At 37.0% G+C, this 104,435-nt stretch overlaps 8 protein-coding genes across 10 annotated transcripts; 4 read left to right on the top strand and 4 right to left on the bottom strand.

The window, feature by feature from the left end:
- Nucleotides 1-779: 779 nt before the first annotated feature.
- On the top strand, nucleotides 780-3,904 carry LOC114474080 (uncharacterized). Its single transcript, XM_028464074.1, has 3 exons — nucleotides 780-1,806; nucleotides 2,995-3,217; nucleotides 3,376-3,904. The coding sequence occupies exons 1-3, from the start codon at nucleotides 1,530-1,532 to the stop codon at nucleotides 3,518-3,520; spliced, it is 645 nt and encodes a 214-aa protein (XP_028319875.1). The 5' UTR covers nucleotides 780-1,529; the 3' UTR covers nucleotides 3,521-3,904.
- Nucleotides 3,905-4,937: 1,033 nt separating this feature from the next.
- Nucleotides 4,938-12,196, bottom strand: gucy1b2 (guanylate cyclase 1, soluble, beta 2). Its single transcript, XM_028465049.1, has 14 exons — nucleotides 12,081-12,196; nucleotides 11,907-12,001; nucleotides 11,645-11,805; nucleotides 11,256-11,355; nucleotides 10,945-11,159; nucleotides 10,683-10,764; nucleotides 10,486-10,589; nucleotides 10,163-10,379; nucleotides 9,020-9,340; nucleotides 8,773-8,921; nucleotides 8,559-8,705; nucleotides 5,611-5,765; nucleotides 5,325-5,506; nucleotides 4,938-5,230 (listed from the first exon to the last, which is right to left on the bottom strand). Exons 1-14 carry the CDS (start codon nucleotides 12,176-12,178, stop codon nucleotides 4,938-4,940), a joined length of 2,319 nt encoding a protein of 772 aa, XP_028320850.1. The 5' UTR covers nucleotides 12,179-12,196.
- A 1,770-nt stretch (nucleotides 12,197-13,966) lies between these two features.
- Nucleotides 13,967-23,723, bottom strand: cep57 (centrosomal protein 57). The gene is made up of 11 exons (XM_028464070.1): nucleotides 23,490-23,723; nucleotides 22,507-22,672; nucleotides 19,539-19,730; nucleotides 19,322-19,443; nucleotides 18,106-18,225; nucleotides 17,654-17,731; nucleotides 17,475-17,570; nucleotides 16,356-16,535; nucleotides 16,029-16,258; nucleotides 14,772-14,916; nucleotides 13,967-14,680 (listed from the first exon to the last, which is right to left on the bottom strand). The coding sequence occupies exons 1-11, from the start codon at nucleotides 23,535-23,537 to the stop codon at nucleotides 14,498-14,500; spliced, it is 1,560 nt and encodes a 519-aa protein (XP_028319871.1). The 5' UTR covers nucleotides 23,538-23,723; the 3' UTR covers nucleotides 13,967-14,497.
- Nucleotides 23,724-23,941: 218 nt separating this feature from the next.
- On the top strand, nucleotides 23,942-37,948 carry mre11a (MRE11 homolog A, double strand break repair nuclease). The gene is given in 22 exon segments (XM_028464075.1): nucleotides 23,942-24,000; nucleotides 24,600-24,661; nucleotides 26,102-26,191; nucleotides 26,193-26,232; nucleotides 28,020-28,180; nucleotides 28,256-28,343; nucleotides 30,170-30,311; nucleotides 30,409-30,523; nucleotides 31,436-31,621; nucleotides 31,702-31,873; nucleotides 32,564-32,644; nucleotides 32,706-32,835; nucleotides 33,659-33,759; nucleotides 33,847-34,017; nucleotides 34,092-34,149; nucleotides 35,294-35,403; nucleotides 35,406-35,466; nucleotides 35,547-35,627; nucleotides 35,932-35,999; nucleotides 36,073-36,137; nucleotides 37,668-37,755; nucleotides 37,901-37,948. Coding segments are annotated over 21 exon segments (2,070 nt in total). The 5' UTR covers nucleotides 23,942-24,000; nucleotides 24,600-24,641; the 3' UTR covers nucleotides 37,943-37,948.
- A 452-nt stretch (nucleotides 37,949-38,400) lies between these two features.
- On the bottom strand, nucleotides 38,401-57,406 carry LOC114474078 (transmembrane protease serine 4-like). Of its 2 annotated transcripts, none has more exons than XM_028464072.1 (13): nucleotides 57,207-57,406; nucleotides 46,186-46,243; nucleotides 45,953-46,096; nucleotides 44,953-45,105; nucleotides 44,737-44,863; nucleotides 44,517-44,636; nucleotides 43,312-43,355; nucleotides 42,149-42,311; nucleotides 41,886-42,052; nucleotides 40,062-40,157; nucleotides 39,824-39,969; nucleotides 39,570-39,722; nucleotides 38,401-39,324 (listed from the first exon to the last, which is right to left on the bottom strand). In XM_028464072.1, exons 3-13 carry the CDS (start codon nucleotides 46,062-46,064, stop codon nucleotides 39,313-39,315), a joined length of 1,293 nt encoding a protein of 430 aa, XP_028319873.1. In that variant the 5' UTR covers nucleotides 46,065-46,096; nucleotides 46,186-46,243; nucleotides 57,207-57,406; the 3' UTR covers nucleotides 38,401-39,312. The 2 variants fall into 2 exon arrangements, with proteins under 2 accessions (XP_028319873.1, XP_028319872.1); XM_028464071.1 differs by lacking the exon at nucleotides 57,207-57,406 and adding an exon at nucleotides 54,049-54,478.
- A 9,219-nt stretch (nucleotides 57,407-66,625) lies between these two features.
- LOC114474786 (uncharacterized) lies at nucleotides 66,626-70,358 on the bottom strand. The gene is made up of 7 exons (XM_028465304.1): nucleotides 69,808-70,358; nucleotides 69,406-69,526; nucleotides 69,123-69,292; nucleotides 68,882-69,027; nucleotides 68,113-68,281; nucleotides 67,850-67,968; nucleotides 66,626-67,693 (listed from the first exon to the last, which is right to left on the bottom strand). The coding sequence occupies exons 1-7, from the start codon at nucleotides 69,821-69,823 to the stop codon at nucleotides 66,818-66,820; spliced, it is 1,617 nt and encodes a 538-aa protein (XP_028321105.1). The 5' UTR covers nucleotides 69,824-70,358; the 3' UTR covers nucleotides 66,626-66,817.
- Nucleotides 70,359-74,005: 3,647 nt separating this feature from the next.
- LOC114474652 (transmembrane protease serine 13-like) lies at nucleotides 74,006-85,786 on the top strand. Its single transcript, XM_028465082.1, has 13 exons — nucleotides 74,006-74,140; nucleotides 80,326-80,500; nucleotides 80,611-80,718; nucleotides 81,037-81,201; nucleotides 81,453-81,579; nucleotides 81,741-81,836; nucleotides 81,934-81,977; nucleotides 83,243-83,405; nucleotides 83,526-83,698; nucleotides 84,461-84,559; nucleotides 84,753-84,895; nucleotides 84,999-85,151; nucleotides 85,240-85,786. Exons 1-13 carry the CDS (start codon nucleotides 74,123-74,125, stop codon nucleotides 85,252-85,254), a joined length of 1,479 nt encoding a protein of 492 aa, XP_028320883.1. The 5' UTR covers nucleotides 74,006-74,122; the 3' UTR covers nucleotides 85,255-85,786.
- Nucleotides 85,787-85,866: 80 nt separating this feature from the next.
- On the top strand, nucleotides 85,867-101,139 carry LOC114474653 (FXYD domain-containing ion transport regulator 6-like). 2 transcript variants are annotated; one of them, XM_028465084.1, is made up of 8 exons: nucleotides 85,867-86,094; nucleotides 94,413-94,466; nucleotides 95,409-95,432; nucleotides 97,293-97,328; nucleotides 97,463-97,537; nucleotides 97,728-97,764; nucleotides 97,869-97,918; nucleotides 99,963-101,139. In XM_028465084.1, the coding sequence occupies exons 2-8, from the start codon at nucleotides 94,418-94,420 to the stop codon at nucleotides 99,998-100,000; spliced, it is 309 nt and encodes a 102-aa protein (XP_028320885.1). In that variant the 5' UTR covers nucleotides 85,867-86,094; nucleotides 94,413-94,417; the 3' UTR covers nucleotides 100,001-101,139. The 2 variants fall into 2 exon arrangements, with proteins under 2 accessions (XP_028320885.1, XP_028320884.1); XM_028465083.1 differs by lacking the exon at nucleotides 85,867-86,094 and adding an exon at nucleotides 86,599-86,731.
- Nucleotides 101,140-104,435: the final 3,296 nt, after the last annotated feature.

The raw sequence follows: 104,435 nt of genomic DNA, 5'->3' as shown, positions 1-104,435 counted from the left end.
TTATGAATAATAAATTAATATATATAAGAATATATTTGGCTCCTTATAAACAAAATAAAAATAACCCATTTTATTCTTAATGTCAGCCCTAAAATATTCTGTTTTCGCAAACATTTATTGGTGAATGTGCTCATCTAATTAGATCTTGTTCCAAAGTGAAAATGCCGAGTCATGATGTGACCACAATGACCAAAATGAATCAAACATTCATTAATCACAGATTATCAGGAATAGTTGAATTTCTTTCTTGCTGTATTTAAAGGCCCACTGTGTAACTTCTGGCCACTAGGGGCGCTAGACCTGGAACTTTCACATCAAACGCCCCTAGTGGCCACACGCTCCACAGCACTGTCACAAAAATCAACAAACAGTCAGTCGGGCCAGCCTCCTTTGATTTTTGATTGTGTATGCAGACAGTAGTTGACCTGTAACTGTGAGATAAGCATTGGCTCTAAGGGCTGGGTCGGTGAGGCTGGGCTCGCGCCGCTGCTAGAGGGGCCGCCGCTGCCCTCCTCTCCCCACCGCTGAAGGCCTGGCACTAGGCCCTCCCCTCCACTCCCTGGCCTCGCCATTGTCGGCCGTCTTTGCGGGTGTCGGCCCGGCAGCCGGGGTCGGAGCGGACGGGGGACGGTGTCCGGCGCCAGGTGGAAGGCAGAAAAATACTAGAAAAAGCCTTAGCCCAATGAGTATATCAGAGCCTGTGGTCACGTGACTGCCGTAAAGTGATACGTTCTCCAGGCATTCTCCAGGTCACATGATCTGGCCAAAGACGGTCCGTCTCTCCAAAGTTACATAGTCTGCATTTCAAAAGGGAAGCCCAGCTCAGAGCATTGATACAGTAAAGCGCTGTATATTGGCCTGAGGAATCATTTGAAAAACCTCATATGGGTCAACTCTTTAGGTCAAAAAGTCTGCGATGTGCCTTTAAAAAATTGTGGTCTCTAAAATAGCAACTTTTGCTGTCCCAAATGTATAGATAAAGCCTTCAGGCCTCTTTAGTCTTGGATGAAGAAAAATCTAAACCGGAGACCATTGAAATGATACTTGTCTTCTAAGACTTCTAGGTGTCTTTTCTCTTTGTCCCAGGATTTATGTTTGCTGACAGATTCAATAAATAATATAGGTTAAAGACCTTGTCATCCCACCAGAGACGGGGTCATTACAGAGAGTGTGGTGACAAAATCTAATCTCCTTCATTTTTCAAATGAAAGATCTACACCAGATCGTTGACGGAACAACTTTCAGAGAAATTCTGTTGACAAAGCAGGTTTCAAAGTTCTCAACTCATTCCTGCTCGTGTGCAGTGCACAGCTCACTTCCGACCCCTGCTTGGTTTTGGTTTTGCTGAAACTGGAACCTGGCTGGTAAATAAAACATGAGTTCTGTGCAGCTTGCAGAGTTCTTTCAGCGGGACAAGAGGTGAAAGGCGACATTCTTCCTTAACAACAAGATCTGGACTGAGATTGAGACACACGGAGAACACAAAGACGTAAAGCATCTAATAGGAGAACCAGAGCCTATGGAACAGGATGATCAAGGCAAAGGAGCAGCACTGTGATCCTCTACCAGTGTTTGGGAAGCCGTGGTACTGGCAGCGCAGGGACAGCACCATGGAGAGCACCCGCAGCCTGGCACAAGTCATCCTGGAGATGCGGGATGAGATCAAGAAGTTGGAGGCTGAGAATCAGGAGCTGAGGAGTAGCTGGCCTCAGCGTTCCTCTGGAGCTGGAGCAGTGATGGAGGAAAACCCCTATCTGAACCTGAGGCGGAACGTATCTGCACCCACACTGGAGAGACAATACAAGGGTAGGAATCAACAGACCTCTCAACAAATGAGTTCTCCACTCAATTCAAGATCACTCCAGAATATTTTCTTAAACATTTGCAAACCATTTATTTATTTATTTATTTATTTTAATTGAACAAGCTGATACAAACAAAAAAGGCACCTTTGCATTAACACAGATTATAGACGAGGTAAAAGACATAAAGGACAAAACAAAAAAGAACCAAAGGGCTAAACAATGTACTTAAAATAAAAAAAAATATTCAGCTATAGAATTAAATCAAGTTTTTTTCATAAAAGAAACAAGTCTCGAGGCAACAAAAACTAAAGAACTGTGTGTTGTGTTTAAAATTGCATTTTACATTGTTCTCTTTTTTAATATAAGTGTGAAATTTTCATTCTATACTTTTCTGCTTTTAATTTTCTTTTAAAAATCAAAAGAAAATTCATGATGTTTGAACACATTTTACATTGTTTTTACTCTAACCAAGGAGAACAATGTAACAATCAAGGCGCTCCAGTCTTAGTGAGTGCAAACAATTCTCTTTTTTTTTAGCTCCAAAAAAAATATTACAAAAAAAACATTCAGGGTTTTTTTTTTTTTTTTCATCTTAAAAAGTAACAATATTCAGATTTTACACTTTAACTCTATGCATGAGAGATGTGTCAGCTATCTTATCCCTTTAATATCAGAGAACTTCTAAAAGCCTTTGCAGATTCACAATTTCCGTCATGTATTTTGAGATATAACCACAGTAATCATTTTAAACAGTTTTAATGAAATGCTTCTTTGACTCTGAACAAATAGCCTATGTTTTTTTTTTATTCAAAAGTTGGCTCATTGTCTTTAAAAAAGGTCCACGGCTAATGACAAGACGCTATGCTATTACTCGGCAAACATCACCTCAAATTTAGTGACTCCATTAAACCATTCTTTGTTTTAGTATTTTACCTGTTATTTTAATATACTAAAAAATGAACTCATCTGTTCAAATTCATTACATATACAACATCAAATTAGAATAATTTTCTGTCTAAAAGATGCTATACACAGAAAATTCATTGTATTTTCTATTATTCTTTTATTTTACTTTATTTAGATTCTGATTCCATGTTTGTTTAATCAGTGGCATACGTTCTAAAAGTTTAGTAGATCTGTCACAAAAGATGAACAATGTTCTATCTGCATTTCTTTGCACTTCTCACAGAGCCCACAGTCATGACTGTTCGAAGATACTCTATGAGTCCCAACCTACTGGGGGTGACCATGAGGGAGGGGGGCACTGACAGAGGCCAACGTGCTCAGTCTGGATGGGGAAAGCTGCAACATGAAATCCAGCATGGGTTTAGCGTCTTCAGTAGCTCAGTTATAGAAGAAGTAGGAAAAGTTAGCAACCGCCACTCCCTGCAGGAGTATGTTCAAAGAAACAGGTAATAAGAAGCACGTTAATGTCAAAACAGCTGTTGAAAGTATTATTGTTTGTTTTTTCTTAGATTATTTATTTATTTATTGATTTTGTAATTCAATTCTCATTCTTCAGCCACCATTCGGAATCATTCTGTCACTCAAAACTCCTCTTTCTCCAAAGGGCCAAGGTTAAAACTGTCACATTTCTACTTCCTGTGGATGATATTTACACAAGCCGGCCTGCTCTGACGAAGCAACAGGAGGAGCCTAAACTAACACCCCTGACCTCCATTCCAGAGACTGATTCCTGTGTGCAAAACTCGTGACCAGAGAGAAAAAGTGTTCTGGTAAAATGAGCCTTTCTGACCGAAGACACAATGTTCTTCTTTTTCTAGGCCAGCGCCGAGTGGATGCTTTAATGTGAGAACTGGTAGCTCGATTTTTATCACACCTGACCCCACAGACGACTCTAGTTACAGGTGTGGTTTTCATCTGACCATGGCAGTCCATCCAGGCCTGGTGAACAGTGATGAGACACGAGGCCTGATGCTGTGAGGATCAGGTGTCTGCACTCCTTTCCCCACACCGACTCTTATTTTATAGTAACAGGCACACCTGCAGGTGACGGCTCTTTTTCGGACAGTTGCGGGTGCCGACTCCGACGTCGTGAGAAGCTTTAGAGTCATTTATTATTCAGGTGAAGGTGTGTTTTCGCACAGTGTTACTAAAAAGATTGAATGACATTAACGTTATTTTCCTATATAAAATAAAACAGCTTTTGGGGGGTTTTTTTTTAGCTCACAAAGCTCATTAGAATTTAAATTGTCTGACTGTTTAAATGTTGACATTTATATTTACTTAAAAGTCATATTTATTGACCATGTTTAACATTTTATTTCACTATACAATGTGAAATATACATGTTTTTCATGGTGTTCATGTAGTGGCTGTCATTGTTACTGTTTTACTTCGAATAAAGTCTGTCACCAAGTCTGTTGCATATCTCTTTATGTAAACAAAGCACATTATGCATTTTTTTTAAATTAATAAATCATAATTGAATAAGTTGTTTCTTGTAGACTGATGTAAAATAATCCACTGGTATACAAATTATTAGTGATGGTTTTCTTTATAGATCATTGAAAATCAAACTACTGGGGTTTGATCATGTGACCAATGACAGCTGAAGCACATTACGACTTCCAGCACTGGCTAAGCAGTGAGAGCTTAGCTGAGCCTTTACACAGAAGGTACACAGTGTTGGGACTATAGTGTAAGGCTTTATTCTTGTTTATTGTTTCACATGATAAGGAGAGAAAATGTCAGATCAAGACTAAAGCATAGATAACGTAGGACGCAACACACGTGCATGATGAAAGACGATGAGGTTACAACAAGTCTTGTCTGCTAAAGGATTATTTTTCATGAAAATTGATCAAATACATAAATACACGCATTCCTGAAAGCAAACACAAGTTAAAGTCCAACCGTATGGTTAATTATTGTTCAATATAGGGAAAAGTTTAGATGACAGCCACACGGTGTTTCAAGTTCAACAGTGAAAATAGAGCCGATTAAAAGATTGGACCATGAAAAACCAAAAACAATCAGCTGGAAATAGTTTATTTGTTAAGTGAAAGTTTCTCATACAGGTATATTTTTATGTTTTTATCTTAAAATCAGGTAAACAGAACAGTTGCCTTCTTGGCTCATGGTCAGCAATAACAGCACATGAGCTCGAGCTCAGACAACCACACAGAATCTGGTTTGGATGTGTTTGCTCGGACTGTTGCGTTCCATGGCGTCACTAACCAAACGCTGCTCCTCCAATGGATCCTGCTTTATTTGGTCAAACTCAGTAGCGTTTTCTAAATGTTTGAGGGAAGCGTCTGGTGATGGTTCACTGGTGTGCAGGCTACCGTAGCTTTCTGAGTCGTAGGCCTGGTCAGCAGCGAAGATCTCTGGATCAGAATCATAGTTATCTTCATACATCATGGGGATCAAAAAAGGTTCATCTTTGCTGTTGTGCTGAAAACCTACAACAGATGTGGAAAAGTGGTCCAGTTAGAGATGGAAATTTGACAAGAAATTTAAAAAAAATATCTATTCCAAACTGTCAGCTACTGATACCTGATTGTTTGTTCCTCTGGCTGTCTTCCTGTCCATCTCTGGCTTTTAAATCACTGAGACCTAGAATCTGCTGATTGCTGACCTTTGTGTTCTTTACCAGGAAGTAGGTGGTCATCAACCCTTTCCCTTTAACTTCAATCTCTCCTCGAATCTGCATCGCAAAGCTTTTATTCTTCAGAGCTCTAAAAAAAAAAAAAAGGATATACAAATAAAAACATTCATAGTGTTCCCAGGTTTCTCTTTACAAGTGTGTGTTTCCAGTGTTATTGTGCAGATGTATCCTTACTGGTAGACAGTAGGGCTCAGATGGATCTTGTTGGGCAGCCCATGACTCTCCATACGAGAGGCAGTATTAACGGTATCACCAAACAGACAGTAACGGGGCATCTTCTCCCCGACTACCCCTGCCAGCACAGGTCCACTGTGGAGACCTACACGGATCTTTGCAAAAATAAAAAAAAAGTACATGAACATAAGAATAAAAACTGGCAAAAAGTTTGAAAAATGTAACCAAAATAAGGAAGAATTCAATACCTCTGTGGATTTTGTTTCTTATTTGCAAAACTTTGACTTTCACTGAACAGGAGTATTTGATACATTTACGACAACAATTTGTCACAATAAGTTTAGAAGGCAGTAACAATTAGATATACATTATGCTTGAAAATGGTAAATCATATGAATTACAAAATACATTAAAGCTGAAATCTGGAATTTCTGAGAAACGTCTCGATGTCCCGCCCTAAACAGCTTAACTTCCTCCCACTGCCTCTGCCAATCGACCAGAAGCCACGCCTCTACTTTTCTGCACACGCATCGCGAAACCTAACAAGGTCGCATTGATATACTGTAGGTCTATGGGTCAGGTACAGTAAGAGCCAAAATCATATTTACCTGTTTGCTGTTGTGACGCGTGGCCTTGTTTCCGTGCACAGTTCCACATTCACTTTGATTGACAGTCTCAAAAACAGGAAGTTGAAGCCTATTGGCTGGGCGCACACTGCGATCGTTTCCATTTGTATAGGGGTCTATAGGACGAAGGAGGGACTTATATACATTAATGTATATGAATGACCACTGGCAGTAGACCATAGTAAAAGACAAATGAGGTATTTTTTCGCATTTCAAAAGAATCATACATAAACATATATTTCTCAGAAACTCTGGATATCAGCTTTAATATCTTCTTTTTTCCCTAAAGTTACTGTAGCAGTCGGTCAAATGTGTCATATAGCAGAATTAAGAATAAAGTAAGGAAGGCCTTACGTGATTAGAGAGTTTCAGGAAGACATAACTATTTAGATATACACTGTGCATAATAACAGTTGAACTGCTAAATTATCAACATTTTTCATAGTTTCAGCAAAAATGTGTTTTGTAGTGATGAAAGGAGATTCATTCACATCCAAGTACTGAAATGAAAATAAAACACACATGTATAGATGTGTTTTTAATACACAGTTTGAGAGAAGGGACAGAAAGAAGCTAAACCTTACCTAGTTCCGTACTGTCCTACTTTGTTTACGTCATCAGCTAAAATAAATACCAATAAAAAAAAAAAAACTTTAATAGCACCATTGGCTTGGTTGTATCACCATTTCACAACAATTCTGCCAACAAATTAAAAGCAAGAACAGAGAAGCAAACAATGCAGGGTACACCACGTGAACCCCAAACTCCAAATACACAAATTACACAAATGAAATCCTGCTACTACAAGCCTCTGTGGATTTGGCTGGTATGACGATGGAAGCAAAGACATTTTCTACTGTCTGTGATGCCCATGGCATCATGTGCTGAGTGCTCAGTGTTCCAGTCTGCTGATTAGTAATGTCAGACACCTGGGCCCAGTGTGCTGAGGTTACTTAAGCTTCCAGACTCTACAGATACACCACCATTGGTTAGAGTTGGACGTGTTTGGTTGCATTAGGGTTTAGGTTTGTTTACACCTTAAAACACACACATCATTTTCACTCATGTGCACTTTACATACTGACTCTACTGATATACACACTCCATGTTGTAAATATCTCATTTGGTTTACTTTGATGAAATTGAAGATCATTTGGTTTATTTGATTTTTTTTTTTTTTTTTTTTTTACTTAAATGTTTAATTTGTGCTTAATTAAACAATAAAGATTCTTTGAAATGTTTGCCATGGTCTTGTCTCCTTTTTGTTGTAGTGACCTTTCAAGCCATGTCATGACACTGACAAATAAACTACTGTAACAGAGTTTAATTAAAATTTTGAAATATGCAATATTTATTTATGACTGCATCATGCACATACAGGCAAGTAAGTCATTTATTTCTAAAGCGCTTTTCGCAGATAAAATCACAAAGTGCTGTACTGAGCAGTGGAGAAATGAATACAAGTGCAACATCATAATAGAATAATAAAACATGGGTGCATATACATCATAGGAGCAGTATCATAAAAGGATAAGAACAATTTAAAATCCAGTTAACTAAAAGCTTTTCTGAAAAGCAAAGTCTTCAACGATTTCTTAAAAGTGTCCACACAGTTAAGCTCCTGGAGAGACTGGTGCAGGTTATTCCAGAGTCTGGGGGCCACAGCCTGGAATGCCAGGTCTCCTTAGGTTTTAAATTTAGTTTTTGGGATCTTTAGGAGACCCCGACCTGAAGACCGAAGGCTTCGCCCTGAAGTGTAGGGCCACAACAAGTCTGAGATATATTGAGGGGCCTGGCCATGTAACGCTCGGAAAGTAAGAACTAAGATTTTATAATCTGTTCGAAACTTGACTGGAAGCCAGTGCAGAGAAGAAAGAATGGGGTGATGTTGGATGTTCTGGGAGCAGCGTTCTGTACGATCTGGAGTCTGTTTAGGGTCGACTTATTAAAACAAGTGAAAACAGAATTACAATGATCTATGCGAGATGATATAAACGCTTGTATGACCAGTTCGAGATCTGATTTTGCTAACAAATGCCTCACTTAAGAGATATTTCTCAGGTAGTAAAAACAGTTTTTAGTCAGTTGACAACAGTGACCCTCCAAAGACATTGACTGATCACATCCAACCACAAGGTTCCTGAGGCTGGTTTTCACAAATGAGCCCAAATCACCAATGGAGTTTTTAATCAGAGGGATCTTTTTTATCAGGAGCGGTGATCACAGTTTCTGTTTTGTTTGAATTTATCTGGAGATAATTTGATGACAGTGCAAAATAACCTTTGCACATGCCTATAGTAACAGTGAGAGTGAAAAACGTACCTGAATGGGTTTTCCTGTCACAGGATTAATAACCTCTTCAGCAGCCAGAGTCATTCCTAGAGCAAAGTTGGCCACCCTCTCAGCATGGCTGGCAACGGGTATGGGAACCCCACCCACCACCATGTAAGCATCTCCAATGGTTTCAACCTGGACGTCAACAAAGGATGAACACAATCCGGGCCTTGAAAGGAAACACAAGCTCTAGCTCCTTTACCTTGTAGACATTGTGCACAGTTGTGAGACGGTCAAAGCGGAGGTACATGGCGTTAAGCATATGAACTATTTGTATTGGTTCACACACAGAACAAATATTGGTGAAGGTCACGACATCACTGAACAGGATGGTGCATTCTTTGAAATCTCCTGTTGAAGGACACGCATGGACAAAAAATGATAGCAGCCAAATGACAGAAATGATGTCACCTCTAGCACAACATTAATCTACTGTATACTCCACCAACCTGCTTCCACTGCCTTGCCCTCTTTGAGCTCATTGGCTACATGCTTAGGCAACATGGCGTAAAGCAAAGTCTCTGTCTTTTTCTTCTCCTCCTCCAGGTGCTGGGACAAAAGACGGAGCTCTTCCTTTTTTCTCTCCAACTGATTGGATAACTCCATTTCTGCCAGTCGCTGGTGATTGAGCAGGATGAGATCACGCGTGACATCGTGTTGTGCGATGTCTGATATGTGCATGTCCCGCTCCTCCAACTCCTGAAGACTTCTCAGGAGAGGAGACGCTTGATAAAGCATGCACTCCAGAGAGGGCATCCAAGTCATCTGCCCTGAAGACGAGCAAAGATTAGGAAACAAGATGGAGCATTTTTTCATATTAAAGCTAACAATATATAGCCTTGCCAAACCCCTGGCCAGGTCTTCAGTTAAACTCTGATCTCTCAAAGTTGTTTAAACAAGTATAGAACAGTCTTCTCTTTTAACTCTCATTGAAGGCGGATGCCTTTTTCTTTGCTCCCTCCCTCCCTACTCCCTATCATCTGTCTATTCTCCAGGATGTTTGTTTCGTATGACGCTCCCTCCTCCTCCTCTTCCCCGTCGCCACCACCTGGGAACTTTGTTTTTGAATCAGATCTACCCAAAGTTGTTTCACGCCATCTGCGACAAGCTGAACTGTACAGAATGAAGCAAATGAGATCACGTTTCAATGCCTTCTTTTGCCCACCACCCACCCTCCCTCCCACATAGTGGCAGCAAGAGGGGCGGGTGAGGCGCCTGTAAGAGGCTGCACACACGTGCCCCTCAGCGGCTGGCTGCATTCTTCCCCTACAGAAGTCCCCTCCCCCGATCACATGTGCTATGTCCTCGAACTTTGTTGTAATTGTGTTTTTTGGGGCTTCTGTGTGTGCCGCAAACTGTGCCCCTAAAGGACCCACAGTTTGGGACCTGCCTTATTCCTCTCTTCTTACCTCATGTTTTCCACTTCTCATCTAAGATACGGGGCGCCGCCTTTGTGGCGACCCATGGTTCTCCCACTCCTGTACTCCCATGTTATATGTGATTGTCTTTTCATGTTTCTTGGACAGGATGTAACTGAAACTGAATTGCCCCTTGGGGATAAATAAAGTATTCTGAATCTGAGTTTAGTTTACCTCTGAGCTGCAACATCGGCTTGTTCCTTTGGGCCTCAGGAATCATGTCCTTGTTTGTCTCCAGAACAAAATGACTGTTTATGAATTTCCTTATGCTGGAAATCGTAAAGGTGACCTCAGGATGGATGATATTAAAGTACTGGTCCAGATGGACACCCATAGTCTGGAGTCCAGGGACAATCCTCTGCAGGTTGACCCCAGCTTGGTGGATCACTAGCTGGCTCAGAGACAACAGGGAAAACTGAGTTAATTCAACATAATTATCTTTATCACATGTTTATGCCATGAAGGAACAGGGGTATCTATTTATATGTATATTTTACCTGCTCATCAAAGACGATATGAAATGGGAATACGTGGCAGAAAGTCTTCAGGTCAATGTTGAGACATTGAGGATACACAGGCTCAAATCCTCTCAGCAGCTTCCCTGCATGGTATGACAACATGGGGCTGTTACTGTGAGCCAAAACGACACACATGCTTGTAAACTATCTCTCTATCTCTGTGATTGTGCCTCTACCTTTTCCGAGTCGTACTAATCCTCGTATGATATCCCAACGGCTTTTTTTCACCATAGCAGGGCAGCTCTTTTGATGGTGATTCTAGGTACACGAATGAGAGTATATATATATATGTTCAGTCAGGCACACGAAGGTTGGTAAAGGCCACTGAAAAGTCCATATGGATGTTTCATATCATCATCAACACCTCAGAACTAAAACACAGCTATTGAATCCAAGTCTAGCTCATGGGTGAGGTGCTACACCATTTATCGTTCAAACCTCTTTCAGAGACAATGCTGCTCTCTGCTTGTCAGGCAGAGGCTGGTGGGTTTGGGTGGTCCCAGTTTTACTGGTGGACGCAGCAGCTGGTTTCTGTCTCACCAGGAAAACCACATGTTCCTTTTTCCCAGTCCTCTCGATCTCCTCAATCTGGTTAACAATCTCCATTGTTATCTCGCTGTTGAAAAAATCTCTGACAACAGCTCCAATGATACCTGCAGAAATAAGTGGGAGCTCTTGGGTTGCACACTTTAGCTATAACATTAGTTTTGGGGAAATTATACAAAGGTAGCAAGTATTTCTGTATTAACCAGGAACAAGGTAGTAGAGTCCTTTGCGGTCTGAATAGTAATGGAGAAGCAGAGTGCCGTCAGGGTTTCGCTCCACACGGAATGACGGCGCATTCATTTCCTGAAAGAGTAAGACAAACAGGTAATATCACACAATGACATTGATCTTTGACACAACTTCATCTTGCTTTACTGGAGACGGGGATACCCCCCTAAACATGGTGCACCATCTCAGAGCTCACTGAGACAAACATCGATGCACACTTTTATTTAGCATGAAAATAAAATACCTAGAGATTAAAAAAGAAAACATGCTGGCAGACCAGGAACAGGATGTGAAGGAGACAAACACACAATGAAGGAGCAGGTAGAATTGATCCAGATTATAATTTAAATCTCTAAAATATAACCTTGTAAGAGAGAGAAAGGTAGCTGTGAAGAGCATCCAGGTTCTCTGTGAACTCGTAGAGATTTCCTCCTAATGTACGCAGCATGTGGTCATATCCGGAGCGTTTGCAGAACTCAAAGAAGAACTCTCCAAACTGCATTAGGACCACCTCTGACTTCACACCTTCCATAAAACACAACGTTTCACAGGGACCATTGTATGTTTAATCTTTCTATAACTGTTGAGCTGGCACACATACTGTTAGTATATACTGCTAGTGTTACCTAGGAGCTTGCAGGCTTCTGCGACCAGCTGCAGGGTGATCTCATCCTCGTAGACCTTGTGTGTAAAGAAGCTGTCCTGGACCCCGGCTTTTTCTCTATGAGTTCATTCAGGATAACAAGAGGTTTCCTATCACTAATCAGGTTTTTAGAGTAAAATCAAGTGGTTTTATTTACCTGAGTTTAAGCCATGTCTCTTCACCAAACTTTTCAACAACCAGCGATTTCAGACAGGTGTTGATAAATCCATACTGCAGCATAAAGAAGGGAAACATTGATTACTTTTAGTCCTGTTAGTACGTAAGAGGAAAAAAAGAATTGTGCTAATATACCATCGTTCTGGTAGAGTGAAGCGAGTAGTTTCCTTGAAAATCGTTTCCTGTGCAGCTGTGGAGAGTCGGAGAGAAACACAACCCTGCTCCAACAAAGAGTCCAGTCCCACTAATCATGGAGGACTCCCAGGAGAGGAAGATGTTCAGCTGGGAGGCTGCAGGTGTATAAGGAATCGCCAGAAACAATTGTTCTCCCTTGTGTACCATTCTGTAGGTCTTAAATTTGATTTCAGGCTTTATAGTAATTAAGACATGTTCATAAATAAATCACAAGAAAGTATAATATTAATATCGACTCATGTTGACATTCTTAAAAATTCCGAGCCAAGAAAAGTATCATCATCACCGACCACTATGTTTGTAGATGTTAGTGATGCTGCTTCCCAATTAGAAATCTGTGTTTAATTCTCTGTTAGGAGTCTTTGTTTTGTTTTTATGAGTCTCCAAATTAAAAATCATATTTGTGTTTATCTGTGGTCAAGCTGCTTCATTATTTGTCATCCCAGCATGCAAATACAAAATAAAACTTAATAGCATGGAAAACTCAACAATAAAATAGACAATAAAACAAAAAGATACATGAAAATAAAGCCTAATGGCAGTGAGATTGTGTGTTTGTCCTGTTTGCCTTTTGTTGTATGAAACAGGATGACATACTGTATCTATTTAAAAAGGAAAATAAAAATCTTGAATAGCTCAATAATAAAAAAATATACTGAACCAAAATCCACATTGTGTCCTACAACCCAAAAAGGGTTCATTTATTTAAAACATATATTTGTATATAATGGTATTACAATATATTAATACTTACTAAACATAATAAAAGGTTTATATTGTAATAGAGAATATTATTAATTTATTGCCACACTAAATTTAATTAATGAAATTTGCATCGTAGATATGAAATAGTATATTAATATTATGTATATGTAATAATCATGTGTATGTATGCATAAGTGTGTACATACTTATGTTTGATGTGCATGTTTAAACTCTATATGTATAAAACTTGGACAGAATATATATTGAATGTGTATTGTAAAAATAGTAATAAAGGTTACATTTCTTTGTGTGTGAGATTATCTGGAGAACCTTGATATATTTTGTTGTGATGGGGTAGATATGTAATGTACAAGCTTTTCTTCAACCCACACTCTTTCGACTAAAGAATTAGCCAATTGATTGTTTGTTCTGTTTTTTTTTTTCCCTGAAGATTGGCAAAATAAATCAAAAATTAAATTTACATGTAAATCTTGAACTCTGCTGTACAATATACTTGTTTTTCTCCCCAAATAACTAAAAACATAAATAACACCTAAAACAACTTGGTTAGCCTATAATATTTTTTTTTAAAAAAAAGAGGATGAGACACAATTACAGAATAATTTAATAGTAATAATTATTTAATAATAGTACAATTTAAAACAGCAGCTTTTAAAATCTCCCAAAATTGTTTTTTGAGGCTGAACTTGAAACTTAATGCCCCCTGGTGGTGGTAAGGCTTTATACAAACTCATAGTCCACATACAGTATAAGAAAAAAAAAAATTAAGTTCCACACAATCACAAAAAAGGGAAAAATAATTAATTACTGTAAATAAAAAGCTAATCAAAAATGGATTGTATGAAGGATTGTTTAAATAATGCACATTAGAAGCAGCTCAGATGTAAAAGACTTCACATGGTTTTCCAAAATTACTCATGATCAAAAAATTTGACAAACACTAAATTGGTAGGAAAACATAAATACTTTATTTTCAAGAAGATTCATCCCAGTTGTTGAAAATAGTGGACCTATTCAAAAATTCATAAAAAGTATGTACAACTTTTGCATACCTTTTTGTCAATAAATGTAAATAATTCAAGAGTCATTTATTTTTCTCAAGCAAATTGAACTTTGTATGAGAAATGTTTAATGACCTCTGACTGGAAATCAATAGAAGTGTGCGGTACGTGTAAACATTCAAATAAACGAAGCACATAATCCTTATAAGTGATAATATCAGGTATACCGTAGTAACATAGATTTGTTTTATTTAGCTGCTCTGATATCTTACTGGACACCACAATATCATCAGGTTCACCTTAAGGTTGATCAGTAGAAAAGAATCACCAAGGGATCATTGGTCACATGCTCCCAAACCTGCTGAAACAGGTCCTTATTTACCACACCTGTGATGTTTTTCACTCAGCGGTTGTTTTGAGTGTGACCACAGGGAGGTTAGAGTAACCTGTGTGTCTGTTGATGTCCTAGTGGGTGTCAGGTCTGTAACGAGCTCTGCAGGGCCTTCATGTCCCTCAGCAGCCTCAGGTTCCTCTTTGATTTCTCTCCTGGACTAGCTTTCACTCCTGTAGAGCGCCCTCTAGTGGACCCTGTGTTAGCCGCTCTGGTTCTCTTTCCTCTGTCAGGCTTTGGAACGACTTCTTTTCGCAACTTCTTAATCTGACAGAACAGAAGAATCATAATGTATGAGAAATATAGTGCTTACTTTTTGTGTTCACTGTAATAATTGTATTTCTGAGTGAAAGCCGACCTTAGATTTGTGCTTGTAGAGAATACTGATCTGCTCTCCTTTCATTTCCATTTTAAGCAACAGCTTCTCCTGTTCTCTCTGCAGGGCCTTTCTCTCCCGATCAGAGTCAGTATCATCTGCCTGCTTCATCAGCACATCCTGCTCCCTGCAGACCAAGCATTTACACACAGCACATGTTCATGAGGACGCATCCATTCCTCACTATTATCCTTTCTTTTTTTCGTCGGTTGTTATCTCTTCCTACACGTTTGTCCGATTTTGACAAATAACATATGAAAACGTTAAGAAAGTTCCCGAGATTAATGCCTTTTGAGTGATTCCATTTTTTGTGAAAGTGCATTGACTTTTCAGCTCTGATCCCATTTTTAGAGTGGGCAGCTCTTTAAGCTCGAGTGGAGCTGCTCCAGTTTTTAACTTCTAATCTTTGTAAACAAATGATCAACCATTCAACTTTTAACATGTTGAGCTAATACGTTCAACTCATTTTAACCTCTTTCACCCTGTGTCAACCTTATAGCTAATGTTGTTAGGTTAATGCTTAGCTAATGCTAGGTTAATGCTTAGCTAATGCTAGGTTAATGCTTAGCTAATGCTAGGTTAATGTTATTGCTAGGCTAATGGAATTGCAAGGTAATTGCTAATGCTAATGTTAGATTAGTGTTAATGCTAGGTTAGTGCTAACACTAGACTAATGTTAAAGCTAGCCAATGCAATGATAATGCTAATGCTAGGTTAATGCTAATGCTAGGCTAGTGGTATTGCTAGGCTAATACTAATGTTAGATTAGATTGCCCTTGAGCAAGGCACCGAACCCCAACACTGCTTCTTTCATTGCAAAGCGACTTTGAGTACCCAGAAAAGCGCTATATAAAATTGATGTATAATAATAATAATAGTGCTAATGCTAAGCTAATGCTAAACTAGTTTTAATGCAAATGCTAGGATAGTTTTAATGCTAGGCTAATGCTAGCTAATTATATGCTATTGCTAGGTTAATGTTAAGTTCATGCTATGCCAATGCTATGTAAGTGCAAGCTAATGCTAATGTTAGCTAATGCTAATTGTAATACTACCTAATGCTAATTACAATGCCAGCTAATGCTAATCCTAAAATAATGCCAAGCTAATGCTAAGCTAATGCTAGGCTAATGCTAAACTAATGAAGTTAGATGCAGGCCAGCACCTGAATTTTCTTCAGGAAATGCAAAGACTCTCGTTCACACTATTATTAACCCCTGGTCAACCCTGCAAACTCACAAACTCATGAGTCTCAGCTCCTCCTGTAGGCCTTGCAGCAGCTCACTGAGTTCATCTTCACTTGTACAGGATGACGAGGATGAACGCTCTGTGTGGCTGTGGCCTCCTCGGTCAGACCGGCTCACACTGCCAGAGAGGACTCGACTGTTGCAAAGATGCGGCTGGTGCTGCTTCAGGAGAGACAAAACTGACTGGACGTTGGCTCGGACTGAGTGGCTGTCGCCTACAGCCTGTAAGCAGAGCAGGACAGATGGAGGGGATGAGGAAAGATGCTAAAAACAATCCTCAGGTTAGGGCTAAAGGCAATAATGCGCCTGCCTGCAGTACCATTCCAGCCACAAACGGCACGTCTCTGAGACTCAGTCTGTAGTGAGGCCGAGTGCAGGAGGAGAGCTGCTGATGATACTGCTGATGCTGCTGCTGATGATACTGCTGCTGATGCTGCTGCTGATTATGCTGCTGATGATACTGCTGATGATGCTGCTGCTGATGATGCTGCGGAGACTCCTGGAAAGAGTTGCATGTCAGCACAAACACAAAATGAAAACAAATGAGCAAATTTTTTATTTTATCCATTACCGCCACAGACTTATACATATATAGCTATGAAAAGAAAAATGACCTTTACTACCAAAATCTGTAAGTTTTCTTTTGGACAATAAATGACTGTAAAAGGAAAGTCCCCCCAAAGATACTGAATTATATTGTTCTGCATTTAAAACTCTGAAGTCCATTCCAGAATCTCCTCCAGCACTTCTAATAAATGGGACAGTTTTTCTCATACCTAATGCTGCTGACTATTGTTTTCTGTTTGAGTAACATCACTGAATCAAACCTTTTCTAACATTCCACAGTAAAAAAAAAATAAGAAAAGTATGCATGATCGGGTCAATATCGATATCGGTTAGGAATGTGATATAAAATAAAAAAATACACTAAACAAACTCAAGTAAAAAAAGTTTCAAGATTGCGAGTGGGCACGATGACATTTGACATTCTTGCTTCCCGTAGTAGCTTACACACTGCAGTGTTTACAAGATGCAGACAACAAAAAAACAGTGGGTAAAGCAAACACCGCGGTCAGCGCGCGCTTGTCTGAAACAAAGGTTCAAACAGTCGACGAAAGAGGCAGTCATTGAATAAAAAGTCAAAAGTATAAAGGCCCTAGGACAAAATCTTTAAAAACTTTTATGTTTGAGAAATTATAAAAAAAACTGATTAGGAAATTTGTTTTCATTCTTTATTTGTAAATGAATACATTCCCACACACTGTTTACAACTTTTGCAGTCATATCATATTGTATCGTGAGCCCTATATCGTATCACGAGTTGACTATTTCGTTACACCCCAAATATCGGCCGATACTCAAGGTTGAAATATCGGTATGGAATCAGAAGTGAAAAAGTTGTATCAGGACTCCTCTTACCTTCAATGTCCAACGTTACCTTTGCTGTGGTCGTCTTCTCTTTGGACCGTCTCAGTGACAGCCTTGGTGACACCGCCTGCAGCAGGAGCCTGTTGGTCTGTAAACCTGTCTGTAGCTGGACACGGACAGTAGGAAACGGTTCATGTGTGTGAGTGTGCAGCAGTTGTACACAGTTACCTCTGGGATCAACATGTTTACCTGTTTAGCTTTGGCTTGGATCAGCCTCCTCTGGATCTCCTCTTCCTGAAGCTTCATCTCCAGCTCGCAGATCTTCATCTGAATCAATTCATTAAACATAGACCCTCACTACAATTATGTCATCACAAAAATAGCTTTTGCAAAGCTTAAAATCTTTACAGTCAACCTCGAAATCTGAATTTCAAATTACAATCTCTCTAGAATTATTGTAGTACAAAAGTTTAAATTGGGTTTTTGAAATCTTATTTTATAGAAAGTTCCAAATAGGAAAAAGACTGTCGTATCCAGCCTGATCATCCAAAGCTGAATCCATTTCATTACGATACATATTGCTGCTGCAAGAAAAAATAGCTTAGAGGTAAATATTTGAACAGCCTGAATATTAATCACATATTAAGTAGTTTTTGTTCTTAATGCTGCTATAATAACACAGCAGTGTTTAACTGAAGTACCTCAGTGATGTTCTGTGTGCGTGTCAGTCGTAAATACTCCTGTTCCAGGCGCTCCAGCTTCTCCAGCTGAATTTGTTCAAGCACTGTGTCGGTCTGTGACTTTTCTTTCTCTGTGAACAGCTGAAAGTGCACAAAACAAATGATTATGTAAAAAAAAATAAACTTGAAACTTGAAAAAAATTGATTTAGTGATATATCGGGATATTTCACCATGCGATTATTGTATCGATCGAGAAAATGTCCAAATCATTTTTTTTAATCATGGTTTTTAATGTAAACATAATTGAATTGCTCTAACACATGCTTAACATGTAAACGCCTGGTCACTAGGTGTCATTAAAGCACATCAGACCTTGTTAAACGACCTCACTCCTCAATGCATTTTAGCTTGGAAGTTGATTGCACTTTATTTTTTTATAAAGCATCCTGGGCACTTTTAGAGATGTATGTGGTTATTAATAAAAAAAATTTAAAAAAAAGAATTTAAGAACTGAATCAGAATCTGTTGTTACAATTACGTTTTCAATTATCCATGTTTACTTACAATTCAGTTAAGATTAGCGTCCTCCTTTTTTCCCCAGTTACAATTATGATTATTTTTTATCCCCTTGTAAGTCAATTAAAATTACGTTCTCAATTACTAAAGTTCAATTAAAATTAATCACATTTACTGAGTCTGAAGTGCATTACCCCATAAAACATAACCTCCTTCTTGTGTTAGCTTTCTGTTAGCATCTCTTGTGTTAACGGGTCATTTTTGACCCGTGTCTTAAATAAAAAATAAAATATATATATTATCTATCATCATATTTGTTTTTCATCCCAAGTTTTGCGTTAAACTAAATTATAAACGACAGATTTCGTATAATTTCTATACTAATTACAATTAAAAAGTCAATTATCTGAACTCTGTTACAATTCAATTATGATTACAACAGCAACAGATTTTTAAAATTACAATTACAATTAGAATTACACCATAACTTATTAACAATTATATAATTATAATTATACTGTAATTGACCCAATCCTGATAAACATACTACTTTTTGTTTTTTTTAAATTATAGTTAGTTATCATTTACATGTTTAAAAAAACAGACCATTTTGCAGTTGTAAAGGTGAAATTTGTAACTGCATATCGTGTTGTTAGTAGTATTGGGTTCTATCGTATCGTGACATGCAAATGGTGAATCCTATTGTCAGATTCATAGCACCTGCATTTTGATTGGCCCCGCCCTCTCCATGCTGGCACTGCGTAGCATTCTTCTCATGTGGTCAAGCTGTCGCTCTAGTTTGACACAACGAGACTCTGCGGCAGCAAGGTGAGTGATCAACACTGAAATTAAAACACACACACAAATGGAACACAATCAAGACAATGACGAGCCAAAGTGCAATATGAACATAAGCCATGATAGATCACCGTCACACCTTGGTTGCAGTCGGACTGACTACCCGTGTCTCTCTCGGCCTCAGTGTGGTTACTGGAGACTCTATTATTGCTCTGCTGATATCTGTGTGATGCATCTCTCCTTAAAGCACACAGACTGAGCTCTGCTTGGCTCTTCTCTGACTCCAGCCTCCTGATCTTCTCCTGCAGGTTCCTCAAAGCAGATAAGATCTCTACAAGTACAAGCAGACACATACAGTAAGTGCACATTGCATAATTCCCATTAAATATGTTGCATTAGGTAATATTACTACTTTAATCGACAGAATGGAGGCACAAAGGTCATGGTGTGGATTAAGGGTGTGAGAAAAAAAAAATGGATTCTGCAATAAATCCATCCAAAAATAAAAAGAACCCAAATAATAGCTGTACTGCATAAAGTCAAAGATTCTCTAAGTAAGAATGCATTGTTTCTGTTGTATAACTCATTGATTGTTCCACATCTGACCTATTGCATTGAAGTGTGGGGAAGTGCCTGCAAAACATACATCAATCCAATTTTTCTTTTACAGAAAAGAGCGATTAGAGTCCACGCTAATCTCTTATTCATACAACTAAAAACACTGAAATTTAATGAACTAGTAGAGTATAATATTCTAAAAACCATGTATAAAGTTCATCTGGAAAGTTTACCAAACAATTTGCAAAACAGATTCACCAAGAGAAAAAGTAGATATGAACTAAAGGGTACTGAGGTTGTTACAAAACCCAGGTTTGAATCGGCTGTAAAGGAAAGATGTATCTCAATCAAAGGAATCGCCCTGTGGAACAGTCTTGATTGTAAAAATAAAACTTTTAAGTCCATTTATGTGTTTAAAAAGTATGTTAAATTATCAATGTTACAGAAATATAACACTGCAGAGCAGCAGATCAACTTTATTTTGTATTTTGTGTTTTGATGTCTTGTAATTGATAAGACGGCTGCATGAGACGGCTCAAAGGAACTGGAACTGTGAATAATTTTGTGTTGCTAGGGGGCAGACATTATAAGTTTTTACTTCTTTCTGCTCCTTTTCATTCGCGTAAATACTGTTGTTGCATTTTTTTTTAAATGAATGAAATAAATAATAAAATGTAAATGATTTTTTTTTTTTTTTTTTAAACAAAAAACCCATTTAATTGCTCTATCATATGCATAACACGTGAATGCCCAGTCGCTAGGTGTCAGTGAACCACATCAGACCTTGTTAAACTACCTCACTCCTCAATACATTTTAGCTTGGAAGTTGATCTTATTTTCATAAAACATACTGGGCACTTTTATGGATGTACAGTATGGGGTAAAAAATTTTTCAATAACTTAACAGAATCAGAAATCTGTTGTATAAGCAAAAGTTTAACTTTATTGAACAATGTTATTTGACAGTTTGATAAACATACCACTTGTTTTTTATATTGGTACTTGAACTAGTGAGTTAACATTTACCTGTTCTCACAAGTTTAAATAAAAAGGCTGTGGCTATTAGTACGGAAACGTATCAATGGACTGCCACTCTATGCGTACACAGCCTCCGTCATTGTCCAGTTTAGGTCACGTGATAGGTGCGCAACGAGACTTAAAGTTCCGTCAGTTGTATTTTAACTAGGGATGTAACGATTCACTCAACTCCCGATACGATTCGATTCACGATACTGGGCTCACGATACGATTCTCTCACGATTTATTTTACAAAATGGAACCGTAGACAAATTTTTTTTTTGGGAAAAAAACTAGAAAATACTGTATTATTTTCCTTTTATTTTTCATTGTCAAAAGAATTCCTTGATAAACTATTCAAAACAATGCAATTTAACTAAAAATAAATCTTGAATGAAATAAATAAAGGAATAATACAAATGAAAATGAAGCCTATTAATTTAAATTCTGGTTCTATAATAAACAATGCAAAACTGCATAATAGTTCTTTTTCTTTTAAAAGTGCAACTGAAAATGTATTTTGTGCTTTAACAATTGGACTTTAAAAAAAAAAAAAAAAAACGTGATTGCACTAATTTACGTCATATTTGTTTGGACCAGCAGAGGGCGCTGGTAATACAGTGGTCGGTTGGCATGCAGATATCGTGCAGTGAAGAAGAGAAGCTATGCTAGCAGACAGAGCTAATAGAAAAACGTGACTTTTACAGATATTCAAGTAATATTACAGATATTCTTTCAGTGCTTAAGGGGTAATGAATCATTTATTAAAATATTTAAGAGTAGAAGGCGGCCAGAAAGAAAGTATTAGCAGACTCCGCCCGCCGCCTACACTTGTGGATAGCGCCCTCTGCTGGTTCAATTTTCAGAAAGTCGATATCAACCGTGATACCTATGAATCGATTTTTACCTGCCTTACGATTAATCGTTACATCCCTAATTTTAACTCATACTTATTTTTAGCAACCCCACTAACCCATTTATTTTAACCCTAACCCTAAGCCAGGAAATACCGTGGTTTATTTTTTATTTTTTTGGTATATGTATGTTTAAAGATGGAATGTGCCGTGCTAATATGTTAAAAGTGGGATTCGAACCCTCAGCAGCGGAAGGATGAATCCTTGAGTCAGCGTACAAACGTACCAATAGTCCCGGGGGGCTATTTATACATTTCCACATCAATAGACATTTCCAAAAAAAAGGAAAAAAATAATATTTCATACAATTTTGCACTTGTAAAGGTGAAATTTGTAATCATTGATATTGTGACTCATCTTAATGTGTATCGTGCTGTTTAGTATTGGGACATATCGTATCATGACAAGCAAATCGTATTGGTATTGTCAGGTTCATGGCGTCGCACATCCCTGGTGTGGATGAATGATTTGAGGCAGCTGAGACGTCCAAGTATCCAAGGTATCATGTTCCACGTGTAACCATGGAGCTCTGAAACACTACAATGCCTGGATCATGGAAACTCTGTGATGACAATAGGGTCACACAGCCTGACATATGAAGACAGATGTCAACGTTACCTGCACTGCTGGTTTCTGGAAAGGCTTTCCTTGGTGATGGTAGAGGATGTGAACATGTTCTGGTTGTGGGGTGCATCACTGTGTTGATGAGGGGACGATGAGCAGGATAGTCTTTGTAGGAAGAAGGCAGGGACTGACTGTCAGAGACTGGTGGTGGATACAGATCCTGCAGAAAAAAAAACCATTATGTGATAATGTTGATAAGGCCTGGGCGATATGGATCAAAAGTCATACCTCAATATTTTTTTTCTCAAAATGGTGATATACGATATAAATCTCACTATTTTTAACTCAATAAAGCCTGACCAGAAAGACCATTCTGGGTTAAATTTGCTGATGAAAAATGCCACACAAGCACATTTATTAACAAACAGCTGTACAATATGTGCTACTTTGGACTTTTTCTCCTCTAAAAGACAGCACGTGTGAGTGAGTTCTGTGGTGTGGCTTGTTTAGGTGAAGGTCTGGGTTAGAACGCACTCAGTAATCCATCAAACTGTGCTTTTTATGCTGTTCTGAGAAGTAATGAAAGCAGCAACTCCTAAAAAGAGCATTTTAATACAAAATAAGGTATAGAAATATATGTCTCAGAAATATGGAAAACATGTAAAGAAGGACACTGTTTGACTGTACTCTATGAATGTTACTACATACTTGTATGATTTGATTTGTACAGTGTAACTGTATAAATAAAGTAAAAAAATGTATATAGATATATCTCGATATAGGCGATATTGTCATTTTCTACATCACTAAAATAGAAAACTTAAAATATATTGAATCACGATATATTGCCCAGCACTAATGTTAATGTCAATAATGCGAACAAACTCAACAATCCCTAATAATGGAAGATATTTAGTGTGAAACATAAACTGAGCTGACGTGTAGTAACTGGTGTCAGGGAAGCTCATCATTGCGTTAAACTATGCATTATTACATCTTTGACTGAAATTAAAGAAAAGAAAACAAACTTTCTATACCTTCTTCCGTGTAACATCAGCTGCGAGTGTTTCTGACAGTCGCTCCATTACTGTCCTCACTTATCCAGTGTTTCTTATATTAGACTATGCAAAAAGAGCACATATTTCATTAAAGTTACCCTAAGTAAAGCCGTTTTGTTTTTTATTCTAACAAACTAGCTTCACAATTAGCACCTTTCCTTTGGTGAACTGTGCTAAATATCGGCTGTCAACAACCAACATCCCCTTGCAAACCAAAGGGTTTGCATGATATAAATACCAGCGTGGCCCGTTTACGCACGGTGCGCTGTATTTGAGACAGGATTTTCAATCGGTTTGTCTTTGTAATTAAAACAAGCGCCTACAGAAAAGGTCCAGGAAGTGTAGTCCTGCAAGCTAGTGAAATAGTTTCGAGTGAAACAAGAATTTCTTTAAAAAACTACAATAACCAAAAACCATTAAGGAGCTGTGGGGTTGGACTTGGCAGGAGTTGCCGGGAAGTTTATGTTTGATTAGGGAGGCTTCAGAGGAGGTGAGAAAGAAATAACTTTGCATTTTCCCCACATTTATCGTGTATGTTTGTAAATGCAACAGTTTGTAATTTCATCTTAAACCATGTATTCTCTGCCTAGGACTGCAAATGATTAAAAAAAAAAAAAAAACACTGCTTGAGTGGATATGCTGTAGACCCGGTGTTAAGGTCCCACTGGTGACCGTTTTAACTGGTTGCATCTTGTCTAGCAGATGTTGTCTGTTAGCATAGGAAAATTACTTGAAGAATATTCAATCATAATAACATGGTGAAAAATATACTAAACAATATCTGTGTTCGTGTTCGGCAGTGCTGCGACGAATAAATCAGAGGTCGGTCATCAGTTGGGAATGTTCCCAAGTTAGCCGCTACACCAGCAAGCATGGTTTCCTAGCATAAGTGAAAGCTAACTGTCTACAAATTTCACTGATACATGATTTTAGCTCTCACTGAATACTACCAATGGGCGTCTGACTGATATTGTTTGGTGTCTGTACTGCACAGGTACTATAGCATGAAGTATAGATTTGTTATTATGTGAATGTTGATGTTACATTAGTTTTAGTGATTTAAATATCACGTACATGTATTTTCTGTAGGTGGAGCTTGTTTCAGAAGATCTGCTAGTTTGACACATCACCATGTCTTCAGAAAGTGCCTTGTAAGTTACCTGTTACCTGTAACCACAGAAATAAACATTAATACCAGAAACACATAAACCTTTTTTTTTTCCCCATATACCAGTATATGCCTGGAACAATAAAAATGTTTCTGTGCTAATGCATTGTCTTAGCTCTTAACTCTTATGACCAAAGAGAGGTGATGGTAAAAAATATATATTTATTTTAATTTTAATTTGTATTTGTATTTTTTTTATTTATTTATTTTATTTTTGTACAAAATGAACTAATCTGTGACAACACAATGATTTCCTGCCTAATACTATCTACATTGATTGATCTTTGCCTACTACTTGTGTACCACACTGAACCAGCGTACCCCAAAGGTGTTCATAAATGGATCACTTTACAATTTAGGTTTGTATTTTTGTTTGTTGAGAAGGTTCCAAATATTATATACGAAGTGTCTATAGTTCCGGACCCGGACCTCAGACAAATCTGACTATTGCTCTGGCACTTCCTGTGCACATGCGCAGTTCCGTTACTGCCGGATCTTTTCTACATAAAAAGTAGTATTAAGATGGCTGAGTGGTCTAAGGCGCTAGACTTGTGGACGTTTCCTTTCACTGATGTGGGTTCGAATCCCATTTCTGAAATATATATATATATATATTTTTTTTTTTTCATTTCAGCATATTTAACACGGGAAATTCCACCTTTAAAAATACATATACGAAAAAATAAACATTTTAGGGTATTTCCTGGGTTACTTTTTTTTTTCTTTTTTTTTTTTTTTTCATTTTAATATATCTAACACGGCAAATTCCACTTTTAAAAGTACATATACAAAAAAAAAAAAAACATTAGGGTTAGGGCTAAAATAAAACTGACAAACCTATAGCTAGAAGGACACGGGTCCGGCAGTAACGGAACTACCGGCATTCGACTTACTACGCATGCACACAGGAAGTGCCGGAACTATAGTCAGGATTGTCTGAGGTCCGGGTCTGGACCAATAGCAACAGCTTATTATTTATCAGAAAAAGATTTTGGGAATTTTGTGACCAAGTCAAACCCTTCAAACTTATAATGAAGACACTTTTTATTTATTTATTGCACATCATATATCACTGAAAGAGGTTATTGTCATCATGGATAATCTTTGTCCTGCAAGCATGTTTTTTGCGTGTCAATCATGTTTCCACTATATGGTATTGGCATGGTTTTATTCGACTCTATGTGGAAGTTCTATTATTCCATTGGGATCATTATTGGGATTCATTATGATTTCTCAACATTTTCAAGTGTTTGCAACCCCTCACGTAATTTGTGCAGCTCAAAAATATATACGATTTATATAAAATATATATATATACTGTTTTAAAAGAACTACTTATAATATTCTTCTATACAGCATTTATTTTAAAATGATTTTTAAAAATGTGCTAAGTTCTATTTTACTTTTGTGTTGTTTTTTGTAGGGATGAAGAGGATACGTTCAAACATCTTATTGCTACAGATGTTCACCTTGGTTACCTTGAAAAAGGATGCAACCGTGGGAGAGACTCGTACCACCACTGAATGAATTCTTGAATGTGCCAAGAGAAATGAGGTACATATGTGTTATTGTTCCCTTTAACTGTTGCCTCTGCGTTCACCTTTTTCAGGGTTCCTGTGGACCCTTAAAAATTCTTAAAAGGCATTAAATTAATGAAATCTGAAAATGAGACCTTAATTGTCATTAAAATGTCTTAAAATCAGTATTTCAAAAGACTACATTTGAACACATTGTAATTAGTTTCACGTTTTAAAATCAATGGTAACATTTGTTTATTTTCTATGTATAACAAAATGGAAAATGTAAATTTGACGGAAATTGCCTGTCCAACAAACATTTTTCTTAATTACTTTTTCAATGTTTTGATTTTTTTTGTATCTTTGTTGTGGTTTTATTATTTCTGGCTATTTTTGTGTATTTTTGTATTTTTACTGTAATTAAGGGTGGCAAGTTGCAAGTCCTGCATTAGACACTAAAAATAACATGACCCTAAACCTTATGTAATAAGCCTTTTCACACTCTGGAATCTCGCTCAGTCATTCAGTTTTCGCGCATGAGGTCAAAGGTCAAGAGGGATAACTCTCAATGTCTGCCGGTGGTAAGCAGCAAGTCTGACTGAGATTTAGATCAATGTTTTTTACCATTGTAGCAATTGATTTTTTTGAAAGATGTTTTACAGAAACGTTTTATCGGTCTCAAAGACAGAAAGACGAAGTTAGCTGCTAAGCTAATGTTGCACAAGAGCTGAAAATGCAGGTTTTCCCTGGCTTTTAAACAGTGTCCAATCAGCTGATCAGTGCTGTTTTCAACTTATCGGCCTGTATAGTGTCTGTGCACTTGCTTCAATTTATAATTGAATTAAAATAAAAAGCTTTATAAAAAATAACTATGGACCTGGTCAGTGAATTGTGTAGCTTTTAAATTTACTTTTCTAAAGTGAGAACTCATACTGTCCTTTTCACACTGGGAAATCTTGCTCGTTCCATCAATAATAATAATACATTTTATTTATAAGCGCTTTTCAAAAACTCAGACACTTTACAGTTTTTAAAACAACTACACAAGTCAGAAAAGAAACTAACAACAATAAAAAGGTAAATACATAATAACCACCAGTTAAAAGCTTAGGAGAAGAGTGAGGAAACAGAGGAGGTCTGTCGCTTTGATTCTGTTTATCCAATTAGTTTTACAAATGTGCGCAGATCAGCGGAAAGCCATGGTCCCCCCGAGTCTGAATATGTGCGTTGTTCCCGGGTAGAATCCGAATAGCGCCCGCTGTAGCCCTGAAAGTCGGGGCTCACCGCTCAGAGACTAAGTGCCTTCTCACATCGGTTTTACAAAAGTGCTCGGATATGTGCATCATTTCTGGGTAGGGTCTGAATTCCACCCGCTGCAGACCCAGAGGGTCGGTGTTTTTGTCAACCAGGGGTCACCTGTGTGGAAGCGAGGGGACTGCCCTTGTTTCGATACTGCTGCTCCCATTGGGTTTTTAAAGTGCTTGGATCGGCCGAAAGTGGCATCAGCAGAAAACCCTGATCCCCTCCTCAAGCCTAATTATGTGTAAAATGAATATTAACAGTATTGAAACGCTAAAGATATCTGGACTAAAATGAAAAACGCTGTTGGGTTGGAAATATCAACAGACCGACCAAGATCGTTTTTATCCCTCTCGACCTATGACCCCCGCAGGTCGTGCATGTACAGTTCCAGAGTGTGAAAAGGCTAATTGATGTAGTGTTTTTCATGTTTACTGTGAAGTTGGTCTTAAATTTAATTTCAAATGGAAATAAAAAGTCTTTAATTGAATTTGACTAAAGCTGTTTTTGTTTGATGTCTCTCAGGTGGATTTTATCCTCCTTGGAGGAGATTTGTTCCACGAGAACAAGCCTTCACGCCGATGCCTCCACGACTGCATCTCTATGCTGCGACGGTACTGCATGGGAGATTCTCCTGTACGCTTCAATATCCTCAGTGACCAGGCTGTCAACTTCAACACAACACAGTGGGTCATTCATTTCACAAACACAATCACTATTTGTGTTGACCAACAGTTTTGACAGATGTCCATGTGCTTCAGGTTCCCCTGGGTCAACTACCAAGATGAAAATCTAAACATTTCGATTCCTGTGTTCAGCATTCATGGTAACCATGACGACCCAACTGGAGTGAGTTGGTTCTTTCATAATATTGGATTTATCAGAGTTTTAAATGTGTTCAAATGTCTATCTCAGTGGTTCTCAAACTTTTTTTGGCTGAAGTACCCCTTTCTCTTTCTTCTGAATTCAAGTACCTGCTTTGTCCAAATACCAACTACATTTTGCTTGGAATGCTATAAAAAAAAACAAAAAACTATTGAGCATAATGATGGAATTAATGAATGATAACACACATTTTAAAGAATCTTATTTTGTAAATAAGTGGAAAGAAACAATATTTAGTACAGGGGTTCACAATCTTTTTTGGATAGTGACCCCATTTTGATATCAAGAATTTTTCATGGCGACCCCAAAGACATTTTTTTAGAATTAGTTTTTGATCATGTTTGAGCTCAGATATATATATATATATATATATATATATATATATATATATATATATACAGGGCTTTAAATTATCACCCCTTACCCACCAATTGCAGGTAAAAATCAACTATGGCTGGTGACATCGTAGTGTTACTAGCCATTTTGGCTGGTGAAGAATGAAACAATACGACCTGCGTCTGTTTGAATCTGCAGGATGCAGAAACGATTGGGCTGTTTTTCCACCAAGAAATTTGAGGGTTTTCGTGTGTGTTTTATATTTTTAAAACATAATGTGTATCTGGCAACACTGCTGGTTGTGCTAATCCTACATTTCCCATGAACACTATGTCGTGACGTGTCATACAACAATTGGCTTATGTTAGCACGATTGTTATGGTTTGGTATCGGAGAAGTCAAATGGAACGGTGCAAAACAAACAATAGGAGCTGAAAAATGAGTTAGGAAAAACAAACAAACATGCAGAGATATTTATCGGGTGTTGAAAAACCTGAACTGCAAAACAGGAAGGCTGCTGCCGACACGGGGAAATTAAGATGAAAGAGGATCTGAAAAGAAGAAGAAATTGAGGAGTTTTAATACTAAATGGATGTCGGATCGTGAGTGGCTGGTATTCAACCATTTGTTCCCCTTTAAAATGTGCACTATACAGTTTGTGGGGAGTGGGATTTGTTTACATTTGAAGAGCATTTGAAGCATTCTTAGAACTGATTACTTCCAGGGATCCAATTTTCATCTGAGTTAAGTTTGTTTATGAAGTTATGAGAATATACTTTATAAAAGGTTCACTTCTCTGACACACCCAAAGGTCCATATTGCACCTTTTAGGCATTGCTACAACATTGGTTTTAAATTAAATGTTTATATTTTTACAATTTTAATGTATTTCTGCAATGAACTAAAATAAAAACTATTTAAAGAAACATGAACGCCTAAATCTATTTTGTGGCTCATAATGTAGTTTATTTTAGCTCGAAAAATTGTGGCTGGTGGAAATCTGGTTGGCTGGTAACTTTAATAATCTAGTAGTCATGCTGGCTGGTGGTCAGACCAAGACTGATGCTTTATTTGTTAATTTTCCACTTTCTCAATTTCAATTCAAAACAGCTTTATTGGTATGGGGAACAAGTTTGCATTGCCAAAGCAAGTGTGACATAGAAAAGAACAAAAAGAATAAATATTAAAAAAATAGCAACATTTGTCCTGTGCAAAACATTAAAATAGAAAAATAAAATAAAATAGGGTTTCACTATATATATGTAAATCAACATGTACAATTAAGTTAGAAGTGGTGCATAAAAGGGGAAAATGTTATGTACAGAATTTTACATACAGCATGTCCATATACATCTGTCTCTCTCTCAAGTACCCCCTGTAGTGCCACGTACCCCCATTTGAGAAACACTGGTCTATCCGACTGTTGTTGATTTATTTTGTCTGTTTATTCCAAGGCTGAAGGTTTGTGTGCTCTGGATCTGCTCGGTGCGTCTGGTCTGGTCAATCACTTTGGCCACTCCCACTCATTGGACAGGATCGAGATAAGTCCGATCCTCCTGCAGAAAGGCAGCACCAAACTGGCTTTATATGGTCTTGGTAAAGGAATCGTTTTGACGTTAATTGTTAATAACTAACTGATTTTGTATGAGTCGCCTATTACACTGAAACGTATTTATTTTAAATGTGTGTGAAGGTTCCATCCCAGATGAGCGCCTGTACAGAATGTTTGTCCACAACCAGGTTACAATGCTTCGTCCTAAAGAAGATCAAGATGAGTGGTTTAACCTCTTCACCATCCACCAGAACAGGTTAGACAATACATCAGTGTGCTGTTTACTTTTAATGTAAGAATAATTTACTTATGGCACACAAACTGCATTCTCCTGCTTTTCTAATAAAAACATTGTTTTCACAACACACTGATTCTCTGGCAATGATTACACTGCTGCCTAAAAGCTTTCCCTTCATGTGAGACATTGTGTTTCTAAGACGGTCTTACAAATAAGACTGGAATGATTTACATAAAAATAAATACATTTCTGATGTTTTACAAAATTAGCTCAGTTTTTATGGTCATGTCACAATTCAACGGATTATTCTGAAGTCAACATATGGGGAAAGTGGTTCACTTGAAAACAAGGAACTAAACAACCATGGCACCATTGATTTCCCTGTTTTTACAACAATTTTAGAATCATACGCTGACATGTGGTAATCCATATTAACGTTTATACCCTCATCTGTATATACACTTCATTGCAGTCGATTAGACTGATAGTAATGGCCGTTGCATTTCTATGATCATGTAAAATCCAAGTTATTTTTTTCATCAGGGCAGAATAACTTGCGCATTGAAATCAGCAGTTTGAGCCTCTGGTCTAGTGACTAAATCTATTGTATTTCTTGATTGTATGATCCCAACTTCCGCTTTGATGTGTTGTCATGGCAACAGCCCATCATTCCCCCTTTCATTTTTAATCTTTTTAAAGCAGTCATTCAATACAATTTGTTATAATTTCTCATCTAAGCTCTTCATAGCACAAAAGTGTCATGAATAGATGTGCACTAGTTTGATTATTTCACAAAGATCTGCCATTGTTTACACGCTAACATCGAATTCTACTACGAAACAGCAAGTTGCATGTACAAAGTAAGAGGATAAAATAGACAAATAGATTGAAGTCCAGTTTGACTTCTTTTTTTTGTTTTTTTTAATTTAGGAGTAAACACGGCCCTACCAACTATATTCCTGAGCAGTTCCTGGATGACTTCCTGGACCTGGTGGTGTGGGGTCACGAACACGAGTGTCTAATCACACCCAGTAGAAATGAGCAGCAGCTTTTCTACGTGACACAGCCTGGGAGCTCTGTAGCCACTTCCCTGTCTCCTGGAGAAGCTACCAAGAAGTAAACACCCGCACAGTGGATAGTAGTTGTGATTTCAGTGGTTGCAGTGATAAAAGAAAGCTCTGTGTGTCTTTTTCTAGACACATCGGACTATTGAAGGTGAAAGGTCGTAAGATGAACCTAGAAAAGATCCCACTGAAGACGGTGCGTCAGTTCTTCATTCAAGATGTCGTTTTGTCTGATTATGAGGATCGATTCACACCTGAGACGCCTCAGGTCACAAAGAAAGTGGAGGATCTGTGCTACGCTAAGGTAAGAGTAGTAACCAGGGTTGGGGTCAATTATAATTGTAATTGATAATTAATTACAATTATGATGTAAAGATAATTGTAATCAAAATTTTGCTGTTGTAATCATAATTTCATTGTAATTGAGTTCAGATAATTGACTTGCAATTGTAATTTGTGTGGAAATTATTTAAAAAACTGTCATTTACAATATCATTAAAAACAAAACTGTAGAACAATGTTCAATGGCTTACACCTAAATCTAAGGCTATACTGACCAAAAAAAAAAGGCTGAGACGCCCACACCAAAATTATTAATATCAATATTTTCATAGACAAGGAAGCCCAACAAGGTAACAAAGAGAAGAAAAACAAATTAAATGGTAGATAAAATGTATTTTACAGAAAGCTAACACAAGTCAAAGCTTACTTTTTAGTGGGTTATTTATTAAAGGCTCAGTAATTGTTTATTGTAATTTAACTTTAGTATTTGAGAATGTAATCGTAATTGACTTTCAGGGGGAAAATAATAATTGTAATTTTAATTGTGTTTGGGAAAAATGCCAGTCAACGTAACTGTAATTGAGTTGTAATTTAACATGGATAATTGAAGACATAAATGTAATTGACCCCAACCCTGGTAGTAACCAAACATAGAGCCCCAGATGTAGATGTGCATCTTATATCTGCTTTTTTGTTGTTGGTATTCCTTCAGGTGACAGAGATGATTGAGGAAGCTGAAAGGGAAAGACTGGGATGCCCACAGACTCCAGAGAAACCTTTGATCCGCCTGAGGGTGAGGTGGCCCCGCCCACAGACTTTGACACAAAAAAGCAAACGTTTCCTGTCGTTCCCAGGTGGACTACAGTGGAGGGTTTGAGACGTTCAACACCTCCCGCTTTAGTCAGAGGTTTGTGGACAGAGTGGCCAACCCCAAAGACATCATTCATTTTCTGAGGCGACGCGAGCAGAAAGAAGACATCAAAGGTCTGAAACAGACTCAGGACTCGCTTTTTACCGTATCCAAAAGGGGTCGGGTATAATATAATCACATTTTTTTAATCCATTTGAAGTGTTGGTTAATAAAATGTAATTAATCTATTAAGCCATTTGATAGTTATCAAAATTGATAATTACAGGTATGGTTGTTTATGAAGTTCATTTTACCATCTGACCTATCCCAAATTGTATTTTATTTGATTATTATTATTTTGTTTTTCTAATCATTAAATTTAATTTTGTTTATTATGCTTATTTTTATTTTAAATATCTGTATGCTGTGTGTTTGATTTTTATTCAGTGTATTTTATTTATTTACTTTTAATTTATTTTGTGAATTTTGTTTACTTTATCTATACTTACATACTTATACGTACATATATCATGTGTGTCTATAACACACAGTATATATATATATATATATATACAGTATATATATATATATATATATATATATATATGCGTACATTCTAATTTTGTGTTACCCCTTTTTTTTCTTTCTCTTCTTTTTAATTTAATGGGTATCCAATGTCTGTTGCTTTGCATGACTTTTTTAACACTATTGTTGCTATTATTCCTACTATTACTATCATTGCTGCTGTTATTATTGACTTTTTGGTTTATCCGTGATCCTGGTATTTTTTTTAATGCACGTAATTACTGTACCAAATGTGGAAATTTTTGTTGAGTGCCAAAATGTGTAAAAACTAAAATAACATATATTAATAATTACCATACAGTTGAGCCCTTTGTTTTAGTTTTTTTATGCTTTTCTATTGTTTTTTTGGGGGGTTTTTTTTCTGCCATTTAGATGAAATCAATGTTGACTACAGCAAACTGGTGAAAACGACCGTTGTTGAAGGGCTGAGAGTGGAGGACCTTGTTAAACAATATTTTGAGGCAGCTGAACAGGTTTCTAAACACTCTTATCTCTACCATGATAATTAATCAGTGGTTTGTGTGAACTGTTTTATATTTTACATATTTGCATTAAAACAGAAAGTACAGCTGTCCCTGCTGACTGAGCAAGGCATGGGGAAGGCCATCCAAGAGTTTGTCGACAAAGATGAGAAGGATGCGATTGAGGAGCTGATCAGCTACCAGTTAGAGAAGACACAGCGCCACCTTCAGGCCAGAGGAGTGATCACTGAGCAGGATATAGACACAGAGGTCAGAAGATGTGATTCATTCACATTTTGTTCAGATAGAATGCCATTCTAGCATGTTTTGTATTCGTTTTTCAGGTCAGGCTATTGAGAGAGTCCAAAAAGAACACCACTGAAGAAGAGAACGAAATCAGAGAAGTAAGTTTAGTTATAACTCAAGCCTAAATATCATCTTAGATTTTGTGTTTTTACTTGTTTTTTTGGCAACACTTAATAACTATCCGTTATAAGTAGTTAATAGATAATAATAAACTGTTAGTTAATGAGTTATAAATTTCTTGTTGAATATTTGGTAAAAGTTTGTTCAGGATATATAACTGTGATCTTTTGATTTATAACGACAGTGGGAAAAATAAGTATTTGATACACTGCCGATTTGTAAGGTTTCCCACTTCTAAAGACAAGAGGTCTGTAATTTTTTATCATAGATACACTTCAACTGTGAGAGACAGAATGTGTATATATATATATATATAAAAATCCAAATAAACACATTGTATGATTGAATGGAACCTACGATTTAGTACAGAAACCTGTGTTAAAGGTCCCATATCATTCTATTTTTCACCCATTTGTTCTAAGAACCCCAAAAACATAGTTTTTGAGGTTTATTTTCCCAAACTCGCTTCCAGTTTTAGCCTCTGAAAAGTCACTTTCTGAGCAACTCTACACAAACAAGCTGATTTGCGTCCTACTTATGCATATTCAAGAGTGGGCGTGTCCTATAGACGGGACAATAACTTCCTCCTCACCGCACGGTGACGTAGGGCCAAGAGAACAGCAACGCCCTCCTCCCACCCGACGTCCGCAGCCGAGCTCATGCGCTTATAATACGAGACAGAGCGGCGCTCACCTTTGTGGGCGTGTCGGTTTACATGTCAATCACAAGCAGAGAGCATCCTGGAGGGCGTGGCTTCTCCAGCTCAGTGGCTGGCGTCAAATTTGGTCATCAAAGTAGGAACGCGTCATCAAATTTGTTACCACCCCACGCCCTGCAGTAAGAAAGAAGCAAATCACCCTGTAACTAATGATTGAGGGAATCAATGAAAAAAAACACTTTGGGCATTAGCTATTACTAATTTATAAGGTATAGTTTATAATTATTAACATACAGTTAACATGTACCTATACATTGGCTATCTTTAAGACCGTTTAAAATCCTGAACAAGCTGTTAGCAAATATTCAACAAGCAATTTATAACTCATTCACTAACAGTTTATTAATTATCTATTAACTACTTATAACCGATAGTTATTATAAAATGTTACCGTTTATTTTTTCAGGCTTGAAAGAGCAAAAGCTCACCGTCTGGAGCGCGGTGATGATCAAGAACCAATGGATGATCTTCCAGATGTTATGGATTCAGACGAAGACTTCGGTTCCAAATCCTGCCACAAACAAGAGGCAGGGGCGAGGGAGCAGAGGACGGGGGGGGCCGGGGGAGGGGGAGAGGTGCTCACTCACACATCTACTATATGTGTTTGTAAATGCTTTCATTCTTTTTCATTGTTCCATCTATTCTGTCTGTAAAGGTGCAGCCTCTGAACCAAAGCCGGCTAGTCGGGGCCGCGCCCAGAAAACCTCAACATCTCAGAGCAGGAACATTCTGCAAGGTACTTTATACCATGAACTTTTATAGTGATGAACTTTTTATTCTGACAGACTTTCACCGTTTCTTATGTTGTTTTTATGATGATTGTGTCTGTTTGGCTTGAATCTTTGAAGTGTACTTAAATGCTGTTGGGAAGGGCATGTGGAATTTTGTTGTAGTTGTGCACTAACAATAAAAGGATAATATTCTATTCTAAGATACACACATTGATAGTGTGCTTCCTAATTTACTTCAACACTAACACCTGCTTATATCTGGTTTTTTTTTCCTTCAATATTTTAATTGTTTTGAGTCACTTTTTGCAGCATTTCAGGGTTCATCACAAAGACCTTCCCGAGCTTCAGCAGCAGTAGCTTCTTACAAAACAGAAGAGGTAAGAGAAAAGACCACACTAGTTTAATTTTAACTGTAGCATCTTTAAACCCTCAGTTTGGTCTTTGTTTCAGGTGATCATTGATGACTCAGATGATGATGACATGCCTGCAGTGAAATCAAACTTCCCCACTCAGAGGTGTGCACATGCAGGTTACTCTTAACTATTGTGGCACGTTCACACCAAACACGTCCAAAGCGTCAACAGCATCAGGTTTACATAGACAATCTATGGTGGACGTGCTTCTCGGGAGCGTCAGAATTGGGATTGTTGAACTTTTGGGGCATATCAGGGTGCATCGACCAATTAGGAGGGTTCCCCAACCGTGACGTATTAAAAAAAAAACACTAACCGGAGGCGGAGACAGATGGACAGGTGCTCTTCTGCTGGAATAGAGCGCCTGTCGTTGGTGACCTGGCAGGAGATGCGAGCGCCGATGTGGGTCAGCAGGTCATCAAACTAGGCACTGGAGAGACGGAAGTAGCGCTGAAAGCGACTCTCGTCCGAGCGCAGATCTAGTGAATCCAGAAACGGCGCCGAGGCGCAAATAAAGCCAAGCGACTCTCAATAATGTACAGCTGATGAACGGAAGTCGGAGGCGGTGTGTTCAAACTTTATTCTCCATTCAACCACACTTCTCTATAGCCCTCTAACATCACAGTGCACACACTGAGTCACACCAAAATACATCCGTCCGGAAACACATCCTTCTCAACACAATGTTCCCCACCACTTCACAGTCACTGGGTGAATTATGAACGTAACTGATCGCCACAATATCATCCATTGGATGAACACCACTGGCAACAGAGAAGCCCCTCCCCTCGACGCGCTCCCTTCCCAATGTGTTTAGGCGCTGGTGACAAGTGTTTGATTCAATGAGCACAAGCGTCCAATTACAGACGTGAGACATGATTTTGACGCCCGAAAAGTGTTTGGTGTGAACGTACCACAAGAGTTGAGCAGGATACTTGGCTGAAACGAGTACACTTTTGCCGAGTACGAGTATTATACGAGTAATACAAGTCAATATCTGTGCTCAGATTGAATTAAAATCCTCATTGGAGACAGTGCTCTTCCGCTACACACACACAGATGTGTTGCCGTCACTGAATGTGTCCCGCAGCTTTGCTTGCTCTGTCTCTCCCTCAGTCACTCATGTTTGCAGGTCTTTTCCGTTAATGTTTATGGTTTCTTCAGGTTCATTTTTACATGGCGGGTTCGTTGAGACATGGTGCGACTGCCGTTGCGTCTGCCTGTTGGAACTTTTTTTTTCTTTTTTTCTCCCTCTCTGCCGGTCGTCTGAGTTTTTTTTTTTTTTTTTAAACACACCTGGTGTGGAATTAAAAAAAAATAAAAAAGAACCTAAAAATTAAAAGTAAAAAAAAGAGATATAACATAACATGCTGATCAACCCATATCAATTGCATGCTTAAAATAACACACTGGTTAAATCCCCGCCCATTTCAAGACAACCCGTCCCACTTCAGGGTTAAATTCCGCCCACTTTCGGGTTAGGCCCCGCCCGCTCCGGGTACAGATATAGATAATTCATATGGTTAACAAATGCAGATAATGCTGTAGTCACTCATTCCTACTAACTACCCATCATCTATCTGGGCTGTTTCAGTCATCATTCAAATATTCATTTGTTTTTGTCTCTCTCAGAGCTTCATCATCATCGTCTTATAGAAAGCCGAGTTCTCAGAGCCAGTCATCCCGAGGAGTGGCGTTTGACGACAGTGACGATGATGAGGTAAAATCTTAAATTATAGTGGTTTTGTCTTTCATTTGTTATGTGAACTGGAATGAGCATATTTGTGTTGTCACAAAAAGCACATTTTGTTCTTTATAAAAGTAGTAATAATTTGATGCACTTGTTTTTTTTCCTTTTGTCACAGAGTAACCCGTTTAAAGGTCCCAGCCATCGATCTCAAAGATAAGCCTGTAATGTACGTTGTTCGTGTTCAGGAAGTAAAACCTTTGACTTCTCCTCCACGAGTAATCTGCTGATGTTCTGAAGGATTTGGAAGTGTTGTAGTTTCTATGTTACTAATGATTGTTAATAGGTATTGAGCTGTTGATGCTTTAATGACAACCCTGTTGATTATATCTGAACGTTTTCATATAAATAGTAAAAGCTTCCCTTGTGCATTTATCACTGAACTTCAGGGATAAAAAACAACTTTGAACCTGTTTTTGTGTGATGGTGTTACAACTATTTTCTAATGGCTGCAAAATCACAATTTGTGCTTTTGCAGTAACGGTGAGGTTTAGGTGGATTAAATACTCTTGGGTCTATGCATTGGTTACAAGTTACTGATGCTTAACAAAGCTGTGGGTAATTTAAAAAATGATTCAACGTGCTTCTGAGAGGCTGTATGAAAACACAGACAACGCATCGCATTTAAAAAGCACTTTTATTCAATTGACAAACTATTCACACATATAGAAAACAATAATAAATGCACAATATTACAACAATGGCAATATATTACAACTTTACCTACTGTTTTAAAATTTTAGTTATATAGCGCTTTGATTAATTTAATAACAATAAGTGCACATTTTCCATTTTTTGCAGTGCTTTTAAACTTGTGTTTCAGCTAAGTGCATGAAAAGAAAAATGCATATTTTACATCTCCCATTTCTGAATAGCGTGGTCATGGCATGGAAGCTCAGTGGATACCAACTCTTCTCTTATTGAAAATAAAAGTCGGGTTACCAAAAATTAGTGAAGTCAAGTAACTCTGAGTTCTCTTATGATGGTCTTTGTAGTGTTGAAGTTAAATTTTCAGTTAAAAATGAGTAAGTTGCCTTTTATTATGGAGGCACATGGTTTACCAGATAAGCACCACAAAGACATAAAATTCACTGATGTAAAGCCACTTTTACCACATTTTAAATTGACCCAGGTCTACCTTTACATCAGATTATTTGCAAATAATTATCTAAGCATTGCACATGTTAAAATTAAAGTGCATAGTAATCAAGTACACCATGATTGTGGTTTCCAGTCTGCCACAAAGCTCCACAGAAGCTTATATTTTGTGCAGAATTTGGTGTAAAAGCCAAACACACATCGATTACTCTGCTGTTAAATCCACAGTTCAATCACATCGAATTTACACACTGAGAAATTCTGGTCCCTGGGGAGAAAAGGTATTTATCTAAAGTTTTTTTTTGTTTGTTTTAATAAAGTAAGGCTGTGTTTGCTATTGAGATCCTTGACACCATTATTTCTCAGACGTCATTGCTGAATTAAAAGTTTGGCTGAAGTTTTGTAGTTCCTCCATCGCAAAGTGCAGTCGCTTCAGCTGTATTTCTGTAAAAACAAAGCAGACATTATCCCTTGTATTGGCCAGTATTTCATATTTTTAGGATTGTTTATTATTAGGTGTACTTATTGAACTGAAGTATATAAAGTTGCTAATGTTGGGATGTTAAGTGTGTGTGCCACGAGAAACTGAAACAATGGCTTCCATTTACCATTTGAAAATTAAGTCACATTCATGCTGATTACAGCAAAAGCTGAAGACATTAGTGATAAAGGATTTTTGTGAGTGGTACCTGAAGGACTGTATGGATCCAGCTGAGCAGCTCATTAACATTACAGTAAACACCTGGCCTTTTCTCTCGAGCACAGCCGACGCCCCAGCTCACCACTCCGATCAGGTTCCACCTGCCAGAGCTGAGATACACCAACGGACCTCCGCTGTCCCCCTGGTTCCATCACACCACAGGCAATAATGATTCCATTATTCACCATATTAAAACATCTGATTCATATTAAGTGCCAAGAAATGAAGAAAATCTGATGTTACCTGACAAGCATCCACCTTTCCCTCAAGGAAACCGGCACAGATCATTCTCTGCGTTACGACCCTACCGTAGATTTGAGGACTGGAGCACACGCTGCGGTCTATCAGAGGAACGTCAGCCTTTTGCAGTGTGGACGAAACGTGATCTCCTGATGGACAGGCAGTCATACAACAATCAACTAATAACAAATGACAGACTTCAAAGACTGGGACATGTCTGTAATCATTACTGGTTTCTTACCATTTTCCTGGAGGTAACCCCAGCCTGTTACAACCAAAGATGAACCAGCAGCAGGACCAAAGGCATTAGGGGGCAGACAAACCGGCTTATGGCTCACTGCGACATATTGGTTTAAGATAAAAGGTTGATGGTTAAAAAATCAGCAATTTCTCTATTATTGACTCTCACACATCCAACATTCAACACAATTTTTCCCCAGACTGACTTAAACTCATTTTATATATCGATGTTGTGCTTTATTTTTGATGTTATTGTAAATAGTATATGTGGTATCATGTTTTCTGTCATCAGTCAGTTTAATGTCTCTCATTGTGCCATGTTGCTTAAGGGTATATGCTGGAATCCTGAGGTTAATTTTACTTTTTAAGACTTTTTTTTGACCTCATCACCACTTTAAGCTGTTGTTAGCAACACATCTTTAACAGTTGTAGTTTGTAATTTAACAGAAATGAGGTAAACGTAGAAGGAATAAAACCTGAAAGAATAAATTAAACTAAAGGCAGGTTTATTGACATTCCCCTCAGGTCACAACACGTAACAGCAGTTATTCAAGGCCAACTGGCAGAAAACAAGAACCTATTACAACATGATCAAAATTTAGGACATGTGCCTGAGATTGTGTGATTTGCTTTCAATCAGCTCTTTGAGCTTTTCTTTGTGCTTTCGGCGCTAAGTGTTGGACTTGGTGATAAATTGGGCCAGTAATGACCCAGATTTTCCTTCTGCTTGCTCAGCAAGATGGTCTGCATCAATTTGAAGTGTGTTGTACACTTCATAGAGGATTTTGATCCTTTTCTTCAGCTCTTTGACTTCAACTGCATTTAAGCCCATCGATGCTACGCTAATCTTTTCTTACAAAGTGTGCGATAGGCTTAACGGTTGTTATTCTCGACTGGCTTCATCCAATCTTTGAATTTGGGCATCTTGAGCTAGGAATCAAAAAACTTGCACTTTCCCATTTTTGTTTTCTTCTCGTCTGTTTTTGGCCGGAACATTCATTGTCACGTGACGTCGCAAATGTACACGCGTTGCCCCGAGGTGATCTAGCCCAGAGTATGCAACCGGATCAAAGGTTGAATACCAATAAAATTTAATACCTCATGAAATCGCGATTAAGACTTTTCTAATACTTTTTAAGGGCCTTAATTTTCCCCAAATCCCTGTTAACTGCATGTTAAATGTTATTGTTCACACTGGATGTTATATCCCGTTTACATGCCTTTGGACAGCGGATAAAATGTAGCTATTGTGCTAACTCCAGCATATTTATGTTGATGCTGTTTGCTGACACATTGATATGTAATGTCCCAATCCAAATAAATAAATAAATGAAATGAAATGTTCTGAAATGAGAAAACAGAGGAAACCCACTTCTAGTTAGTGTAAAACATAAGTTCTTAACAATACTGTACATTGATTTTAAAAGGGATTTATTCATTTATTTATAATTTTTCAATAATACCTACTAACATATATTCTATTTTTGGTTAAATTGCACTTTTTGATTTGTTTTTTAATAACTTCTGGTAACCACTGTTACTTTGTTTTGTAATGGCTGTAAATGTTTGAGTGGCATAACAATCACATAAAAGTGAACTTAAAGCCCTAAATAATGTTACGTTTTTTAAGAAGAAGGGGTGGTTTTTAAAACAATACTACTTCCAGCTGCTTTTTGAAAATGAAAGAAACATTTTTGTGTGTTCTCGTCCTATGTATTTTGTTAAAATGTCATATTAAATGTATTTGAATATTTTTTGCATGTTTAAAAAATACATGAAAATGAGTCAAACGATCAAGTACAATGACTGTGGGTGAGTCTCGAACCTCCAACTGTGATTGGACTGCTGAGTCTCATCATGGCTATGTCGTAGTCATTTTTGGCAGCGTCGTAGTTTCCATTCAGTATAACCCTGTCCACATAGGAACCTCCAACCGCGCTCATGTGGGTCTTCCCTGACACGACTCTCCACCTGCTCAACTCTTTCTTACTGCTGCAGGACCCAGAAAAGGAGATGAAGAAAAAGTGAGATGTGTTAAATGTGAGTAGATTTTTTTTAATGAGGTAGAGACGTGACCAGTATAGTTACCCAACAAAGCAGTGAGCTGCAGTAACCACCCAGTTTGGGGACACCAGTGATCCTCCACATGTGTGCTGACCACCTTGCTGCAGGCTGACCTGCCATGGCCAGTCCTCGATGAGAGCGTCTGTACCTCCGACTATGCGGTCCTGGGAACCCACTCGTCCACAGTCTGAAAAACAAAGCTAGATAGAATTACATCCACTGAGATGACTAAAAACCTTTAGAGCAGTGGTTCTCAACTGGTCCTACCCTGGGACCCACATTTAGCCACGGCCATTAAATCTCGAACCCACTTTTTTTTAGAATAATTTTCAAAAAAAAGCTGTTGAAAACACACATATAAATCTTTTTTAAAACATAAATCTATATATTTTCCTGTGCAACGTGCCTGTCAAAAAAAAAAAAGTTTATTTTAAAATAAAAGTCCATCATGAGAGACACTAAGTATTTATTTATTTATACTAGTCTGGAATCCTATTCTGTTCTTCCTTCTGTCCACTAACCCCAACCAGTCGAAGCTGATGGCTGCCACCTCTGAACCTGGTTCTGCTGGAGATTTCTTCCTATAAAAAATTGGGGAGTTTTTTCTTCCCACTGTCACTAAATGCTTGTTCATGTAGATCTTGTTGGGTTCTTTCTTTCTTACATTTTGTTTTTTGTTAAGCGCTTTGAGATTACTTTCTTGTAATTTGCGCTATATAGATAAAGTTGAAATGAACTGAATTGAATTATTTTTAACCAGCTGTCTATGACCCACCCAATACAGGTCCACGACCCATTTTTGGGTCACAACCCACCAGTTGAGAATCGTTGCTTTAGAGGCTCGGTTTCTTTCCATTTCAACTGGTTTATCAACATTTTGTAACCTTTTTTTTTTTTTTTTTATTTCATTTTCTACACATTTATCCGGCCTAGCATCTTTATCAAACAATGAATTTACTCTAAAAACATTGTCTCATATTTTTTTTGTTGTGTTAAGGCACATACACTGGCACATGATCCCCGTTGCGTAGTGCAGACATGTATGAACCTGTGAGAAAATAACTCCCTAAACAAACACGTCATCAGTCTGCTCCAGCCCAAAGCTCATGGAGGCTGCCTTTGTAAAAACACAACCCTGTGTAGGTGACAGCGGTTGGCTGTTGTCAGACAGAAAAACATATGCTAACCTGAGCAGGACAGAGACACCACTGATCCATCTTTGCATACTTTTCTGTAGGGGGAGAATAAAATAGTTATAAAACACATTGATAAACACGTATGAGTCACACAAACAGATCAGTTGACTGAAACTCCTTTCAGCTAGTCTCTGTTTCAGTTCTGCTTTCCGTCAATGAAACTCCTTTTAGTTTTGTTTACTACAAAAAGAGACAAAAATCTAAATTGCTGAGGTTTACAGGTCAGTTTATGTATTCATATTTAAAAGGAAATCACACTAAACCCTCGTGAGAAAGAAGTATTTCACAGCAAACATAATACAAAACTAAATAGAGTATAGAGTATGGTACTTGTCCCCCTTCATGGTGGCAAGTGGCTCTCTAACATACGTATATACAGCACACAGACAGTCAAAGGTTTAAACACACTTTCCCATTGAAATTCCATATAAGAAGGTTTGTCCAAATGTAAATATGTGTACTCATTTATTTTGCGTGATTTCAAAAACAACAAAGCAAACAGAAAAACAAATGAATTTAACTGTTTAAAGTCCAGCTGATCAGAATAATTAGGGAAAAAAAATACCTAAAAGAATATTTAAATTGTGACAATAGTAAATGTTTAGGTACAAATTTAAAGTTGGTTGAAGCTGAAGTCAGCATCCAATGTGAACATTTTGAAATCCAAGATAAAAGATCTCTTTTTCTCTACAGAGTATGACTGAGAGGGATATTTTTAATCATATAATTGTTCATTTAAAGTTTTTACTGCTGATTTTAAATGTTTTTATTGAATTTTAAACTGTCAAATGTTTTCTGTTGCTTTTTTTAAATCATGTAAACCACATTGACTTGCCTTGTTTATGAAATGCACTCTACAATAGATAAATACATTTGCCTTGTCTTGCCTTGGAATTAAAGAATAATTGTATTGAATTTGGATAAACATATACTGTACATTCAACCATATGCAAGAGACAGTGATTCAACACTTTATTTCCGTACTTGCAAATGGATCTAAGAGTTCCTATTTCTACAGCTTTTTAATTCTATTTTACATTTAATGATGAGAAAACCTTCCAGAGGACACAATCCTAACTTTGTAAATGATGGGACGCCATTTTGTTTCATCTTCCTCTACAATTTCCTCTTTAGAATCATTTATAAACTAAAATATAAAATGATTTAGTCATGAAGTGTGAGGTTGCCATGCTCACCGATCTATTGTAGCCTTGTTTAATGGTGTGCTCGTAGTCCTGGGTCTCACTGCTGTGAACGGTCCACTTTTCAGCAAAGTGGTTAAAGTGCTAACGTGGACTTTAGAGCTGCTAGGTTTACTGTCAAAAGCAGAGAAAAGTCAAACATCAAATAAGCAAAAAAAACAAAAAAAAAAGGTAATAATGAGCAGATTTATCTCCAACTTGGATGTAAACGTACAATGTGTATCCCAGTTGTTTACATGCAGTCTGTGTGTGTTGGGCGGTCCAGTCGTCACTACAAACACTCCTCCAACCGGCGTTTTGATCGTACACTTGAAGAACAAGCTTATCTGATGTCAGCCGAACTGTAAGGGAAGGATTCCGCTTTCAGGCTTTGTTTTGTGCTCATGACAAAAGCAAAATAGAATCAAGTTTTTTTTTTTTTTGCTTTTACCTGGAAAAGTCGCATTTTCCACAAAACTTGACACACATGTAATCTCATCCTCTCCCCCAGCGCAGTCATCCTTCCCGTCACACGTTTGATCGAGCGGGATAAACTTCACAGAGCGTTTACAAAAGAAGTATTTGCTGTCGATCAGCTTCTTAACTGGAAGGAAAAGAATCATACACTAAGGATTAAGGCCATGACAGGTAAACATCACAAGTTGATGGATATATGAAGAGTGGGCCGGTACTATGAAGCTGAAGATTTCCTCTTAATTGGTGTGTGCTGTCCTATGATAGTGGCTAACTTCTTACGGGGCTAAATCACCATGGTAACTCAGGCTGAACACCTAACCTGGTCGGGACAAGGTTTTGTTCTGGCTAGGTTCTGAGCGAGTACTGAAGCCCCACCTCCTGACCAATCAGCTCTATTAGAAAACGACCTGCCCAGTAAAACGTGCATCGTTCTGTGAACACGTCGCTGTGTGGATCTGATGTGACGCTGACAGAGAGAATAAATTTACCGATGACATTCTACAGGAAACATATAGATTTATATCTGATGGACTGACCTACATTAGCCAGATGATAAAGCCTGCGTGCGTCAGGCGCTTTCAGACTTAACTTAGCATTAACACTCATCAATCCGTGCATTCATTCCTTGCTGTTTTTTTTTTTAACTTTGGTTTCAATAATTGATTTTAATTCTTCATATTTTTAAAGAATTACTCCTCAGTTGAGACTTAAATTGCTCTATAGTTTATCCCTGATTGTGATTGGTCTGACGCTGTATTCTCCGCCCCTGTCACAAGAGCGCGCACGTAGGCAGACTGAAATCACCTGGCTTAACGTAGCGAGTTAATTTCGTGCTTCGTAGGCCAGCTTCTCTCTGACAGAGAATGTTTGGTTAGGCGAAGCCCGCTAACAGAGATAAATCCAGGATATATCTATCAGGCTTTGTAGTACAGGCCCGTGATAGCTAAGAGCTTTGGACAGGATTTGTGACTCACTGAAGTATCCTGCGGTGGCCAGTATACCCAGAAAGACCAGAACTGTTAGCAAACTTAACAACACTTTCTTCCTCTTTGAGGCTTTGTCCTTTTCAGTCCTTGAAGCCGTCATGGGCCTTCTGTGACGACCTGGTCGTGGAACCGCTGCAGTAAAAAACACGAGCGGGACAAATAGAGGGAAATTAAAATAGTAAGAAAGACAAACATTAAAAACACCCCTGAGAATAACTTACGCGTCTGTCTGGCTGGATTTAATGGCGTAGAGCTTTCCTCTGGCAGCTGAACTGCTGTCTGTGGGTAGAGAACAAGAACAACAGATGTTTAAAGCCCATAATGCAATGCAGCATTATTCCAAGAACAATTCAGCTTTTAATTGCGTCATAGGGGTAAAAACAGCATCTCTCCATCCTATAACCAACAAAGCAATGTTTGAAACAGGTGTACAGTACAGTGCATTTTAAGGGGAGGAGTCAAACATTTGCCAACTGTTAACACACGGGACACAGTGTGCTACTATTAAATGTCACATTACACCAATGTGCGTCTCCATCTGCTGCAGGCGGTTTCCATTATGAGGTGAATGTGCTAAACTAATGAAGTCTGGGACAATGGATATGGTTAAGTATACTGGGATGAGTGGTGTGACTGGAACTGTTGGGACCCTGTAAGGCTTCTATTGAAACTGATACATGAGAGACAGCATGCAAATGGGTGATCTTCAACCCCCACAAGCAAGGTCATAACAATGCAATCCAGTCGAGTACAGTGAGGAACAAGTGCACCAGATTTGAAAAGCTGTAAATTTAGTTTATAGTTTGGATTTATACAGTGTTTTTCATACCAGGCAATGTGGGTATAGAGCATTTCCCAAGGACACAACTGCAATGACTAGGATGGAGTGGGATTCAAACTCACTCTAGGAGTCTGCAGGTCTGAACACTAGTGACTACTCTATTAGAGTTCTAACACAAAGACAATTTCATGCACAAATACACATATTCAACATGTAAATGGCCCGAACATATATGTTTTTGGACAGTGGGAGGAAACACCCAGAGCACATCATGCATGCAAGTGCAGACTCACAGTGGGGCGGCAGTTACTCCAGTGCAGTGGTTCCCAACCTTTTTGGGGTCGTGACTCCAATTTGATATCATAAATGTCCGGCGACCCCAGAGACATTTTTTTTCTAAATTTAGTTTTTGATCATGTTTATTAAAGTGTGTTACAAATACAGAGTAGCCAGGATTAGCACACAAAGTGACAAGTGTGCCACCTCAGATATTTTTTTACTGCATTTTATTTTAAATAGATTCATATTTGAGAATGCTTAAGTATATGATAATTATTTGAAATACATATATTTATGTATTTTTTTTTATTATGTTTTTTTTTTTTTTTTTTTTTAACCAATTACTAGACATTTCAGGTGACCCCACATGGGGGTCCTGACCCCTAGGTTGAAAAACACACCTCTAGTGGTATCTGTCAATGTGTCCTTTTAGCCAAGACTCTTCTACCACATTGCCTAGTATGAACGTGGTGTGTGTGTGTGTAAATGTTGGTCGCTTCTGTTAGTCTGCCCCATGGCAGCTGTGGCTACAATAGTAGCTTTCCACCACCGAGTGTGGAGTGAAAGAATAATGCAATGCAAAGTGCTTTGAGTGTCTATGCAATCATCATTATTATTATTATTTATATATTCAATATAGCATTTTTACCTTCACTTTATAACAACCTCCAGCAGGATAAATACTGTATAAAAAAAGGGTTTACTTACTTAAAACGTTGAAAGATTTTTGTTTAACAAAACAAAACCTAGAGCCCCAGCCTGTTTCTATGTCAACTGAATAACTCAAAATTACGTTATATTTGTATGTTAATTGAAAAGTAGCTTTGTCACATGATGTTCAGATAGAAATGCAAATATGTGAATAAAACATTTCTTTGACTAGTTTGAGTATATATATATATACAGGAAAAAGGTCTCTTCAGTCAGTTTTAAATCTGTAACAGCAGAAAAAGAAAAAAATAATGAACAATTTATCGGAGACATTTAAAAAAGGAAATACATCTAAAAAGCATTTTTTTTTGTATTTCAAACATTTGAATGAACTGTGCTTATTGTAAAATTCAAATACCACTTACCCGTGGTAAGTTTCTAGGAGGCATGTAAACTGAAATAAACTCCATATAGTATGTGTGAGCACTAAAAACAAACGAGAGGAAGCTGTAAACCTCGTAAAGCAAAAAAAAAAAAACCTCGTAAAGCACCATGTAATGTGTCAAAAGCAGGAACCGAAGTACCACCACGTGTCCGACTGTTTACATCATTTCTACTGCCCAAACTAACTTCCTTTGTATTTTCAGATTAAAAGCTCACATTCAGAAACAAACCCCCACAAATCCAAGTTTAGAATACGGCAGAAATATATATATATATATATATATATATATATATATATATATATATATATATATATATATATATATATATATATATATATATATATTTTTTTTTTTTTTTTTTTTTTAATTACAATCGTAAGCATGTTATTTCATTTTATTTAGTTAACTTTATTGTTTAAACCAAAAGAGTTACTTCAATCAAAAAATAATAATTTAAATCTAAAAACACATTCACTTTAATCAAAAAACTAATTTTCAATGAAAGAAAAAAGTAAAATACGCGGAAGTTTGCGTATTTTACTTACCCCAGTAAGTTCATTCGAAAAAAATTAATTCTTAATATAATGTACATAATATACAAATATTTTAAGTGCCAAAAACACAGTGACTAGGAAGTGATAAAAACGGCGATACAAAATTCAAAGGTTCACAAAATAAAAATTACGTAAAAAAGTTTTAGCAGTCGTTGACATTTGACTCTCCTGCTTCCCGTAGCAGCGCAATGCTTCGTTTACAACATGGCGGACACCGCGGATGCTCCGTAGACTCAAAAGTCTGTTGTTTGTAGTGTTGCACCGAGAAAACAAGATGACTGAAACAGCGAACGACCTAACACCGCGCTCAGTGCGTGCTTGTCTGGATACAAAGCGGTGGATTGAGCGGCTGTTGTGCTAATCTACTCGCCCGCCTTCCCCGCAACAAAACCGGCATCCACCGGCCACTGGAGGACGTCGAATAGACATTCAGCGGAGGTGGAGTTAAGTTTTAGAGACTTTTAATGCCATAATCTATGTTTTTGGACTTTTAAATGCTTTATTTATAAATTTATATCACACTCGCTCATCCAGTCATAAAGATATACCCACACCTCTATTTAGAAGTCCTATAAATTCTATAGGTGGGTCATGAAATCAAGTCTGGCCTTCGAGGACCAATGTTTTAAATGCTTTTAATCCTTTTATACTATATCCTACCTGTGTCTAACTTAGTGAATTACAACTGCCAGCAAGTGTGTCTCCCATATTACAGCACATCATGTATCGAGGTTTGTATCATATATTATGTAGGATATCGCAAGTAATGTGCTTAATTTTTCTTTTTTCTTTTTTTCAATTGTTTTTATTAAAGGTTTTGAACATTTTAACTGAACAACAAACAAGCAATATTATTATTAATATTAAAAATAATAATAATCAAATTAAAAATATATATATATAAATTAAATTTAAAAAAAAAAAAAAAAAGATGTAATTAATTTGACCAACTTTACGTTACAGGATGTTGATGCTGAACATTTGAAGCTGCATTTTGGATTCATTTTGGCAGGTCCATAATACAGCTTTCAGAACTTATGTTACAGAAATGAGAAATTATAAAAACAGGTAGATTGGTACATTTGTTTTCATTCGGTATTTGTGAAGCGCAACTCTAGTCGTTCCCTATATAAAATGTTTTTTTTTTTTGCTGCCCCCCCCCGGAACAAGAGTCTCAAACAACAGTTCAAACCTGTTCAAAACAACAAAGATACACAAAATGACAACTAAAACATCCCTTTACAAAAAATACACAAGCTGACTCCAAACACTCATTAAACAGCAATAATACATGTGTGAAACCACAATCAAACAACATACAAAATGACTACCAAAATGCTAAATATGACCGCAGACGTAAACGACAACACAAAAACACAAAATGACTCCAAAAACACATTAAACAGCAATAATACACAATAGATAATACATTACAGCAAAGTACACCAAACGACAACAAAAATATGAAAATTAGTCAAAATACACAAAGCGAAATATTTATTCAAAAATACACAAAACTACAACAGAAATGCACAAAACTACACCAAAAATACACAAAATAACTCCAGAATCATACTACAATGGCAACAAGAAACAGTAATTAGACAAAAAAAGCACAAAAATGAGTAAAAAAAAAAAAAACTACAAACACATTTATCATGCGCATGTCCCATAGAATTCAACCAGGGAAATTACACTCGCAAATAAACTCCTTTATAACACTACAGAGTACAGAGTATATACACCTCTTTGTACATCCAACCTTCAAACACATACTCATTTGGCCATAATTGACAACTCTACTTAAGCTCCCACTATATGAATACATTCTTCTGACGGGCACTGTACTAGAATATCTAATAGGTAAAAACTAATATTTAAGACAAATCTATATATCTTGTACAAAAAGTGTCAACTTTTTGTACAAGATATATAGATTTGTCTTAAAGATATATATATATATATATATATATATATATACAGTATATAGTGTAGTTGGCAGATGGTGTAAATATGTACTGTTATTTCCCCCCCAAGGTTCGTCATGTAGCCGTATAGCTCAAGTATCACATCAATAAGGCTGCTGATTGGCCAATGAGAGGATTTCAGCACATGGTATATGGTTACTCATTGGATGAGCACTTTCATTTGCCTGCTGTTCTTCCTTTGTGTAATCCAACGGTTTTGCATTGACTGTACTACAGATGTACAGCATGTACAGTGTATTAATTACATATCACTTTGGTTCATTTGTAAAATATCCATTGCAGTATTTACAATGTAATTTGAGAATTCAAAAAGAAAGCATAGTAAGTGAAATATTTTCTCTATTTACCTTTGAAGAATTTAGTCACAATGGGGATTTTAGAAAAGTGCATTTTGCTTTTTTTTTTTTTAAGTTGAATTCTGTTGCCATAACACTGAAATACACAGTGTAGGTACAGGCAGAGGAACAAAGAATGCAGCAGAGCAGGTTTTTTCTTCCTTTTTTTGGGGGGGGGGTGGAAGGCTCACTATCCTGATGTGAATTGGCTTTGAGGCGATAAAGCTCATATGTACTTTTTGTTACACTCTTATATAAGACTCCTTTCATGCCCAACATATAGAACAGAGGCTGAAAATGTCACAGATCCTGCCACTGCTCTTTGCTGTGTCACGTTTTCCAAAGTTTCTTCTTTACGTCAAAGAGAGGAATGTTACACTTCTGTGCACTAAGCCTTACAGCACTTTTAGTGTAACACGATAGAGGGGTTTCAGCACAACCACTGTTGTTCAATATTTACTCTTTACATATGTACTTATGTAATGAGGGATGATGTGGTTTCTGTGTAACATGGCCTTCAATGTTATTAGTTTGTTAAAAAAAAAAAAGAAAGTTTATACCCCTCGCCCTGAGGGTACTTTTTGAGGTCATCAGGGCCGGGAAAAATATAGCATATTGTTTTTTCCCCACATCTCTTTCTCCACACTTCCCCATTTCTTTTGATTCATTTTTAAATCTGTGCAACACTGCTTCTATATTTGATTCCTTCTGTTTTTTGTTTTGTTTTTTACAATCTTTTTCGAAAGTTCATTTTTATCAAAAAAAAAAAAAAATCCTCTGCTGCTAATGTTTAAATTTAAATCTATTTTGAAACCGAAAACCTGTAATGAATTAGCTGTATAAATATATAGAAATAAATACCTCAGCTTTTTTTTTTTACTTAAATGATTGGTTGTACTTCACAAAAAGGTCAATGAATAAACTTTCCTTATCTGATTAATACATTTCCATGATTTATTGATGTGCAAGTGGCTTTATATGATTTACAAAAATAACATAAGTAAAGAAGGCAACATATAGATGCGCTTTATTTATAGAATCTTATTTACGTTTGGATTACTGTGAAACCCATATATACAGTAGAAACATTAAGATCTGATGCTTTCTATGAACAATCATGATATCACAAAAAAATACTAACAATATTGTGGAGATGAAACTGTACAATAAAACATTATTATATGTTATTGTGATGTCTTCATCCATTCATTCAGTTTAGACACAAAATCTGCTAAAGTCGAGGTCAGAATGCATTATTAGAAAAACTATAGACTTCAAAGGTTAAACAAAGCAGGCTTTTAAAACCTGGGAAACCTGAAAGATATTTTTAATTAAAGTCATGTTGGACAAGCACATTCTTGAATCTACTCTGTCACACCTCCTTATTAAAATCCCTTTCATATTGATACATGTCACGAGCAATATTACGGTTTCAAATCTGTAAAAACAGGGGTTTTTTTACGCCGCACACATCTTACTCCTGATACGTTTAACAACCGACTTATGTGAAATCCACTATTGTGGTAAACTGTGTCAGTCTTTTCGTATAGATGCTTTGACACGGTTATCCTTTTGTTGCAACAGGTTACACCCATACTGCTTCTCTGCTTTGTTGGATTCAGAACAGTGTGCGCTGTGGTACTGAATTTGTTTGAAATCAGTGAAAGAGATCTAGACCAGTAGGGGTGTTGGAAAAAAAAAATGATTCTGCGATGTATTGCGATATTACGTTGCGCGATTCCCCGATCGATTCTAAATGCATCCATATCGACTTTTTTTTTTAATATATATATATATTATTATTATTTTTTTAATCTTTATTTTACCAGAAAAGTCTTTTCCACTGCAGGAGACATTGTAACTGCACAAAGAAGTGCACTAAAACCTGGGCATGTTGACCAGCTTGTGTTTTTTCAATAAAATCTAACAAGAAAGTACTAATTTAATGCATTTATTTATTATTATAAGCATATACCTCAGTTAAGTTGCACTAAAGTCATGTTGAACTAAAGTAAAAGTTGGTTTAAAAGCCACAGGCAGATTGTATGTTATTTTTTATTTTAAGGTGTTGGCACATGACATGTTTAGAGTGTAAAATATGCAAATAAAATATATATCATACATAATGTTCTTATGAAGGTGTACACATTTACAGATTAGTTGTTTCTTCAGTCATATATATATATATATATATATATATATATATATAAGAAAATCACAATAATCGCCTTATACTTTAATATTGGGATATATCGTGGCCTATGTATCGGGATACAAATTGTATCGCCAGATGCCAGGCAATACACACTCCTAATGACCAATGTCCTCCTCATGGTTTATATCAAAGTGTGCAGTTAAATCCATATGTGAAGACATAATCATTATACATAAAATATAAAGCAATTATAATGATGCAGTAATAAAAATTTCACACTGTATTTTGTGTTCAATGCTTAAAATACCAAATTTATGTGTTAGACAAAAAAGGACTCGTGATAATTTAATCACCTTTCTTCTGTACCTGCTTATCCTGATCTGGATATATATATCTATATTCTGTCACAGGGCGGCTAGACAAAGACAGATAATTATAAGCACACCTTCAATCCCACAGTCAAATTAAAGTATTGTAAATATTTAGTCAGCTTCACTTTCATGATATTGAATTTCATTGGATTGTTATTGGAAAGCATCCAAAGAAATACCATGAACACAGGTGGAGAACACAAGGACTGTTGTGCAAACTTAAACATCACCAACTGTGATGCTGTTTTATTTACTTCAATCCAATCCTTTTCATTGACACTGCAACTAAACATCTGGAGATCCTGTACCAACATATATGTTTTTCCATTTTTTATTAGATAGTTGATAGTTACAAAGAACAGAGTCTGACGGAGCAGATGGCACCACATGGACACACACTATATATTCTTATGGAGTACAAAAGCTGTGTGATCTCTGAATAACTCCAGTACAAAATGACTCTTCTAGAAAACAGTACTCACCTTTATTAATAATGTTTACACTGTACTACAAGTTGCACTTACCCACATTGTGTAGTTGCCTTTTCTTGTAAAACCTAGATGCAGCTTACGGCGTACAGTAAACGCTGCCCTCCCTCACATGAGGTGGGAGTCTCCCAAAGACCTGTCCGTCCCCTGTCCTTCTCAACTGCTGTTCCTGCTTCTCTGGTTTAAAATCCCAAACCAGATTCAGTATTTTTCCCTCTCCTTTTGCACTCCCTCCTCCTTTCTTCCACAGTAACTGAATCTGCCTAACGTGCCCCCTCTTAAAACCCTAAGGCTGCAGTAAAAAAGCTCCTGTTTGTGGCTTTGTGTCACCAAAGCACGTAGATTCAATCAGCTGCTCTTAATGACCAAGCCCTGCTGACTAAACAAAAGTATTCAATGTAACCTGAACCCGGAAACCTGCTTCTTCTTTTGCTGACTGTGACTTCCTACCTGTGCCTTCCTTCGTTTTTTGTATCTCCTCCCACACATCAGTAGGTGGGTGGATGTACGGCTTTGGATACAAACGTGGTGTTACTTTTTGTTATCGCACAAAACTTCACCCTTGCTCAGATCTGTACATCTTCTGCATTGATTTAAAAAAAAGTAAGAAAGATTTTTATGAACCGCGAGTTTGAATCACACACTTAGTGATAGGCATAGCATGAAGTCTAAAGTGGTGTGTGCGCGTGCGTGTGTTTACTGTTCAGTGTTACACCCTCAGGTCTCGGTGTGTCACACCTGTGTTTTGACAGTCTAATGAGAAGTCAGTTGGTAACACTCAAAGACTATCCGACAAACAATGAGTCACTCAGGGCTACACGTCAGGATCAGAGAAGAACCTGATGCCCTACTGCTAATACTAACATTAATAACAAATGCTCAGTGATATCTATCATTTCAACTTTTTAAAGGGATCTCTTCCACACATTTTAACAAGTTTGGCCTAAAATCTTTAAAATGTGCTTATTCAAATATATACAAACCCTTACAATTAGAGCATCATGGAAAAGTTGTTGAAGTTCCATAATTCCATTCAAAAAGTGAAACTTTCATAGATTATAGATTCAGGGCCCACAATTTAAACAATTTCAAGTATTTATTTGTTTATTTTTTTTACCTAATTTGGGCTTCCAGCTCATAAAACCTACGAAAACAGGATTTCAAAAAATTAGAATACTGTGAAGAAATCACCATTTACTTTTCAGTTTTTGCAGAAAAATAGAGGAGAAGAAGGACTGGACTGTTGGCCAATGGTCCATGGTCCTCTTTTCAGATGAAAGTAAAGTGTGTCTTTCATTCAAGAATCCAGATCCAAAGGTTTGGAGGAAGACTGGTGAGGAACAGAACAGAAGATTGCAGCCCACAGCCCAACTGACTGTGGATATTTCACACTGGACCTCAAGCAACCTGGGTTCTGTTCCTCACCCGTTTTCGTGGATTTTATGAGCTCGAAGCCCAAATTATGTAAAAATAAACAAATAAATACTTGAAATCGTTTAAATTGTGGGCCTTGAATCTATAATCTATGAAAGTTTAACTTTTTGAATGGAAATGTGGAAATTAAACAACTTTTCCATGATATTCAAATTATAACACACCGCGTTATAAAGCACCAAATTCATTTAAAATCCGACTACTTTACATTTTAAGAGCATGTGTTTCTTCATCTTTAAATCACGTGATTGGTGATGTTGCACATCTCCACTGCCTGTAAACATTCCATTGTTTTCTATTGAAGTGAAGCAGTTCAACCTGATTTTTAGATTAACGGACTGTTGAAGACACACAAACCCTGAGGATAGAAGTCCTTTTGGGTGGGAGTCCTCCTCCAACAGTTCGTGATTTACTCGCTAACTTCAGTCATCAGAGCACCGGCAGCACACTGTTTATGGCAGAGTAAAGATCTCTTAGGAGAGCTCTTCTTCTCTGCTTCATTGTCTGCTACAAAATCGCACAAGTTGGAATTGTTGTCCCCTGCGGTCACGTAATTTCTTCGGTTTTTAATCCTCTTTTAGGAAACAAAAGAGGTCTACATCTGCAACTTTGACTTTTCCTGAATATTTAGAGCAACCAGTTGGGGAAAAAAAATGACATGTTTACAGGCAGTGGGGCTGTGTGACGTCATCAATCATGTGATTTCAAGATGGCGGAACACAAGCTCTCAAACTGTAATGTAGTCCCATTTTTAAAAGGCAATAAAACAAATATTGTGCATAATAATGCCTTTTAGTAGGCATATACAGCGTCTTCTAATAAGTACATTTCAAAGATTTTAGGCCAAACTTGTAAAGACAGTGGAGTATCCCTTTAAGTGCTAACTTAACCTTTTCTAAACAAAATTCACAACTGAGGCTCTTCTAATGCTGAATGAAGTTAGAGAATAATCTTACTTATTCCATGACATATTCATTTCACCTTCTTTTATGTTCATGTGAACATAAAATTAGAAAACCAGTTAAAGGCTCCACCCAAAGAATTTAGGTGTTTTTATTCCACATGCACGGCTGTGCATAACGTCAAGTCAGGTTGAATTTAATTACAAATAATTGATCATCCAGCTGCACTCTCAATTATAATATTTATACTATACTATTAATACTATTGCAACAACACATCATCAGTGGGGTAAATATCAACCTCCTAATAATTATTATAGTTTGATATATCATGACAGGGCAGATTTGAAGACTGAGCTTTAAAATGCATGGCCTGCCGCTGACCTATAAGACATTATTATGGGTCATTGACTTCCTGGACGTTAGCGGGTTCACAGGATTACATATTCACAATAAATGCACAACAAATCAAACATTTCCAGTCAAATGAAATTATTTGTTTCCATTTCCAGAGCATTGCACCCTTCAACCATTTATACATTCATATCTTGCTCTGATTAAAAACTTAATGACACGAATGATAAACGTTGAAGTCGAACAAGCACGAGAATAGAAAAGCCAAAAACATTTTCCCACAATTAAACATCTCATGATAAAGGCACTGAAAAGCAGAGTTTATTAACTCGACTGCTTTCCGAGGGTCAAAGTTCCTAATAATTGACACGTCTCCTAATATTCTCACGTAAGAGTTTTATGCTGGAAAAATGCTTCACACAACATACGTCAGTGTCAGCTTTTAACAACGTATTTAATCTATCAATAAATCTTGTCAAAGCATTATCAGTAATCTCTGCTCACCCGTCACTGTGATTCTTCTTACAGAAGCGAATGAACGTTGGACAGCAAACAGGCAGACTGAGAGATCCTGGAGTAGTGAGACCTGAGGGATTCACAATTTATGCTTCCTTCTCAACCTTTATTGTTCCAGCAGGGCGAGTCTCTTTATCCCACCTCTGTGACCTCCACTGAGAGAACAAACAATCTCTTTCTCTCGCACACACACAAACTCACACAAATATACAACATCACTCCAGACAGACAAAAAGATTTATCTCATACACTTATACAATTAATTCTTAGGTTAAGGTGCTTAAACTGCACTTTGTCCACACAGGTGTGTATTTTGTGAAACCTGATATGACCCCTGTCAATAGTTAACCTTTTTTATGTTCCTGGAACTCAAACAAAAGAGGAAGGTGGTCCATCGTCTAATGTTAACTATAACCTCACGCTTCTTGATTTTCATGAGCTAAAATTGGAATTTAGGTGTATAAATAACACAAAGCGCTGCCGTTTTTGAAAACAATACGCATATGAAAACCCCACCAAACATCTTCTTTACGAGTAATCGGGATAGCTGTTTATTATCCAAATCATCTCACAGCGTCTTATAGTAGCAGAGTATTAATCAGCGTGACTTATAATATAACAGATTAATGCTTTTTAACTGCTGTTTTATGTCGGGTATGGTTATAAAAAAGTGTTTCCCGTAAGGGAGAACTTGAGTTGTCTGCCCAGAAGTGTAAAACACACCACCTACTTACTGTATGTAAGACCAGCCAGCTTTTATATAAAACAACCTGTGATTAATGCCACTCACATCCTTTATTTCAATGTCTTTTTCACTGAGTCATACCAAGAAAACACCTGAAAATAGTTATTGCCCTGCCTAATCTCACCTGTTAAAATGCTCTCATACGAAACAGACTCAATTATTTTGAAAATACTTAAAATATTGAACCTTTTTCCTTATAATTAAATTTTAGTTAATGCATTGATTAAAATGTATTCATGCAATTTTTTGTTGTTGTAATTTTACCTCCTTGTTTTTATGACCTGAAACATTTTCATTGTTACGACAGACATCATGCAACAACACGTTTCAAAAAAGAAGCTGATAATACTTTAATTAAGAAAAAGTATTTGTGTTTATTTCCTTGAAGTGCTTTTATTCACATGGCTAAAACATAGGTTGAGTTTGTATCTCCTCAAGCTGTGCAAAGGCAGCAAAAAAAAAAAGATGAACTAAAAGTTTCTATTTATAAAAACATGTGAAACTTATTGGACGTGTGCATTGTGTAGTAAAGTTGGTGTGGGTAATGATTTCCACTTCATGTCCATGGGGAGGCAGAGATGAGCTAAATAGATACAGTAAGATGTACAGGAATCGGACATATGGAAGCCCAAACACCAGAATACACAAATAAGTGTGTAAATTCTGTATGATCATTAAACCTTTGGTTTCATATATATGAACATGATCATTTTTGCTTTAGGTTTAGATTGAATTTTTTAGTCCATTCATTCCTGACTAATGTAAACAGAAAGAAAATCAGAACTTAGTTTTAGGGTTGAGAAGATAAGCATGTTTACACATTTCATGTCATAAAATTATACTTTTGCAATACAATGAGAGTTTTAATGTAATTTCAAACTGTATTTTGCAATTAGAATGACTTGTTTTTGTTGATCATTTACTGCCATTAACTCCTGCATTTAACATGTTTGATGTGCAAAGAAAGAATGATCTCCAACTGCAGCTCATTTTCTGTGGTTTGACTCACGTCTTTGTGTGAATCACTGTTGTTTTGTTAAGTGGCAGGAAATGAAACGCCACATTGAACTGATATCGTGTCGTTAGTGTCATGCCTTTAGAACTGTTTAAGCTGTATTATTATTATTATTGTTAAAAATACAAAAAAGTGTATTTTTCAACAACAAAAACTTTAGTAGTAAATAATTAGAATTTAGAGTGCACCTGCCTTGTCTTAATCTTGGGTTTGATGAAATACGATTAAAAAAACAAAAACTCTTTAAAAACAATTGAGTAACTTTAATTTTCCTGGATATATCTGTGTGTGTGTTCATCATACCTGTCAAGTTTTGGATTTGAAAATAAGGGAAATTTTCTGGCGTCCACTACCAGCCGTCCCACGTGCCCAACCAAGCTCCAGTATCCCTTATATTTTAATATAGGTGTACAAGAAATCTAAAATACCCACCTGTCAACCACTTACTGAATACAATTATGTGATTAGAATCTGGTAGGTCGACCTTTATTAACATTGAAATGCTGTGAACATTTCTACTAGGGCTGGGCGATATGGACCAAAACTCATATCTCAATATATCTTTTCAAAATGGTGATATATGATATAAATCTTGATAATTTTATCAAATAAAGTCTGACCAGAAAGACGATTCTTAAATTTGCTGATGCAAAATGCTACACAGGGACATTTATTAACAAACAGATATGTGACACTCAGAAATCTATCTAACTGAGCTTTACACACTGTTCTGAGAAGTAAAAGCACCGACTCCTGAAACTAGTATTTTGATACATAATAAACTATAATATATATATATATATATTGATATATGAAATATTATAGTTTTCTGTATAAAATAGAAAACTCGATACATCTTGAATCTCGATATATCGCCCAGCCCTAATTCCTAAATTATAAAACATCCTAAATAAAAACATAAATGTGTATATGAAGCACGTGTTTATTTAATATACTTACAGTTTATATACAAGTCAACACTTTGCATATTTACTGTTAATTTCACATTGTCTTTAAGTTGTGCATTTACATTTTATTTTCATTACATATTTTCTTTTAATTTCTCATGCTCACTCATGTGGTTCTCTGGTATTCACTAAAGACTTATTAGACACATTTGTTACAAACTTTCCAACTTTTGACACTTTTTGAAAACAATGTATATTTGTGGCGCTTGTGATTGGCTGGTTTTTCATGGTGACTTACGTCGTTCCTTCCGCTGTGAGAGACGTTAAAATCTCAGTTATTAATCTAACAGAACGTGTAACTGTGTCACATCCTGATGGTCTTTAGGAAGATAAACCGTGTCTCGCATTTACACCAGTTCTTAGTTTTTTTTTCGCCGGAACGTCTTCATTCACCATCTATTTTCTGAGTTGTTTCCGGGTTTGTTGCTGCTGTCAGCACTAATGTCACGAGAACTGCCACTCAGGCCATTTCAGGTGGCAGTTCTCAGGATGGCCGTGTGGGTGGGCATGCTGCGTTGTCTGCATACTGGAGCTCAAAGATGGTGTAGAGCGATGTCTTCGTCCTGGCCTGAAGGCGGCGTAGATTGAAGAGACCCCCATCTGTCCTGTAGCTGATGGCGATCCCATCCGCTGGTGACATGAACGATTTTAAAGAGTTCCTAAATCCCAAGGTTTTGGCTGACGGGCTTCTAAGCAAATACTAACTATCTTCTCAATACTATAATAAGTGCTTGTTTTTATAGAAGGGGCGGGGCTAACATTGGTGGTCTGTGATGTAAGAAACCACTAAAACTCGCAAACTACAATTCTCAGCATTTAATCTTAACAGCTAGGTTTCAATCCATAGAGGGCAGTCACTTTTACGTTTTACAACAAAATGTGTATTTCAATTTGGTCAAATTGAAATACTTTGACCAAAATGTCAGGAGATATACAATAGATTCAAAAAACTCCAAAATAGTTAAGCCCCACGCCTACAACTTCACATCTCACTTTACAGGAATCAACTCTTCCCCACCCTTCCATTTCTCTTCCTTGAATCGCTCCTCCCTGCTCTCCCCCCCCCCCCCCCCCCCCCCCCCCCCCCCACCTAGGTGTAACACTGCCCTCTCTTTTTATATTCTCCCTTTAATAAGGTGTTTCTTACCCTTCCTTAGGGAGGGCTGGTGATGGTCACAATTATGCAATAAAATAATGCAATTTATTTAATTAAAATAGCAAAAAAATAAAATGCATTGCTGTCTAAAAAAAGATTGCACTTCTTGTAGTGTTGACCTTTGACAGCATGTGCAGACAAGTTAAAAAAAAAAAAAAGGAGATATACAATAGTCAATCAACAACACTATTTCATACTTAAAAACTTTTGTTTTAGTTACTCTTTAAGCTGATGAAAACTTGCTCTGAATGTTGCCACGATGGGAGCTACAGTACATTTTTGCAGGTCATCATATACTTACTGACGCACAGAGACAGACAATCAGAAACCGACACAACCACCTTTGGTCTTATTTGAGTCTCAGATTATAGAAAAGGGTGTGTTTGTCAGTCTTTGTGCGTTGTCCTGCACACGTTGGCGTCCTGCTCTTATGTATCATGTCTTCTGGTCGATGGACATCAGCTGTCAATTGTGACACAAATTATACAAATTAGTAAATCAAAGTCAGTTTATTACGTCATTTATTAATTGTGATGAGAGACGAGATATTAATGTCCATTCTGTTTCAACCTTTAGAACTAAAAGGGACACTGGTAAAACAGGCGGGACTAAAAGGGAGAAGATGGACCGGTTTGAAAACATGACTGGTATGAAGACACTCAATAATACCTACGTGAAGAAGACGAGGTGGAGGCAGAACTTTATTTAGTCTCTTTACAGCGAGCTGAAATGATTAAAAACAACTTTTTTAATGTCATAAACAGAGTGAGAGAGATCCTGATATAAGGAACCAACTGTGAGAAGTAAAAGACTCCAGAGAACTACAGTTATCCTGGCCTGCCAGACATGGGGAATAATGGTAAGAGCCTTTCAACTAAAACAAAGCATTTCCCTTTAGTTTACATTGAGGATGACAAGCTAAATATGAATAAAATTATATGTTTTTGAGAAATATATTCTTTGCAGCGGTTTCTTTCTTCGTTCACTCTGGTAGATAAGCTTTTTTTGCTTTCTGTGGCTTTGTTGTGACTTTTTGGAGTCAGATTTACTGGGAACATCCAAACCAACCACTGTGTGTTGCTTTTCTCAGTAAAAGTGTCATTTAAATTCAAACAACTGGCCTCACTTTTTTTTTTTTTTTTTTTTGCTTCAATTGAATTACTGCTAACAAAAGAAAAAAAAACCCCACCAAAGGCGTGAAAAGGCAACTTCCCAAACATTGATTTTAGAGTAATTCATCTGAGAAAATCCTTCACGATAAAGGGTTATTGATTGAAGTTAGCCTGAGCAGACAGATCAATGTAATGCATGCCTCGTACAAGTCCAACAATGCTTATTTATAGCTTGTTTAATGCTTTGTCGAGCTGTCGGAAAATGTATAGTTTAGCTTGAATTGAATTTTCCTCCAACGGTGTTTGCAGGTAGCCAAGTGAGCTCGACAGCAGTGGGAGTCGCGGTGGGCTTTGGTATTCTGGGACTCCTTTTCACTGTGGCCGCTGTGCAGTTCTGCTGCAAATATAAATGTAAAAGCTACATGAAAAACTGCTGCAAGAAAAAGAGTGAGTAGCTGTTAAAAACATTTCACTAAAATCCCAGAATTAAAAAAAATAATCTAAAAATAGTAGCAGCAGGTAAAAGGTTCTGTTTGTATATTATTCATAATTATTAAATACGATTATTAAAAATTGTAATTATACATGAGAATAAGAATAAATGAATGCACGATAAACAACACCAGTTTTGATTCTGACATCAAGTTTTGATTTAATTTCAGTCATAGTCTTTTGACTAAAATGCAAATTATTTTTAGTCAAAATTTAATCAACAGGACTATTTAAAATAAGATAAGTCTTTATTGTCATTTGCATAATCATACAAAGTACGACATACAACGAAATTGGACCGCAGTCCCCCTCGATTCAAGTCACATTTTATTCACACACAATATGTAAATATATAAATAGGATAAAAAGTGAAAAGAGGCAATTCATTGAACATTTTTCATAATAAAACAGTATTAATAATAAATAATAGTGTAATTTTAGTCAACTAAATTACTTTAATATTTTATTCGACCAGTTCTATTACAGATTTCATTTCCATTGATCAACCTGATTTGGGATGGTATCGGTGTTTGTAAATACACACAGAAAGATTTGATGTGATCAATACGTAAGACCTCATGATCGCAGGTTCTGATTGGATTTGGTAATACAGTATGTGACGAAATTATAACTTTGTTTTTAATAGTTAACAAATATATCTATATATTTGAATAAATAGTTTTCTTTTTATGTCATAGTCTTGTTATTGCCACAAAAAAGTAGTAGATGAAAAAACATTAGTTAATAAAATAAAAACTGACCAACACTTGATTGATTGATTGAATTCCTTATTTTGTTTAACTCCTGAAACATAAGTTTAACAATAAGCAACAGTCCAACATGAATGGATATTAATATGATGTTACTGTGAATAATATTTAAGTTTCATAGATCAATATTTAGCAAAGCATCTTATTGCATTTAAAAAAAAAAAATTGTCTCTTGTTTTTTTTTTAGAGCCATCATTGAAAGACAAAATGATGACGTAAGTACCGCCTTCACTCACTGTTGAAAAGCTCTTTTTATAGTTTTTAAATTTTTACTTTATCTCTTACAGGAAGATGGGTGTGAAGAAGTCTCCTCCTCCTTTCAACATCAGCAGTGTCATAAAATAACCGTCCACGTGCATGTTTTTCTGGTTATTACCTCTATGATGTCACCATTGTCTCGTCATGTCCCTCTTCTAAACACTGTGTGTAATTTAAATGCGTATACCTCTATTTAAAGGCTTGGTATTTGCTGCTAAAATTGTGATCGTTGCTGGTTAAAGTAATTACATTTTCATTACTTTTACATTTAGCTGTGACAACCAGGATTCTGCCTCTTTAATGATCAAAGCCTGAAATCAAACACCTTCCTTTTATTAGAGCCATAAGCACATTATTGCATATGATTGTGTACATACCAATGTATTGTTGTCTTTTGAATGTATATATACATAGAAATGAAATATATAATTTGTCTGCACAAATAATTTGTGGGTTCTTGTTTCTTCAGAACACTAGTTATGAGAAACTCAAACTGAATGCGTACAGTGAAACAGGAAGATGTAATGCACTGTGCATTGGAAAACGTTTTTGAGGTTGAAAAAGACCTTTTCTGCTCTGCCACAGAAACCACTCACTTCTGCTTTCTTCTAAATAAGAGTACTTTAAATGTTTTTACCTTTTTGATACTGTTATGGTTTTCAGGTGAACTTTACTCATTGGTTTTTCAACTGATCAACTGATTTCTACAATTTGGCAAAACGAGAATCATTTCTGCCATAGTGGAATACTTTTGCAACATAGGCCTTTTAATAACCTGGGGGTCAGCAGTTTGTTTTGTGTTTGAATTTCAGGTTAATGTTGAACTTGTTTGTTGCCACACTGCGACAGGTTTCTTATCAGTGTCTGTGTTTGGGTTAAACCTTCGTTGTGTTTGCTCCCCCTGTCCTGAGTACATGTCTAAATCTCTCTCTCTGTGTGCTGTCACGTCCCCCTAATGATCTTCCTTCATTTCCTAAAGCGATACACAACCCATCACATGATAGCACTTTATATTTTCAAGCAGGGGTGAATTTTTCTGTTTCCTATGGATTATTGTATTATGTTGTACATACTGTTAACTTTTTCATTGTGTGCTTGAAATAAAACTAAAACTAAACTAAATATGATGATATATTAAAAAAAAAGACTAATTTATGTAACAAATGTCTTTGGAGTCATTTATATGAAGTTTTAGCCTTCAAATACATGTAATATCCCTTAATGTATATGTGGGTGTTGCCATTTTTGGAGAATTCATATTATTATATTATATATTCCAGGAGTTTTAATTAGTTAGAGGGTTCGAGATTTTTTCTTAGTGATCAAATGACCACGGAAACTTAAATTAAGAGTAAAGGTAACATCAAAACAAAGTGTTCTGAAAACACTTTTGCATTAGTAATAGCAAATTGGAAAAATTGAGAGCAGTTCGCAAAAGCCCATTACTTTTTTTTTTTTTTTTTTTTTTTTGGTCTTTTCATGAAATCTTTCTATTCTTGTTTTTACAAGAATTCTTAATCTTATATGAATCTCAAAGAAAACAATGGAAAACTCACACATCAGGTCAAGACATTTCAAAAAGAAGAAACTCCCCAAAAATCACGAGATTACAGGATTTCAGCAGCATGAATGGGCATGTAGAACATTGCCAAACACAGTTGCTCATGTGATAGTAAAATCTGTCTGTAAAGGTGGCACACTGTTACCCTACTTCTCTCTTCCTCATGCCACACATGAAACCAAAAGGAAGATTTTCCCACTTAGGTAAGTTTTTGTTTTCTCATCGAGGAAATTCACATTTGTGAGTTGTATTTTTGCTGTTAGTTATTTGCATATGGAAATCCCAAGAGCAGAAGTTATTTGTGATGCTTTTTTTGTTTTTGTTTGCAGCTATAACCCTTATTTTGTTTTCTTGTTTTTGCTTTACTTGGATTTTATTGAACCAAAACCAACATGACCATGCATTAAAGTCGTAGAATAAAACCTTTATTAATCCCATGATACAATAAATAAATATCAACATTCATACCATGCAATAAATAGCTTCAAAATCAACGTAGTGATAACAAATGGCTGTACAAAGATGGCACTAAGAAACAATTAAACCTAAACTACTGTAAATATTTCAGTATTGAACAACAAAAGTATATTTCCTGTCAAGCGGTTTCTCCTTAATCTTCACATTTGTTTGTTCAGAGTACAGTAGTTTTCATAGATTTACAAGCAGGAAATAGACAACCCTCATTTTATAATACTGAAGGGTAATGGCTTACTTTTTGCATGTGTGAGCATGAACTATTCTGAGTAAGGCATTTACATCTCTTTTAAGGAAGTTATAGCTTCTCTATAGCAGCTCTTTTACATTTTGATCATGAACCAGAGGAAAGTGCATCTCTCTAAGTCAGATATCAGGATGATTCTGCCATGCGCGTCTCACCTGTGGGGGATGTGACAAAAACACAAATTCATCCCCCTCAATTTTTACAGAGGGATTCATTGTTGAAAACGTATTGGTCCAGTAAGATTGATTGAATGGTGATCAAGCCAAATACAGCCAGCCATTTGATGAAGGCGCCATTCCGAGAGAATAAACAAAGAGTTAACAGCGACGAGTAAAGTGACAACGTGGCAAGAAAAGAGTGAAAAATTGGGCCAAAAGCAGTCAAGAATGGCAAAAAAATGGTTAAAGAAGCAACAAGAAAATGAATAAAAGTGTCATAAAGAACTTGCAAAAATGAAGGGAAAAGTAACATTTATTGGCAAAAGGAAGCTAAAATCTGAAAAAACAAAAATGTGTCAAATTCTTGGAAAAAGGTGCAAAAATGGCTAAAGAAAAAGGTAAAAAAAAAAAAAAAGGGTTAAAATGTTTCCCTTTTTGAGGTTTTCTGGGGGAATAATTGCAATTAAGACATAAAGAGCCACATGTGTAGTATTATTGACTTAATAAAAGCTTTATCATGGTTTTAGTTAATTCATTTAACAACTGTCGACTAAAATGGGAGTCGACGGTTGACCTACGCTTAGAACACCCTCACTCCACCCCTGGGTTCTGCGCTACTACTACATTACTATTTTTTTTACAGTCAGTCAATTTGCAGCTTTACGTCACAGAGAGAGAGGGACACGTTCCCCATATTGTTGTCCTGTCCACATTTCATCAGTGGAAGAGTGGACAAAGATGCTAGCAGAGGAAAGGTCTCCTTTGATTGTAAGAATGTTTTTTCCAGGTCCTCCATCCGGATAGTGTCTATATGTGGGTTTTTTGTATAGCCAGGAATTGGATTTTTGTCTTCGAGCGTTCCACTCACACTACATATATGTTTTTGCTGTTCTTCACGTGTGCGTCTGTTGTGGCACCAGCTGCACTGACCTGCCCCTGAGCAGATATAGGACTGTGGCCCTGCTCTGTATCCTGTGACCACTTTGGCTAATGTTGAGTCTCCATGTGTTTGATTGAGTCTGTCTCTGGTATCAGAGGCACTGACCTGCACAGCTGAGGGACTCTGTCTGTGATAATTACTCTGAGGAACAATTTCTATGCGAAAGCTTCTCTCATGCTCTTCCAGGCTCGTTGAGATAGTATTGGGATGGAAACCAATGCTTTCACCACTATCCTTTCTTCTTCTTTCCATTCTGTTAGTCCTCTGCACATTGTCCAGGGGGGTTTTCAATAGATTGCAGTTGGAGCTCTCTAGTCCACCCATACTCCCACACCCACTGTCTTCTTGTCTCAGCGAATGACCTTCTCCATTGTCTGATGCAGAGTTGGACTCCATGTCCAGCCCACTATCCACGCTGGCCCTCTGGCCGTGTACTTTCACTGTAATGTGGGTCCGTGGGACTTTGATAGAATGTTTCACGTCTTCTCTCGCACTTGACAGGAACCATCCCTTGTCTGTCACTACCTCCAGAGGAGCTTCACCAACAGTAAGTGGAAGCCATGCACTTACAGGAGATTTCTACACCAAGATAAGAAAAGAGGAACTCAATTAGGTACAACAGTATTTTTCATCTATGCTTCCTATCAAAGAGTATTTACTTTTTCTACTTCCTACTGAAAAATACAAAAAAATACACAAGTTGTAAAACCTCTATAATTAAATGTTAATCCTTACCAGTGCAGCTGGGGTTTTTGCTGAACTTCTCAAATAACAGCAGAGCATGGTTACCATAAGAACAATGATTCCAAGTACACCAACAGCAGAAACCAATATTTCCGCAGTTATTAACCATTCTGGAAAGAGAACAATTATAGGCACAAGTTGACACAACATCTCACAAAGCAGTTTTTACACAGAAATATTACTGTTACATTCATTAAATAACTTTTAAATGTTAACAAAAGGAAAAAAGTTACATAAAGATTTTTTTTTTTTACCTTCCTTTGGTAGAAGAAGACACTGTTTGGGGGAGACAATGCTTCTCTCCAATGCTCCGGCACCTTCAACCATAGCGCTAACACAATACTCTTTGCCCCATTGGAGAGAAGTAAAGGTTTGACTTCTTTTGTCCTCCCCTATGTCATCTCTTATGTAAGCTGTAGTAGTCTGAGGGATACAAAGAGGTGATAAAAACAACCTCAGACCTGAGTTGGTAACAGTCAATCCAGTCAAAAACAAGGCTCGCAAGCTGATTTTTATTCTTTCACCACAATTAATTATTGAAAAGGTTCATCAAAGTGCATAACTGGAGGGCTCATCCTGCGACCCATAACTTTTGTTGTGCTGAGCAATTTCTTAAGAAATAATTGGCTTTGGGGATGCTACAACATTAATAAAATTAGTTGTTTGGCGATGAGTCATACATTTTAAATTTTGTGTTTGAGTTTCTTCCTTCAGCAGTCCCACCTCTCACAACACCCCACCGTAACAAAAATGAACAGGCAACTGTTAAATGGGATCAGCCAATGTCAATAAAACGAGCACAGTTAAATATAGGTTTAAGTATCTCAGTTCCTTTACTTCTCTACAGTTTGTTGGTTTATATGTCTTTTCTTTGCCACTCGAGGACTTGAAATTCATATATATGAATAAGATCAGACTGTGGGGGAATATTTCAACCCAGGGCCAACCACAAAGGGTGCTAAGCTAAATCCAGTTAAAAGTCAGTATAGACCCTGTGTTTTACTTTGAACAAAATGATGTTACCTTATTTTCATTTTTTACATCCTCCATGATGATAGTGTAGATCAGGCCGAAAGGAAAGCATTCTTTCAGGATGGGTCTTTCATGAAATGAAACTGTTAGAGTGCTGGACGTAGAACTCAAAGTGAAGAAGGGAGGCCGTAATGCACCTATGTAGAGAAAATGAAAACGAGTCATCTTATAGTTTGGTTCCTAAATATCATGCACCGCTGGTGGTTAAGCAGATTTAAAACAAACATATTACCTGTATTTGGAAGAACTTTCTTGACTGACCACACAGAGGTTTGACCCTTCAAGACAAGCTGAACTCTGACTTTGTAGGCAGCGCGACAATCGTGTATAAAGCTGCTGAGGTCACAGGAGGTGCTTGTGATGTTTGTGCAGCTCGCCACAGCAGCCCATTCTTCACTGAGTCTGAGGACAGAGCACACTCTGGTCACCAAGGTGGTATCGGTAATCTCAAGAACATGTGAGAACTTTGAGTGACAAATCAAGGGTTATTACTGGGTTTCGCAAACAAAACTCACTTTGCCATTTGTACATTGTACTTGGAGATCAGAGGGGCACCCGCAGGTCGTTTCCAAGTTGCTGTCACCTCCCCTTCCAAAATATTTACCACCAGTTTGTCAGGCTGAAGAGCAATAACTCCTGGGATCAAGACCAACAAACAAATTAATACAACAAAAGTCGATTTTAGCAGATCCTTTAAAAAGTCAAGGAAATTAAATACATTACATTAAAGAGGCAGAGTTACATACATTAACAACACAGTATTATTCTAAATTAATACTTAACCTAATGAAGAAAATCACTTGATGAAAATTACATGACTGCAACTGAAAATTAAGTCTACAATAAATGTTATAGTGATCAGTCTATTCTTGTATACAAAATGTTATTAATAGTAAGCATATAAAATGGCTAAATACCTGACAGGGGTTTCATGAAGGCAATAAAAAAGGTCAAAATCACAGCTTTGCTTTTCATTTTCATCGTTGTTCCATAAAATAAATGTCACAATCCAAGCTGTAGATGCCAGCAGTCATCTGCAGAGAAACGTCTTCCATTCAACTCCTAATAAGTGATAAATATTGTTAAATCAGCTGTTCCTTAGCCATCGTCCAGTGTTCATCTGTGTCAGACAGAAACAGCAATTGTGAATTTCTTCCCCCAAAACTTCCCTTACACACACTGCCCTCTGATGATGAACTTCCTGTTGTATCTACATCAGTGACGCAGTTGTAAAAAGTATTTTTTTCTTCAGTTTCTATCTCGCCGGTGGTTCCCCTTTTGAGTTTCATTTAACTCACCCTGTGTCCTCATCGGGTTTATAGTGAATAGAGAAGTTTAAGGAAGTTTCAAAAATGGTCCCTTGACTTTCTAGGCAGATGTGTGATAGATTTTTTTTTATGAATTAACTTAATCAAAATACTAAATACCAGAGCACCATTTTAACTTTTGGTTTCCATGAGTTCATATATTTGACTTTCAATGAGGGTCATCCATTCATTGTTCAGGCTATGTGTTGCTCCCTCCGAGTTCAATCAAGGCTCAACTTAGTTCGTTTGTATTAAACAGCCATTTATTAACACGTCTTTGCATGTCGCATTCCATGCCGTCAGAACTATGAAAATAAAATACAAACTTTAATTAACTAATGAAAAAACACACACATATTACACATTTCACAAATAAAATACCTCATTGGCCGCATCAACTCCAAGGGAATAACTGAATTCTTCTTAAATGACAACCTTTATTGTCGTTTTATCCACATCTCTCAGACACCTTGTGCTGCTCTGGAGTGTGCCACAGCTACTGTACATATTTCCCCCAGCAACACAACAAAGCGGAAAAAAAATAAGCTCTCCCCCTGAATCTCTCTGTAACATGAATGTGTAAATATGAAATGTACCACTAAACTGAATATGAAAACTACTAACCGCCCTTTATGATAAAAACTCTGATGGCAGCTACACTATGGGTAGCTGGACAAACTCCAAAGTGATTCTTGCATTACAATCAGCACAGTGACAGGCAACTATTTTCTTTTCATTTCAAAAACCTAAATCCCTCAAATAAGATAAATTGGACTTTTGTGAAGTGAATTAGTGCATCAGGAATTAACCAGGGCGGTATTTCATCAAAGTGTTCTTAGTAAAGCCTGGCCTATGGTTTAAACCTGGTTTACCCAAGCCGTCCTTGACCACGCTGGCTTTTCCCATTCCATCAAACTCTTCTCAGCTTGGAGCTTCCCAGCTGAGCCGATCAGCTGACGGTGTTGAGCTTAAAGCTGTTATCCTGAGTTTCTGAGAAACATCTCAATGTCCCGCCCTAAAGAGCCTCACTTCCTCCCACTGCCTCTGCCAATCTACCAGAAGTCACGCCTCTACTTTTCTGCACGCGTATTGCGGATTTACCTGTTTGCTGTTGTGACGCGTGGCCTTGTTTCCGTACACAGTTCCGCATTCACTTTGATTGACAGTCTCAAAAACAGGAAGTCAAAGCCTATTGGCTGGGCGCACACGGCAATCGTTCCCATTTGAATAGGTGTCTATAGAACAAAGGCAGGACTTATATATATTAATGTACATAAATGACCACCGGCAGTAGACCATAGTAAAAGAATGATACATAAACATAGATTTCTCAGAAACTCCTGATATCAGCTTTAAGTGCTCGTCCCACGAGATCGATCACAGATTTAATGACTAGAGATGTGATGGCGCATGCGCTGCAGCTTTTACTCTGATTAAACAGCCAATAGAAACCACCGCTGAGACCAACAGGATGTGACATCATCTGTTACTGAGCAGTGAGAATATATTAAAAGGGTTTTTGTGGTTTGATCATCTTAAAAGTAGTAAAGGGTTAAAGTTGGTGTTATTTAGTCAATTTATCACAGCGAACAACTAAAGCATTGTTCGCTTATCAAACACACTGGTCATGTGAGCTGTACCTCACAATTCAATATATCATTTATGAGACTTGTGAGTGTTTGATGAATAGTTTGATGAAATCAGCACGAAAACATTCATTTAAAATAAAAAGAGGGATCAGCTCAGTGGTGCTGTGTGACGCTGGATGTCACGTCCAAAAGTGAAGATGCGATGCAGGAGAGCAGCGCGTACAGGAGGTGGAAACACAAGTGTTTCCATGTTTATGTTATTGTTCATATAATTATACTGTTGCTGGTTTATTTTAGTTTTTTTTTTGCACCACCCACCAAGTAAAATGTCTTGTTTTGTCAAAAAACTGGCAGTAAAACTGATTCTGATTCTGATCAAGTGTTCTTGGTGTCTTTTCTGTGAATGAGCAAAGAATGAATACAACACCGCCCTCTAGTGGTAACAATGACTGCACAACTAAAATAAATAAATAAAATGTGATTTTAGCTGTGCTGTTTTATATACTGTATGTCCAAGATAAAACTACTGCTTGCTTGCTCACATTCTGGGATACTAGTACAAAAGTCAAAGTAACATAGAGCCAATCTAACAGGATTGGCAGAAATAATAATACAGGTACGTATCAGGGGAGTATGTGAAATACTGAGAGAACATAAAGGGAGACAGGAGAACAATGATGATTTTCTGATCATGGGCCTGGAGTAGATAAGAACATCTATGAAACATGTTCTCAAGTAACAGCAGAGGAGAAAACAAAAAAACTGTGTAAGAGGAGGAGCTGCAAAATGGATGTTGGAAGCATGTTGAATGAGAATGTAAAAACTGTAAAGATGTTAAAAACAACGTTTGTCTTGCAAATATTCCAAAATGTGCAGAAAGATGTACCAAATGATTATAGTTGGACAAAAAAAGTCCCAAATTAATTTTAGAAATTTAGAAAAAATTTAGAAAAAAGTTCAAATTTTAGTTATATATATATATATATATATATATATATTTTTTTTTTTAAAATTTATTTATTTATTTTTAAATAAAAACTTGTTAAGCAAAGTTCATGCACAGATAGATTTTTTGAAGAATGTCATGACGATGACATGATTTGATTTACATTTTGGATTGGCATAACTTTTCACTCTGTTTTACATAATTTGTATTTGCAGTGGCAATTTTTGCACTTTAAATAGGAACATTTGGAGTTATTTATGTTATTTGACTTTAACTCTGCACATATACTTAATCTGGGACATTTTTAACTCAACAGGAATATTATTTATATATATATATATATATATATATATATATATATATATTAAGTTATCAACAGGAATATTATTTTACATATATATATATATATATGTATATATATATATATATATATATATATATATATATATATAGTGTTTTTCAAATTGGGGTGCGTGTGCCCCTAGGGGTACGCAATGGCTTTACGGGGGTACTTCAGAGTGAGAGATTGTAAAAAAACTCCAAATGAAAGCATTAAAAATATGGGGTTATATAATGTTTATTTTTGGTTAAAAATGATAATCATACAAAAAAAAATTACCAGTAACACACAGAACAACAACAAAGACACACTAAATGAGAGAAAATACACAAAATCACTACAAGATACACAAAAATAACAGAGAACTTAACCACACGACAACAAAAACACACACAATTAGAGAAAAATATACAGAATAATAAAAAGAACTGAAAAAACAACAACAACAAAATACACAAAATGACACCAAAAACACACACAATGATGAAAGAAATAATCTTGATTAGAACATGACCTGTAAATACAAGAGTCGGTCTTGGTGTGAGATGACAATAAATAAATCTATTCAGGAGGCACTAAATACTGTTTCATTCTAGTTATTTACATAATGAGATTCTGTAAAATGTGTGTTATCACTCGTTCTTTCTATCATCATACTCTATAGTTGATTTTTCCACAGAATTCTGAGCACAATGTGTTAGACAAGGGGCACCTGAGCCAAGAAAACATTGAGAATCACTGGTCTACCGTATCGTATCGTGAACTTTGTCTATCATCTCAACGCTGATAATTTGACAGTCCTCCTAAAGCCAGAACCGGTTGGGTGACTTCATACAAGAAGTTGTGTAGACACACCTTTAAAAGTCTGACGGAGGTTACATGTGGGAGGTCTTAGGCTAAAAGGAGGAGGAGGAACGATTTACCTGTGAATGTTTGGCTGAAGTTCAGTGATAAACCGTGTGGGAGCTTAGAGGCTGTTTCCCAGCGTAGAGACTACCTAACCTGGATGTGACTAAGCTCCGCCCACTTGCTCTCAGCTGTGTGAGTCCAATGGCAAAGCCTGACCCGGTAAGTTCTGTGTGTTTTCCCAGTTAAACAACCATTTCCTCTTTCATAATATATCCATAGTTTCTCTTTTTAGCTTTCTCAGTCAAGACTCAGCTTTTACTGGTTATCTTCTTTGTGATTTGTGTTGTTTTTTTTTTGTTTTTGTTTTCTTTTGCAAGTGAGTGTTGCTTCACAGAGAGTAGGGATTTCCATGTTGATGACAGTATGACTCAGTTTCTGTGAAGGATCCATTTCAAGCTTTCCTGTTTAAATGAAATAGTTTTTTTTTTTTTTTTTTTCCTCCTTGAGATTAACAAATGGGAAACATTTACCAGCCCATACAAGCTTCTGTAATTATTTAGAAATTTGTATTGTTATTATTATTCAACTGTTCAAATTTTTAAAAAATGATGCTTCGAATGGAGAATTTTTATTATCATTTGTTTAAATATTTTCACTGTAACCTGTAAATTATTCACAGGGATCATTTTTGATCGATGAACAGTATTCTAATATGCTCACATAATTTATTCAACACTAAAGGGCACTCCAATCTCCCACAAGTTATTAACTTTATATTGTGCTGTATGATTAATGTGACACTGTGAAATGTTGGGGCCTGATCTTTTGAGTTTCCAGTATTTTTCCATTATTATGGCTATTTGTGGACTATGATCATGTCGGCTCCATTGGAAACGCTGATGATTGCATCCCTTCACCTACTGGTGCTAAGCTGTCTTACCAGGATGGATGCTGCCCTCGGGCGTTTTTTTTGAAACCTGATCAGGAAGCTTTGGAAATGGTCTTATGATGTGCTTTTGTCAATGAGTCCACAAGCAGCTTATTCACAGCCATCGTGACAGGTTAACACTTTTGGTTTAAAAGCTGCACTCTGAGATAGAGCTATTACTGTTTGACAACGACTAAAACAATTCTGGGAATTTGTGCTACTTGTTGTCTGTCTTCACTTTACATATGTTTATAATGTACACTAAATGCTTTCTGCAGTTATCCACAGGTGGATTTCTTTTTAATATTAATTGTAGGGGTGTCCCAATCCGATATCGATATCAGATATCGGATTTTATCGGACTGCATTTAAAATCTCCAATATATATTATATTTATTCAATTGTAGAATACTGTAGATATTATGTTGAAGGTTAAAATGTATGTAACCAATTGGTTAATAATAAATGGGTCAGTTTTTCTTATACTGTACCTACTGTTGCTGACTATTGTTCTCTGTTTGAGTAACATCCCTTTAACAACATTCCACACTACAAAATAAGTAATAAAAGTATGTATGATTCATGCTGATATCGATACTGATATTGGCTGCAATATCGGTATCGTATTGGAAGTGAAAAAGTTGTATCGGGACATCACTAATAAATTGATATATGTTGTTACTCTGAAAATGAAAAGCTGCATTCAAAACGAATCCTACAATTTTAAAAGGGCATCTCATCATCTCTTCTGTGTTGCTTTTGAATGATAAATAGAATCACTAACCTAAAGCTGCTTAACCAGGTAAATGACATTTTTGAAACTGCACCTGTCTTTCCACAAGCCAAAGTGTACATATTGTACATAGTGTTTACGTCTTGTACGTGTGTGATCCACAAGTGAAAGTGTACATAGTGCTTATGCCTTGTATTATTTAATTCTATTGTATTTTTTCAACATCTAAATTTCTTATCTCATAAACAGATCAGAACAAAAATGGCTTGAAGCGAATCAATTGCGCTTTGAACGTATTTCTATCGAAATGTTTTTTTGGGCAGGAGCCTTGTAACTATTGTGAAATCTCATCCTGTGAGACTTTGCAGCAGGAAGATGGACGCTCCAAACCTCCTTATAACACTCTGTATTCCATTGTTGTTTCACGTCTAATGTGCCAGTAATAATTTTTAATTATGACGCTAAGAAATGTCCCGGTCTTCTCTTCTGTCACGTACCGTCACATGTTTTCTCGGACAGAAGTGGTCATGTGACCAGGTACCTCACATCATGTGACCATGTACGTCACGTTCTGTGACGTGTATTTGCGGAAAAAGTGTTACACATTTTAATATTGAAATGTGGTAAATTCCTCCTTATGAAAGCGTAAAAACGATATTTGAGTTTTTTTTTCCATTGCCAGTTTTATTGCGCTATTTAGATTTTGCGCATTTCCAAGGGTAATGGAAACACAGCTACTGTCTTGTCTTGCAAAAAACACAAGAAATCCCAGTAGGAATTAAGTAAAAACATTTCACTTCGGCACCGTCTTCGCATTACGGGACTCCATAGCGCAAAACTTTTCAGGAGTTTGATCTCACATGATCATTTGGCAACAACCCGTTTGTTTATGGTGGAAACAAAAACTCTTGAGCTGCATATTCTACCCTTGATAGTTGTTTGTGAGTAAATCCCTATTGGAGGATTTATAACAACAACTTTTGGATGACATGCAGGTATATTTTTAACAATGTGGGTTATGTGGTCAAGCAGCTTTAACCCTAGTCACGAGCATTTGAATCCAAGCTGTTGACTTTAGGAACAGGTTTGTTCAGATTACTGATCAGAGTAGATGCTGTATAGTTTTCTACACCTCCTTATCCAGTAAAAGGGTGGCAGGGCACTAAGGGCAGTGTTGGAGCTAATACCAGTTGAGATTCATTGATCGAACCTCAGTTCATTATAGGTCAAACAAACAGACAGAAAAGCATCGGTCCAACAGCAGGTCTCAAAGTATGAACCCCACACTGTGGGGGACTTCAACATTCCCCAAAGTAGAGCTCATAAGGACTAGCAAATAGTCCTATTAAGATAATAGCACTACCATTCCCTTTTTATAATTGCCATCTGTAATGTATTTTGTTGATTTCTGTATAATGTAATTCTCATTACAAAGAAAAAAAGCTTACCAAGTTAAATTGTCATGTGAATGATAAGCAGAAAGTCTGTTCAAACAGGTTCTGTAGCATTACATTCTGACAATGTAAATGTCTTAAGTTTCCACTGGCTGTGAGATAGCTGAGCACTATCACAAGCATGCAGGAACTGTTGGCCTAGTCCAGGCAATATGAAGTAACCATTATTCTTATTGTTGTGAAGAGTGATACAAAAACACTCGATTTGGAACAAGTGGTGAATGCCTCTATACTGGCTAACGATAGACCAATCAGCAACCTTCCATTCATGGCCAAGATCATCGAGAAGGTGGTCTTCAACCAACTGAGTCAATTCTTAACGTTCAGCAAAATATTTGATACATTTTTTTCTCATCACAGCACAGAAACTGCTCTTATCAAAGTGATCAATGACATAAGGTTGAACACTGAGGAAAAGTGTCTGTTTTCATTTTATTGGATCTAAGTGCTGCATTTGACACTGTAGATCGTACAATTTTGTTGCACAGATTGCAAACATGGGTTGGACTAAATGGAAAAGTAATGCAATGGTTTAAGTCCTACTTGGAGGAGCGAAGTTATTTTGTAAGCATTGGAAACTTTGAATCTGACAGATTACCAATGTCCTGTGGGGTTCCTCAGGGCTCCTTTTTTGGACCCCTTCTGTTTAGCCTTTATATGCTTCCTTTAGGACAAATTTTACAGAACTGTAAGGTTGATTATCAGAGCTACGCAGATGACACACAACTATATCTATCACTGAACCAGATGACTATGGTCCCATAGAGGTGTTGTGTGACTGAAAACTTCCTTCAACTAAATCAAGACAAGATGGAGGTGATTGTCTTTGGTAACAAGGAAAAGAGGACTGCTATCAGCGAGTATCTTGAGTCTTGATCTCTAAAAGCTAAAGACCAAGTCAAAAACCTTGGTGTTCTGATTGACTCAGATTTGACATTCAGCAGTCAGACCAAATCTATTACAAAAACAGCCTAAAGAACATTTCCAGAGTGAAAGGTTTAATGACTAAGAAAGATCAGGAGAAACTGGTCCATGCTTTTATCTCCAGCAGACTGAACTATTGTAATGGTCTTCTGACAAGAATCCCCCAAAAGAGCATCAAACAGCTACAGCTGCTTCAGAACGCTGCAGCTCGGGTCTTAACCAGAACAAAGAGGTCAGAACACATTACTCCAGTTTTAAAGTCTTTACACTGGCTCCCAGTCAGCCTCAGAATAGACTTTAAAGTTCTGCTGCTGGTGTATAAATCTGTGAATGGGTTTGGTCCAGAATACATCAGTGAGATGTTAGTCAGGTATGAACCCAGCAGGTTTCTCAGATCTATGAACACAGGTCAGATAGTGGAGCCCAGAGTTCACAGTAAACATGGTGATGCTGCTTTTAGTTGTTATGCTGCAGAGAAGTAGAACAAACTGCCAGCAGAGCTGAAGTCAGCATCTAATGTGAACAATTTTAAATCAAAGTTAAAGGCACTTTTTTTCGCTACTGCATATGATTGAGAGAGAGATTTTTGGTCATGTTGTTGATGATATTTGTTGATGATTTTAAATGTTTTTACTGATGGTTTTAAATGTTTTGTTGCTTACTTTAATGTTCTTATTGATTTTGAGCTGTTGTCTGTTGCACTTTTTGATTATGTAAAGCACATTGAGGTGCCTTGTGTATGAAATGCGCAATACAAATAAACCTGCCTTGCCTTGCCTTATCTTAAGACATTAAAAAATAGGTACTGTATTTGTACTTTCATAGGACACTTGTAAATGTTTTATATCATAAAGACAAAGGCAGGTTTGTTTGGTTGCAAAGATATAAGGTGAAACGTCACACCACCTTTACCCTCCCTATAACAAACAAATTAGATGCAAACCAGCAATGAGTAAATCATTTGGTTGCCTTCATACAAAGCCAACACGTTGCTCTGATTTTCATTAGAACCTTCTCATTTTAATTTTTATATCTATTTGTACTGCTGAGTTAAGCTACATATCACATGTTTGATCAAGGGTGGTATTAATTGCACAAAATGATCAGATGCAACACAAAGTCTTGCATGCCGTAAAAAGTAACCACTGACCTAAATGACGTCTTTGATCCAAATGGAGCTGTCCTGCTCACTCAACCTAAACACAGGTGAGCTAAAATTCCCTCTCCGTCACTAGAAGTTAAACATTGTCAGGTGAATCAGAGGCTTTCTTTACTCTTTGCAAATAACTAACATTACTAGGCATCCCAAATTTAATCATTAATCAGGGCTATAGGTTGAAACTAATTTTACTGCACGATGGATATTTTTTATTATATTTTATTACTGTCACCAGCCCTCCCTAAAAGGAGGGGTAAGCTGAACTTTAGTGGGAAGAAAATTGTAAAAAAAAAAAAAAAAAAAGAAAGAAAAAGAGGGCAGTGGGAAATAAAAGGGATAAAGGAATTAGGGAGGACATGACAAAGAGGGATGAGAGAGGCCTTTTTGGTTGAGCTGTTGGTGTAGTGTTTTGCTACTATTATGTTCAGATACCACAAAGAGTGAACAGAAGGAATAGATGTGTGCCTCTAAGTGTGACAGAGGTACTTGCCGATAGCAAACATTTATAAGTAATGTCCAAACAAAAGCTGTCCCAAAGCTCCAGGAACGCCTGTATCTCCATATCAGTGCATGTAAGAGCCGCTATTAGAGGCCAGCGCACCACCTAGGACCCACCAGACCAGCTTGGCAGGTGGCCCCCGAGGGGATCCGAGGAAGCCTGTAACACCCCCATAGAAACCGCCCCACCCCGCAGAGGCCTCACAGACCTCAGGCCTCACAGAGATACTTGCCCAACCAGGAAGAGACTGTGTCTGCACTCACTTTTATCATGAGTCATTCACAATGACTTCATTCTTCCAGATGACCTTCGTGGTAGTAACCCTTTCAGTCCAAACCTTAGTATCTGTATTCATTCTTAGCCGTTACCACTTGGGCTAAAATGACAACAATCTAAATATTGATGAAATCCTTTTTCAACAGAGAAGATATTGCAGATAGAAACATTAGGAATAAAGATTTTCTTTTACTAGCTTCCAGGGTAGAACATTTGCATACTAGGTCGTTATTCTGGTTTCTACTATAAATACAGGATAACAATTGCTTGTGTGGATTAAATACAATCCTTTATTTCCGTGGCAGATGTGATTATCTTTACATTTTCCAATTTATTATTATTAAAAAAAAAAAAAACTTTTGATTTTACCTCTCATTTGCTGCTGAAATGAACTATATTAACTTGCCCCTTTCTTTATCATTCTCTCCTAGAACTCACCTCCCCCTCCTTACTACACACTTGATTTACACACCCAGCCCCCCCTCAAGTCTTATGAGGAGGTTGTGTACGGCTATAAACCCGACCAGAAACCCCAGTCCCACCCAAATTACATTCCACAGTATCCACCAACTGTGGTTGGTCCACAAGTGACACAGCCCAACATACGTGAGTAAAATCCTTTATCTGACAATAATTACAAACACTGCTGGGGATATTTCGGGTCTGATAATTAAACTTTAAAGTTGACTGCATGTTTATGTTTTTTCTGTACCCAGCTCACCAAAAGAGAAATCGATGCCGTCAGAATAATGCCCAGTGGTATGGTGGTGCCCTGGCAGCCCTGGCCTTACTTACCTTGTTAGGACTTGCGATCTGGCTTGGAAGTATGCTGCCATTTATTTATGTATTATTTTGGGCTAAACAGAAAATATGTTGAGACTTACTCATGAGTTTTGATGGTTACTGGGCTTCAATTCCCTGTCTTTTAAGTAATGTCACACAAAAGGGAGAGTTTTTTTTTTTTTTTTTCACCGAAATACATGAGCTTAGCCATGTTGAGTAGTATTTTCTATGGCCATGCATATGTTGTTAGTCATTTAAGCCTGTATTATTTTCGATGATAGCATTTGGACTTTTTGCAAAAGTAACTATATAATATACATAGGCCAATGAAACTCTCATAATTCTATCCTCAATCACAGTTCGTTATGGCACTAGGGGAACAGTGGCCATCATCTATTTTGAGGAGAGTGAGGATCAGGGAAGCGAGAGCGCTCCTTTGCCTGACTTTGACACATGTTCCAACAATACTGTTCAATGTGATGCAATAAGGGACTGCAGCTTGAGCTCAGACGAAGCAAATTGTGGTGAGTAAACATGTAGAAATCTCAGATATTCTACCAATCCAAATACTATCAACATTTCAAACAAATCGAAAGGCATTTCATGATGAGCTGAAATTAATGAACTGCTTCATAAGCCTTAAGAATTATGTTTTAGTCAGCATAGAGCCAAGCACTGTTTTATTAAAGCTTTTACTAAATGCAGTTATTGTTTGCAGGTAGAATTGACTACTGACATCACAGTGTAGCATGTTTCTTTTTTGTGTTATCTCCAGTGAGGTTCGGTAGGAACTTTGGTCTGCAGGTCAAAACAGCTCAAGATGGTCGTTTCCTCCCAGTTTGTTACCAAGGCTGGGATCAGAGCAATGCCGATCAACTTTGTGCTCAACTAGGATTTGGAAAGTAAATAAACCATGCCTTTTAATCTGTTCACTTTTAGAACTCAACAAATAAAATGTTTTTATCTGAGCTTCTGTGTCGAATGCTGCAAAAAGAGTGAATTACTGTATGTATGTGCAATTTTACCTTTTCAACCTCCTAATCCCCTCTCTGCCTATTTCCAGGTCTTTTGTTAGTAATGTAATTGTTTCCCAGGAGACAATTGGTTTAACACTGACGGGTGAACCATCTTCTCTGATCCAGGGTTCGGTAAACGTCAGGTGTGTATCTGTACGTGTGAAATCTATTTGTAGACATTGACATTGGTGTCGTTGTGTGTTGACTTGTTTTTTTTCTCTTGATTGTGGCATTGCACAGTTCTTCCTGTCCAAACCAGCAGACGGTCTCCCTGCAGTGTGTTGGTAAAAGTCTCCATCTGTTCCTTCAATCATGTGTCATACACAAAGCTCGTCTGCTTTCTATGTTAGTCCTTCTCTTACCCATACAGGCTGCATCTGCAGGGTAACAGGGGAACAACCCTCAATATCAGACAATTTCCTGTTTAGAAATCTTTCAAAATCTGAACTTTATCCAAAAAAAACATCCGCACATCCTGCTAATGTTTTTTCCTTTCAAATTTTCCTTGTGATACTAAAAAACAATAAAATAAATAAATAAACTAATATTAAATCTCTGATATATGCTGTGGGTAGAGGTAAACTGGCCATCTGGCATACCGGGCACTGTCCCTGTGGGCCGGTCCGGTACGCTACATTTTTTTGTTTGTTTTTTTCGACGAGTGAGTAAAGGCAGATATGTTAACAGGTGGCCAATTATGGTCCAAAAGTGGCAAAAACGTGGCAAGAAAAGATTGAAAAGCGACTAAAATGTGCCAAAAGCAGTCAAGAGTGGCCAAAAAATGGGCAAATAAAGAGGACCCAGGTGGTATGTAATGACAAATAGTAGCTTAAATGTGCAAAATGTGGCAAACATTAGTGAAAAAGGGCAAAAATGTGGAACAAATAGAGGCAAAATGAAGGGGGAAAAAGGAAACAAGTGGTGATTATTGGGCAAAAGTTAGCTTGTTTTGATGAAAAGTGGCCCAAAAAATTAAAAAAAGGACAAAAATGTAATTAAAATGTCAAATTGAACTTATGAAAATAGGGGGAATGATAGGGTGTTTATTGGCAAAAGGAAGCTGAAATCTGAAAAAAGTGTTTGAACTTTTTGAAAAGGGGCAAAAATAGGACAAAAGAAGTTGCAAAATGGCCAAAGAAAATAGGTAAAAAGAGGTTAAAAAGTTTCCACCTTTTAAGGTTTTCTAGGGGAATAATAATTAAAATTAAGACATAAAAAGACACATGTTGAGCATTATTGACTTAATAATGGCTTCTACATGGTGTCCACTGATTATGTATTGGGCTGTTCTGGATAGAAAAGGCCAGGGCTGAATTTATGTCCCAGTCTCCACCCCTAGCTGTGGGTAAAAAAGCACAAAATATGAGCATTATTGAACAACGGGAAAATCTCTTGCTTTCTCTTTCTATGTGCATATATGACCTTCTACCCATCAGATAGCATTCGCTCTCGCTCAACACTAGGCAGACCAGTTGGCACTTGAAAATATTCACTTATTTGACAGATTTTGTAAAGATGCGCTTTAAATTGCATTGTCTCTGATTCCCAGACTGCGGTAGGCAGCAGTCCACATCTCGGATCATCGGGGGCAACAAAGCTGAAGCAGGACAGTGGCCTTGGCAGGTGACGCTACACTTTAGGGGTTCCCACGTCTGTGGAGGAGTATTGATCTCATCAGATTATGTGGTGACGGCCGCCCACTGTTTCCCAAGGTAACTTATACAAAACATGGTTTATTGTAAGGCGTGCCCTTAGTTATGAATTAAAAGATTCAATGATAAGATGCTATGGCTTCCTCTACACACTAAAGCTTTCTTTCTTTGTCCTAAAAGTGACTCGTCTCTCTCTGTTGATAACTGGAGAGTGTATGGTGGAGTGGTGTCTCTTGATGCACTTCCTGAGCCATATTATGTCAAGAAGATCCTAATCAGCGAGCAGTACAACAGCCAGACTAATGACCATGATGTTGCTCTTCTCAAACTTACTTCTTCAGTTACTTTTGACGGTGAGTCATTTTAACGATATGTTTGACAGTTCAGATCTGAGCATGTGTTCCAATGGGACCAGTTTGCTTTGAGAACATTTTTTTTGTTCTCGTCATGAGGAGAAAGTGGCATATTTTATTTTCAGTTGCAGTGAAATGCTTTAGTGCTTCTGCTTCATAACTTTTAGGACATGTTAAACATTTTTAGGCTGGGTTACCGGACTCAAAACACCACTCACTTTGTTGTTGTTGTTTTTCCTCTTCTTCTTCTTGTTGTGTACACTAGTTAAAATCGCTACTCCTCTGTTATTCGTGAACGGATTGGGCTGAAATTTGGTAGGTATAATCTATGGATGTGTACGCATAGACGCTCAGAGCCCGATTTTCGATTTGGGGCCCCAAAAGAAAAAAACAAAACAAAAGTCGATTTCGTATTTATTTGCTAGTCAAATATTACGACGGTTGATGGTACCGAATCATTGGCACATACCAATATATAAATGGGGTCCATTACCCCGTACGTGTCACGGGGGCGTCAGCAAATGCCTACTCCTTCGTTAGTTCTCGTTAGATCAGAATGCAGTTTGGTATGAATACTCTATGAATTAATATGATGAGCCGCACGGAGCCTTTTTTTTTTTAAATGGTGTTAAAATTTTCCCATCCCATTGTCTAAATGTGTGCCCAACTTCCTGCGTTGCTGTTTCAGTATGACTTTCATTTTTAGCACAAAGTGTTCCTGGTGTGTGGCAAGACTTCATCATTCTGTTTTTGTTAATACAGACAAAGTTCAACCTGCATGTCTGCCATTAACCGGCCAGACATTTGCTCCGGGAATGCAATGCTGGACCTCAGGTTTTGGAACTACTGACGCAAATCAAGGCAAGGACTAAAACCTACCAGTCGTGACAAATTGTTTGGTGCAGTTTTAAATCAAAGCACATTTATTATTCTTTGACAGGTTTTAGAAATGACATATAATGATGACATTATGATCTGCTACAATAGTAATTATTTGTAAAAAAAAAAAAAAAATGAACATAATTTCTAATTACTTTTTTGTATTCAAAATTAGCCGTTGCCTCCAGTGATCTGTTTGAGGTGACTGTGGACATCATCGATTCAAGAGAGTGCAACAGTCCAAAATCGTATAGAGGTCAAGTGACCAAGAACATGCTCTGTGCAGGAAAGATGGAAGGTGGCAAAGACTCCTGTCAGGTATAAGCTGGATATTTGTTTTCCATTTGCCTGTGAAATATTCATGGTTTATGAAGCATTTGTCTGAAAGCAATGAAAATAATGTTGAACTGTATCTTGTCAGGGCGACAGTGGTGGGCCGTTGGTGTGTGAGGGAGAAAACCGATGGTTTCTGGCAGGGATCACCAGCTGGGGTTCTGGCTGTGGCCTCAAAAACAAGCCTGGTGTTTATACCAAAGTCAGTAGTGTTCTCCCCTGGATTTCTAGCACCATGCAGGTACATGATCAGCATCAGTGAGAGTTTCACATTTAAAGCAGATTAATCACTTTTTTTTTTTTTTACCGTATTCTTTGCTTTTTTGCAGCGAGAAGAATTTTGATCTCACCAAATCGTTTGCTGGTGTTTCCTTATGAAGTCGTCTGCACTAGGGAGCATTTTTGTGAGATGGAGTGATCTGAAAAAAAAAAAACAACAATGAATGAGTGATTATTAAGAAAGTATTGGGAAGTTAGCAGCATCAAAAAAAATCTGAATTGAAGCCATACTTGTACTATTACCTGTTAGGTTTTTTGTTTGTTTTTGTTTTTTTTGAACAATATCTATGCAACGTTAATCAATGCACTGACTAATTACTGTCTTACAACCTCTCAATATTAGGTTTACAATGTAATTGGAAGACAATCATTTCCTAAATTCTGTCAATGACACATCTTATGCTTTTTGTTGATTTGTCTTTCAATAGAAAAAAAAAAATGAGACACTTTATATAGTCATGTGAAGGAAGCAGAGGTCATTTCTGAGCACTACTGGTATTTTTATAAAAACTGTTTTTGATGGATTGTGTGTGTACGCATACCTTTGTCAATTTTTCATCACTGAGCCTGTTTATAATAAAGATGAAGCAAAAACTCTGATGGAGTGGATAAATTAGTGGGTGTGACGGGGGGGGGGGGGGGGGGGGGGGGTTGATGGCGTGTTTGTGTGTGTGTGTGTGTGAGAGAGAGAGAGAAAGAGAGAGAGAGAGGCTCTAAAGGCAGCCAGGAAACGCATCTTTTTCCATCACCACGGTTCTTTATTTATTTTTTAATCTTTCTTGTAGTAAATGTGTGCAATGTGCATGCACTGACAGATGAATATACGTGACACACTTGTGAGACAGGCTGACTGACTTTTGTGGGCGGATATAGTTTGTTTACCAACGCACAGCTGGAAAAATAAGGTGAGTTTTGTGCGCACACCTGTTACATCTGCATGTAAAATGTGTAATTTTGGAGGATCACATATGGGATCAATGGATGATATAGTGCACATACGTTATGTTGCTGATCGTGAATAAACCGTAAACAAACATAATTGTCTGTTTCTAGGAATGTGTATTTGTATGTGTGTTGTGCCTAAATGTAGACAGGATTGAGGGTAATATAAAAAAAAAACACACACAAACACGACATGCCTTTTCTGCAGCCATTGAGGGCGTGTCTTTAATAATATGCATTGGTTAAAAAAAACAAAAAACAATTGCGTTAAATTGACTGTGATGCGCCTTGGGACTGCAAGGACTCTATCACTTATTATTGTTATTATTATTATTATTATTATTATTATTATTATTATTGTCTGTGTGTGATGTCAAAATAAATGCCTAGTCAATGCCTTGTGTTCTGATCAGCTCACCCACAGGTTGCATTAGTGCGCACACGCATAACAGCAGTGGGGGTGTGTGTCAAACATGATCTCTACCTGTGCGTTAATAAGGTCCGTGTTCTCCTCCGCACGAGGCGCGCAGTTTACAATATCACGACCTCGTGCAACACGTCGCTTTGGGTTGACGGACGAAACCAAAGCTGGATTTCACGGTGGGCTTTAAAGATGAACGCCACACCCATGCAGTGTCAGTCTCTCCACATACTAATGTCTTCGTGTTGTTTAGCATCAGCTTTAGTCCCATCCTTACCCGGCGCCAGAATGTCCAGGCGGAAGGTTACCATGGAGATAAGTGGACACTATGGAAATACTTAAACTGTTGCCATTGCAATGTGTCATAATTACGATGGTAGATATAGGGTTTTTTTTTCTTCCCTGCTTTGAGTAAAGCTGTCGTGACCTATTTTGATGACCTATTTTTCACGTGCAGAACACAGTGGAGTGGTGGTTTACACATCTCTCATAGCAAAAGGTCCTGGGTTCAAACCCGGGGAGGAACTTGCGTTCTTTCTTTGTAGAGTTTGCATGTTCTCTCCGTGCATGCATGGGTTTATTCTGGATATAGCTACTCTGGCTTCCTCCTACAATGCAAAAACATGACTGTTAGGTTGACTGGAGTCTCTAGACCAGTGTTTCTCAAGTGGGGGTATGTGTACCCCCAAGGGGTATGCAAAAGCACTACAGGGGGTACTTGAGAAGAGTGGAAAATAACAAATGAAAGCATTAAACATATGGGGTTTTATAATGTTTATTTCTAGTTGAAAATGATAATCATAATAATGGTGGAAATGATCTTGATTAGTAACCTGGCTACAGCCACATTGATGTGTAGCCCCTCCCTCTAACTCCAGTTCTCCACATCGATCTGGGTCTGTGTCTGATGAATCCATTCAGAACCAGGGAGGGACATGAACAGAATGCTTGAAGCTGATTGGGCGAAGCGCCTGTCCACCATTATTTGTTTTAGCCAATCACACGGTAACAAATGATGATGTCATCAGCAGCATGGGCCGCAGAGATGCTGCTACAACAATATGGCTCCGCTGGTGAAAACTTTCTTTTGCGATAGTAATGTTGCGGCCATTATGTCGTTGTGTGACTTTTGCCATTTCTGCAAAATGAGTATGCGAGTTAAGGGCACGTTAACCTCCTGCGTTGACATCTTTCTATTTTGATTCAGAGCTATGCTAATAGCGGTAGCCCAGCTAGTTCTCTCCCCGCAACTGCGCATGCGACAGTTTCCGGAAATGACCGGAAATAAAACCTTAAGAAATAAACCTATTCAGGAGGCCTTTATAAGGCGTCCATTTTATTCCCAGAAATTGTTCTGTGCCTTTAGGTCCAAATTGCTGCATGCATGGTTACAATATTACAATTTCATTTAGCAAGCAACATACAACACGAGCAGTTAGGTACTTACTCAACATCCCATAGTGATGGCCCAAGTTGGATTCGAAAAAGATTATAAGCCTGCTTTCTTAACCTTTACACTGCCTCCATCACCGCGATGGGCTGTAATCTTTTACATATCAATTCTTTGTTATTTGGGGATTACACATGTAGTTTGGGGCTGATACTTTATGTCTATAAGCAAAACTTCTTGTTTGATTTATATACTGTGTATGAAAAAAAGTAAAGAATGTAGATCTGGCATCGAGGGATGGAACGATGCACTGAGCTCACGCTACGATAGAAGACAAAAATGGGCTCATGATAATGCGCTTTTTTTTGTAAAAGAAAAAAGATGGAAACAATAACTATGTTTTTATTTGAATTAACCTCTGGACATACTTTCATACTTACAGCTCTCTCTACCCTCAAAATATCACTCAACTTGTACCCTCAACCTAACATGTTGTGACATTTTAATATCATATGTTGTTATATTAATAGTGCACGTATGACATTTTTGTCCTAACTTTCAAGCATGCATTTAAAATAAACAATCTGGCCTACATGAGAATACTGCTTAAAAATGTTAAGCAGTAAACCGAAAGCTTTAGTGTTTTAATGTAAGTGTATTTTACCTTTGGATGTTATTTGTGATTACATGATATGATGCCAAGCAGATTACTAAAGTGGAGATTAATTGCAGAGCAAAAAAAATAAAAACACTATGGAGATATCTGGACAAAATATGTGATGAGAAGCAGAAGTGTCACTTTGACTCTGAAACAGACACCAGTCACTGGGGCAGTCCTAAACAGGTCAATAGACACGATAGAAGGCACTTGATTTGCCATAACACATTTTAAACACCAGGGGAGAAAATAAGTCCAGGATTGACTCAGATAATAAATAAACAAAAGAATATTAACTGAGCTCCTGAATGAATTGCTCGTACAGCTGAGCTTGGCACTTTCCTAGCTTGGCTGGAAAAGTTGTGTCTCAGGTGAAGTGGGCTAAACCTTTATAAAATAGGCAGGACAGTCACTATCGAGAGAGAGAAGAGAGAAAAAATACTGAAAAATCCTGGACAAGCCCCCAATTGTTTCGTTTGGACCACTAGAGGGAAATAAAGCAAGTGTAAACTAGGAATAATTAGACAGAAGTTGATGGGGTACAACAATAAACCAAGTATTTATTAACAAACAAAAGTGCAAAAAGGATTAATAGAAATCTGTCCCAAACAGCTCTTACCTGCCTTTGTTTACACACCTGAAATGAGAACGCACTGACACTGGATAAAACACACAGACATGGTCAAACTTCAGAAAATGTGTCTATTAACATAGCTCTCAATGACAACAAAGATTCGCTTCACTTGGCCTTTTCTTGCAAATCAACATTTTGATTAATAAAGAAGCATCAAGTTTAAAAATAAGCCAAGGACTAATCTGAGTCTTAGACGTCAGAAAATATTAAGAGGGTTGTTTAAATATTCAAGCTAGTTATAAGAAAATGTGATTCAGGCTAATGGCAAGATTTAATTGTTAGACATGAAGTCATGAGGAAAGAAAGGTGAAAATCTAAATATGGTGAAGAACAGGTTTGTCAGAAGTGGAAGGAACATCAATTAGGACTATATTGACGCAGTTGTCTTTTGTTTCTGTGTGAGTTTTTATTGGTCCAAATGCACATTGGGCTGCTCTAATTGTCCTTTAGATAGGTTGGGAACATGTATGATTTCTTTTCAAAACAAAAAAACTTTTCAACTGATCTCTGGTTAGCGTGAAGATAAAGAATTTGGAAAACACACATTCAAAACCTTTTAAAGCTCCACTAATGTCATGTGTCCTGCATAGGAGCCAGTCTATCAAGGGAACAAATACACTTCTTGAAGCTAAGTATCGTAGTTGATGTTCAGTAATAGATTCATATCTAGTGCAACAAGCTTTACCACATTGCATTATTTCAAACAATAACTGACAGGTGTTATTTGCTTAGAACAGAAATATCATGGGACCAGTGACGTGCCGTGACCTCTAGGGTTGGGTAGGCACGTTGCAAATTGAGACCACCAATGACAATTTCATATGTTTCTCCTGACAAGTGTTAATTCAATTCAGTTCAACTTTATTTGTATAGCGCAATTTCCAACAAAGTCATCTCAATGCGCTTATCAAAATATAAAATTCATAATAAGAAAGAAAAAAACCCAACAAGATCCACATGAACAAGCATTTAGCCATCTAACAAAATCAACATCGTAAAACACCATTAAAGAAACATAAACAATTATTTAATATAGCCTCCATACTCTCCCAACAAGATATATCGCAGCACATCCGTTGTTTGTGTTGGAAACACAGGAACACAGAGAAAACAACTCAGAACAGCCTCAGTGAGGAGCATCCACAAAGCAAATCCTTCCTTTTGTATCATTCACTGTGAAAAGTATGAAACATGTTCTGACCTTATCTTTGCTGAAGGTCTGTTAACTCAGGTGTTGGTCTCCATCTTTTAAAAGCTGTCGTTTTTCCTCAAAAAAAAGTTTCTCTATTGTCTCTTGCGCTGTCATCCTGTCTGTAGTGTTATCCCGCCCACTCGCTAGAGCGAGAGAGAACGTAGCAGCAGCGGTCACATGGGATCAATTCACCAATGCACTGTGAACGTACGTATAGCATTTAGCATAGCACGGTTACATCCAAAGGCAGTGTACAGAGCTGCCTTTGGACCTAAATGGTTGTCATCAAACTTATAGGTACTGTAGGCTATTGGAAATGGAAAAATAAATAATTTATAATTATATTATAATTAAAACCAATATTGAAAATATCAATTCAGCCTTGGGTAGGCACTGCCTACCTTGCCTACCCTGACTGCACATCACTGCATGGGACACTGGTGTGTGTAGTTGGGTGTGGCTGCCTGAACCATTTGCACAAAGGACTGCCCTGATCATCTGATTATGTTTGTCTTTCATGAACCTATTTACTTTCTAAATAATACCTTTGAACCTTCCCTTCAAATCTCATATCAGAGCTCGAACCTTATTTGTTTAATATCTGGGGACTTTAGAGGACTCTGCTCCATGTGCCTGCATCATTGTCTTGCTTCCATTGACCTATTGTTTGATGTGTAATTGCCTTGCTCTTTCCCGCTGATCAAATTTCCTTCATCATAAATTCTGACTTTGTTATTGGTTCTTCCGTTAATACTACAAATGTCACTCGTAATTTAAAATAATCCTATTCATATCCTTTGCCTCTCGCCACCCAGACGCTGTCTGTTCGTTGCAGGAAACAGCCTGTTTGGGGCTGTATTTTCCTTTATTAAAAAGATAATGTACCTCTATGTTGTCTGTATGTTAAAAATATTGTATTACCAAAGGCAAAACATTTTAGGAAGTAAACACAAATACAATGAGAAAACATAGGTTTGATATACATATATAATAAAAACGACAATATAAAATAAATCCTGAACATGTCTTTCAAAAGATACACAAGAAATTCAGTCTAAATTGTGTATTCCGATTAATAACAATTGGATTTATCAAATCATTTTGGTCCCTCCAGAGTCAGAGGAATTTTTCTAAATGACAGTTGCTCTTAGATTTGCATTATCATTCCCAACTGCCTCAGTGAAATCAGGTGGGGAAATAAACAATGTACACTTTTCTGATGACCTTCCATGCCCATAATTCATGACTCAGTCTATCTATTAGTTTTTTAGTGATAGTCTTGATCATTTTAAATTGAAAAAGCTGAATTAATGCACTTAATTCCATATTACTCAGGCTACATGTAGAGCCAGTAGAATATTCTTTGGTAACATTTTGTACGGAGGAGTGGACAAGGGGATCTCAATGCAAATTCCATGCTTCCATATGTTTCTCAAACAATATTCCCTATAATAAACGATCATAAAAATGTTATGTTACAAATCCTAAATACAGAAAGCTTTAGCAAACAGTACAATTTAGTAATAATTATCAAGAAATTGTGGCATCAGTTAGTTTGATAAAAAAATACGGGTGTTGCATTGCCATGTGACACTCCCAAACATTTCACAGCAGCAGAGTCGCTGAGCTCTTATCCACCACCTGCTGATGTGAGAGTTATGTAATCGATTTACCAAATGCATTTTATAGCAGAGAACCTGCAATGAAACACAGAAAATCCAAGGAAACAATCAGGACAAATGGAGTAAAATGTTTGGCACACAACACACCATTACAGGTCACTGCATGCTTGTGTGTCCCAGTACAGGCTTCAAAAAAACACTAATCTAAGCACCAATATACCACACTGACTGTCTGGAATACACTCCACAAACACTCATGTTTGATTTATACAAATAAGATGTATAGTAACATATTGGAGGCTGAAATTTTTCTTTCAAAACACAAAAAAGTAATAGAGATATACTGTATAAAAATGTTCCTATAGTAGTTGGCTATGGCAGCATGTGCATTTGAAGACATGCAAATGAACGTCTATGTTTTAAAGTAATGGCCCAAAGACTGTAAAACGGTCCTTGAAGGAGAACGTGTCAAAATGCGAGTGCCAAACCAGCAATGACAGCCTGTCTTACAGCTCTGCAAAGCAGCTCCAAGACTTGTGAAAATGTGGGCAAAAAATAGTCATCTGTGTTTACTTACATTACCATAATGCTTGCTAGTATAAACATAGATGACCCATTTGACTGCTGTTTTTCTTTTTCTTTCTCACCTTCTATGTACGAGTGCAAATCACCATCTATTAGGTCCCACGACTTGATTCATTGATAGCGTTCGAGGCTTTCCACCAATCAACACCCCAAATAAATGGATGAAATAGATGTATTTTTCCTAATGTGAAAATGTAACGGCCATCTCTTCAAACACTGTGCTTCATTCTACATCACTAAAATATGATGAAACTGATATATTCAATGACCTTGAGATTATGAGATGGACGGAATACACTAATAAAACCAAACACTTCCCTCTCGGTAACACCCTCATTGCTACTGAGGTTTTAAGTTGTACTGAGGTTTTAGATTGCTCATAAAATCAAATCTATAACATGCTGGGATGCTAACTCCAACTCTAAGGGAATGCTACAGTCGATACCACTAGCCGTTCAAGAACATTCAGTTTTTATGAGTGCACTTTACTTTATATCACTCATAGAGCTATAGAAAAACAGTAAATGGACATAAAAACCAAGCATTTCGATAAACGGAAAGAAATAAAAGCTGACTGAGTAAATGTGATGCAGTGCCAAATGACAGAAGTGGAAACATTTCCACTTGAAACTGCAAAACACACTGTCAGATTCTGTCACTTCATTACGATTGGTTGATATCCACAAAGCAAATGCATTAATTTGTAGGTTAAGGCCTAAGGGCTTCGGGACTTGAACCTATGATATACTAGCTCAAGGAACTAATAGCACAACTTTTTCAACATAGCACTTTCTATGCTGATGCAACTTAAAGTGCTTGACCTATGCTGTATTATTAATGCTTTCAAACTGCTACAGTGCAACAAAGCCACCCACCACCACACCAACCTTTGGTCATTCATTTCTCTATGCACACTACACAGTGCTGGCTTAGTGCTAACATGGTACACCTTCCACAGGTCACCAGTTCATCACAGTGATAACTCGTTAAGCGGAGCACACACACACACCTTCATTCCTATTATTCGATTAGAGACTCCAAACAACCATTTTTACACCACTTTTTATCTGATGATATTATGGTTCTCAAACCCCACCAATCACGTGTTTACACAAGTCAAGATGGCCAAAATATGGATTTGTGCCTCATGTAGCAAGTTTTGACCTAAAATACCCCCTGCAAAATATAAACTGTTTAATGCATTGTGTAGTTGTGCATTCGCCATATCTTTGCTAAGAAAAATGCTAAATCAAACTGTTGGAAATTGTGATATAAGGGCTGTTTTTTTCTTAACCTGTGCAAAAGAAGAAATAAAACTCTTTGCCACTTGAAACCAAAAATCTGCCATCTCCTAATATTATAAACACTTTTTACATCAGATAGAGTTTGTGAGTGAGTGTGCAGCAGCGGCTCATCCGAAAATAGGCCAAGGTTGTGGAATATCCACAGGGATGAAGAAGTAATCTCTGCCAGGAAAAATGAACATGCATGGCACAGAACTGAAATCACTCAGCAGGACAAAAGCTACAACTGCAGGTGCTTTAGTTTTATCTCCGTGGTTTGATGCTTGTGTTTGAAGGTGTGATCCACCTTTCCTTAATAATGGATGTGTTTGTGTGTCTGTTATTGTGTCCCAAATTTAAAAAGCAAGCTGGTAATGTGTCAGATTTATGTAACTTCAGAGATTTTTCTCTTGGGCTTTCTTTCTTTCTTTATTTCTTTCTTTTTTATTCTTCTTTCTTCTTTCTCACCTCCTTCTTTATTACTCTATGTCAACAGTTGCCATGGAGACTATTTTGCTCTTCCTCTCTTCACTTCTGGTATGCGTGGCTGGTAAGTGCCCCCCACTTATGATGCACACATATGCACACACTAATGCAGAGCTACACAGCTTTTATCACAGCGGAGCCACGAAAATGTGTTCGTTTGATCAGAGGGTCACATGACCAACATTCATGTCAGCATTTAGAATATTGATGGATCTGAGAATTAATACAGGAAATAACATAGTTAGAGTTTTTATAGTCATTTTGTGTGTATTTCTGTCAGTCTGTGTATGTGTGCATTTCTGTAGTCCTTTTGTTTATTTTTCCTATAAAATATTTGTTTTTTGGAGTATTTGTGTATTTGTGCTGCCGTTTTGCATTTTGTTTTGTAGTAATTTTTGAGTATTTCTGTCGTCGTTTTGCTTGTTTGTTGGTACTGTGGGATTGCTGAGCCATTTTTTGTGTATTTTTTGTCTTTTGTGTACTTTTGCTGTCATTTTCTGTAATTTCGTATAATTTCCTAAGTAATCTTGTGTATTGCTGTTGTCGTTTTGTTAATTTTTGTAGTAGTATTGTGTGTTTTTGGAGTATTTTCTGTGTTTTTCCTCTTGTCTTTTACTGTATTATCCTGCAATGTTGTAATTTTGTACATTTACTTTGGGGGCCGCATAAAAATAGACGGGCCACCAGTTGCTTACGTCTGCACTAAAGCTTTTAGACTCATGGGTATTGATCATGCAGCGTCACAATGCAACCATAAGGGGACAGTGTTGGGGAAGGTAAAGGTATTTAAAAGGACAGATACTGAGGGTATTAAGATTGTGGATTTGTTTGTAGCTTTCACCAGTCATTTGTGGAATTATAATTTAAAAAAAAAACATAAACAAAAAAAAAATGATACGTTATGTGAAATTTGCTTTGTGCAGAAATGCTGTATGAAACTTCCTGCCTCTCTCTCTTCTCTGTGTGTCTGTTACTTTTTTAACTCTGTTCATATCCTCTGTTACAGCTGTAGCAGACCCCAGTGTACAAGGTGAGGAGCTTTTGTTGTGGTCAAACTTCAGTCCCAGTAGTCGCAATGTTCATGTAGTATTTCTGACAATTAGGGATGTAACGATTCACTCAACTCCCGATACGATTCGATTCACGATACTGGGTTCACGATACGATTCTCTCACGATTTATTTTAAAAAATGGGACTGTAGACAAATGATGACTGAAAAATATTCCTTTATTTTTTTTGGGAAAAAAACTAGAAAATACCGTACTATTTTCCTTTTATTTTTCATTGTCAAAAGAATTCCTTGATAAACTATTCAAAACAATACAATTTCACCAAAAATAAATCTTGAATGAAATAAATAAAGGAATAATACAAATGAAGAAGCCTATTAATTTAAATTCTGGTTCTATAATAAACAATGCAAAAATGCATAATAGTTCTTTTTCTTTTTAAAAGTGCAACTGAAAATGTATTTTGTGCCTTAACAATTGGACTTTAAAAAAAAAAACCAGTCATTTCACTGTATTTAGGGCAGATATTTGTTTGGACCAGCAGAGGGCGCTGGTAACACAGTGGTCGGTTGGCATGCAGATATCTTGCAGTGAAGAAGAGAAGCTATGCTAGCAGACAGAGCTAATAGAAAACCGTGACTTTTACAGATATTCAAGTGATATTACAGATATTCTTTCAGTGCTAAAGGGGAAATGAATCATTTATTAACATATTTAAGAGTAGAAGGCGGCCAGAAAGAAAGTATTGGTAGACTCCGCCCGCCGCCTACACTTGTGCTCTCTGCTGGTTAAAAAAAGTACTGCGATTCAATTTTCAGAAAATCGATATCAACCGTGATACCAATGAATCGATTTTTAACTGCCTTACGATTAATCGTTACATCCTTACTGACAATTACTCTTCCATTTAAGCAGATTTTTATCGAACCCGAGTCAAACTCAAAGCAAAATCAAACCCTTTAGAGCAGCAATTCTCAACTGTTGGGTTTGGACCAAAAGTGGGTCGTGGACCTGTACTGGATGGGTCGCGGACAGCTGGTCAAAAAATAAATAAATACTTAATGTCTCTCATGTTTGACTTTTATTTTATTTTGAAAGAAAGTTTTCTTGTGACAGGCATGCTGTGAATTGCATGTTGCACAGGAAAATATATAGATTTTTGTTTTAAAAAAGATTATATATGTGTGTGTTTTTAACAGCTATCTTTTAAAAAACTAAATTTAGTTTGTTGAATTAATGACCAGTTGATAACCCAGGCGCTTTAGAGCATCCAGTTTGGCCTAAAATGATAGAGAAAACATGAATTATTGTGTAAAATACCAAATAATTCAGTTATTTGCTATCAATATCAATAGATGTTTTAAATATCAATGAAACATCTATTGATATTTGCAGGAGCTCACAGATTTCCCATGGTTATATTTACAGCAACTTTATTTTGTCTTCTTTTTTGAAAGAATATATTATGGTTTCAACTTTTTTTTCAGGAAATTTGATCTCTTGGTGACTGAACTAAAATGAGTTTGACATACTTGTTATAAAACAATAACGAAATGAGATGGTGAGGTCGCTCTTTAGTTGGACCAGTTTTCTTTTGCTAGAACAGAGAGTTATTATTATTATTAGTGCATTTCAAAATGCAAGTGGATAAAATGTACAGTAGATGTGTTGGGAGTGTTGGGGTAAACCTATAGCCCAGTCAAGACAATTATCAACCTTGTTTTTCTTACATTTCTGAATTACATTTTAAAACGAAAGGAAGGATTCAAAAATACTACTAGTAAAACAAAAACAGGTATTCTAATGATTTGCTCCTAGGATTGTACTTTACAGTTCACAGTGTGCCTCTAAACGTGTGATTTCTATTCTGTTCGTACAGATGGCGAAGAGAAAGAAGAGAACCCATTTATTTATGGTGAGTATCTCTCTGAAAATATCGAATGGCTGAGAGAACAGTAATGGTTTCTCTCAAAAGCAGCAAAGCCATTTTGACATTCAAGCAACAATTGAATTTGTCTCCTGCTCTTGTGTCTCTGGTTTATTCTACAGACTATGAGAGCCTGAGGATTGGAGGGTTGGCGCTTGCTGTGGTGTTGTTTACGCTGGGCATTCTTCTAATTCTCAGTGAGTGAGCTTGTCACTGTATATCTACGTCTATATAATTCTATTATGTGCACATGCCCTTTGTTAGAATAAAGTGAAGCATAACTAAAAAAATGTATTTCAACTCCATACTCTCTTTACAATTCATCTTAATCATCAGATAACTGATGATATAATGATAGGTGATATGTACGACTTCATATGTTTCTAGGTCGACGATGTCGCTGCAGTATTAATCAGAAACCCAAGTATGTTTCTTTTCACGTACAACTGAAAAAAAATATTGTTTCAGTTCCTATTGGTTACACACCATTTTATGGTTACTATGCCAACCTGTGTATTCTCTATTAAGGGTCCCCGGAGACCAAGAGGCGCAGGAGGAGAATCCGATTGTCTCCAAGGGTAAGATACATGTCTCACCTCTGCCTCACCTCCTCACTCATATTTATTATTGAGTTTCCCCAATGGGAGCCGACATCACCAAGAGGAAAGCTGATACACTGCACTCACTCAAGTCGTTTAAATATTCAATCACCTGATGGACATTTTTCTTGATATCATTCCAAGTTGTTTAAGGTTTCAGTTAAAATGTAGTGTTTGTATTTGACACACAAGTCACAATATATTAACCAACATCCATAACAGACATTACCAGCAGCTATTAAAAAATAATCAATATTATGCAAAAGGTCATTATAACAGTTTCAGAATCAGAATCAACTTTATTTGTCACTGCACATGCTACAGAGCAACAGAAGAACAAAATTACATTTCAGTTTCATCTCGTCCAAGAAACATGAAAAGACAATCACATATAACATGGGAAGACAGGGGTAGGAGAACTGTGGGTCACCACAAGGGCAAGAGTTTTGATGAAAAGTGGGAGAAACAGGAGGACAGGAGCGAGGAAAAGGCAGGTTCTCGACTGAATTCCCTATTGGGGAGGACAGTATAGAACTAGGAAAAAAACCTCCTCAGCGTACATGCAATACACAGTCACAATAAAAAAGTCTGGAACATAGCTTGTGGGCACTTCACCCGCCCCTCCTGTAGCTTGCAGGAAGGGAGGGTGGACGGAAGGCCAACGAAAACGTTGAAATATAATCTTTCGCTTCATTCTGATACAGTTAGATGACGTGTGACAACCTTGAGTAGATCTGGTTCAGAAAACAAAGTTACAGGTGGTGGTGGGGAAGAGGAGGACGAGGGGACGGAGCGTCTTTATGCACAAACATCCTGGTGGATAGATGAGACAGTCTTGGACGGCAGGCTGTAGGGAGCCAATGATGATAAGCGATTTTTTTTTGATTCAGGCTAGCACAATTTCGATAGCCCTGAGTCAGTAATGATGTTACATAACATAAAGATCATGTACTGAAGAATAAATGTAGCAACTAATTAACCAATCCAAATAATCAGCATTACAGTGATGAGATATAAAAACTCAATATTTTAGTATTGAAATGAATAAGAATATATTGCTGTACCTACTTATTTGTTTATATACTGAAATACTAAACAGAAAATGACTATAACAATGGAATACAAAGGTTAATAGTTCATTTTAGCTTCAACAGTCCTGTTTCTCCAAACGGTGATAGAGTTTGATAGAGCTTGCTCTGACTTGTAAAGTCTTTAACCATTTAGTCAATAGGGACATGAAAATAAGGACAAAAAATATACTAAGGAGCTAACTTAAATCTGATTGGTAAAAGCAACATCAATACCACTTTAGGCCTTAAGGCTGGTTTTATTAATCTAATCTAGGAGAAGAGGAAAAAAGAGGGAAAAACAGTAGAATTTTAATTTTTTAATTATTATTTTTGTTATTTGATAATAATCTGCGACTGATCTGATGTCCTCTCCAGTGTGTACCCTGTCCTATGCTTTATATGAGCTTGTTTTTTTTTTTTTTTACTCTTTATTTATGCAATTTACAAATAATATCAAACAAAACAGAACAGAACAGCAGGGTGTTATAATTACAAAGATTCCAATTCACACTTGCGTCTTTTAGATTGTCCATTTTTTCCATTTCTCATCAAAATTAGCAGATTTCAGTCTTATGTAGTGAGTGATTTTTTCCATCGCAAAGATTTCTTCTTTTATCTCTTCCCATTGTGACAAAGTTAAAGTGAGACTCTTCTGCCAGTTTCCTGTAATGTTTTTGCTGGCCATCAACATAACTTAATATGAGCTTATTTAATCAAGTAAAAAAATATAAAATAATTTAAAAAAAATTGTTAAGGTGATCAGAAAATGCTACGGCAGTCCACCATTGTATAGCAATTGTAATTTACTCAAATTTACTGTAAGATTTCCAAAAAACCAATAACACAATTATGATCTAAAAAGGCAGGAAAGAAAGAAATGTCTGTGGGTATTCTAAATGTCACATTATTACATTGGTGTTTTCACACAATCTCTTGTCCTTGACCTCTTTTAGCTGCAGCAGCTGACAAAGAAACTCCAGCAGAGAACTGAGAATCTTCCTTCAAGACCTGACTGCCTTCTAAAATATTGAATAATTTATTACATATTTAGCTACACTAATAGTTGAGAGATTAATGGGGAAATGTTAATGGTTATTCAAAAGCGTAAGAGGGGAGGTGAATGTGCAAACGTGTGATTTGTACTGAAATCTTGTGCTTGTCCTTTGCTGCAACTGTGACAGTCCCTCTCGTCCATTCCCGTGCCTTCATGTGATTCTGTCTCTCTCTCCAGTTTGTTGTATTACCCAGTAGCACCTTTGACACACGCTCATCGTTTATAAAACCCTTAAATCATTTTATTTTAATTGATTGATCTGTTTTACTTTGTGTTTTCTGTCTGTTGCTTTCAGGATGTTACGTGTTTACTGCTTTGTAGTTCTCTGTTTGTCACATTGAGAGTTTATATGGTGAAGAAAATAGATATTTATAATTTATATAAGTGTAGGAGTATATACTGTATGTACTAGTACATATTAAATTTACACCTTTTGTTCATGTTTATTTTGTATGATTGGTTGCATGCACATGTATATTTCTGATTATTTTATTTCTAAAGAACCGACTATCAGACAGTCTTTCCTACCATAGCTTCTAGCTGTTTTCAAGTATCTACTACTACCACAGTGTTTTACCAGCTTAGGTAATGGAAGCCAATGGTGCCTTCAAAAGGCGCCATTGGCTCCATAAGGATTACCCAGTCCCCAGCAGCCTATAATTACTGTCCCCATACGCACTCATCAGAGCCACAAATCTGTAAAGCCATAGTAATTTTCTTCTTCTTCTTCTTCTTCTTCTTCTTCTTCTTCTTCTTCTTCTTCTTCTTCTTCTTCTTCTTCTTCTTCTTCTTCTTCTTCTTCTTCTTCTTCTTCTTCTTCTTCTTCTTCTTCTTCTTCTTCTAATGACCATTGCATTCAGTTTCTTTTAAATCATCGTGTTTTGGGTGACTGCACAATAGCGAGGTTGAGAAAAAAAAGCAAATTTTATTTCACGTCAAGCGAATTGCATTTTAATATCTAAATGCAAGTCCAAACCTAAGAGAGAGTTAAGTTATGAAAGGAGCAGGTCAGGCTTTCACACACTTCCCAAGTTCTTTCCTGTTTTAATGCAACTGCTATGTGCATTTTACGCATGAGGCCTTGTTATGTAACAACATGTTGTGCTTTGGCATAAATAAATAAATAAAAATGTCTTAACACCAAATGACTTTTTTTTTTTAAATTATTGTTCCCCCATTTACATCCCATTCCTGAACATGCTTTATGTATTAAGAGTGTGTTCTAAGTCTATCACACATTTACACCTGGAGTTACCAATTAACAAACACATATGCCTTTGAACTGTAGGCAAAAAAGCACAACATGTTGAATCAATACAGGAAGGCAAAAAAAAAAAAAAAAAATCAAAATGAGGTCTTCCTGCTTGAGGCAACATTACTAGTAATCATCACCTTTTCACTGATTCATATTTTATGACTCATTTACCAATAGAATAGGGTGTACGTCTATTGGAGAAGAGTTTAGCTTTGAAATGTACATAAGAAAAATCTTTAATAGCACTCTAAATACAGTTTATATCTGTAACCATTTCCAGTCCATGGTAACATATTGTGTTGTTAATTGAGAAAAATAAAACTATACTGGAGGATCCCCCTCTCACCAGTGGCATGGGGAATGCAGCTCTGCTTTTGTTCCAAAGGTTTCACCTTTTTATTGGCTCTAAAGGACAAACCTGATGGTAAATATGTAACTGTGTGGCCCGAATAAGATGTGGCGGTGGGTGTGGAGTAACGGTTGATGTGTGCCGTCCTGGTAGAATGGGAGGGATGTAAGGGAGGATCTTTGCACTGCTCATGAATTCAGGACCACCCTGCACTCACGCCTGGAGAGAGCGAACCAAAGGCTTCAGCAAGCCCAGGTGAGACAATAACATTGGTTTATTGATTATTCAATGTAATCGAATACATCAGCTTAAAGGGGTGGTTCTATTTTCTGCTTAAAGGTCCAAAGGGTTTGTTTTTTCTTACAGTTGTGCAACAAAAATGTTCACATTTCGGTCCAAACTTTTTCTGCTGCCAGAATTCAACTGAGACTTTGTAGGTTTATTAACGTTAGATGAATAATTTGGAATGGCTTTATTAAGAAAAGAAAAGAAAAATATTGTGACGTCGTACAACTTTAGTAGGCGTTAATTCTTCGTTATTGAGCAAGCATTGTCTACACTTCCTTTTACTTGCTCCATTTATGGCCTGTTTCAGTCCAGGCAGGGTCAAGTGAATAAATATTAGATCTGTAACACATTAACTATCCTATGTATCCTTCTCTTACTGGAGAGTGAAAAGGTATAAAGAATTGTGTCAAAAATATAGATGAGTTTGGTAAAGAATCGATGAGATTCTCAAAGTTTTCCTGTTAAGTAATATTAAGCCATATTTGTTGGAAGAGTAAAGTTTTCCAACCTTTCAGCTGTTTCTTATATAAAGTGGGTAAACAGAACACTACTGGTCTGGCTATTGAAAAAAAAAAAAGGGCAAACTGATGAAACCTTGCATAGTTTTCAAGTATTTGACCTGATGGTGAATGCTGTTATTGTTGTGAAGGTCAGGTCTAAATTATTCAAAGCAGAAGGTGTTGATGGATGTGTTGCTGGCAGCTGCTGCTTTTGTTCACTGTTTGTGTTTTGTCCCGTCAGTCTTGTCAAGTGAAGCACAGAAAAAAAAAAGGCAACATGTCCTCCCTTAAAGGTAAGTTAAACACCAGTTGCTCATTACCCACAAACAACAGGGTTTAAAAAAAAAAAAAGACACTTAAACTGGACGTCAACAGGATGACTTCACAGACAAGGTCACATTCTTTTTTTAAATAGTGTGGTCTGTGAATGAAAGGCTTGCACTTTTCTCAATACAAGTACTAACGTTACTGTAAATGCGTTGCTTTATGGGTACTTCTATAAATCAGTAGCTCAGCTTGTACTTAAGTACGTTTTAAAAGGAAATTAAGTCATTTGTTACATTCCTACACCCAACCATTACTAAGTAAATTATTACTTTTTTTGTTTTAAAATGATCAACAGACATTATGAAACTACAAAAAACAGAAATGACCAGACAACAATCTAATGCGTCACATCATAGCCAACTAATCAGATTACCACATACCACAGTATACTGTACTGATTTCAGATCAGCGGTTTATGAAGGCATGTTGAACGTAATACATATGTTCTTAGTTGTGCCATTTCTGATCAACGCCACTTTCTTCGGTTCAGGTTGTGGTTTCTACCTATTATGTTGTTACCCACATGGCACATTATAGCATTGCACTGTTGTTTTAGAGTTCATAAATGTATCTATACCTAGAGCCTGATAATTTTTTAATTTTTTTTTTATTTATTTTTTTTTAAATGGATTCATTGGTGTTATTTCATTTTAGAAATAATTGTACATTTTGACAAAACTTTTATTTTATACAGATGCTTTTGTGGAAAATAAATTAAGTTCCAATTGTGCAAGATTTTTTTCAGCTTTTGAAGTTTATACATGAGATGTTTACTGTATGCAAGGGAACGGTGGCAAGATTTATTACCAAAAATAAACATAAGGGGTGAAAGTAAGTTAAGTAACTAGTAACTTTTACTTTGAGTACTATGTAATTGAGCTACTTTTTACTTGTACTTGAGTAATATTATAAATGACTGACTTGTACAAATTTTAATGAAGTAACAGTACTTCTACTTACTGTATGTAGGATATATCAGCACTATTTGCAGCTCTGCCCATAGAGCAGTGGTTCCCAAACGGTATGCTGCAGCACACTGGTATGCCGTGAGGCAAGTCCGGGTGTGCCGTGAGATTTTGTGGCAACCATACATATTGCAATATACAACTACACAAAAATAATTATTTTTTAATTTACTTTTTTGTATGCACTCATTTCATAATAGAGAGGCAAACTCTTTACATTAAAAAAATAATATATATATATATATATTTCGTTAATAAATATTTTGTGAGTAACAGTAATATTAATGTTTTTAGTTATATATTATGCCCTTTTTAAATTGTGTTTTTTATTGTGTACAGCGCTTTGGTCAATTTTGGTTGTTGTAGAATGCTTTAGAAATAAAACTTGATTTGATTTTGATTTTGTCACATTTTATTTGGCATTAGTAAATAATTATGCACATTTACAGATATTGTACATGATGTTATAAAGGCTATTTTGCACAATAGGTGTGCCTTCAGGTTTTGACTTGTCCTTTGGTGTGCCTTGGACACAAAAGGTTTGGGAACCACTGCCACAGAGAATGGCAAGTAGGTAGAGAATTGAAAAAAGAGTGAAGTTCAAAGGTCATTACCAAACCCCCTCCAAAAAATCTCTAAATCTCTTACATGGTGAAACAAAAATGATGATGATAGTTCTGTGCTCCTC

The sequence above is a fragment of the Gouania willdenowi genome, chromosome 13 (genome assembly GCF_900634775.1).
Source record: "Gouania willdenowi chromosome 13, fGouWil2.1, whole genome shotgun sequence".
NCBI lineage: Eukaryota > Metazoa > Chordata > Actinopteri > Blenniiformes > Gobiesocidae > Gouania > Gouania willdenowi.
This window is presented reverse-complemented; position numbering and strand designations above follow the sequence as displayed.

Excerpts from the sequence above, each read along its gene's own strand:
- LOC114474786 (XM_028465304.1), bottom strand. Across the intron at positions 69,028-69,122 it reads GAAAGTTCTTCCAAATACAG|GTGCATTACGGCCTCCCTTC; the intron begins GTAATATGTTTG and ends TTCTCTACATAG. Across the intron at positions 67,694-67,849 it reads CAAAAACCCCAGCTGCACTG|AAATCTCCTGTAAGTGCATG; the intron begins GTAAGGATTAAC and ends ATCTTGGTGTAG.
- gucy1b2 (XM_028465049.1), bottom strand. The coding sequence starts at position 12,178 with ATGTTTCCCTTCTTTATGCTGCAGTATGGATTTATCAACACCTGTCTG. Across the intron at positions 8,706-8,772 it reads CTGTGCACAATGTCTACAAG|GTTGAAACCATTGGAGATGC; the intron begins GTAAAGGAGCTA and ends GTTGACGTCCAG. Across the intron at positions 5,231-5,324 it reads CCAGAGGAACAAACAATCAG|GTTTTCAGCACAACAGCAAA; the intron begins GTATCAGTAGCT and ends CATCTGTTGTAG.
- LOC114474078 (XM_028464071.1), bottom strand. Across the intron at positions 45,106-45,952 it reads GGCCACCGCAGGATACTTCA|TTAAGAAGCTGATCGACAGC; the intron begins GTGAGTCACAAA and ends TTTTCCTTCCAG. Across the intron at positions 40,158-41,885 it reads CAGTCCAATCACAGTTGGAG|TGAGCCATAAGCCGGTTTGT; the intron begins GTTCGAGACTCA and ends AATATGTCGCAG.
- LOC114474653 (XM_028465083.1), top strand. The coding sequence starts at position 86,605 with ATGATCTCTACCTGTGCGTTAATAAGGTCCGTGTTCTCCTCCGCACGA. Across the intron at positions 86,732-94,412 it reads AACCAAAGCTGGATTTCACG|TTGCCATGGAGACTATTTTG; the intron begins GTGGGCTTTAAA and ends CTATGTCAACAG. Across the intron at positions 95,433-97,292 it reads AGCAGACCCCAGTGTACAAG|ATGGCGAAGAGAAAGAAGAG; the intron begins GTGAGGAGCTTT and ends CTGTTCGTACAG.
- LOC114474080 (XM_028464074.1), top strand. The coding sequence starts at position 1,530 with ATGATCAAGGCAAAGGAGCAGCACTGTGATCCTCTACCAGTGTTTGGG. Across the intron at positions 1,807-2,994 it reads ACTGGAGAGACAATACAAGG|AGCCCACAGTCATGACTGTT; the intron begins GTAGGAATCAAC and ends CACTTCTCACAG. Across the intron at positions 3,218-3,375 it reads GAGTATGTTCAAAGAAACAG|GGCCAAGGTTAAAACTGTCA; the intron begins GTAATAAGAAGC and ends CTTTCTCCAAAG.
- cep57 (XM_028464070.1), bottom strand. The coding sequence starts at position 23,537 with ATGGAGCGACTGTCAGAAACACTCGCAGCTGATGTTACACGGAAGAAG. Across the intron at positions 18,226-19,321 it reads CGGGGCCAATCAAAATGCAG|CTGTTCACAGAGAAAGAAAA; the intron begins GTGCTATGAATC and ends GTGCACTTTCAG. Across the intron at positions 17,571-17,653 it reads TCCAAGCCAAAGCTAAACAG|CTACAGACAGGTTTACAGAC; the intron begins GTAAACATGTTG and ends GTCCGTGTCCAG.
- LOC114474652 (XM_028465082.1), top strand. Across the intron at positions 80,501-80,610 it reads AGTGACACAGCCCAACATAC|CTCACCAAAAGAGAAATCGA; the intron begins GTGAGTAAAATC and ends TTCTGTACCCAG. Across the intron at positions 81,202-81,452 it reads CTCAGACGAAGCAAATTGTG|TGAGGTTCGGTAGGAACTTT; the intron begins GTGAGTAAACAT and ends TGTTATCTCCAG.